At 46.8% G+C, this 142,304-nt stretch overlaps 3 protein-coding genes across 6 annotated transcripts; 1 reads left to right on the forward strand and 2 right to left on the reverse strand.

The window, feature by feature from the left end:
• Positions 1-5,417: 5,417 nt before the first annotated feature.
• Positions 5,418-6,497, reverse strand: G0s2 (G0/G1 switch 2). Its single transcript, XM_048357193.1, has 2 exons — positions 6,301-6,497; positions 5,418-6,125 (listed from the first exon to the last, which is right to left on the reverse strand). The coding sequence occupies exon 2, from the start codon at positions 6,082-6,084 to the stop codon at positions 5,767-5,769; it is 318 nt and encodes a 105-aa protein (XP_048213150.1). The 5' UTR covers positions 6,085-6,125; positions 6,301-6,497; the 3' UTR covers positions 5,418-5,766.
• Positions 6,498-28,061: 21,564 nt separating this feature from the next.
• Positions 28,062-71,530, forward strand: Lamb3 (laminin subunit beta 3). Of its 4 annotated transcripts, XM_048357437.1 has the most exons (25): positions 30,945-31,085; positions 34,004-34,081; positions 34,535-34,736; positions 35,340-35,401; positions 35,955-36,109; positions 46,883-46,997; positions 47,449-47,522; positions 50,231-50,422; positions 51,225-51,288; positions 51,714-51,907; positions 53,781-53,901; positions 54,657-54,845; positions 56,162-56,317; positions 56,751-56,947; positions 57,344-57,455; positions 58,223-58,601; positions 60,355-60,515; positions 60,657-60,877; positions 61,130-61,327; positions 61,657-61,801; positions 65,809-66,016; positions 66,331-66,472; positions 66,878-67,054; positions 67,836-67,989; positions 71,055-71,530. In XM_048357437.1, the coding sequence occupies exons 4-25, from the start codon at positions 35,374-35,376 to the stop codon at positions 71,189-71,191; spliced, it is 3,519 nt and encodes a 1,172-aa protein (XP_048213394.1). In that variant the 5' UTR covers positions 30,945-31,085; positions 34,004-34,081; positions 34,535-34,736; positions 35,340-35,373; the 3' UTR covers positions 71,192-71,530. The 4 variants fall into 4 exon arrangements, with proteins under 4 accessions (XP_048213395.1, XP_048213394.1, XP_048213396.1 ...); XM_048357438.1 differs by lacking the exons at positions 30,945-31,085; positions 34,004-34,081 and adding an exon at positions 28,062-28,143 and having other exon boundaries at positions 34,565-34,736; XM_048357439.1 differs by lacking the exons at positions 34,004-34,081; positions 34,535-34,736.
• A 2,017-nt stretch (positions 71,531-73,547) lies between these two features.
• Positions 73,548-102,576, reverse strand: Camk1g (calcium/calmodulin dependent protein kinase IG). The gene is made up of 13 exons (XM_048356849.1): positions 102,534-102,576; positions 93,135-93,258; positions 88,976-89,104; positions 85,757-85,831; positions 82,470-82,608; positions 81,600-81,723; positions 80,284-80,359; positions 78,465-78,577; positions 77,640-77,718; positions 75,996-76,083; positions 75,405-75,832; positions 74,588-74,716; positions 73,548-74,442 (listed from the first exon to the last, which is right to left on the reverse strand). Exons 2-12 carry the CDS (start codon positions 93,227-93,229, stop codon positions 74,626-74,628), a joined length of 1,437 nt encoding a protein of 478 aa, XP_048212806.1. The 5' UTR covers positions 93,230-93,258; positions 102,534-102,576; the 3' UTR covers positions 73,548-74,442; positions 74,588-74,625.
• Positions 102,577-142,304: the final 39,728 nt, after the last annotated feature.

The raw sequence follows: 142,304 nt of genomic DNA on the forward strand, positions 1-142,304 counted from the left end.
TACAGCTCTCTGAGAATGTCTAATCACATGTTGGACCTCACTGGGTTTTATTTTGTTTTTGTTTTTGTTTATTTTTCCAATCCTGGGGCTTGGATTCAGGGCCTGAGCACTGTCTCTGGATTCTTTTTTGCTCAAGGCTAGCACTCTGCCACTTGAGTCACAGCACCACTTCTGGCCTTTTCTATATATGGGGTGCTGAGGAATCGAACCCAAGGCTTCATGTATACAAGGCAAGCACTCTTGCCACTAGGCCATATCCTCAGACCATCACTAGGTTTTAAAAAATAACTGAGTCAATAGGTTGTCTTTCTGTGTCTGTGTCTGTCTGTCTGTCTCTCTCTTCCTATATGTCTGATGTGTGTGTGTGTATGTCTGTGTCTGACTCTCTTTTTAAATGTGTGTGTGTGTGTGTGTGTGTGCTCACTTCCCAGTACTGGAGACTGAACCCAGGGATTTGGGCATGCTACATAAGAGTTGGCCTCAGGGGCCAAGCAGTTTTGTTTTTATTCTGTTTCTGAGATAAAGCTTCCGGAACTTCGCCCCCCCCCCCCCCCGCCTTTTTTTTTTGGCCACCCCAGTCACTGGGATTACAGAAACATAACACAACACTTCGTTCTACCATTTGTTTTCATTAGGATATAGTATAAGAGATACTGAGGATGTGGCTCAGTGTGGAGCCCTTGCTGAGGATGCTGAGCCCCAGATCTTGATCTCCAGCACCACGAAAAATAAATAGTATAAGAATTGATATCACGCAAAATTACATGTTTATTTATTTTAATAGACTATAGTTTTGTAGTGTTTTGTAAAGAGCAAGTTGACTAATAGGCATTTCACTATGACCAAAAGGTTCAGGAATTTTCTAAGAGGGAAGAATAATTACAACCAATGGTTAAGGTTAAGATTTTTTTTTTGAATATCACATTTTATTGCTTTGCTAAGACAAAGGTCTTATTTAAATATAAAATTGCCCCCAATTTCCTGCCATTTACATGCCTTATTAGTTCTTTTTCTCCCTACTGAATTGTAACAGATCCATTTAAGGGCTTGTCATCTTGGATCCCAGGACCTTGCTGGACTTGGTTAATCATTATTCACTAAAAATAATCCCTAAGATAAGGTAATAGACAATATTGTGATTGGTACTCATGAAAACCTATCATTAGACTTATCCCCCTACTGAGATGATTCATATTTAGAATTGTTGAACAATTAATTAGTGTGGATTTAGTATTTTTAAAACCTCATGAGTGCCCTCTTTGTCTTGAACAGCTGAATTAGCAGGGAGGTCAGAAAGGTTAAGACATTTTCTTTCTTTCTTTCTTTCTTTTTTTTTTTTTGCCAGTCCTGGGGCTTGAACGCAGGGCCTGAGCACTGTCCCTGGCTTCTTTTTGCTCCAGGCTAGCACTCTACTACTTGAGCCACAGCGCCACTTCTAGCTTTTTCTGCATATGTGGTGCTGAGAATCGAACCCAGGGCTTCTTGTATATGAGGCAAGCACTCTACCACTAGGCCATATCCCCAGCCCTGGTTAAGACATTTTCTAAGTGGGAAGAATAATTACTTAGATAAACTTAATGAAGAGATAGTTTTCAAAGAGAACAGTAACTTCCATGAACTGAAAGCCTATTGTATGGTAGGTACTGCTTTAAGAACTTTACGCGTATTATCTCATATAATCTGTAAAATGATCCCTCGAGAAAGGTACTATTTTATAAACAAGGACAGAATTTAAGTACTTGGGGCAAGGTTTAGCAACTTATTTTAGAACTAGGTTCTAGAGCTAGTAGATCAGCGAGTCAAACCTAGCAAATTCAGCTGGATCTGACTTAGCTTTTTTTTGGTTTGCATCATAATGGATTGCAGTGTAAAAGAAAATACCTATGGTCTTCTTTTTTTGGACATTCTACTTCCATTAATAAGGCATTATGGAGTTGGAGGCATGGCTCAGGAGTTAGAGACCAGCCAATGAGTAAAAGTGTAAGATAACGAATTGGAGTCCTGCTCTTGGGGGAAAAAAAAAAAAGAAATACTAAAGCATGAACTTGATTTTAGCAGCTTGATCACCAGCCTTTGCTAGTAGTCACTGAATTTATAATCAATCATTGAAAAGACTAAAATAAGTCTACTTTGAAGGGATTGGAGGCATGAATCAGCTGGTGAAGTGCTAGCCAATGAATGAAAGTGGTAGGTACCAAAGACTAGAATAAGCCTAATTTTGGTATCATCTAAAAGGTGTGTGTGTAGCGGGGGGGTTGTGGTATTGGGGCTTGAATTTAGGGCCTCTTGCTTTCATTTTATTTTTCCACTCAACCCTGTATCACTCTACCACTTGAGCCATACTTGTACTTGCAGTTTTTATTGGTTAATTGAAGAGGAGAGTCTCATGGGCTTTTTTTTTTTTTTTTTCCCCTGAGCTTTCTTTAAATGTAGATCTTCAGCTCTCAGCCCTGAGTAGCTAGGATTACAGGCGTGAGTCACCAGCACCCAGAGCCTCATGGATGTTTGGGCCCTGAATCGTGTGCTGTATTTTCTTCCTCATCCGGAGTCCATCCATTTAACTCAGCTCCTAAGTTATTCTCAATTTTGACTCTGTTATCTCAGTTCAGTGTCTCTAACAGAAATGATAAATAGATCATCTGCCATCCTAGGTTACTGCTAAGGTTACCGAGCAGAACAAGAACATTTTTTTTTCTGTATTGGGAGAGGGATTTATTATGCTTGACCACTACCAGCCATTATCTTATGAGACTATCTCAAAAATCATCATTCTGAAACGATTAGGCAAACATTTTCCTTACTTTCTTGTGAGTTTTTCAACCTCAGCCCTATTGACTTTCTGAACTGGAGAATGTGTTGTTGTGGGGGACTTTTGGGGGACCATGTAAGAGGTTTAATAGCATCCCTGGCTTCTGCCTCCTGGGTGCCCCCCTCCCACCTGACAAATGGCAATGTCTCCAGACATTGTTGGATGTTTGCGTTCCTACACAGCTGCTTCCTCTCTTGTATACAACCACTGCTCTAACATCACAATGGATTAGTTTATGATCAATTATTTGCCTAAGCCTTGATGATTTCTATAAACACTAATGAAGACATGGTCCTTGAGTTCAGGAAGATTATACTAAGAGAGAAAGGACCAGCTCCACAAACAACTGTGAAAAAAGTGTGCATTATCGAGTGATCCTATATTACTATAAGCATTCAGGGTCATGCCTGGAGGTGTGATTCAGTGACAGAATAACTGCCTAGCAAGCACCAGGCCCTGAGTTCAAATTCTAGTACTGCAAAAAAAAATTAGCTGGGTGTTGGTGGCTCATGCCTGTAATCCTAGCTACTTAGGAGGCTGAAATCCGAGGATCACGGTTTGAAGCCAGCCTGGGCAAGAAAGTCTGCCCAGAAAGTATCTCCAGTTATTCACAGAAAAAGCCAAAAGTGGTTCTGTAGCTCAAGTGGTGGAATGTTAGCCTTGAGGAAAGGAGTTTACAGACAGCGCCCAGGCACACAGTTCAAGGCCCAGGATCAGAAAAACAACAACAACAATTAAATAGGCATGTATAAAAAAAATTCAGGAACGTGTGAACAAAAACAAATTATATAAGCATAATCGATATACTTAAGCATCTGTATTTATATACATAGGCAGATCCTCAGATATAGGCATTATCTTCTACACCAAAAACCAGAACATGTAATTTGATATATAGCTTGGCAGTGGGCAGAATATTTACAACCCTCCCTCTCCTTGGGAATTTGAAGTTTGTAGTTTCAGAAGATACAAAGATCATGGGTGAGAAGATATTCAGGAGGAAGGGTAATAGTTGAGAAAAGAAAAGAGAAGAGGAGAGAAGAGAAAATCAGGCACAGTTGCTCATGCCTCTAATCCCAGCTCTTCAGAGATTGGGAGGATTTGGATTTGAGATAAACCCTAGGACAAAAAATTAGCAAAACCTCATCTCAATCAATAAGTGGGCATGGTGCTGCACAAGTGTAAGAAGGAGAATCTTGGTCTAGAGGAGACCCTATTCCAAAAATAAATAAAGCAAAAGGGAGCGGGAGCTCAAGTGCTGATGTGGGAAGGCCTGGAGTCCAAACCCCAGTACTTCCAGGATGGGAACAGGCCACGGAGTCACCAAACAACATGGTAGCTGAGTGTCAGGATCTTGAGTGGAGGAACACCAGTATGAACAGTATGGAAGACAGGCCGTCTGGAAGTGGGCTGGTTTGGAGTGAACATGCTTCAGAGTATAAGATGTTTGAATTGATGAGAGATGGTTACAGGCTGCTCAAAGGGGCAGAGGATAATAAACATTATAGGAGAGGTGTTCTGGAAAGCCAACTGGAGGGATAAGGTGGAGTAAGCTCCTAGTGTCTATTTTGGACATTTAAGATTTCATACTACCTTAATAGAGCCAAAGTTCTCATTCAGGAGATAGAATAGTGTTGTCATCATTTTCCTTTAAAACTCCAAATATGTTTCTTTTCCCTCATTAACCATATTCCTTTTGCTCTTTCCTTTGGGATGATAAGTGAGAGCTGGCATTTGAACACTTAGGAATGCTGGGTAGGGTCTGAGCTGGAAGGAATGAATAACATGGCTGTGTCTGCATGTGTGTAAGGTAGCTTAGGGGAACGAGCCTGACCAGCAGCAATGACATGAACCACTGTTAGGTCTGCCAACAGCTGCTGGTGGTAGAGTAATGTGCCAGCACCTGGTAAGGTTAGGTGACATTGAAAAATTTGAGGAGGATTGTAGCAGGCCGGGCTGCTGGCCCCTGGCTGCCTGTTGGCTGAGTCTATGAAGCAACGGAATTAGGTATTACCGCAGAACAAGCCCTATCCCTGGAGGAAAAGGACGCACACCTGTGATGCCAGTCTTTTCTTGCTTTATTTCAGAACATCTTCCAGAATCTGAGTGTTTCTTGGGATTGGGGGAGATGAGTGGGTTGGGGGAGGGCGGGATGGTTTGAGCTACACTCTGTCTGATTATCCCACCAGGTAGTTTTCCTTCTCTTCTTCTATGTATTTCTCTCTGTCTCTGTCTCTGTCTCTGTCCCTCTGTCTCTCTCTCTCTCTCTCTCTCATTAAAATACAGTTAAGAAGGAGAAGTTTTGTCAATCATGGAAACCTGCACCACACAAGGACAAATATTGGCTTCTTCTCCTCCTTCCTCTTCCCCCCTCTCCCCTCCCCCCTCCTCCTTTTCTAAAGAATCCATCCATTATCTCCCATTTGCCCATTCTAGGTCAGAAATTGATATGTCTTTTGATTTTTAAATGCCCAAATGAATGACACTTAGAAAACATTTCACTCTTCCCATCCTTAACATGCGGTAAAAAGGAATCTTCTGGAAAAAGCTCCCAGGTGTGCAGCTGCACCATTGCTGGTGTGCACACCCTCCCCGCTGCCGTCCCATCCCAGACACGCGATGAGATAGAGTATAAAATGTTTTTTTTTTATTTCAAAATGCAAAACGGTGATCATAGTAGTAACAACAACAACAACAACAGTAATAATAAAAGTATAAAAAAAAGCATTTCTCCCTCCTCCCTAGTGCAAAGCCACAGACTCTCAGATCGCTTAAAGAAAGGCACAGTTCGACTTCGTCATCACAACGCGGTGCTGCACGGCAGCAAGAGTCAGTCTCAACCCCCTTTGGGTGCATCTTCGTGGAAGGTGGGTGGACGCGGGTGGGTGGCTGGCTGGCTTCCAGCCGGGGCTCCTGTCTCCCTCCCCTCCCCTTCGGGTCCCCCCGCCCCCTGGTTCCTAGGAGGCGTGCTGCCGGTCCGCCCGGCTGCACGGCTGGCTCTCGGGCTGCTTCTGGCCTTTCTCCCGCAGCAGGGCCTGCTGTGCGGCGCGGAGGGCCTGTCGCTCCCGAGCGTCCCGCAGCTCGGCCACCGCGGCCTCCTCGTCGCGCAGACGGCTGGCGGCCGTGAAGGGGCCGCACACAGTCTCCACCAGGCCCAGCACCACGCCTACAAGGGCCAGCACGCTGCCCAGCACGTACAGCTTCACCAGCTTGCCTTTGCGCTTCTGCGCCAGCATCTCCCTAGCCAGGGGAAGCAGCTCGTGCACCGTTTCCATCGCACAGCCCGGGGCTCGCTCGCGGGGGGAGCGCGTGGGACCTGCGGGAGGAGCCGGGCAGGCGAGGGGGGCCGTCAGTCCGGGGAGATAGGAAGGAAGGATGGATGGCTTACGTTTCCCGGGTTCCCAGGACGGGCGGCGCCCTCCCCCCCCCCCCCCCCCGCCCCACCACTCCCGGGATGGAGCGCGGACCCCACACCCTGGAGGGGGCCTCACCTGAATGAGAACCTGTGCTGGAGACAGTGAGGGAGCGAGAGCGAGCTGGGGGTGGTCGGGCCTTGCTTCTGTGGGTCCGGCCGGCCTGGGAGCTCTCCTCTTGTTCCTCCTGCTCCTCCTGCTCCTCTTCCTCCTCCCCCTCCTCCTCCTCAACAGCCCTTCCAGATGGAGACAGCCGGCACCCACCCTCGGCCCCGGCCGGGCCGCTTATATCTTTGGCTGGAGGACCCGCCTCCCGGCCCGGGCTGGCTCCAACGTGCACTGCGCGAGCCAGAGAAGCCAGCGGGGAGGAGGGGGAGGAAGACGATGAGGAAGAGAGGGAGACTGGAACCGGCTGGGGCCCGGGGGGGGGGGAGCCGGGGGGGCCGGGGGGGAGGGAGGTGGCCACGAGCTGCACATGCCCCAGCCGGGTGCGACCCTGGACAGGGCAGCCGCTGCACGGGCGGGCGCGGGAGGAGGGCAGGGCCTCAGCTGAGCCCCGTTCCCACGCAGGCACCACGCCCAGGGGGGGCGCCCACTACTTAGAGAGCCAGGGCGGCTCTTTCCCAGTGGCCTCGGTGGGTGGGTGGGTGCACACCTCCCTTCGTGTGTGCAGGGGCAAGCTGAAAGGGCCCGCTGATGAGGAGATCTAGGGACTCTAAGGGACAGATCTACTCTTCTTCTGGGCAGTCACCTTCCCACGGGGGTGAGGGGATCCGAGGGAGCGCCAGAGGGTCGAACAGAGTCGAATAGCAGCACACAAATCGGTATGGGCTCACACCCTTGCTTGCCTGATGGGTTTCATTCAAAGGTTGCATACACTGCTAGAGTAGATCACTGAAGAGAAAACTATTCGTGGAGGATGTTCTTTTATGCGTAGGAGGTGTGTGTGTGTGTGTGTGTGTGTGTGTGTGTGTGTGAGAGAGAGAGAGAGAGAGAGAGAGACAGAGACAGAGACAGAGACAGAGACAGAGACAGAGACAGAGACGGAGACAGAGACACAGATAACTTGCAAAGTATTTCTGTATGTACTTCTACGTATTAGGTATTAGGGAACAGTTATATATCCCAGATTTTCCCCACTTCCACTTGAGAAGTGAACTTTGGGGCTGGAGGTTGCAAGCATGGAAGAAGGCTCTTAGTTGAAAAACAACAACAACAAAACTATCTGCTTGTCCAGAATGAAATATTTCTTGTTCTCTTCAATAACACTCTGCCACTCCCTTGAGCCTGTGGGCATGATTCCCCTGTGTGGGTTCAGCTGTATAATAAATGACAGCAGAGGTGTGGTAGAGGGTTTGGGTGAAAAGTCAGGGTTAAAAAGTAGAAGACCCGAGAAGGTGGACTTAGATATAGGGTTAAGGATTGGACAAGGCTGAAACACTATCCCCTGGCTGGATGTTAGGGGTTTGGAGTGGCGGGGGTACTCTAATTTATCTCTGGTTATGAATATACCTGAGTTAGCAAAGTACAGGGGAAAGGGGAGGCAAATAGGCCAAAGGGCTTTAAGCGGGGAAAGGGGAAGGGGGTGGGGGTGGGGAGGAAATCAAACTGGCCAGAAAATTGCAGAGGTCACTGATGCAATCTTACAACAGACTTTCCAGCCAGTCTGGCTGAGCCCTGTAGTCGTAGGGGAAAGGGTGCCTCTCTTGGGGGTCTGAGGCTGCTTCCCAGGCAGTGCAGTGAATAAAAGCAAGTAGTATTAGCCGTAAGTGCTATCCTTTGCCTCTATGAGAAGTTCAGGTAAAGGTTTGTGGGTGGAGAATGAGATTATTCTTGGAGCATTGTGTCTTCAGTGTATTATTCTTTGAACCTTGTCAGACAGAGAAAGTCTGTAACTAGGGTCTGAGCCAAGTTTAATTCCAGTCTTGGCATTTTCTTTGAATCTTCCACATAATTTTTAAGCACTCCCTAATAATTGGCAGAAGTTATTGGTGAGCTTTCCCAGTACCCACGAGTGTTCCAAACAACGGGCACCTGGAGAGACTGTGCTGTACCTCTTGATAGAAGGGCCTTGATTTGGTTTCTCTTCCAAAGGTGAGTCAACCCAGCTTTGAACACAAAACTCCAAAATTGACAGAGTAGCAGTAAGCATTCCTGTGTTGTGGTTACTCAAAGACACAAACCATACACATACAACCTCCGTGGTCAACAGGCTACAATGCACCTCAGGTTCCCCTTTCTTGTTGATTTCCCATACAGCACATCTAAAATGAGCATCCTTCTTCACTTCTTTGATAATCTGGCTTTTACCCTCAGGCTCTACCAGCTTGTATCAAGGGCTGGGCAGAGGGGGCAGCACATGGTATGGATTGAGGTCACTGGTAACTGGTTTAGGTGGTAGTTAGGCCAGGGCAGGGGGTGATGGGAGTCATAGACAAAGAAGTCCAGGGTCAGTTCACACCCAGGAATTTCTGAACAGAGCGCCTAGGTCTGAATGGGGAAAGACAGCCCTGTTCCTGGGTAGGAGATGGAGAGTCCAGGAAATGTTTGGGAACTTAACAGGTGCTTTGGCTAGGACAATTTACTCTTAGAGAAGTAAAGCAGTTTATTGCTTTACATGGGTCAGACCCTGGCTATAGCCATGAGGGAAAGTCAGAATAAGCTATGAGTGACAGTCTATCTATTTTTTTCCAAGTCCTGGGGTTTCAACTCAGGGCCTGGGCACTGTCCTTGAGCTTCTATTGCTCAAGGCTAGCACTCTACAACTTGGGCTACAGTGCCACTTCTGGCCTTTTCTGTTTTTATGGTGCTGAGGAATTGAACCCAGGGCTTCATGCATGCTAGGTAAGCACTTTACCACTAAGCCACATTCCCAGCCCAACAACCTGTCTATTTTACTTAGGGTTGAGTATTTTTTTTTAAGATGCAGTCAATTGTGAGAAGAATGGAACAGCTAGTCATCCTACACTATTAGTCCATATTCTATTGCTAATAACATAATACCATGAATTAGGTAAGTTAAAAGGCAAGAGATTTATTTTGGCTTCTAGTTCTAGAGGTATAAAGGCAAGGGCTATACCTGCTGATGGCCTTGCTGGTGAATTCTCAATAAAATACATCCAGCAAGAGACAGGGGTATGTGCGCCTATGTGTGTCTCTTTTAATTTCTTCTTCTTCTTCTTCTTCTTCTTCTTCTTCTTCTTCTTCTTCTTCTTCTTCTTCTTCTTCTTCTTCTTTGCCATCAAGGTTCAACCATGGGGCTTTACCTGGATGACTTTATCTAATCCTAAATACCTCCCAAAAATCCTGCCTCAAGGTACATTGTAATGAGTATTAAATTACAACTCTCCTCCCCACCACTACAACCATATCCAAACCACAGTACTGTCAAGTCTATCCAGCATTTAATTTTTTTCTAGTCCTGGGGCTTGAACTCAGGACCTGAGCACTGTCTCTGGCTTCCTTTTGCTCAAGGCTAACACTTTGCTTGAGCCATTTGAACCACAGCACCACTTCTGGCCTTTTCTATTTATGTGGTGCTGAGGAATTGAACCCAGGGATTCATGCATGCCAGACAAGCACTCTACCACTAAGCTACATTCCTAGCCCCTATCCAGCATTTAATTCCTGTCCTGTCTGTGTGGATATTCACTGTGGTCACAAACTTGGCACACTTAACACAAGATTCCTTGCCTTCTCTGTACTTTCAAATGAAATTAATCTCTCTAAATATCCTTATTCCTTAGCATTGCCATCACAACTTATTGGTTCTTGAACCTAAAATGTTGTGTCAGTTTCTTGACCAGGCCTTCTCTGATTTTCCCATCCTGTCACTTTCTCTTTGGTGTCCTTCTTTGTCACCTAATCTCATGTAGATAGAAGTATTGGTTTGGTCTTCAATTGTCTTTCAGTCCCATTGACAGATGAGTTTCATGAAAGCTGGAACTTTGTTTTGGCCTTTACCTATTTACTTGGCCTTTACCTGGTGACTAGTATACTCAATGGCAGATGGTGGTTCCTCAATAGGTAACTATGGGTTTAATGAATAGCTTCTCCAGTGGATTATGGATATTATATTCACATGTAGTCAGACTTTAAATGAGTGGATACTTGAATAAGCATTTGGGTCTTTGATGGACAGATTTTAGCCCTAAATCCCTTCTTCTCTAATCCATTTCCAATACTACCAAACATCTCCCCTTGAACTTCCAGCTTCTACTGTTAATTACCTTGATAAACTAGGTGATAGTTTCTGAGATTGTGCATGCTGGGTTTTCAAAACCTAATATTTTTGGAAGCTAGGACTCATTTGGTCTGATTTTCCCTGCATATCTGGCAGTATCTCCTATTCTTCTCCCACAAAAAGAGGAGTATTTTCTAAGATCCAAAACAATCCCTTCTCATTATTGTTGAGGAAAATGCTCAGCCATTCTCATTGCTTATAGTTGCACACAGTATTGTCCCTACTTGAAATACTGTCCTATTTCTATTCTATCTTCCTTCTTTCTTGGAGACCAAGTTCAAATTTGTGAGCTCTGAGAAGTCTCCACTGCCTATGCCAGCACACATTGATCTCTTCTTTCTGTGAACTGTAGCCGCCTTTTTGGTGCCTTCTACATGTGTTGGCACTGAATAGTATATTGATTTAAACAACTGTTTCATTGTTTCTTGTGAGCTTGCCTTGTCTCTGTGGAAGAACAAATCTTTGTATTTTTCATGGAATAACATATAATGGGTCCCAAATCAATGTCAACCTAAAAGTAGTAGGGGGGTAGAGATTGCAAAATGGCCAGTAAAGACTCTGGGGGAGGTTATTTTAGGCATAGCGGCCCGTCCTTGGCTCCGAGCCTTGGGACTGAAATTGCCCAAGACCTGGCAAATTGACTTCATTCCCTCAACTCTAGCCTGCTCACCTTTCACTTCCACTTCCAACTTAGTGTCTGGCACTGCACTCATTGGCTCACTATGAGACATCCTTCCAACCTGCCCCTGGGACAGTTTACTGAGAAACAGACCCTTCATGGGCATTGGCTTTTGGTCCTCATGGCTCCCGGTCAAGCGAAGCTACCAGACAATGAAGCAGGCAGGCTGTTGCCGGGCCCCTTGTGCTGAGTAGTGAGCAGTGTGGTTAGGACCCCATGCCCCTTGCTGCCTGTATAGTATTTCCTGAGTTGCAATAGTATACAAGTTTGAATCAGCACAGAAAGCTTCCTGAAGCTTGAATGCCATGTGGATTTAAGTGTTTAGGGCTCTGGAGTTGAGCAGACTTGGGTCCCTCTAAGTCCTGATGCGTCCACTTATTAGAATCTGACCTTGAACATGAGACTTAACTTCTGGCCGCTACTTCCTCATCTGTAGAGTGAGAGTGATGAGAACCCTCATGGGGAGTGGTGTGGTGAAGACAGAAAGAGATAGAGCACTATACACAGCTGGATGATGTCTGGCAGGAAGGAAGCAATCAGTAAATGCCAGCTGTTACTCCCCTTTGTCACCTGCCACATGTATGCAATTCCTATGATCCTTGGTCCCAACCCAGGACACACCTACTTCCTGGTGACATTTTAGGCAGCTTCCGGCAAGGTTCACAATACTGCTTGAATCCAACTCTGTGTTAAGTGTAGGTACAGAAAGCAGAATAGAAACTACTCTTTTCCTCAGGATGCCCTTCATTACCAGCGCTGGTGGCTCACACCTGTAATCCTATCTACTTAGGAAGCTGAGATCTGAGGATTGCATTCAAAGAATTAACCAGAAAAAAGCTGAAGTAAAGGTGTGGCTCAAGTGGTAGGGGGGGCTGGGGATATGGCCTAGTGGCAAGAGAGCTTGCCCCAAGTGATAGGGTGCCTGCCTTGACAAAAAGCCAAGTAAGGGTGCAAGGCCCTGAGTTCAAGACCTAGTTATCTAGCATAAAGAAAAAAAGCTGATAGCTAGAGGACACAGACTCACAAACATCTTATTACACTATGCTAGGAGACACACAGTGGTAGAATATGACAGGTAAACAATGAGAGTAAAATGAGAAATCTGTTGATTCCATTTGGGGAGTAGGTGGTCAAAGAAGGCCTAATAGCGAATGAGTCCTGGGCTCTTCAGCATGTTAAAGGATGGACAATGTTTACCAGGAGACTCTGGAAGAGAGCAGTGCTCAGGGTTGAAGGATGCCTTGAACAAGAGGGGGCTACCTGTGAAATGGGGAAGACTCACAAAAAAGCATTTGCACAATTGCAGTTAGGCCAGACTGGTGTTGGGGCATAAAGAGTTGGTTTTGTTTTTCTTTTTGCCAGTCCTGGGGCTTGAACTCAGGGCCTGGGCACTGTCCCTGAGCTTCCTTTGCTCAAGGCTAGCACTCTACCACTTGAGCCACAGCATCACTTCTGGTGGTACTGAGGAATGGAACCTAGGGCTTCATGCATGCTAGGCAAGCATTCTACCACTAAGTCACATTCCCAGCCCAAGAAAGAGTTTTTGGAAAGCTAGAAATGAGGAGGAAATAGTAGGTAGGAGCCAGATAATGCACAAATATGTAAATCATCACCTGCTTAGGAACTGGAGACTATTACTTCCTTCTAGAAACCCATTCCCCCTGGCCTCTGTGATATCATATTCTCTTAATTTTCCTCCAAACCCATTTCCCAGCATGTTTTCTTTTTTGTCTGCCTTATACATGGCAGAGTTTCTCAAGACTCAACCCTAGAGTATCTCTTTTTGTTCTTTATCTCCTCTCTAGGTGATTTAGTTTACTACTTGGGGTTTCTATTGCTGCCTCTTCATAGACAAAGATCTGAATATTAGAACTACATAGCCCCCTGCCTATCCTGCATTTTAAACTTGCATGTTATGCAGAGATCAAACTTAGCATGTCTAAAGCTAAATTTGACTGTTCCACCCTGTAGTTTTTACTATCAGCTTTCCAAATCTAAGTTTCACCATCCTTCCCCTGCTGGCTGAGGTCTGGAGCCTGGGTCTGTCATTTACTTTCCTCTCACGTGAACAACCAAGACTTGTCCTTTTACTTCTTAGCTAGCTATTGACTATGACTGCTTTCCATCCTGTCTGCTGCCTCTTATTCATTTTTCAAGTGTCTGTGTCTTCTCACTTCCTCAGAGAGAACTTTCCTCCCACAGAGGTGAGGCTAGCACCCTTGCTACACCTTCCCAAGACACCTCATTGTTCTTTTCTTAACACTGTTGTCTGTCTTCAGTGTGTGACTGAATGCTCCATGAGGGTAGGGCTGTCTGTCTTGTTTTCCATTTTGTTCGAAGGTTTATTTGTCTATTTACCTATTGCCTGTAGTGTTCTCAGAAGGAGAAAAATACATAGTTTACTGGGGTGTTTAAAACTGCTGTACAACTATCAATTTTTCTTAGACTGATAGACAATGGGAAGCACTGATGTATTTTAAGCAGCAAAATGCATGATCTCTTCACCTCTTAGTATGGTTTCACAGTTGGCCTCTAGCTCAGGTCTATTTTCTCTTACATTGACATTGAAGAAAAATCCCTGATGGAACCCTACTTCATTGTTGGTGGGAATGTAAACTGGTTCAGCCACTCTGGCAAGCAGTATGGAGATTCCTCAGAAGGCTAAATATAGAACTCCCCTATGACCCAGCAGCCCCACTTTTGGGTATCTATCAAAAAAAACCCACAAACAAAATCACAGTAAAGCCACCAGCACAACAATGTTCATCGCAGTGCAATTTGTCATAGCTAGAATCTGGAACCAACCCAGATGCCCCTCAGTAGACAAATGGATCAGGAAAATGTGGTACATATACACAATGGAATTTTATGCCTCTAACAGAAAGATAAGGAAATGGAAGGACTTGGAAAAAATTATACTAAGTGAAGTGAGCCAGACCCAAAGAATCACGGACTCTATGGTCTCTCTTATTGGGAATAATTAGCACAGGTTTAGGCTAGTCATAGCAGAGGATCACAAGAGCCCAATAGCTATACCCTTATGATCACATGAGATGATGCTAAGTGAAAGGAACTCCATGTTATGGAAACGATTGTTATATCACAGTTGTAACTACTTTCAGTGTCCCATGTGTATCTGTAGCTTCTACTATTGATGATGTTCTTGTATCACCTTCCTGTGGTTGTATCTACACTATCTCTGTAATCTTACCTGAGTATATTAGAAACCGTGTATACTGGTATTAGAACTAGGAAATTGAAAGGGAATACCAAACTCGAGAGACACAGGGTAAAAAAAGACAAACTACAAAAGCAATACTTGCAAAACTGTTTGGTGTAAGTGAACACCTCATGGGGGGAAAGGGAAAGGGGGAGGAGGGGGTGGGGAATGAGGGACGAGGTAACAAACAGTACAAGAAATGTATATCCAATGCCTAACGTATGAAACTGTAACCTCTCTGTACATCAGTTTGATAATAAAAAATTGAAAAAAAAAAAAGAAAGAAAAATCCCTGATACTTCTTATGCACAGCTTCCATTTCTTCTCATCCTGGATCATTTGTTTCAGGTTCTGGGAGTCAGCGAGTGAGTTAAGCTGTGAGTTACAAGTAACAAAATATACTTCAAAATCACCTCAGCAATAAAAAGTGTATTATTTCCCAAGACATGGATTCTAGGATTGACTAGTTCATTAGCTTGATTTTCTGAAGAGTCCAGATTCATTTCCTCTTTCTATTAGGGTACCGTCAACATGGAGGAGTCTAGCTCCCACCATTTCAGGGTAGCTGTCCAATCTCAGTCATCAGATTCCAGATGGTAATAATCTGATGAAAGAAGAAAGATAGATTGATATCTAGCTCTCTACATAACTATCTATCTATCATCTCATACTGAGGTTTGAATTCAGGGTATTGAGCTTGCTAAGCAAGCACTCTACCACATGAGCCATGCCTTTAGCCACTCTTACTATTTTATCACTAGGGTAATCTTTCCTATGTGGAATTAAAAATTCCAGGAGGCCATTATTTTAGACTGGGCTCCTACACTGGGCATCAGAAGACCAGGCTACAAATCAAAATGGAGTCACTCATGCTAAGAATTGCATCTGACCTCCTTGAAATTTATCTGCTTATCTGGCCTTCAGAGAAATCAAGATTAGAAAGATAGCAGTCACTTTCCCCAGGCAGGCCACTTTTCACCTGGCATGATAATGAAGTTACCTTTGTTTTAATCCTTTTATAAAGGAAGTAACGTGATGAAAACTAAACAGTGGTTTTATCCTTTGTTCATTTTCTTGTCCCTGCCTTACAAGAAAAGTAACTTTCAGAACCCTGATCCACCTTTGCTCTTTGTTCCTACTTTTTTTCCCCTGCCTGTTAGCCCAACTTCTTCTGTTCAGTTTATTGGTACACTTAATCCATTTTATGGCATTAACTGTTGCCAGATTCTGGAATAAAAAAGAAAGCCAATTAAAATATTTGAACCAAACTGTTGTAATTCTGTTCTTTGATACCTAGAATCCCCTAGACATTCCTCTCCATTGTTCAGAACTGGGTTGCGTTTCCATACCTGACAACAGATGAAAAAAAGGACTGGTACCATACGCTTAGACCAGTGAGTCTCAAAGATTCTCCTTAAAACTAGTAGCAGCAACAGCAACACCTGAAAACATGTTATAAATGCAGATTCTTGGGATCTACCCCAAGCCCATAGAATTAGAAATTCCGGATGGGGGCCTACCATCTGTGTTTTAAACAGTTCTTTAGGCAAAATGGATACAAAATCAAGTTTCCAAACCACTGGTACAATATATACCCCTATTCATATGATAATATTTAATCCCAGATGCACTGGGGTTATCACATAGTGATTAAATTATGACAGTGGAACCCTCAAGAATGTGATTAATACCTGTAGGAAGGAAGGCTCAGGAGCTCTTTGGCTCCTTCTACCTCATTGGATACAGGTGGAAGGCGCCATCTTTGAGGCAGAAAACAAATTTTTACCTGATACCAGATCTCACTATATCTAATGGTGTCTATTTTGTTTGTTTGTTTTGTTTTTTGTTTTGTCCTTTTGCCAGTTCTGGGCCTTGAACTCAGGGCCTGAGCACTGTCCCTGGCTTCTTTTTGCTCAAGGCCACTTGAGCTACAGCACCACATCTGGCTGTTTTCTATATATGTGGTGCTGGGGATTCGAACCCAAGACTTCATGTATAGGAGGCAAGCACTCTTGCCACTAGGCCATATTCCCAGCCCTCTAATGGTGTCTTGATCTTGGATTTCTCAACACCTACAACTGTGAAAAAATAATTTTCTGTAGTTTATAAGTCATGTACTTTATTCTAGCGGCCTGAACAAGCTAAGCCAATTTGCATAGGCTAATGAGAATTAAATTCTGAGTAAGTCTGGAGCAAGAAAGGGAGATGGGTATATAATCTTCTTGGGCTGATATAATACTACAGAATGAGTGACTTAAACAAAATCCACTTTCCTTATGGTTCTGGAGGCTGGAAATTCAAGATCAAGATTTTGGTCAATCTGTTGTCTAGTGGAATCCTCTTTCTAACTTGCAGATGGCTGGCTATCTTCTCCCTGTATCCTCTCATAGTGGGAGAGAGGAAGGGAGAGGAGATGGGATGATGGATTCTCTGGTGTTTTGTCTTATAAGAACACTAATTCTATTGGATCAGAATCCCAGTCTTATGATCTCATTTAATTGTAAGTACCTTCTTTGAGGCCTCATCTCCAAATGCATCCACACCAGCATTTAGTGCTTCCACACAGGAATTTGTTCATTCAGCTTCTAACACTGGGTAGATATTTTAGATATGAATTCAACTTTCAGATCGACCTTTCCACTCTCCTGCATCATCATTTTCTACATTATTAGCCCATAAAAACATACTCTAATATCTTTCTTTTTTAAAATCTGGGCTTCTGGGGCTGGGAGTGTAGCTCAGTGATTGAGTACGACTTACCTAACATGAGTGAAATCCTAGATTTAATCCTGAAAGCATAGGTATCGGCCATCCCAGAGGACCATGCGGAGATAATCACAGACAGGAGAAGAAGGTTCATAAGGAGGTTTATTAGTGGGGCCATAGTTCCCACGGGAGCGGGAGCTACATGGCGTCTGCACCTTATCCAGGTGGCAGCTTCTCTCTCTGGGGGTAAAGGGGAAGTAGATAGGTAGTGAGTAGGAGTGGCTCATTAGGTATGGGTGGATCTGGGGGCTATGGGAGGAGCTGAGGACCTGAGGCTAGGGAAATGCTAACAAATCCCCCCTTGGAAAAGCAAATAAATAAATAAACAAAACAAAATAATTAATCGATGACCCACATCACTATTTGGCTATTGCTAGAATGTTTTGCTTCTCTTCATAGATAAACCTGCTTATTAGCAACACTCTACGACAACTGTGCTAATCCATTCATCTACCCATCACTGTTCTGTCTGGTCCCACTGAGTTTCTACTCCTCTACCAAGATTGTAACATTTAATAGTTAATGATAATTTGTTTCTCCTATGAAAACTTTTTCTTTGTTTCAAAGATATCACACCTTCCTGTTTTTTTAAAATTATCATATTGTATTCATTTCTTAATCTTAGGTCTTTGTTTTTGTCAATCATTAGTTAGCAACCTTTGATGGAGAAAGCTTTAAAATATTATGAACAGATTGGACACCAGACCAGTTAAATGAGAAACTCATCCAAGGAACTCCTGGGCATCCGTAGTTCTTAAAGTTCCACAGGTGATTCATGTGAATTAGATTGATGTTGATTCAATGTGCAGCCAAAGTTGGGAGTCTACCGCTCTTACTGTTGGAATTCTCCCAACCGGCTTGTGATCTCTCTTTGAATGGTTAGTATTTTTCAGTGCTGCTGCTTTAGAATCATTGCAATAGCTAGGCTTGGTCTCAGGGCCTCATGTTCTCACTTCTATTTTTCAAATTCTTGACTAGTGCTTTAGCACTTGAACTGTACCTCCAGCCCAGCTCTTTTGCTGGTTACTTAGAGATAAGAGTCTCATGGTCTGCCCAGACTGGTTTTGAACCTTCATACTCAGATCTCATCTCCTGAACAATTAGAATTTCAGGCATGGACCATCATCACCCAGCACTAGGAACTTTTTAAACAGCTACCAAGATGTGGTGATCCTACAGAGGAACTGAGTCTGAGTTCCTGAGTTGGTTTTCATGTGTTCCCAGAATTGTGAGCTACTTTCGAGATGGTTTTTCGTGGTGCCTGGTTTGAGAGTCTCTCGGTGCTTCCTAAAGAAGTATCCTCAGCAATGGAAATGTTTCTTATCTGTGCTACCCAATGTGGTAGCTGCAAGCTACATGTAGCTATCGAATACTTATGACTGATGAACTAATTAATTACTTTTAAAATTTAAATTAAGTAACGCTATATGGTAACTAGTAGCTACTGTATTGGATAACACAATTCTATAATCTAATGGCTCTGAAATTTACATGTCTTGAGTTCTGGGCCTCCATTTAGTTGGTATCTCTTTTTGGATATCTAATAGCTACCTTTCACACAATACACACTAAATGAAAATCCTTATTTTTTTTCTTCAAGTCGTGTTAATTTCCCATCTTGGGAAACAGCATCACTTTCCACTGAATTGCTAGAAACCATCTTTTATTCCCTTCTTCCCCATATCTTTCTTTCTCATCCTTTCTTTTCCTTTTTTTTTTTGGTGACTAGGGACAAGATCCTGTCAGTTCTACTTCCAAATGGATAATAGATGATTTGATATGTCTACTTCTCTCTACTTCCACTGCCTTCAGGCTGGACAGATATGCCATTATATATATGGCCCTTCACCCAACAAACAACTCTTCAAGACAGATGAACTATCATCCTCATTTTTCAGAGGGAGAAACCTAGGAATAAAAGGCTTAAGTAAGGGATCAGCAGCAGTTGGGATTCAAATTGGACTGTCTGTTTCTGGGATCCATGTTTTGCACCATGTAACGCTGTGTCTCTCTGGCTAGTCACAAAGCCTCATGACAATTCTTTACCCTTGCAGCATAATAAAATCCCCTGAAGAACTGAAAAACATACCAATTTTCCAGCTCCATCCCAAGCTCCTTAGATGTCTTGGCATAGAGCCTTAGGACCAGGAATTTTAAAAACATAGCAAGGGATTCTATATAAGTAGGATTGAGAACCAGCCCTTAACCTTGCCTATTCCTCCTATCTTTATTCAATTACTGGTCTTGCTCATGTTTTCATCCTTTCTTTCTACTCATAAAATAAGCCACATTATGTTCCACCATAGGACAGACAAAACAGAATGTTTTGTGCTTTCTCTTCCTCTGCTTGGAATAACCCTTTCTGATATTATTTAAATGATGAGTATAAGTTTAAAGGTCCTAATCCCTAACATATAAAGGAAAAGCAATATTAAACTTTAAAATATGTATAGAGTGCATTTTTTAAAAAAGGTGCTAATTCTTCTCTTTTGTGAAATACTAAAAACAAAAATTTAGGAATTTTGGTGCCCTTTACTTTGTTGTTACTTTAAATATGTTAAGTTTAGCCACTTTAAATATGTTAAGTTTAGCTGATCTCAAATGTTACCTCCTCAGAGACCTTCTCATCCTTCTCCTTTTAAAAAGAGTTCCCCTACCTCTGCCCCCCTCCCAGCTATCGTATCATCCAGATTAAAAAAGTATTTCTTTGCATGGAAATTTTTGATTGTCAGATTCAGTTTTGAGTTTACTTGCTTCTTTATCTCTTCTGTGAAGGCAAGGTCTTGTCTCTTTTATATACTACCAAATTCTCTTCACCTAGCACCATGTCTGGAACAAATTGAGTACTTAATTCATGTTTCCAGACTGAATTCAGGCTGATGTATGACAGATAGTAAGCAAATGTATCTCAAAGCAGATTGCCCAGCCTAGACTGTTACTATGTACGAAGCCATACTGCAGAGGGTTCCTTTAAAGGAGAAGGGCTCTGGGTTCAGCAACCAAACACTCAGAGGCAAGGAAATGTACTCTAACAGCAGCAGAAATATACTCTAACATTGTATGCATTTGAGGAAAAGAGAACATTTGTTTTTAGTTCATAATTTCCCTGTGGCATGTCCACGTTTTCTGTAAAGTATCTTCTTACCTCTACCTTCATTTTGAAGGTACTCGAGTTTGAATTCAGAGCTATGCATGCTAGGCAAGAACACCTGAACCATAGTCCAAGCCCTTTATGCTTTATTTTTCCAGGTAGGGTTTCATGCTTTTGTCTGACCTGGCCTTGGACCTCAACCCTCCGATCTCCATCTCTCACTTATCTGGGATTACAAGTCTGAGTTACCAAGTCTGGCTCTCACTAATGTTTCTTAAACCCAGTGGATCTGAGTTTTGTTTTATGGAGAATGGAAAAAAGAGTGGGTGTTCAGGCTTTGTTCTGGGGAATAAACTAGGTTGGAGGGATGGGGGCCAGCAAAAAAAATAGTTATAAGCAAGCTAGAAGTGTTTGAAGGAAGCAACAACTGGAGTGAATTGATATGTAAGCATCTAGTCTTAGAATTCCCAGAGTTATTGTTATTGGCCTAGTGGAGGAAAGATGGATGTTAGGATGGCAAAAGAAGTTGGGGTAACTCTGGTTGCAGAATTAATAAAGCATTTGGTAATTATGTGCTTAATATCTGTGTCCCATGAGACAGGATTGTTTATTGTGCTTGGCTTGTTTATTACTATGTTACTGTGCGCCTGGCATTGGATGGGCGTGCAATAAATATTTGTTGAGTGAATGAATGGTCTTGAACGTTTTTGTGTTTTTAGGTTAAAAGTCAGAAGGATCTGCTGAGAAGAGATCACCTGGAAGAAAAGTCCAGGCCATGAGGATGAGAATCAGACAGAAAGATAGAAGCCGGAGAGGAGTGTGTGTGTGTGTGTGTGTGTGTGTGTGTGTGTGTGTGTGTGTGTGTGTGGTGTGTATGTGTGTGTGTGTGTGTGTTGGTATGAGGGGTGGGTGTAGACTGACTTGCTGGGAGAATTCAGATCCCAGATCCATGTCCTTAGAACTGCAGAGATAATGGGCATCATCAGAGACTCAGGAAGAAGCCCCCAGAATCCAGCAGGTTGGACATGTTGAAGGACTGTAGAAGAGAGGTTTTGCTCCTTGCTCATGTTTGTCTCTGGAACACCACTGATCCCTAGGCTTAGAGAAATGAATATTCCTTGACTTGGAGAAAGACTGCATTTGACTTTGGAAAGAGGGTTTTTATTATACTACATTAGGCTTAGCACTCATTGGTCAAGGGTTGGGATGGGCCAGAAACTCCCAATAGGCAGACACATTATTACTGACAGCACAGAGATGAGCAGCAACTGACAGACCTTCTGCTTCACACGTACCTTGATACTTTGAGAGAAACAGGGAATCTTAACACATGTGTAGCAACTTTTGCATCTTAAGAGTCTCTATCAACCTGTGCCTATCTCTTCTTTAGATCCACATGATCCTTTCTCTATTACTCAAGGTTAAGAGCTGAGTCTTAATATCTGTAGTGCCAGGGTCCATAGCCTAGCCCTGTAAGTATTTCAGTTCTGAATACAAAGTTAGCGTCAATCCTGGTCTTCCCAACCTAAAACAGCAGTGATAAAGACAGGGTAGGAGATTGGTATTCAACTCAAGGCTTTGTAGGCTTAGAATTAATTCCACTGGTGAGTGGGTCAGCTCATCATGGATTTTACCAAACTCTATTTTTTTTCCTTAGTAGGAGAAGGGATTTTGAGAGAGAGAGTTAGAGGGTAATAGTCATGGAATCATATTATACTAGCCCTATCTTTTTATGTTAGAGTTTCCTCTATCCCAAGAATCTATGGTAATAAATTACTGTTTGTTGAGTATCTACTCTTTGTAAACACAATGTTACAAACGGCTAAAATGTTTTATTTATTTATTTATTTTTGGCCAGTCCTGGGGCTAGGACTCAGGGACTGAGCACTGTCCCTGGCTTCTTTTTGCACAAGGCAAACACTCTGACACTTGAGCCACAGTGCCACTTCTGGCCATTTTCTGTATATGTGGTGCTGGGGAATTGAACCCAGGGCCTCATAAATAGGAGGCAGGCACTCTAGCCACTAGGCCATATCCCCAGCCCCTGATAAAATGTTTTGACATTGATGAATTTACATTCCACATTTGAAGACATCTCACAAAACAATTAAAGGTTGAAAGAAAGATAGACCCTTGTGGCTCATGGCTATAATCCTATCTTCTCAGGATGATGAGACTTGAATTAGCCCAGTTCAAATCCAGCCTGGGCAGAAAGCTCTGTGGGACACCATCTTTAACCAACTAAAAGGAAGGCACACTGGAGGCATAGCTTGAGAAGCAAAGTGCCAAGTGAGGGTGTCGGGATTCTGAGTTTGAGTCCTGTCAGCAGCCAGAAAACTTTAAATAAACTCAACCGTGATAATTTGAGATATTTACAAAATGGATTTACTTGGGGGTGGGGGGAGGAAGACTGATGATTGAACGGGTTAGCTAAGTTCTGCTGTCAACATTTTGGAAGAATTTAACAGAAAAGAAGGATTTAAAAAGAAATGAACAGAGAAGCTACTACTGATTTTGGAATCAGACTAAGTCTTGGATTAGGATATTGCAGAGAGGGTAGAATAGACAGGTGGAAATGATCGGTTAGGTCAGAGAGTGGCCAGAGTTGCAGATAGGTCAGTGCACGTGTGTGAAGGGGGGGCTGTATGACCTGACCTAAAAGGTAACTTTTGCAACTCGACTCTGAGTACCTGAGACGTGGTTGATTTTAAGCTGGAGATGATAGAAGAGGGCAGGACAAAGTCCACACCAAATGCAACTCATAGCAAACAGACCATGAGCCAAAACTAACAAAACGTAGCAGACACAAGTGCAAAGGTATGTGTGTGCACATGTGTGTGTGTGCTCACGTATTTAAAGAATGGCACAGATTCAAGATGGAGGAAACCTGTTTTAACAGTACATAACTTGAAATAAACATAGTAGTTTAGGTGTCAATAGGGTCAGAGTTGGCCTAGAAGAGTCGACCACAGGGCCAACTGCAGTAGTGGAGTTGGCTCCAGACCAAAGCCATGCTGGCATGCTCTTTTCTCTCCCATCTGCTACACGGAAGGCTGCTTTGCTCTGATGAGCCACCATTCACCCAAGACCTTCCTAGTTCTTTCTCTTGGGAGAGTTTTTATTCCCATGCACTATTGTTACCAGGTTTTCTAGGCCTCAAAGCCAACATTTGCCAGTCCTTGAGCCCAGGGATTGAGCTCAGAAAAGAGCAGTCCCTTAGCTTTTCTTGCTTAAGGATAGTATTCTACCACTCCACCCACGGCTCCAGTTTCAGCTTTTTGCTGGTTAATTCAAACTGTAATCCTAAAACCTCACCTTCTCAAGTTGCTAGGATTACAAGCATGAGCCCTTGGCTCCTGGCTTAACTTTTTTAAAACATTGTAATAAATAAGAACTTAAATAGCAAAGTATGATCGATGGTTTAAAACACACAAAACACAGTAACAGTTGAAATCTTTTGTTAATGTGTTCTACAAAGCACAATAATTCCAATTTAATAAAAAAAGTAGATGACAGAGACTATTGGTAGCTTCTTAAAAGCAATGAGAATAGGGCTGGGGATATAGCCTAGTGGCAAGAGTGCCTGCCTCGGATACACGAGGCCCTAGGTTCGATTCCCCAGCATCACATATACAGAAAACGGCCAGAAGCGGCGCTGTGGCTCAAGTGGCAGAGTGCTAGCCTTGAGCGGGAAGAAGCCAGGGACAGTGCTCAGGCCCTGAGTCCAAGGCCCAGGACTGGCCAAAAAAAAATAAAATAAAATAAAAAATAAAAAAAGCAATGAGAATGTCCATTTTCAAACCCAAAATGTTTGGTGGCTGAACAGAGCTGTAGAAAGACTAGAGGTGGGGTCAAGAGATCTGACCTCTGTGTCCTGGGCTTCCATTAATTGCCCATGTGGCTTTTGGTAAGTCACTTCGTTTTGTTTAAATCTGGTTTCTGACAATTTTCAGTGTTTTCTACAGCAGGTGGAACACTTGCTTTTGTTTAAGTAACAGAGAAGTGTAGGTTAGACAATTTGTGTAAACTTTCCTGTTGGAGTCAAATGATGCATAAACAGATGTTCTATCTGGTGAATTATAATGTCCCTGAACTATAAATTCTTTTTACTGAAATTATGAAGCCTTAAGTATAAGACACCAAAGAAGGCACTAGAGCAATTTTTGAAGTAGCTTCCAGTCTTGTGTATGTAATGTCAAGGTTTTGGTTCATATATTTTGGCTCATATATAGTTCTTTTGGGAAGACATTTTAATCGAATACAAAAGTCTAAGCTGGACAAAACATTGAAGCAGTGAATTAGATAGAGCAACATTGTAAAAGTTATTTACTTGTCAAAGGATTTCCTGATCGGTTTCTTTACAAGATTTGTTCTCCTAATGTAGCATTATGGTAGCTCAATCTCTTCATGGCTTTCCCCCCCCCCCCCTCATTTGTGTGAGGTTACTGGGGCTTGAGCTCAGGGCTTTACACTCTCACTTGTTTTTTTCTTTTACTCAGGCTGCTGCTGTACCACTTGAGCCATACCTCCACTTTCTGCTCATTAGTTTTGGAGGTCTGTTACGTGTCAGAGGGAAAGCCCATGGCTCTAGTAGCAAGAATGTGAACTCACTGTGGTAGAGCAGCCAGAGCCTGCATCCAGGCACAAGGCCCACAGTCCACTCTAGGTGATAGTGTGTCTATATGCAGTGTTTACCGAGTGACTAGACATGACTCTTTCAAGAGATAAGAGGAAATACTGATGGAAAACTAGAGGGGCCAACAGTTCCAGTTTCCTAGGACATGAAACTTTGAAAGTCAAAGTCTTGGTCAAACTAAAAGTACCAGAATCTTCTCTGAATAGTTTTTCTTTTAGAAAACTGAAGTGGCACACAGGACTATTTTCTTTCTGGCTGTGATTTGCAAAGGTCTCATTGTCTATGTTTTTAGGACTTTTCAGGGGCAAGAAGTGATCTAGGTTTAGAATACTATAACTACTTTTCCTACCAATGTCTTCTTATGGTGATGGTAGTGGTAATGGTAGAAGTATTGGGGTTTGAACTCATGTCTTTGCACTTGCTGAGCAGATGCTCTACCACTTGAGTTATACCCTCCCATCCCAACTTACCATTTTCCTTAAGGTATTTCAGTCTACAAATTCTTCAATATTACATGTTCTTTTGGGAAAATAGATTGCTTCAATCTTGGGAGGCCAAATGTGGTAGTGGAAACAGACTTTGGCAGGTTTCAGATCTTCCACTGAATTCCAATTTCACCATATACTGATGGTGATGGATGATACTAGTTGTTTTTCTCAGGGGCTCTGGGAGCAGTTGTGGCTAGTGGGCTGGATGCCTCTGTCATTTCTGAAACATGGGATCAGTGGGGAAAGTTCCTCCTGCCCTCTTGAATTTTGCTGCTGTGACCTTTTAAGGTTCTGTATCCTGGTTGGTATAGCTGTAAGATGACAGAATTCCTCTAGTGGAACAGAAGAACCCTCCCTCACCATCATCTTGCATGTTAGTTTGTGTGAGCAGCAAATAGGCTGTTGTTGTGTTAAGCTGCTGAGATTTTATGGTTCATTTATTGCTGCAACATGTTACTTCCTAGAACACTAGCTTTGCTACTAGAAGCAATGCTGCCAGATGTAGCAAAGAAAAAGGTAGGAAGTCCAGTAAAATTGGAACTTCAATTAAAAATGAATAATAATTTAGTACAAAGTAAGTATGTCCTATGCATTATTTTGAGCCCACAATATTCTTCCACAGTATGCCTTGGTTATCTGAGATTGAGTTTCAACTGGGATTCTTGTCCTTTATGTGGCAATTTGAATTTCAGAGAGCTTCTGGTCTCGTGTTGGGAATAGTGTGTATATGTGAGGTACAGATCTATAACATCACAGCCACAAACACATACACACATTTATAAATGGACAAAGTGAGTTACTAGGGGTGCAATTTTCTGAGTGAGCAACAGGCACAAAACCAGAATTAGGTGGCATTATCCTGAGACAATTGCATGGGAGAGTCAACTTTGGATGAGAGTAGTAATTTTAGCTATCTCTACTTTTTTCTCTCCCAATATAAATAAGGGATAATTGGCTCTTTGTGGTCAGCTCTAGAATATATAAGCAGTTATAAAGCAGGAAGGTGAGGTGCTGGTAGTATCTGGTCATGTTTACAGTCCTCTCTCCTCTCCTCTTCTCTCTTCTTGCTTCTGCCCTTACAGGGTCACTAGTGCGTGGATTTATTGAAGAACTGCTCTTGTGATGTTATGCCTCTACCAGTCCCTGGGAACGGTACTTGGTAAGAACGGAAATGAACATCTTAGAAGATCTACAGCCATTTAGGAAACTCAGAGCAAAACTCAGACAGTCTGGAGGTTCAGTAGTAGGAGACTCACAGTAAGGCTGGGGAGAGACAGAGGACCATCAAAAGTGGCTTGTCATAGACATGGGCCCTTATCCTCCCCCTAGAGCTGATGGTTCACTCTGCTAATCATTCTACCAAAACAAGCTCACTGTAGAAACTAAGGACACAAAGATGCATAAAGAGATGGGAAATGTTAATTTTCTTTTGGATGTTTTCTCTGTGAGAACTTCCGCGTTGATTTTTTTTTTTTTTTGTATTTTGTCAGTCATGGGATTTGAACTCAGGCTCTGGGCACTATCCCTGAGATCATTTTGTTCAAGGCTAGTACTCTACCACTTTGAGCCACAGTTCTACTTCTGGTTTTGGGGTGGTTCATTGGAGATAAGAGTCTCATAGACTTTCTTGTCCAGGCTGGCTTTGAACTACAATCCTCAAATCTCAGCCTCCTAGGTAGCTAGGATTATAGGTGTGATCCACGAGCACCTGGCTTAAGTTGATTTTATATAATTACACTAGGGAGAGACTAATCATCCTGTCTGATGGGAGACTGACTGGGTTTTAAACTATAAAGGCCTCCAGGAAAGAAAAAAGAAAAGGCCTTTCTCTGCTGCCCAAAGTGCTGGGCAAGTGTGAATTCACCTGAACTTGCACCCAGATTGCACTCCAATCCTTAGAAGGCATTGGACTCTGGTTCCTCTCTCTCTCTCTCTCTCTCTCTCTCTCTCTCTCTCTCTCTTCCCCTCCCTCCCTTGTCTCCTCCCTCCCTACTTCTGTCTAGTAGTACTAGAGCTTAGACTCAGGTACTGAGTTGCTAGACAGATGCTTTGCCATTTGAGCCATGCCCTTAGCTCTTTTTGCTTTAATTATTTTTCAGACAGAATCTCATACTTTTTGCCCAGGCTGACATCAAACCATAATACTCCTAAGTAACTAAAATTACAGGCATAAGTCACCTCACTTGGTAGCTGTTCTTATTGTCTCTTGAAAGCCATAAAACAAAATGTCTGTCCCTTTGACATGTACTCCTTTGCACTTTGGCCCTCTGTGTTTGTAAATATTCCTCCCCTGCCACTCCCCTCTGTCCTTTCCTGTCCAGGCAGGCCAGAAGCATAGCCATACTCCCAGAGTGCCTCTCTTCCCTCCTGGCCCAGCTATGGCTCCTGTGAAGTTTCAGCCCCTCAGGAATAGGGTGGAATACACAAAGCACAGCTCCTCATTTTGGTGCCTGGGTTTTCCCTTGGGGAGCTGCTCAACCCAACTCACTGCCTGGCAGATGCACCATGAAACATCTACAAAGAATTGCTATTTACTTCTTGTTAACCACTGCAGACTGCTGATCCCAGCTCCCAGCATGTGTGTGTGTGTGTGTGTGTGTGTGTGTGTGTGTGTGTGTGTGTGAGATGTGGAGAGACACTGTCTGTAGAACAACCACCTAGACAGGAACTTTGCCAAGAGAATTATGTATACATTGCTGCCCTTTATCTTCACAGACTCCATGAGGTAGATCCATGGCTCTCCCCACAGAAATGGGGCTTTCAGCAAGGAATGGGAGGTGTCTGAAGTCATCCCAACAGTGAGTGCAGAACTGGTACTTGAGTCATGTCTCTTACCCTCAATTCTAGGCTTTTAACTAAGAGGAGAGCATGCTGGAGCTGGGGGGGGGGGGGCGGAAGGGGGAGGGGCTTCCATGTTTACCATCAGTGCATGTCCCTGCCCATTTGCAAACCAATATAATCTCTGGGTGAGGCCTAGCCAGGTCTTAGTATTTGAAGTGGTAGAATCCATCCCCTTTATTTACAGATGATGAAAGTAAGCCCAGAAGGGACTTGCTTAAGGTGTGTGTGGGGGGGGGGGGGTGTACTCTAAGAATACAGTCTACCACTGAACTACACCCCCAGCCCCAAACTTTCTCAAGTTTATGCTTCTATCGAGTCACAGAGCTGCTGTTAGGTTATGTCCATACATAGACCCCTGCATAGCTACAGCCACAGCACAAAATGTTGACACAAAAAGCTTTTAGATGCAGCTGATTCCAGACAGGTAACCAGACAGGCCCTGCTACCTTCTCCAATCACAAGGTGCTTATTTTTCCATGCTGAGTCTTCCCCCCCCCAAAAAAAAATACCGATTTGAGTTTTGGGGAGATTCAGCTTATCTCCCTAGTGGACTCCTCTCATAGATCACATTTAGAGGAGTTTTGGAGCTCCCTCGGTCCCCCCTCTGGCAGCCAGGGGTGGAGGGAGCAGGTCTCACCTCAGCAATGCCTCTGTGTGGCCAGAGTGGCTTTGTGTTGCTCCTTGAAAGGAGTGTACAGGCTGCTCTAGGTGGCCACACAGCCTGCTCCACATGGCAAATCCAGGGGCAAAGTTCCCAGTCTGGACTTAGTTCCCAAGAGCTAATTCCCAGAGGTGGACGGCTGAATAGAGTAGAGGTGGAAGGGTAGAGGAGGAGGAGGGAGCCTGTCTTCTGAAGGGATCTGGAAGGGCAGGGAGGTGGCAGTGTTCTCCATATGTGCCTCCCTTTTAACTCTGGGAGCCAGCCAACTTCTGGCCAGCATGCAGCCCCACCAAGCTGTGGGCTGCACAGGGCCATGCCTCTTAGGAGGGGTGAGACTTTGGGGGGTGCGTTTTGAGAGGCAAAGCAGGAAGAGTAGATGCTCCAAGGCGAGCCGGACCCTGAGCTCAGAGTCTAGACCCCATTCTTTGGCAGAATGTGCCACCTTCTCTTTTTTGTCTCAGACTGGGACTTGAACTTGCTGATGCTTGCTTTTGCTCATTGGCTGGTGCTCTAGCACTTTAGCCATACCTCCAACCCTCACCTTCTTACTATTGCATTGTTTGACCTTGTCGGCTTACCCCTGATGCTTGCCTAACCCCTTTCCTGTCATTCCACCCCTCCTTGCATGCTCCTGGCCTCACTCAGAGAAGCTCTTGGTTGATGTGAGGGGGTGGAGGGGATCCATGTGGGCGTGGGCTTGAGCCTCGGAAGGGAGGCCTCTTGTCCATTGGTGCCCACACAAAGGGACTTGCCAATATAGAAAACCCAGAAGGAGGCACCTCACAGTGTCTGTTCTAGATGTTTCGATAGCCATGTTGTCACCTCTGGAACCCAGCTCACCTGAGTACTCCAAGGATTAAAACAAGGCCACCAAGAAGTATTTTAAGCTGCTGGGTCTTGACTATGCTTGGGAGACATAAAGCCGAGAGTGCAGTAGATGCTAGCTGAGGATTTGTGAGGGTGGAGAGTGGGTAATTGGGAGAGAGATGTGCCACATCTCTGGCATTACCTATGGCCAAGGACACAAGTATGGGAAGGAACTGATCCAGCCAAAGTCAAGGTTTACTAGGTGAGACCAAGTTATTGAAAATGGGCTTTGTTTTCTTCATCTGTGAAATCAGGACAGCCAAGCATTGTGTATACAGTGGGCATTAAATGAGTTAATACACAGACAGGGCTGAGAACAGCACCTGGACACAGAAGTAAATGTCATCTGTAGTTATTTCAGGCTAGTTGCCCCATTTCCCCAAAACCTCAGACCTAGGCTGTGTGTAGACCCACAATGTGTGTAGTTTTCTACGAAGCAGACATTCAGGTTGGGTAGGTTAAAGGGAATGAGAAGAGTGTGGATTCCATGATAGACAGCACCAGGTTCTTCCCTGCTTCCTGTCAGCCCCTACCTGTGGCCAGCTCCCAGCAGTGCCTCTGGAAGGCCTGCCTTTTCTCTCTGGATCCTGGGGAGGGACACAGCTAAGGTGACCAGTTGTCTGGATGGATGCAGTACAGGGCCACACCAGCTCTAAGTCACACAGGACATATCCTGGGGCCATTGCTGGAACCCACCCTTGTCCCACAGACAAAGACTCAGTCATGACTCATTATGTTCTGCAGTACTAGTACTTGAGTCACTGGGCACCCCTTCCTTCAATCCCTGACTGTCATAGCCTGGATCAGACTCTGTCTTCTTCTTTTAATCTCTTCTCTCCCTCTCCTCTTCCTCTCTCCCTTGCTCTATCACTTGATTACTCAGTGATCAGATCTTGGCTGCTCTCTCTGGCAACTTGCTTCATTTGAGCCTGACAGATGGATAATGGAGACAGTTTTTAATGCCCCCCCCACACTTTGCAGGGACAGTACCAGGAGTGACTGATAAACAGGCAAAAAGAACATATACCTATATTAATATGGTGATATTTCAGTGATCTGGGGAAGATGCCTAGAAAAACTCTCCACTGTAGTGGACTGATGTAGAAGTTGTTCAGTTAGTAATCCATCTTGACAACCTAAAGCCTAGCTTGGCTGTCCTCTCTGAGGAAGGTAGCTGGGCAAAAAGGCATTGGAGACTCATAAGTAATATAAATTTTATGTACCCTCCAGTGTCAATCCCTTCATTCCACAAATAGTGCACAAATGCTATGTGTTGGGCACTTGGAAAAGAAGAATGGACAAAATAGATGACAATGCTTCTTGGATCTTACATCCTCTTCAGAGAAAATGGAAAATAAACATGATAAATAGGTAAATCATGTAGTTCAATTTTTTTCTTGCCCAAAAGTTAAAAATTAGTGTAGAGTAGGTGGGGTGGTTGGGTGTGCTAGGGGCACATCCAACACGAGGCAGGGAAGCTGGTTATCATTTTAAATAGAATGGCCAGGGTAGGCTTCATAGAGGTAGAAGAATGAAAAGCTGTGCTGGAGAGACAGCTTTGCAGACATCTGGAGCATGGACCTTCTCAGCTAAAGGATCAGCTGGAGCAAGGCTCTGAGGCAGAAGCAGGCCTGGCATTTGGGAGGTGCAGCAAGGAGGGGAGGCAGAAGAGGAAGAAAAGCAATGCAGCGTGCTGCTGGCTATGTTGGGCCTCCCAGAGTCTATCACACCATGGCTTTAGTTCTGAGCCAGGTGGGGAGCTCATGTAGGGTTTCTGAGCAGAGGAGAGGAGGCTGTTGTGTTCGACAGGAAATGGAGACCAGTCCAGTCTGTGTGGCAGGAATTCAGGGCAGAGCAGCTCAGCCAGGAGGTTAGAACTCAATTCTGGTTCCTTTTGGAAGGGAGGAGAACTAATAGAACTAATAGGTCTGTTGGTGTGAGTGCAATAAAAACAAGAGTGGAGAATAACTCTTGACTTAATTCCTAAGTCAGAAGCCAAGGCTCAGGGGAGATGAGAACTTTGAAGCAGGAGAAAGGCTACCTGGGGAAAAGGAAAGGGGTACCCAGAGGGGAGACAGGTGCTTGGGCCATGCCCCCATCTCCCTCCCTGTTAGCTCTAGATAGATCATAGCAGATCCTTGGGCTCAAGTGAAGGCTGTTGGGACTTGCGCCAGCACCCTGCTCCCTACTTCTGAAGGGTCTGCTTTTGAACTTGGGAAGGTGTGGGGGGGCTGTTTTGAAGAATGGGGCTGCTCTTGGAAGTCTGAATAAACAGCTCGCAGCAGTTTGCTTAGGAGTGTGTGAGAGGCCCAAGAAGAGTAACTGAAGGCTTCCTTCCTGTGGAGCCAAACCACGCTAGAACCTGCCCCAGCTTGTGAAGTCTCAGGCAGCAAAGGAGTATTTACCTGAGCTCCTGGCCTCAGAAAGTGGAAGCAGGGCGGGGGAGATTTAAAGGGCCTCAACTACTTTGGGTGAGACTCGCCCTTCCCACACCCAAGGATCTGGGATTGCTGACACCTGACCTCTTTGGCTGAGCTAATTATTATGGAGCTCTTTGTCACATCCTCTGATGATGGGCAGAAGATGAAAATTTCCCCAAGTCTTAAATGCAGGGAGCTGGGGGTAAGGATGAAGAGAACAAGACCCAGGTGGGAGGGTTCAAAATACAAAGGAGGGGCTGGTAAAGTGCTCGCCTCATATACATGAAGCCCTGGGTTCCATTCCTCAGCACCACATATATAGAAAAAGCCGGAAGTGGCGCTGTGGCTCAAGTGGCAGAGTGCTAGCCTCGAGCAAAAAGAAGTCAGGGACAGTGCTAAGGTGCTCAGGCCCTGAGTTTAAGCCCCAGGGCTGGCAAAAAAAAATCCAAACCAAAACAAACAAAAATGCAAAGGAATCAGAGGTGAGCCTTCTCTAGCAGTGTACTTGCTAGAAGTGGGGGTGTTCTCCACAGGGATTGATGAAGGGTGGCTGCTTTTCCAGGGACCCCCCTCCCTTTTGCTGAGTTCAGGAAGATTTCACTGGAATGCTGACAGACAGCAAGAGACTAACATTTATTGGAATCTCAATTACACATCTAGACAACTTACCGTCCATTTGCTAATTACAGTTTTCCCCCCATTAACCTGAACTTGTGCTAAATTAGAACCTGGGGATTAGACATGCCCAATTTGATCCACAGAATACTATTTTCCCTGCTAAGGGTTCTCAAACCATTCTCTCTGTGTAGCCCTCTAATGGTAGAGAACTTTCTGCTTAGGAGCCACTTACACACTGGAATGAAGAATTAAAGGGGCGCCTTTAAATCGTGTTTTTGAGGCAACAATGTGCCCAAAGCATGCTGGTGTGATCTCTCCGAGGCCAACCAAATCAGAGACCAGGTCTCCCCCAAAGCCCTCTGACACACCTGGAGGGAGAGGGTGCTAGAACAGCCTCTCAATCTGGGCCTGTTTCTACCATTTATGGTGGCTTGAAGCCCTAAGCAGCAGCCTGCCCCACACAAAGCTTGCTGTGTTTTCTGGCCTGGCAGGGGGCCAGGGAAATTCTGCCTTGACTTTACTAGTCCAGCTCTGCCTCAGCCTCTCCTTCTACCACCTAGATGGTCAGGTCTGTTTTCTGGCCCTCCAGGCGGGCATTCCTGCCCAGGAGGGAGGGGCACAGAGGCCAGCCCTCCCTGTGGTGGGGCAGTGACTCACAAGTGGTTACCTGTTCTTGGGCTTCTTGCCATCCCTGCCGAAGGAGCCCAAGGCCGAGAGCCTTTTTTCTGATCAAGTCTCTTAATCTTCCCTTGGGTGAGTTGAGCTTCCTGATCCTTTTAATGCACCCCTAAATTCCCCAGGAAGCTGGGATTTTCCACTGTTCCCTCCTTGGGAGGGGTCTGGTGCTTTCCAGGGTCCTGGGTGTTTGGGTCTTCTCATCTCCCATCACAAGGACATGTCTGGGGCTTTAGAAGTGTATCCTTTGTGTCCGCTGTCTGGTCTATCAATGGTGATCGGGACACAAAAAGCAAGCTGGACCTCTGTATTGGTCTTGGGGCATGCCAAGCACAGTGCCTGGTAGGAAGGTGAGGGCCCTTGTCCCATCCAGGTCCTCGGGGCATCCACAGGTCGGTGGGCACTATGGTGCTTGCTTCCAGGCATCTAGGACAGACCCACCTGCCTGGTCCTGTCCTAGGGGTGAGGGAGCAGTGACGGAAGATGGGCGTGGCTGCTGCCAGATTCCTGAGGCCGCCCTGCCGCGGGGTTACGCCCAGCCAGGGAGTCTCCAGAGGCTCTTGTTTAAAACCTCAGGGCCAAGAGAGGAGACCCCTACATTCCAAGGGAGCTCTCAGAAAGGCAGTCTGGAGGAAGGAGAGCAGCACTGGACAGGTAAGTTACCTGTCTTTTCCTGCCCTGTGAGGCGGGATGGGAGTGGGGTGGGGAGAAGCCAGTATCTCTGGGTGCCTGCAACACTTGGTTAAAATGTCTGCTGTTCTGCACACAAGCACCTCAGTAAACTTAGAAGAAAGCAGATTCAGATCTGAGGTGAGCACAAAAGAGAAGTGGGAAGGGTAGTGGCCCGGGTGAGAGTGTGGTAGTCCTGGGGGATTTCTAGCCTGGGGTGGGTGTGCAGAGAGCACTGTATCAAAATCAGGGATGCTTTCTCTCTTAGGCCATCATTGTCCATGCAACCTTGAGCCTCCTGTGCCTAACCTTGGCTCTTTTCTTCCCTGGGAGGGGATTGGAAGGGATGATTTTTGATTTTAGGATTTAAAAATATAACGATGCCAGGAATAACCCCCCCCCCCACCCGTCGCCCCAGCTCCTCCTCTGCCCGTCTAGCCGACCCCGCAGCTCCACCTCAGTTAACAGAGCATGTGGCTGACTGGCTGACATTGGAGCAGAGCAATGTCCAAGCCAAAGCACAGGAGGGCCTTGCCAGTGTGTGGATGGAGCTTGTTTCAAGGGCCAGAGCACCTCTCAGAACCCCCCAGCCCCCTTTGAATCACCGTTTCCAGCTACCTTTTGAGTCCCTGACCCTAATTAGAGACATTTTTTAATTACTTTCAGTTCAGATGAAATCCTCTCCTACTTTCCTTAAAACTATCAGGCTCACTCAACTCCTCACCACCTGCTTAGCCCAGAACTACGGTCACTTATCAAGCCTCAACTCATTGTGGCCCTGGGTGCTGTTGAAGGCTCTGACAATGGCTGTCAGCCATTTTGACTGACTTACCTTTGGGCCTCTAGGCTGGGCTAGGTTGTGGTTGCAGGTATGAGAAAGCCCAGTCCTCTCTCTGGAGGTAGAAACACAATCAGACCTTCCCATAGCTCTTCTCCAGCTAAGGCCTTGCCCCTATCTACTGTCCGTACTGTCCTTAGGGCCCCGTGGGGTGGGCAGTGTGAATGATGGGGTTTTCTCAGGACATCCTGGGACACATGTGCCAGCTGGGCTCGTGGTCGAGAGCCCTGGCAATTTTTAAGCCTTTGGCTACAAATATACATACTGCAAGAAATGTCCTCAGTCATGACCCTTACTGGCGACTGCTGAGAGAAACAGGAGTTCAGCAACAAGGAAAAGGGCTGGTGTTCCCTGGGGGATTGTTTCTTTTTTTTTTTTTACCCAGGCTGCTTTGCTCTGTCCTAGGTAAAATCCTCTCTGAGGATCCCATTGGCTGACGATGAGACGGCTCCTTCTTCTGTATTTCGGTGAGTATTGCTTCCCATCCACCAGGACCTGTTACATAGTCTGTCTTGAAAAGGCTCCCCAGTGTCGTCTTCTTACCTTCTGAAAGGCTTTGTGCAGTTTCGTTCCCATCTTCTCCCTCTCAAGCTGTTCCAGAGTTCTTAAATTATAGGTGAGCATTCATAAAATTAGTGGGGCCACCTTTGCTGACAGAGTAGAAATAACACAGACCTCTTTCGATGTCCTCCAAATGACAGAGTTCTCAGCCCACTGGGCCACTTACAGGCAAAGGAGTTGTAGACTGTAGTTCTGGTAGCCAAGTACACATCTCCAGCTAGATTCTAGAAGCCACATATACATGTCACATTTCAGGGTCACTTGTATTTCTCCCCCTCTCCTTTTCAAGTCTGAGCTGAGAAGGTATGACGTTCACCTCATTACCAGCAGCAGAGAGAGGAGGCTCAAGTGAGGCCAGGGGCCCCTTTGCACATATCAGCTCTCCTGAAGGATATTGGGGATAGCCAGCCAGGCTCTCCTTTCTTTGGCTTGTACTCCAAGACTCCTCTGTGATTTCAGCATTGCCCGGCCTCCTGTGTGACCAACAAGCTTGCTCCCGCGGGGCTTGCTATCCACCTGTTGGGGACTTGCTCATTGGGAGGACCCAGTTTCTCCGAGCTTCATCCACCTGTGGACTGACCAAGCCTGAGACTTACTGCACGCGGCACGGAGAGGTAAGGCTTCCACTTCCATGGCCTCTAGGTCTAGAGGAAGGCAGGATGGGATGGGGCTACTGAGCCTGCTGTTGGTTCACTGGATGCTTAGGGTACACTTGGCACAGATCAGGCCCCATGTACTCTGGGGAGTGGGGAAGTACAAGAAAAATAGGATCCCGGACCCACTGCTTTGATGGAATTCATATACTAAATGGCCAAAGGAAAATGTTCTCAGAATCAACTGATGAGCTCTTTCTCTCCTCTACCGGATGAAGTTGGAGTCCTTTCTCAGTCTTTGGCCATAGGCTTAGGTGAGGAGTTGTCTTTATTTCGTCCTTTTTGGGGGGAGGGGTTAGGCCTAGGATTTGAATCTAAGGCCTTGGGCTTGCTAGGCAAGCGCTCTACTATATGAGCCATGCCTTTAGCTCATTTTGATTTTAGTTTATTTTTCAGGTAGCAATTCAAGCTTTTTTGTCTAGAAAAAGCCTGGGACTACTATCCTTTGATGTCGCTGACTCTTGGATTATATATAGCTGGGATATAGGCCTGTGCCACAAAGTTTACCTTGTTTCATTCTGGGATGACAGGCAAGAACCACCACACCTAGTCCAAAGAACGGATTTTCAAGTCTTGGCAATGAACAAATGGACAAATATCTATCCTTTAAGTTTCTGGTGTCTAAATGTGCCATTTAAAAAAAAAAAAAAGCAAGCAGAGACAAGGGATCTGGGGTATGTGCACTGACTAGTTTTCTTGTCAATGCATGGCCTAAGTTGTGCTGCAGTCCCTCTCTTGAAGGACTCCCAGCTACCATTTTTTTGGTCTGTAGTCTAGGAGAGCTCTCAGGAGATCAGTTTTGCTACTGTCATGTGTAAACAGCAACTTACTCATTTGTCAGCCTTGGTGATCCAGGGTTCACCCAATCTAGGTAAAGTAGAAAACGTTGCTAAAGGATCTCATCAGGGAGATCAGCAAAGAAGTGATTTGGGGTTATCAGGGAGGGTTCATATTTCAGCCCATCAATTTGAAAAGGAGCTAAAAAACATATCGAGGCTCTAAAAGTCTGAACAGGGCTGGGGATATGGCCTAGTGGTAAAGTGCTCGCCTCGTATACATGAAGCCCTGGGTTCGATTCCCCAGCACCACATATATAGAAAACAGCCAGAAGTGGCGCTGTGGCTCAAGTGGCAGAGTGCTAGCCTTGAGCAAAAGGAAGCCAGGGACAGTGCTCAGGTGCTGAGTTCAAGTCCCAGGACTGGCAAAAAAACCCAAAAAGCATGGCTGGAGGCATGGCTCAGCTAGTAGAATGCAACCTGTGACAAGCAAGCTGAGCAAGCATAATATACTAAGCTCATTCCCCAACACAAGCCTTGGACAATGTCCATTAACATTGCCTATTAGACAACTTACTTTTCCATAGAGCTGTCTTATCTTCCATAATGCCTGTGAGTCTTATTATTTTTTGTAGGAACTTTGTTTTTCTTGTCTGTAGCCCCTCAACTAGCTGAGTTCTTTCTTTGCTCCTTGTGTTTACCAAGATTGAAATGACTATTTTCTTGTCTCCCATGTGGTTTCCCCTTTCCAGGCTGGCCTTGTCCTCAAGACCTGGAAGGTGGTATCTGATATGGCCTCTAGGTCTCCCTTGTCCTTCCAGGCCCCAGTGTTCCCTTGGCTATTTTTAATCACGAGTATTGACTTTGTCAGTGCTGAGCAAAGAGGGCCATGGTTCTGCATCTCACCCGCTTGGATTTGGAAAAGCCCATTTGACAAGATTGAGTAAAGCACAGACTTAGTCCCTGTGGGCCCAGATTACCCCACAACAGTAGGGGACCTGGCAGTATTGAGCTTTCTAGGCAATAGAGTCCTTTTATCTGCCCCCTCCTCACCCGCCACCTCCCACCCCCAAATGATGTGCCATCAAGCCCATATCTGGAAGCTTCAGGAAGACCGGCTTCTGCTGGTTCTCTTTCTCAGATTGACCCTGAAAGGTGGAAGCAAGGAAAGATCAGCCCCATGCTGACATGTGCCCTTGCTCCCAGCCACAGCTGGGCAGCCTCTTCCTTGCTAGGCCTGGACTTTTGGCTTATCCTCATCTTGTTCTCGGCCTCTCTCAGCTTCTCCCAGGAGCTTTCTCTGCTCTTCTAAGTAGCCTCTTGAGGGCAAAACAAATTGCTTGCAAAAGAGAAGTCTAGACTTTTGCAACCCTGGGGATGGATAAATCTTATTTTCCTGCTGTGAAAGCTGAGAAACTTTTTTTGGGGGGTGGGGAGGGAGGTCATTTTCTGCAAGAAAGCAAATTCAGAAAATAGGGAATGAGGGTATCTTGAGAATGGTGTATCATTTCAGGTCTGCCACTAACATATGGTATGACTTTGGTTAAGGAATATTAACCTTAAATCTTCAATCTCTCCTCTGAGTATTAGATGAAGTAGTCTTTAGGGACCCTAAAGAGTCTCCCTTGTACCTACACCCTTTGGGAATGAGATGACTGCTAACAACTAGCATCTCTCCCTTGCCTTTCATCTCTCTGCCTTGTTTCATTCCCTCTCCCTCACGCGCTTGCCCTTCTCAGTGGCCAGGGCTTCCAATGATGAAGACATACGGAGGCACAGAGAGAGAGTCTATCCTAGTCCTTGGTATAGATGTACCCCAAACCCTGCCTGGGGCAATGGTGGCTGTGTGGTAAATCCTAAGAATTCTGATTTTAACTATGTTGAGTTTTAGTTTCCATCTTTAAGGTTATTTCTCTTTAAACAATAGTAATAGCACTGATCATGTATTTATTTAGCATAGATTGTGTGTCAAAGGTATCCTGCTAAGAATTGCTTATAAAATATTTTAATTAATTGTCATAATATCTAACGAAGTGGTTCTTGTTTGTTCCTGTGAGCTATAGGAAGGTTTTAGGGGTATGCTGGAATGCCAGATTTCTGATTAAAAACACTCAGGTGTTGAATTTTCTGCGTAGAGACAGGGAAGTGCACGTGATAGCCGTAGCTGGGAATGAAGGCAGCATGAGGCAGAGCCTGACTCGCTAGTTCCTACCTCTTTACCCTTTAGCTCCTCACCCCTGTCTACTAGCTCCCATTCCCTCAAGTCAAGGACTCTGGCTAGTGCGTCTGTTCTATTTCCATGCAGGGGTGACATAGCAGTTCTGAACCCAGTACAGAATCACCTAGTCCCTTCTGCCTGCTGCTGATGTGGCATAAATGACAAGTGTAGTGGGGATTTATGACCCTTGGTTATTTCTGTCTCATTTATTCTAACTCCTACCATCAACCCGAGCCAGACTTGGCAGAATAGGAATTGTAAGAATCCTGGGGACACTTTCCAATCCCCAAGTTATCTCTCCTAGTTCCTGACCTCTGGAAGTGCCTCTTTTGTTTTTGGCAAACTAATCTTACCCTGTTTGCAAGTTACCTCCTTTGCCCAATTCTGTCTCAGTGGTTAATTTTATTGGCCTCAAGGGCTTGCTTGCATTTCTTGTAGTGGACATTGGACTTGACCAACTTTACCTTGTGGCACTTCCTCCATGTCTGCTCAACTTTGCCCTTCTGGGTTCACTTGCCTTGATGACCCATTAATTGTCTGGGCTTGGACCTAGGCTGTTCTTTACTGAAAAAGCCTGAAGCTGCAGTCCCAGCCAGCCTTGCCTTCTTCTTCCCAGCTCCTGGATAACTCCTGGGTAAATCTACTGTACCTTTGTTCCTTTGGTCTCAAGGCAAGGGTGAACATGCGTATGATGATTCCCTACTCTGAGCTCATTTGAAAAATGGAAGCAAGGCTAGCATCGACTCCAAGATTGTGTAACAGATTGTGTAAAGTGAATGCATGAACCTGGTACATGCTAACTCTTCCCTAGGGTCCTTTCCCCCTCCTTGCCTCCTGGTAGCTGTGTCTGCTCGCAGATACAGCCTCTTCTGCCTCTCAGACTCTGGAGCCTTTCTCTCCTGGTTAGGATAAGCACTCACTGACATCATCCCATCCTGGAGTAGTCGTGGTCCATGCACCAGAGTGGGGGCAAAGACACTCTAGTTCTGGCTTTTGTTCTAACACTTAGCAAAGGACTGTGACCTTGTAAAGGTCGTGATTCTTGTTTCCAAGAAGATTCTTGTTTCCAAGGTTTGGTTACTCAGCCTTCACCATGTGCTCATCTCTAGGGTCTTTGCCTGCTTCTTAAGTTGGCTGTGTATGTAACCCTGGCTGTCTACACAGTGTCTCTCAATGCCAGTGGTGTAGTCCTTTCTGTACTGTTTTTATTTTTTCTTCAAGAACCAGGAGGTTTTGTCTGGAAGCTTTCCAGCCCTGGTTTCTGCTCCCAACAATGTCTCCAGTGTTGTGTCTGCCCCCCTAAATGCTCTATTTATCCCTCATTCCCTCCCTTTCTGGGGAAAAACATCATTACCATTTGCCTTAATTGCCTTACACAGCACCGTCGTGAGGTTATTTAGCTATGTAAATCAAACAGCTGTCATTTTTATCTCCTTTATTTTGGTGGCAGTTCTGGGGCTGGAACTCAGGACCTGGGTGCTTTCCCTGAGGTTTTGTGCCCAAAGCTGGTGCTCTTTCCCCCTTGAGCCACAGAGCCACTTCCAGTTTTTTTTTGGTAATTCATTGGAGATAAGAGTCTCACAGACTTTCCTTCCAGGGCTTGCTTTGAACCATGACCCTAGGATCTCGGCCTCTTGAGTAGTTAGGATTGCAATCATGCATGGCCTCATTTTTATCTCTTGCTGGAGAAGAGGGGCAGTAGACAGGTGGCGAGCTCCTCTTCTACAACATACACACGTACACATGCGCGCAAGGCACCCGTGCACCTGCCTATGCCCACATCAACAGCCTCTGCCTCTCTTTGTTTTGCAAACATTTTCTTTCTTGACCTTCATAAAAGCTAATTTTTATGCAGATGTGTTCATTTTATGAGCAACCATTCATACCTCAGAAAGGGTTCGTTTATCAGAATCTTACCTGTGATTTTGCAAAGAGTCCTCAGAGAGAAAGATCAAGAATGAGTTATTTTTGAAGGAATGGAAGAAAATAAGCAGGGATATTAAAGAGGAAAGAGTTGATATAAAAAAGCAGACAAATTTGGGTTGCTGGATTGTTTGATTCTAGGGTCTTAGCTGTTATGGGTTAGGGAGTGGGGCTTATGGGTCTAAAAGGAGACAGGACAGGGGAGAGATATAAAGAGAAGACTAGAGACACACCCGGAATGACCTCACAGTGTCACTGGCTTGACTTCTCAGCCCATTTCTCTATAGGTTCAGGCGTTAGAAAACTGGGCAATGTCTTGCAGGCCTACCTTGCTTCATTCTCAGCCTAGGCCTTTTGCTTATGGTCAGGGCAGGAATCCATTGTTACTGGTGGAATCTGCAGAATTCCCACACATAGAAAGCAATCTTTCACACCCAGGACTAGGGGAGACATCTTTGATTCTGGATCACTCTGAGCTGGCATTGATACTGCCTTTCACAGGGTAAGGGACAGCTCTAGTAACTACAGTGTCCAGCTGTCACATGTGAGCTGTGTGTTCCTCCAATCCGAGTGGCACAGGTAGATTTGGAGACGGATGGATGAGACAAGAATCCTTGCTTCACTCTTTCTTCTGAACTAGATGGGCTTGGGTGCAGTTCTTAAGTTCTGTAAGGCTCACTTTCCTAATCTGGGAAAAGAGGATCCTTACCATTTGTAAAATATAATATCCCTGCCACAGAGATTTTGTAAGGATAATGTGTGTGTGTGTGTGTGTGTGTGTGTGTGTGTGTGTGTAAGTGCTCAGCAAAGAGGCTGGTGTAATACAACTTAGGACTGTATGGCATACATCATCTGTATAATCAACTTCAGAAAATGACCTGTCTAAACTTAAACTTAGTTTAGGTGAAGATTGGGCTCTACTGAGAATTTGGTTAAACTATTACTTCGTGATAAGGAAGAACATGCAGTTGAAAATGACTCGACATCTGAGAACCCTCTTGCTACCCAGCAGAAGCAGCAGGCTCTGATGGTTGACATATATCTCCAGTGCACATTGACATGGTAGTGCAGAGGCTCCAGGGACCTAATAGACACCCTGCTGACCCAATGTCCACTCCCTCTCCACTGGCCTCTCTGCTGGAAAGAGAGCTTCTCCAGCACAAAGATATTTGGCCCAGGCCTTATTTTTCTCCTGCTTCCTTTGTGTACTTGCTGGAAATGCCTTAAATTCTGGGCTGATAATCTGGAATAAGAGAATTCTAATAATAGGGTGGGACGGGAAGGGCCTTCATCAGCTCACAAACCCTGCATTTTACCAATAAGGAAGCTAACATGGAGGAAATGGCTTCTTTACTTGAAGACAGCTAGATGTGTGTGTGTGTGTGTGTGTGTGTGTGTGTGTGTGTGTGTGTGTGTGGTGGGGCTTGGGCCTGAACTCAGGGCTTGGGCTCTGTCCCTGAGCTTCCTTGTGCTCAAGGCTAGTGCTTTACCACTTGAGCCACAGCTCTATTTCTGCTTTTTGAGTCAATAATTGCAGGTAAGAGTCTCATGGGCACTATTCTGCCCAGACCTGCTTCAAACTGTGATCCTCAGATCTCAGCCTCCTGAGTTTCTAGGATTATAGGAAAGAGCTACCAGCACCCAGCTGACATCTAGATTTTTCGAAAAATTCTATTTGTCTTTGTTTTGGTCTTGGCTTCCTTCTTTTGGCCCTGACTCGTGGCTATGACCCTTTGTGTGGCTTCTTAGATGGACCCAGGCAGCCCCCCTGGCTCACTTAGGGGAGAAAGCCATGCCATGTAGAAACCAGAGGCTGTTTTCCTATTTCCCCCCAGAATTAGCTCTGTGTTCTACACAGGCACAAAGCTCTCATTCGCATGTACCTTCCTTTTCCACCCCTCTCCTCTGTGCTTCAGGCCCCTGCTGGCTCGGTGCTCACTCCCTTGCCCTCCCCCAGCGCTCTGGGAGGGGTTATCTTCCGGCCAGACTTGCTGAGCTTCTAGCTTCAAGAGAACGCTGAGCCTTTCCAGCTGGAGAGAAAGAAAGCAGCAGCTCAACTGGCTGGAGGCCTGACAGGCTGAATTGATAATAGGGCTGCATCTCTGAGGTAGCACAGCCAGGAGAATGTTGGCCAAATGACCTTAGAGCTGGAAGCAGCTGAAGCTGAGATGTAATGTGTGACAAGAGCCTCATAGGGCTCATAGGGCGTCCTCCCATGTATACACATACCAGAGATACACACACATCAGAAAACAGAATGGGAAACTGAGGCCCGGGAAACTGAGGCCCAGAGAAAAAGAAGAAATGCACAGCTTGTTCTGCCATAGTTGCTCTATTTCAGGCCTCCCTCCTGCTAACCCGTTGACAAGCAGGGATGTTTAACATACCTGCTTGAAGCCTGGGGCTTAGCGTGCCTCTCTCTCTGGGCTAGTTGAAATCTCTTCTTTAGCTATGTTACTATGATAAGCAGCTCCTGGTTTGTAAGTCCATGAGGTACCTAATGCCTCTATCAGTAGCCATGCACGTGGAAGGGAGCATGCAGAAGGCGTGGAGGTCCCCAGATGGTTCTTATGCAGACAGGCAGGAAACAGAAGCCCATAGGAATACCCTGGACATTGTAGCTTATTGAATTTTTCTAATGGTGCTTGTTTTCCTGGCTATAAAAGTTAATATGCAGTCAAGATATAAATGTTTAAGCATACTAAAAAATAAGAAAGAAGGGAGAAATCACCTGTGATCCTACTACACAGAGATAATAGGTTGAACTGGCAACAGAACACATAGGTGTCATGTTTGTAGGTCAAAAAAAGGACAACTTCAAAAGGTTCCACCTGATGCTCTATTACCTTTTAGACATTCTCTCTTCCTTTAAAAATACGTAGTTAAGGCTGGGAATATGGCCTAGTGGCAAGAGTGCTTGCCTCATATACATGAAACCCTGGGTTTGATTCCCAAGTACCACATATATAGAAAACGGCCAGAAGTGGCGCTGTGGCTCAAGTGACAGAGTGCTAGCCTTGAGCAAAAAGAAGCCAGGGACAGTGCTCAGGCCCTGAGTCCAAGCCCCAGGACTGGCAAAGAAAACAAATATGTAGATGAGGTCATAATGGATATGTAAATTTATGGCGAACTTTTTCATTAAACATTGAGGTAATCACTTTTCCATACAAGTAGAAGTTTTCTAAACTTTTTAAATAGTTATGTAATATTCCATCGTTTGGGAGTATCAAGGGCATTTCTGCAGCCTCTGTTTCCTTGTTTCAGAACTCAGGGAAAGAAAGAGCCCTTCTTTTCAGGCGCGTTGCTGGCCAGGGGAGAGCTGGGATCCACTCCCAGCAGTGCCGGAGGCGGGGAGCGATGGCCACAGGGCACGCATGGCGGAAGGCAGCTGGCCCTTGTCCCTCCTCAGGACATGTGCTGAGTGCAGACAGGCTGAGGAGTGGAAAAGTTTGCCTCCAGGCTGAGCAGTGCGTGGAGAAGGGGCATGTTCATGGCCAGAGACCAAAATAGGGTCTTAAGTGGAGCCTGACTTCACCCAGGGCCTTCTTTTGCCCAGGAAGGATTATGCTAAATGCCTGGGTACTTCAGCCAGGGACAAAGCTCTGGTCTCTGTGGTAACTGAGCTGGGTTAGCTGGAGGAGCTGGATTGGTTCGCTGAATTCTCTGGAGAGCTCACAGGCTTCCCAAGGTTATCTTCAGGCCAGCAAAGCCTTCTTAGAGCCCATTGGGAAGGGCAGAAATGACCGGGTTTTCCCATGCTTCCCACAGGGTCTGCTATACAGACTGTTTTCTAGTGGAAATGAGAGGATACCAGGGATGGAAGATGAGAGGGAGGGAGGATCCGATAGACAGAGACACAGGCAGGCGGGCAGGCAGCACCTTCTTTGGTGTTGACAGTGGTGATCAGTCAATGGGAAGTCATGTTACCCCTTACCTTTCTCATCTGTAATGTGAATTACGACTTGTCACATACGGTTACTGTGGAATTTACTAGTTTCATATATTGAAATTACCTTGACATAAAGTAGGCACTTAATTTTACCCCCAAAGAAACAGTATCTCAGTATGTTGCCCAGGCTATCCCCTTACCCTTGGGTTCAAGCCTTTTGGGCCAGCTTCCTGAGTAATAACATTGATGTTTGATTACTTCCTTACTCCCTGCCCCTGTTTTAAATTCCCTGAGTACAGGAACGAAGTATATCAATAATGATATTAAGAATAATCAGCATCATTCATAGACCATTTACTACTCATTCATCCATTTATTATTTGTTCATTATGTATATGGTGTGGGCATTTTTCTAAGCACTGGGAATAAAGCAGGGAAGGAAGACAGGCTCCTGCCCTCATGCGGTAGATACTCAAGAGGAGGAAGGCAGACAATCAACAGGCAAACTGACTGTGCCTCCGAGCATCAGGAAGGGTGACAGTTCTCTTTGCAGGTTGGAGGTTGGAGCTGGAGAATGGGTGGATGGGAAGTGAAGGCTCAGAAACCATGATCCCTGGCTTGTCTTCTATGTTTTCAGTAGGGCTCAGCTTGTCAGCTGGGCAGGGGGAAGATGGGCAGGGTGTTCCTATACCTCAAGGCACAGGCTTACTATGTTGCTTCACCTCTTGAGAGCTGAGCTGTTGGATGAATCCATTTAGTTCAGCAGCTCCTACTTATTCTGAGACTTCACTTAATCAAGATATGGCCCTCCTTGGACATGTGGAGTACAGGGAACTAGAAGTCTCCAGAGACTTTTCTACAAGTCCCTTTTGGTTCTAATAAAAGGACATTTAGAAGAAAGCAGACACTTTGTGTGTGTGTGTGTGTGTGTGTGTGTGTGTGTGTGTAGGTTCAGTTGTCCCTACCCAGAAGGACTAGCAGGAGTGATCTTGTTCAAGTCTGGCTTCTACTGAGTGGATGTGCAGCTCCCTGGGTGGGACTCTCGGAGCTGGGCCCTGTGGTTACTCAGAGAAAACAGATTTTTGATGTATAGCATGAGACAGTTGGGACAGAGTCAGGAATATGTGTGTGTGTGTGTGTGTGTGTGTGTGTGTGTGTATGAGTGTGTGTGCTCAATATTGGTTAAATGAGGGCCGAGAATATGGCCTAGTGGTAAATTGCTCATCTCAAATACATGAAGCCCTCAGTTCGATTCCCCAGCACCACATATATAGAAAAAGCCAAAAGTGGCGCTGTGGCTCAAGTGGTAGAGTGCTAGCCTTGAGCAAAAAAAGGAGCCAGGGACAGTACTCAGGCCCTGAGTTCAAGCCCCAGGACTGGCAAACAAAACAAAACAAAACAAAAAACAAAATCAATGTTGGTTATATGAATGGATGACTCTCATCCAACCCAATTGGCGGAGAAAACCGAGCTTATAGAATGGGGTACACTAAACCTCCCCCTTTTTTTTCTTGCTTGGTTCTTGACTCTCAAACCTCAGCATTTCACAGGCTTCCAGGATCTAGAACATAGATTCTAGATTAATGTGAATTTCTCCTTTTTTTTTTTTTTTAACTCACAGCATTCTTTTTTAAGTTTTTCTTTATGGTGATGTACCAAGACTGTTTTTTTCCCACCATCTTATAATTATTCTCAGTCACAGTATCTGTTTACTATTCCCTTGCTGTATATTAGGAGGGGCATAGGAGATGGAAGTAAGAGATCACCAATAGCCATGTTAAGAAATTCATCCTGCTAAGTGTAACAATAACATGAGTGGATCTCCCAGGAAAGGCTTTCTGCTGATGGTGTGTGCTGGGATCTCAAGGACACTGGGGGAGATCTAGTGAGCCCCTCCCAACCTCTGACCTCTCCTTCTCCTCCCACAGTGGCATATGAAATGCTGCAAGTGTGACTCCAGGCTGCCTCACAATTACAACAGCCACCGAGTGGAGAATGTGGTTTCGTCTTCAGGCCCCGTGCGCTGGTGGCAGTCACAAAATGGTGAGGATCTGCCACCTACAGGGGACCACACTTGTAGAGGTTCTACAGCTGGAACCCCCAGGGCATGGGAGGAGACAGGCAAGCTGAACTCACATGTTGGTTGGAGACTAAAGGGGAAGAGTTTGTCGAGATTAAGGAAAGTGTGTGTGAGCTGCCTTTACTGTATTCTACAGCCTCCATGGCTGGGCACATGGAAGGAACTGTACTGAGTAGACAAACTGAAGACCACTAAGGCGTTAGAGGCCTTGGGTGATGGAGGGGAAGGAATTTGGCAAGGGCAGATAAGATCTTGAAGAGGTCACATAAGTAGAATTGTGCTGGTCCACTCCTCTCCCAGAGGTATAAATCAAAGTTGGAGAATTTCAGACTTCCTACTCTATTCCAGGCCCTTCTGTAGGGTTGTGAAAGTAGGAAACCTCTGATCTAAAGTTCTTACTTTTTGTCTTTCCAGATGTGAGCCCTGTTTCTCTGCAACTGGACCTGGACAGGAGATTTCAGCTTCAGGACATCATGATGGATTTTAAGGTGTGCTTTTTTGGTGATAGAAGTAGATAGGAGAAGAGAAGGGCCATTTGGACACAAGCCATAAAGAAGCACAGCGTTCTTGTCTACTTGGGCTAGGAGGATAGTATCACATGCAGGTGGGCTCCCTCATTAGGGTGGTGACTGTATGAGGACTGGGAGAACAGTGCTACGTCTGGTTCCTATTATGGTTTGGATACAGAATGTCTCTCCTCTACTCTCCAAAAAAGACTGGTATACTAAAGATTTGTCCCCATCCGATAGTCCATCAAGAGGTGATTGGACCAAGGGGGCTCTAATAAATGATGGGTTGATCCATGAATGGATTCGTAATGTCAGGGCATTATTGGGAGATGAAGGAAATTTTTGAGGTGAGCCCTACTTCAAGGGGACACAACCTTGGAGTCTTATGTCTTGCCCCAAGTACCTCTGTCTCTTTCTGCCTCCCCCCCACCATGAGGCGAGTCTTCTTGTCCTACCACTTATTTCCATAGGTTGTTGTCAACCCAGGCCCATATCAGTTGGGCCAGTTGAGTACAGACAGGAAATCTCTCATGCCATTAGCCATAATAAATCTTTTCTCCTTTAACTTATTTCTCTTAAGTATTTGTCACAGCACGGAACGGCCTGACTAACACAGTTGTTCCTTGCTCAGTTGTATATTCTTGGTGTGTTCTGTTTCAGTAACTTTGCAGAGGAGGTGTGTTTAACCGAGAGCCTAGAACTCACCCATCCACATGAAGCACGCATCAGTGGAACAGCTCTCTCCATCGTTAAGCCACTCACCCTGTGCTTTTACTTCCCAAAGTACTTTCTCATCCTCTCCTAGATCAGCCTTTGGAGACATTCCATTTATTTATTTATTTATTTATTTATTTATTTATTTATTTATTTGTTTGTTTATTTATGGCCAGTCCTGGGGCTTGGACTCAGGGCCTGAGCATTGTCCCTGGCTTCCTTTTTGCTCAAGGCTAGCACTCTGCCACTTGAGCCACAGTGCCTCTTCTGGCCGTTTTCTGTATATGTGGTGCTGGAGAATAAAACCCAGGGCTTTATGTATACGAGGCAAGCTCTCTTGCCACTAGGCCATATTCCCAGCCCTGTTTTTTTTTTTTGCCAGTCCTGGGGCTTGAACTCAGGGTCTGAGCGCTGTTCCTGGCTTCTTTTTGCTCAAGGCTAGCACTCTACCTCTTGAGCCACAGCACCCCTTCTGGCCTTTTCTATATATGTGTTGAGGAATTGAACCCAGGGCTTCATGTATATGAGGCAAGCACTCTACCACTAGGCCACATTCCCATCCCAAGACATTCCTTTTAGAGAGACTATTGTCATTCACCTGTGATGGGTCTTTTTTTTCTACCTTCGGAGATTTGATTTTATTCTTTATTCAGAATTAGTCAAGTGTGAAAGGATCAAGTTTGGTTAACAGGATTGGATGATCAAGAAAGGCAATATTATTTTCTAGAGTTAGATATAAGCTTGGAGTAAAAAGTAACAGAACCTAATTTCTTATGTGACTGAGGAAGTTGGCTCTAAGAGCCATGCCCTACAGAAAGGTCACAAGTATTTTGAGAAATGCCAGCATCATTTGAACATATGCCCAGTCTCTAAAGGTGACAGATTTGAAGGGTAACATTCAATTGGATACTTTTTTCTTCTTTTTTTTTTCCCTTCCTGGTATCAGGGTTTAAACTCAGGGTCTTGAGCTTATTAAGTTGCCTGCTTGGACTCTTACCACTCTAGCCTGGAGTTTTGTTGGTTATTTTGAAGATGAGGACTCACAGACTTTTCTTCCTGATGCTAGTAGCTTTAAACTGTGCTCCTCTAGATCTTGACCTCCTGTGTAGCTAGAATTATAGGCACAAGCCACTGGTATCTGGTTTCACTCAGATGCAGTTAAATGGTTTCATTTCTTTATGTTCTTCTGTCCACTTGCTTGTCCATTCTTACACACACTTACTGAACAATGTTTCAGTGTTAGGTTTGGTGTGAGACATTAGGACTACAAAGATAAGTGAAACAGAATCACAGTCCTCAGGGTGCTTTTTCTATAGTAGAAAAGACAAAGACCCAGCAGTGAGGAAGTGTGAATTCAGATGGAGCTCTTAGAAAAGTACGGCAGAGAGGTGGCCCTGAAGCTGGAGAGATGGGCTTTCCTCAGGATCTGTATGGGAGGCTGGGTTTATGAACCTGTAGTGAAAGGAAGAGGTGCATGCTGGGAAGTCACTCGGTGAAACTGCCTTGAGAAGAAGCAGGCCACAGTATGTTGCATCATACAAGTGGCTTACGGTTCATCTTTAGGCCCCTGTAGACTGAGAGCAGGTGTTACCATCTGAGAGTCATTTAGAAGATCTCTCTGGTGAAGTAGGACAGGATTTGGAGGACCAGGACAGAGGCTGGACAGGAGTTCCAGGCTGTGGCAAGGGTTCAAGTTCAGTGTGACCTTTGGCTTGGGAGGCCTGGGCTCTGGATCAGTCTCCGGAATACAGAGATTGTTGCTATTCACTTTCTACAGTTCCCCTGGGGCTGGACTTCTGTGGCCTGTGGTTTGCCGGGAGAATTGAACCTGGGTTTTCCTGAGCCCACATGTTGCTACTGGGTTTTTTTCTCCCTTCACCTTTCAAGGAGCCTCTTCCTGTGATTGTGTTCCAGTGGGTACAACATCTTTCCCTTCGGTCACTCAGAGCCCTGCTCTGTCCTTGTCTCTTCAGGGTCCCATGCCTGCAGGCATGCTGATTGAGCGCTCTTCAGACTTTGGCAAGACCTGGAAGGTGTACCAGTACCTGGCTTCTGACTGTGCGACTGCCTTCCCCCGGATCCGTCAGGGCCAGCCACAGAACTGGCAGGATGCCCGGTGCCAGCCTATGCCCCATAGGCCGAATGGGCATCAAAATGGGGGGAAGGTATGTAGAAGAAAGAACCTTACAAAAGAAGACACAGGGAGAAACAACCCTACTTTCCCCAGATCATATAGTAATGTGGGCTCAGGCTCTGCCTTCTCTCCTTGGCTGAGTAGCACCGAAGAGTTGCTCTCCGGAGACCAAGGGTCAGAGTGTGTTCTCTCTATGGGTGGTGCATCCCCTGTCTTTGGGCCTAGCAGCCCCTCCGTATACCTTTCTCCACACTATGCTCCGCGCCTGCTCCAGACCCCAGATCAGAGCACAGGCATTTTCTCAGCGTGTAGAGGGTTGAAACGAAAACTTTCAGAGACATTCAAGGGAACTCAACTCTAATGAGTGATTTTTATTATAAATACTCAGCATTGAGGTTTCCAGAGTTTCCTGGATAGAGTAGCTACTACATCCATGTATCCTTAGATATTAGATCTTCTCATTCATCCTTGGTCATTGGAAAATTATTATCCCCTGAACCTTCAGTCATAGATAATGTCTCTTACCATGATGTTTGACCCAAGAAAATCAGGAAATGCTTGCATTTTCTACTGGAGAAAAGATCTTATATACATGTACACACACATACGCACACACACACACACACACACACACACACATTACCTGCTGGCCCAAGACAGGTATCAGACCTCACATCCATAATTTTTCCCATGTTGGTCCAAGTGGGAAGGGTGTCAGAGCATAAGGAGGGTGGACATGAAAGGAAAGGAATGGAAATGGAAAGCAAGGCTTCTTCTGAGCTTGAGGTGGACTCTACCTCTTGTATAATTTTCCCATTTCCCTCTATACATAGGTCCAGCTTAACATTATGGATTTAGCATCTGGGATTTCAGCATCTCAAGGTCAAAAAATCCAAGGTCAGTTCAGCTACATTCTTTGCTGGTGGAACTGTGTGTGTGGGGGGGGGGGGGCGGGAATGAAACAACTTGAGACCAAGGTCATGGAAATTTCCTCTTCCCTCCCATTTTTCTAACATGGTTGTGATCCAGTCCTTGCCATGTTTACCCTATAGGGAGGGATGTTGTATGTGTGAAGCTTTGAGCAGGTTGAGGGCTGGTGTAATGGACATGGAGGCAGCGAGGAGGGGTGGTGAGATGTGAATTCTTTTCCTAGTTATAATTCATCTGATGGGTCCTAATGGAAGATCCATCCCTGGAACTGGCTTCCCTCTGATCTCCTGTGCAGCCTGGGGCAGAGGTTCTATTCACCTCCAACTTCCTTTCGTTATGTTCCATGCACTCTTCACTTGGTTGTCCTTCACTCTTTACTGTTGCCCTCTCAGAGTTGGGAGACATCACAAACCTAAGAGTCAACTTCACCAAGCTGGCCCCTGTGCCCCGGAGGGGTGTCCACCCTCCCAGCGCCTACTTCGCTGTGTCCCAGCTACGTTTGCAAGGCAGCTGCCTCTGTCATGGCCATGCTGACCGCTGCGTCCCCAAGCCTGGCGCCCCCGCGGGCCCCTCCACCGCTGTGAAGGTAATGGACCAGAGAGAGGAGGGTGGAGGGGAAGAAGGACCTGGGCCGACCCAGGTTGTTCTTAGGTTCCTGTGAGGCAGGTAGGCCACTAATTTAAGGTACGGGCATTTAAGACTCCAGCAATAATGAAAATAAACCTAAGGTAAGCACTGTTTCAGCGATCAGAATTATATGACTTCTGCAGGTGTCCTTTGTGACCGGAATGGGCATGGCTTTAATTTTCAATTGTATGCGGAACAGATGTGCCGGCATCGGTGAAGAGCTGAAGGCAAAGCTTTCCAACCTGGGTGACACGAGGCAGTGATAATATGTCAATTATTATTTATAATATTATTATGCATATATGAAAACATTACTATTAATGATCACAAAACCAAAAAAACAACAAAACAAAACAAAAACGAGGTCAGGCTTCCACTTTGAGACATTCTGGCTTTGTTATTGGTCTTTCAAACTCTGAGTGATTTTTACTGTCCTGCCAAGGTTAGCATTACAGGTCTAGGGATTCTAAAGGCTCCTCTCATGGTAAGATCTGCACCAGTGAGGGATAATTATTAATAGACACAGGAAGTTTATCCCGACTAGCAGAATTAGGTTCAGCAGAGACGGAGGTAGAGAGGCTGCAGTCCAGCTCCCAGGCCATATCTCTGTGAGCTCAGATGACAGAGCCTTAAGAAACAAAAAAGCACAAGGACTTTCCCTGGCCTTTTTCTGGGGCTTCAATTCTCCTAGCAAACATGGGAGCACCATACAAGCCCTTGTGATAGAAAAACACAAGAAAAAAAAAAAAAGAAAATGGCCTGGGAAGGAAATATAGAAAAATGAGTAGCAGTTGGTTCTGTTCCTTCTGCTTCTGGGCTCTGTTCTCCCCTAGACTGCAGAGGATGCCGGAGGGAGGCAAGCTCAGAGGACAAGTGTTCTGTGAGGACCTGTAAGAGCGAGCACAAGAGCCTAGGATAAATAGGAGGGCTGAGCTGTGTGTTGGGAATGTGAAGGAGGCCGTGACCTCTCCAGCCCTGGTGTGTCTCAGATAGGACTCCCCAGTAGAGTCACTGGAGCCTGGGCCTTGTCCCTCAGGTTCTGGTCTGGCCATTGCTATTTGGAAAAAAAAATGCTCCCTGGGTACTTGTAAAGTTCCATGAGGGTGGAAAGGAGATGGAATTCTAGCTAGTTACTAGGTAGGATTTTGCTGGTGAATGCAAAAATAAGAGAATTCTAGACAGAAGGAAAAGAACCAGGAAGGGCTACCAAGATGGGGTGGGGTGGGGGAGCAGGGCTTGTAGAGGGAGCACCTGGAAACTCTGCAGGGAGTGGGAGATGAGAACGGAGTGAACATGGTATCGGCCTTGAATGCCAAGCATTCAAGGGTGTTGGGCTTAATTTGGGAGGCAATTAACACACAATGGCTCTTCTATTTTTAATGCCTTCACTAGTCTAGTAGCAATTTATCCTATGAGTCCCATCCGCCAAACAACTGAGTCCTGGATTACTGGGAAATAACTGTGCAGAGAGCAGCCTGGAACCTCTAGAATCTCACCCACAAGGGCATGAGCACCTTCCAGGGGTGCCTTATACTGGTCGTCTTGGGGGTGCCCAAGTAAGAGCAATCGATGAGTTTGAAAAGTCTTTGCTGGAGGAGCAGTTTGGCACACACATGTTTGCGTGCCTGTGTACTCACACACAGAGCACATGGCAGATGGGCAGGCCAAAGTCACATGAGCTGTCAGGATGAGTCTGAAGAGTCCAGGGACAGCTGGAGGGGCCGACATGGAGCCTCAGGTCCCAGGCAGGAGGGTCAGAGGGGAGAGGGAAGATCTACCCTGCTGGTTTCCTGTGTTCATTATCTTGGTGACCATGGCCTCTCTTCTCCCAGGTCCACGATGTCTGCATCTGCCAACACAACACTGCTGGCCCCAACTGTGAGCGCTGTGCGCCCTTCTACAACAACCGGCCCTGGAGACCTGCAGAGGGCCACGACCCCCATGAATGCCAAAGTAAGAGCCTGGGAGTCACCCTTTCCCCCCCGAGTGACTGGATCTGGGGCTCATCTTTCTATGTCTTACTGACCATGCTGGGAACCGGGGAAGGATCTGCTTTTGATTATTTAAATGAGATCAAATGTCAGGTCTGCCCCTTAAGGCCTTCTGGTTATGCTTGTGGTCGGGGATAGAGGAAGGTAATGAGGTGACACCCCTCCCCCACTGCCTCTACCTCCTCTTCAGTCAGCTTTGGAGGGACCAAGGTTAGGTCGCTGCTGATGCTACTTGGCTTTCATGGACATGTCCCCAGCACCTTCTTGTGACCCTTCCAGTTTCTTGACTCTGATTTAGGTATCTCTGAGTCCAGAGGTGCCACTTACTTCAAAAGCTCTTTTGGGTTTGAAGCCTTTATCTGCACAGTGCACGGAGAGACAGCAATGCAGTAGAAGCTCCACAGTGGTTGTGGGGCAGGGCTGTGGACAGGCCTTTCAAAGGGTTTTCCTTTACATCCAACATGGCCCTATGTGTCCTCTTGTTTTGAGTTTGCCTAACACTGGGAGTCAAAGGGCCCAATTCTCATCCACTCTGCATCCGTCTGGTCTTGGGGCTTGCCATAACTTCTGTAGCCCTCACCTGGTCCCCATTTTTCCACTCCCCATCCCTGGGCCTCTGGAAGAGTTGTTAGAGAAGTGAACAGGCGATGTTGGCACGTACCACGTAGATGGCAACTGTGCTAGGCAGAGATCAGCCTCGGGACTCTCCCTCTCCAGGGTGTGATTGCAATGGGCACTCGGAGACCTGTCACTTCGACCCAGCTGTGTTTGCTGCCAGCCAGGGGACACATGGAGGTGTGTGTGACAACTGCCGGGACCACACGGAGGGCAGGAACTGTGAACGGTGTCAGCTGCACTATTTTCGGAACCGGCGACCTGGCGCTCCCATCCAGGAGACCTGTATCCGTGAGTAGGGGCCCCAGGGACCCCGTGTGACATCTGTCCATGACTCCCCACTTGCCACAGTGGAACCTATGTCCTTGAGAGACACAAAGCCGTCATGAGGAGATGAAGACTTCATTGGGGCTCGGGACTAGAGGAGGTTGTTTTAAGTTAGCTCTGTTAAGTTAGAGAAGAAGTGATTCATTTGTTTGGGCCATCAGTCAATGAGCCGATCAATCAATAATCGGTCAATAATTGATCAATTAAGCCTTTGTTAGAAGCATTAGAGAAGTGCAAAGCCAACTCGTGATCTCAGTCCTCAGGGAGCTCTCACACTGTGGGGTGATAGGATACAGAATGAAACAGAGGGTTAGAAGCTGCCGCTTTTACCATGCTGTAATGAGCCATGGTATTTATTTTTTTCCATTTGCCCAACATTGAGAACTCTTCCATGGCAAGGATTATGTCTGCATCTTCTGGCCCTAGCACAAATCACTCTGGAAAAATCACTGATGCTCAAGGAATGTTATTGACTGGACATATCCACGGAGTAGAATGGAAGAGAGCTAAGAGTATCTAATATTCTCACCAGTCCACAGAGTCGGTATAGAGCATGCTCAGTGGAGAGAAGCAAGCTGACAGAGGCAGATTTCATCAGGAAAAGACTTTCAGGATGAAGATATCTGATGTTTTAAAAGTCATGGAAAGGGCAGGGGCTGGGGCGGGGGGAGGAGGCAGAGCCAGATGACTTCCTGTTGATATTCTTGGTTTATGGGAAGCATAAGGTATTCTTGAGTTTGACCCCTTGTTCCCAGAGCTCATTTGCAGTGTGCTTTCCAGTAAGTTCCATAGCATCCCTGAGCATCATCTTCATCTGTGCAAGGACCTTCACTTTTACAGGGAATCAGAAGGATTGTATAAGGCAATAAATGAATGAGGATGCCTGGCTCATAGTAGTTGCCCAGTAAATAAGGGCAACAAAAGTGCTTCTATAATATTTCACATGTACTAGCCACTCTCTACCTGCTGTATATTTGCTCATTTTTTTTCATCATAAGAGGCCTGTGAGGGCTGTATTACTTTTCTTCTTGGAAAGTAATGAAATAGAGGCACTGAGGGAGTAATTTCTTTTCCTGTTTATGTGGTACTGAGGAACCGAACTCAGGGCTTCGTGCATGCTAGGCAAGCACTCTACCACTAAGCCATGTTGCCAGCCCAGAGGGAGTATTCTCTTTTTTGCAGAGGTTGGAAGTAGAACTAGGTAGACTTGGCTCTTAACCTCATCTCTGAACTCTCAACTTATTTTCATCCCTATCCCGGTGGCTGCTTTTGGCTCTCAGCTTGTGAATGTGACCCGGATGGGGCAGTGCCAGGGGCTCCCTGTGACCCCAAGACTGGCCAATGCGTGTGCAAGGAGCATGTGCAGGGAGAACGCTGTGACCTGTGCAAGCCGGGCTTCACTGGACTTACCTACGCCAACCCACAGGGGTGCCACCGTGAGTCGGGAGCCCCGGGGCCTGGGTGGTGTGGGAAAGGTTGTGTGTGGCTGCTTGTGGGGCTTGCTTGAGCCCGGAACCCCACTCCAGGGCACACAGTGGGGATGTGCCCCGCATTCATTTGCCTGCAAGTGTCATTTCTTGTCTTTGCAGCTCTGGGTGCTGTGCCACTATTATCCGGCAGGTGGCGGCACATGCCTGGATTGACTTGAGCCTGAGTCAGCCCAGAGCAAGCAAGGGTGGGCGGGAGCGCTGCCTAGCTGCCAGGTGGTTTGGGAAGGCACAGTCAGTGGCCGTGAGTCGGCCATGTTATCCTCAGGCTCTGCCCAGCGTGATTTTGTTCCCCGGGCTGACTCCCCTCGTGTGGTGTGTGTGCCTTCTGGGGCTGAGCATTCTGAGGGGTGCCTGAGCCCCGCATCCCTCCCTCCCGCAGGCTGTGACTGCAGCGTCCTAGGGGCCCGGCGAGACATGCCCTGTGACGAGGAGAGTGGGCGCTGCCTGTGTCTGCCCAATGTGGTGGGCCCCAAGTGTGACCAGTGCGCTCCCTCCCACTGGAAGCTGGCCAGTGGCCGGGGCTGCGAGCCGTGTGCCTGTGACCCGCACAACTCCCTCAGCCCCCAGTGCAACCAGGTATGAGGTAGGGATGGTCCCGTGAACCCCCCAGCAGCAGAGGGGTCCTGCCCACTGGCCTGGCTGGCTCAGCTGTACGCTGCCCTGTCGTCCCTTCCACAGCCAGGCAGGGCCGCGTCGGTCTCCATTCCCCTTGAGAGAGACCTTCAGCCTTGGGCGGCGCGTATGCACCGCACCTTATGCAGAGCACCTGTGGGCTTTGGCTTCTGGCTGGGAGGCCATGTTGGGGGATGGGGGGGGGGGGCGGTCCACCAGCACTGCAGACAATCAGTGAGCCTTGGAGTCTAGGGAGTAAGGTCTGGGTGGGACACAAAACACTCCCTCCCTCAAGAGACCAGGGCCAAGGCAGAGCCTGGGAAGAAGTGTCCCCTGACAGGGCTTCTCTCCCCTGCACAGTTCACAGGGCAGTGTCCCTGCCGGGAAGGGTTTGGTGGGCTGACGTGCAGTGCTGCAGCCATCCGCCAGTGTCCTGACAGGACCCACGGAGATGTGACTACCGGATGCCGAGGTGAGCGTGCCCTCAGGGGGGAAGTGAGTATATGGGTGCGGGTAACCCCAGACGGTGGATCACAAGTCTACGGTTGGTAACACATCCTGAATCGATATGTGGGGTGTTGGCCCAGGCAGCTCTGTGATTACCCCCCCACCCCCGTCTCCACGCTTCCTGGCTTTCCCTCATCCTGGTCAGGCCATCCTCAGGAGACTCCTACGTAGGGACAGGAGGGTTGCCTTGATTGTAGCTTCCCGAGAAGGACCATTTCCAAGAAGCAGCAGCAGTCAGGGAGGATGTGAGCTCTCCGGGGCAAAAGTGTGTTGTTTTCCAGAGAGTCCATTTGGTAGTGACAGGAACACAGGACTTAGAATTGGCAGACCCTGCTTGGCTCTCCGCTCTGCCTTCCCAGTGACTAAGCCAGCCACTTCTCCCTTCTAGACTTATCCTCTGAAGGAGAGGGCACATTAAACTAGCTCTTTGTGTCTCAATGGCCTCCTCTCGCACAATGGGAAGACTTGGGTAATAATAGGTCAGGCCTAGGTGGAGCTATCAGGAATTGGAGGTAGGAGAAATGCTGTCCAAGGCCACACCGGGCACAAGCACGAGACCCTATGTAAAAAAACAAAAAACAAAACGGAAAGCAAATGGACTAAAGTTTTGGTTCAAGTGGTAGAGTGCCTGTCTAGCAAGTGTGAGGCCCAGGGCCCTTCTGTTCCAGTCTCTCTCCACCTGACACCATTACCTCCCTGTTCTTCTCTGACTGTCATTTCTCCTGGCTGTAGCCTGTGACTGTGACTTCCGGGGAACAGAGGGTCCAGGCTGTGACAAGGCCTCAGGCCGCTGCCTCTGCCGTCCTGGCTTGACGGGGCTCCGCTGTGACCAGTGCCAGCGAGGCTACTGCGACCGCTACCCAGTGTGTGTGGCCTGCCACCCCTGCTTCCAGTCCTATGATGCTGACCTCCGGGAAAAGGCTCACCGTCTTGGCAGCCTTCGCAATGCCACGGCCAGACTGTGGTCAGGGGCAGGCCTGGAGGACCCCGGCCTGGCCTCCCGCATGCTGGCTGCCAAGAACAAGATCCAACAGATCCAAGCTATCCTCAGCAGCGCCTCAGTCACAGAGGAGGAGGTGGCCCAGGTGGCCAATGGCATCTTTTCCATCAGGTAATCCCTTTCTCTGCCAGGCACATGGTGGGGGGGGAGGGGTCATGCCACGTGTATTCACATGGGCCGTCCTCACCTTCGTTGGTGTGGCCCATTCCACTCCAGATAGCATGTTACCATATACTGTCTTTCGAAATGACTGCAACGGCCCCAGGAGCCTGGAATGGGAGCTGATATTACTTCTGATTTGTGTGTGTGTGTGTGTGTGTGTGTGTGTGTGTGTGTGTGTCTCCATACTGGGGCGTGAACTCTGGGCCTGGGCACCATCCCCGAGCACTTTTGCTCAAGGCTATTGCTCTACCTCTGGAACCAAAACTCTACTTCTGGCTTTATGTGATTAATTGTAGATAAATGTCTCATGGACTTTTCCTCTCTGAGCTGGCTTCGAACTATGATCCTCAGATCTTAGCTTCCTGAGTAGCTAGGGTTCCAGGCCTCGGTGCCAGCTACTATTTCCATCTTGAAGGTGAAACAGACCCAGACCAAAGTGATGAGACATTGCTGTGCCACCGCCAGGCGCCAGGAGCCCATGCCCAGTGCTCTTTCAAGTGTCCCACGCTGACTGAGAGAAAGAATCAGCTCTGGGGTAGTTACCCTCATTGAGGGCATCTGAGAGGCCGGGGTGCTAAAAATAGTCCCCAACTTGCCTTTGGAAGGGAATCTGTCCCACCCACACCTCCTCCCACCAGCAGAGGTGCCTTCTTAGTGAGATTGATTTCGGGAAGCTTCTATTATTAGTTTGCCTTTTCCTGAGCACTGACTGGCCAACTCCTGGCTCAGAGAAGTCCAGATGTGTAATTGGCAGCAGGTCAAAGACAGTTTGAAAATAAAGACTGAGGCTCTATCATTTATAGGGGTGGTGGTGGTAGGGCTTCTTTTGGGGGACAAGGAAAGAGGGTATTGGGAATTGTTCACTTGTTCACTCCACCTGTGTTTTAAAGCATCTAATGGAATCCAAGCATTATACAAGGTATTGAGGAGGCTCCGGCAGACACGTGAATAAGGTGGTAATGAGGAGCATGGAGTAAGGGAGCTGAACGTCCCATAGAGGGGTGGGTGGTCCTGGCAGGCTTCAGGGGGTGATCTCAGAACTGGGCAGTCTTGTCCCTCCACAAGCACGAATGGCTGGGAGTGCCTGGGTGGAGTGGCAGGCCACGGGAGGGTGTTCCATGCCTGACAAAGCTTCAGCACTGAGAATGTGGGGTCCCAGGAGGGGGTCCAGGGTGGCAGAGGAGCTGAGGGTGTGGAGGAGAGAGAGAGGAGCCTCTAAGTCAGCAGCGAGAGCCTCAGGGGCATCCTGACCCACTTCAAGTGGGAATGACCCCCCAGGCAGGCGATGGGAGCTAGAGCTCAGTGGGGAAATGGGAGCTGCAGAGGGGATCTGAGAGCCCTGGGTGAGCAGGTGTGGAAGCGGGTGTCAGCCTGGAACGAGCGTGGAGGAGCGGGGCAGGGTAAGGGAGGGCTCCCGGTGGGAGCAAGAGCAGGGGAGGATCAGGAATGTCAGGCTCATAGAAGCCAAGGAAGAGGAAGATTTCGTGCTTTCATGGGGACTGATGGAGGCCATGCCCCCTGCTCCAGTTTGTTCCCAGCCTGTGCGGGGCAGTGCATCTGCAGCTTGTCACTCCTCCTTACGGCTTCCCTCACCCAAGTCCCTTCCCCGAGGAGCTGTTCTTCCTGGACGCGGCGGCAGTTCCTCCCAGAGGCAGCAAAGCCCCCTGCCTGTACTGTAGTGAATGCTCTTCTCCCATCCCAGGCGGGCTCTTCAGGGCCTGCAGCTGGACCTGCCCCTAGAAGAAGAGATGGCAACCCTCCCAGGAGATCTGGAGAGTCTGGACAGAAGCTTCAATCATCTTCTCATTATGTATCAGAGCAAGAGGGAGCAGTTTGAGAAAATAAGCGGTTCTGACCCTTCAGGTGAGGAGAAGGAGCACAGATGGTTCCCTCACTCCCTGGCCTTGGCCCTGGCCACCTCCTCGCCCTCCTGCTTCCCCCACCCCTGTCACCTCCAGGCATCCAGGATCAGTGCCATCTCTGTGTCCTCTCCTCTTTCCTCAGGAGCCTTCCGGATGCTAACAGCAGCCTATGAGCGGTCCGCCCAGGCCGCTCAGCGGGTATCTGACAGCTCCCACTTGCTGCGCCAGCTCAGGGACAGCCGTAGAGAGGCAGAAGATCTGGAGAGGCAGATGGGAGCTGGAGGAGGTGCTGGTGGTCCCCAGCTTGAGGCCCTCCGGCTAGAGATGGCTTCCTTGCCTGACCTGACACCCACCATTAACAAGGTGATTTGAGGGACACAGGAGCCCTACTTCTTGGAACCCCTGCACAGCCAGCTCCCCACAAAGACAAATCTCTCCCAGATAGAACCTACCTGACTCATCCTGACCCTTGTGCCCCTCATGGTATGCTCAGGGGTTGCCAAGGAAACCTGCTTTCAGGACCCGGTTGTCATGGTGATATCTGGCTGTTTATTTCCTGGTTTGGTATGGAATGGTTGCTGAAGAACCTCTTTGACACCCCTCATCCCTCAACAGCTCTGTGGTGGCTCCAGGCAGATGCCCTGCACCCCAGGAGCATGCCCTGGGGAGCTGTGTTCCCAAGATAACGGCACAACCTGTGGCCCCCACTGCAGAGGTGCCCTCCCCAGGGCCGGAGGGGCCTTCCGGACGGCGGGGCAGGTGGCTGAACAGCTACGGGCCTTTAACCTCCAGCTCCAGCAGACAAGGCAGATGGTAGGTACAGTAGAGATGGGGTGGGCCCAGGTACGATAAAGCAGAGTGGGTAGGGCCAGTCAGGCAGCTCAGGATTCTTACTCTTGTAGTCAGGAAGCTGGAGCCCAGAGGAGGTAGGTGACGACTTGCTAAGGCTTCTGAAACAAGTACAAGATAGATTGGAGTCCATTTCAGGTGTTTTGTTCAACCCAACAGCCACGTCACTTTTTCTAGGGTCCAACTGAGTTGGGTAGGTAGGTGTGGAGGGAAAGGGTCATCCACAGAATCCTTGAGGGTGGCTGGGAAAGTGGGGGATTTCACCCCTTCTGACGCATGGTGCGTGTTAACAGATTAAGGCAGCGGAAGAAGCTGCCTCGCAGGTCCAATCAGATGCCCAGCGTCTGGAGACCCAGGTGAGCACCAGCCGCTCTCAGATGGAGGAGGACACGGGGCGCATTCGGCAGCTCATCCAGCACGTGCGGGACTTCCTCTCGGGTGAGCTGGCCTCTACCTCCCCTTGGTTGATGTCCTAGTCCCTGCCTGTCCCTTAGCCTGCCACTTTCTGTGCCTGCCTCCATGCTTTCTATGACCCCAGCCAGGTGCTTATTCCTCATTTGGCCCACAGCCATGACTTCCTGTTTGTTCTTCTACTTCCCTGCCTGCCCCCTGTGATTCCATTCTCCATGGATCAGCCTGAAACACCTCTTAAAAAAATATATCCGAGTCAGATCACATCACAGTCTTGTTTAATACCCTTCAGTGGCTTCACCTTGTTCTTGGATAAACTCCCAGCTCCTTCTTGGCCTGCAGAGTCTGGCCCCTGTCCATTTCCTGGATGTGACCTTGTACATCCCTTTCCTTCACTCATTGGATGTCCTCGAACACTTCAGGCCCTTGCCTGCTACGGGAGCTTTTATTTTTTCTTTGACGGTCTGGGATTCTCTTTCCAAGGTTGCTACTTCTTATCCTCCGGGCTTTGTTTAAAGGTCATCTTTAAATGAGAGGAAGCCTTTCCAGCCTTCCTTATCTCTCTTGTAGTCACCCTCCTGCTTTATTTCTCCTTTGGTGTCTTAACTTCACCACACTCTACAGACTCTGTGGGTGTTGAGGTCATTTATAATTGCACACGGTGTGTCTCCCTGCTAGGCTGTAAACTCCAAGAGTGCAGAGATGGCTATCTGTCCTGTTTGTGACTTCTCTCCGAGCACCTAGCCTGGGGCCAGATCCAGAAAGCATCCACCATTCTGGAATGAAGGGAGGAGGAGTTTAGTCCCTTCCCTTGCTGCCCTGGAGAGTGAGACAGGACGGAGGAGACGTGCGTGACTTTGGGCAGCTTGCCTTTTCTCTTGGCCTCATCTTCCTTTTGCACGCAGGGCTGGTAGTATTTCATAAGTTTCTTCTGAGGATCAAATATCTAGCGTAAAACATGCTTTGAAAAATTAGAGGTGCCTTCAGAATGTGAGTTGATATTATGAGATTTCCACTCCCTGCCAGGAATTTGCTTGGCTGGGAGCCCAGTTAATGTGGCTGAAAGCTTCGTGTAACAGTGGGTCTCCTTGCTATGTTTGGCCCCATATAGGCCAAAGCTCTCTTCTGAGTGCAGATGGCAGGGCAGACAGAGGCTTTAAGGACACCTAGAGGCCCCGTGATTTGCTTTAGGCCACGAGGCCCTGCTGGGAAAATTTTTACTGGGGTACAGAGAGGTGAGGCCCTGAGCACAAGGACAAAGGGACAGACAAAGTTTGGGGGTCAGATGCAAAGATAAGGGCAGCTTGCTCCTGAGTCAATCCCAGGGACACCGAGTGACCACTCATCCCCCATTAACCTGTCCAGGCAGGGCTTAGGGACTTGGGGGTGGGAGAGGATTTGATTTTTTTTCTCTTCCGGGGGCAGCCAGGCTCTCAGGAGCAGTGAGGGAGTGAGTGGCAAGGCTCCTTTTGTCCTGTCAATCATGCTGTCTTTCCTGCCCAGTTCTCTGATGGGTTCTATCTAGCCTGGGAGATCTGATGCTAGAGGTGCCAGCCCTGCTGGTTGCTGGGGACAGGCAGAGGCAGGACATTGGAGGGAGAGGGGCAAGCCTATGGAGGAAGGCATCATCTTTAATAATTCTTCATAGGGAATTTACAAAATGAACAGCTATAGTTTATTACGTCCTTCTTCAGTGCTGCCTACTGCTAAGTGCCGTGTAAGTATTGCATTCTTCTAATCACGTGACCTAAACACCATTATTACTTCCACTTTGTATATAGGGAATGTAGGCGCAGGGGGGATAAGCAACTTCCTTAGAGCATTTGGAAATAGTGCCCCTAGGATTCGAACTCACTGTCCTCCCTTGTCCACAAGCTGCATTATAGTTGTATTATTGGATGGGTATACACACACACACACACACACACACACACACGTATATGTGGTATCTGTACATTGCTAGTGCTTTTCCTTTTGTTGGATACTTCTCCTTCCCCTACCTCCCCTGACTTGGAGAATTCCCCCACAACCTCTAAGAAGCTATGTAGGCAACCCACTCCCCATGATGGTCTCCCTGGATGTGTAGGCTTGGGGAGGCCTTCTATTCTAGCACCTGTGTTTACCCCAGTTTTTTTGGTCACTCAGTATTGTACTTCAGTGTTGATGAAACTGTCTCTACCACTAGATTTTTGAGCTCTGTAAGGGTAAGGACGGAGCCTAACTTGATTTGCAGCCTCAAGTCCGTGTGCAGAGGAGTAAATATTTACTAAGTCCCCTTCCTGCCCTTGGGAGGCAGAGAGCTCAGCTCTTCCCTGCAGCTGAAGTTTGGTAGAACAGAGGAAGTATGGAAGCTAGATGGGGCTATACTCTTCAGCAGGGAGCTTTTAGGGGAGCAGATGTCTGTTTAAACTCTGTCTGGAGAGCAGGACCCTGGGTTAGAAGAGACACTGAAGTTCAGGTGGGCACATGGGACGAGCCCATCTACTACTCTATTACCAGTGCTGGGCTCCTGTGGTGTGATGCTGCAGTCTGGCTGGAGGTATACAGCAGGCCTGCCTTCCCCCTCCCAGGACCATTCTTCCACAGGAAGCATGGGGAGGGGTGCGGGATGGGACTCATACAACCATCTGGTGAGGAGAACTTCTAGTTGTGAAGCAAAGCCGGGCCCACAGCCTCACAGGTGCTCTGGCTGAGTGCAAATCATATGCGTGAATGGACACTTCTTTCCTTCTTAAACTCTTCCATACCAGTGAGATGTGTAAAATAAATACGAGGAAAGGAGGGGGAGAAGATGTCATTTCTGTGCTTCTGACCTTACTCTCCAACGTGGGGTTGGTTGGTAAACACTCTAATTGGTTACTACATATTGTACTTTCAGCATGAGGCTCATCAGTCTCATTGTACCCATCAGAAATCTTGAGCTCAAAGCAGAACACTGGTAGTTTTTAACCTGTCATTCTAGCTACTCAGGAGGGTGAGATCTGAGGATTGTGGTTCAAAGCCAGCTTAGGCAGTAGAGTCCGTGTTAGCTCCAATTCACTACCAAAAAGCCAGAAGTGGGGAAGTAGCTCAAGTGGTAGAGTGCTAGCCTTGAATGTAAAAAGCTAAAGGACAGTTCCCAGGCCTTGAGTTCAGCCACTAGCACCAGCTCACCAAAAAAAAAAAGAAAGAAAGGAAGAAAGGAGTGAAAGAAGAAAGGAAGAAAGGAAGGAAGGAAGAAAGGAAGGAAGGAAGGAAGGGAGGCAGGAAGGAAGGAAGGGAGGAAGGAAGGAAGGAAGGAAGGAAGGGGAAATCTAAGCTCATTGAAGCCATTTGATCCCAGGTTGCTTGAATAGTAAAAGGGAGACTAGGACTGAGCCTGGATGCCAGGCACTAAGCTAGGATCTGTGGCTACTGATGTGAGCAAAGCCCGGACCCTGTACTCAAGGAATTTATATTTTTATGGGGGAAAAGAAAAGATAAGCAAGGTCATATCACTATTCGCATAGGGTGATGCTAGGTGTTGGAGGAAAGAGACTGAGGCGGCCTGCTCTGGGGTAAATGGAGGTGGTTCTAGTTCTAGAACTGATGGGTGGGGATGGCGCTCTTTGAGAAAGTGACATTCCAGCGAAGAATGATAATCCTCATCTGCCTCTGCCAAAGTGAGCGCTGGGGCCTAAGCAGGGGTGTGGGGAAGGGGTCTTATTGCCAAGGAAGCAGCTCTGGTTCCTTCCTTGCTACTCCCTCCAATTTGGAGCTGATTATGTGTGTGTCGCAGGCATTGTTCGGCACCAGCTGCCTGGTGCCACCACCTCCTCCTCCGGGCCTGCAGCTTCCTGTGGCACCAGACACTTGGCTGCCACAGCTGTGCTGACACTCCTCCCCCTCACAGCATGGTACCCAGGACAAGCATCCTCCTACAGTGTCCCCCAAATTCCCAGAGAAACAGGCACCATCCTCCAGTGCTGCGACTCAGCTGGAGGGGCTGGTGGTCCCTGGGGAGGGGAGTGTCCCCCCCCCCCAACGCTGATAGATGGCCGGTGATTGTCTTCCAGACCCTGAAACAGACGCAGCCACCATCCAGGAGGTGAGCCAGGCGGTGCTGGCTCTGTGGCTGCCCACCGACTCCGCTACTGTCCTGCGGAAGATGAATGAGATCCAGGCCATCGCAGCCAGGCTCCCCAATGTGGACCTGGTGCTGTCCCAGACCAAACAGGACATCGCCCGGGCCCGCAGGCTCCAGGCTGAGGCTGAGCAGGCCAGGTACGGCCAGAGGCGGACCAGGCTGGAGCTGATGCTTTGCTCTCCAGCCCCATTGTTAGGAGAGCCAGGATCAGAGGGTAGACTACATGAACCGTTGTGCCCAGAGGCAGGGGTGTCTCCGGCATCACTCCTTCACACCGAGTCCCTTGGGGAGGGCAGTTCCCAGAAGTAAGAGTCACCGGGCTCTCCCAGTGTAGCGCTTGCTCTTGGTCTTAGCTGGGAAGGTCAGGCTCCTAGGCTGGTGCGTGAGTTGAAGCACACATTGGTTCATTTGCTGTTCCCTCATTCTCCCTCCCCTTCCCCTTCCTCCACAGGAGCCGAGCCCACACAGTGGAAGGCCAGGTAGAGGAGGTGGTTGGGAACCTGAGGCAAGGCACAGTGGCACTGCAGGAGGCTCAAGACACCATGCAAGGCACCGGCCGCTCCCTGCGGCTTATCCAGGAGAGGGTGGCTGAGGTGAGGCATGATGGCTTCCCCTCCCCATATTTGGGAATGGACAAATGTAGGTATAAAAAATTCTAGAAAGTGCTTCAGTTGGAAACTGAGCTGGAGTCCTTAGAGAAGGTGGATTACAAGCCTCAGGCTGATTTAGGGAACCTTGGGTTTTTCTCATCTTACACAGATGCAGAAGGCCCAGGTTGGACTCTGAGCTATGGCGGGGCTGGGATTAGCTGAGTTGGAGGATGAGGAGGCCTTGGATGTCAGTGAACAGCTATGGCTTTGGCGGGGAAGCCATCATGATGTCCTGGTTGGGGAGATATTTTGCTGCCTGAAGTATGGGAGAAAAGATGATAGAAAGTAGGCTTGCTCACTTGTTGTGAGACCCACCACAAGCTCAGATTCTTCCTTCTTTCCACAAAGGTTCAACAGGTCCTGGTGCCTGCAGAGAGGCTGGTGATGAGCATGACAGAGCAGCTGGGCCGCTTCCGCACTCGGATGGAGGAGCTCCGTCGCCAGGCCCAGCAGCAGCGGGCCCAGGCGGCCCAGGCCCAACAGCTTGCGGAGGGCACCAACAAGTGGGCACTGACTGCCCAGGAGGTACAGAGAGAAGGAGGGCAGAGTTCACCCAGCAGTGCACCGCCAGGGAAGGGGTCCTGAGGATAGGTTTGCATATTTTGAGACGATGGACTGAAAGACATGTAGAATATCAGAACCAGAGTGCTCTTGAGGTACCCAGACTTTTCCAGGCATCTGAATTCTACTTCTGGCTGCCTGTGATTCTTGCTCTCCTAACAATAAGGCAGGGAAGCAAAGTACAGCAAAGCATGGCTAGTTTAGGGACAATGATCTAGCTCAGGACACTCCCATTTTACAGATGACGCGATGACTTGTCCACCGACCCAATTCTTAGGTACAAAGCAGACTCTTGGTACCCAGAGTGGGGTTTGTCTCCTCCACCCCCAGCCTGGCCAGCCATTCTCAGCTTAGGCAGATACTCTGGGCTCCATCACCATCAGAATTAGATTAGAGAAATTCAAAGAGCCATTCTTAATGCCTTGTGAGTAACCATCTGCTTCTCCAGGGTTATGATCACTGGCACATGGAATCCTGTTATACTACCTACACTCCTAAATAACAGTTTTACTATTAGCTTACTATTTTGTGCCTGGGATTATGCATGCAGTGAGACAGGGATCGACAGTCATTAGAGATGAAAGGAGAGAAGTCCAGAAATGTAACAGAATTTACCTCCTGGGGAATAATAAGAGGCACCTAATCATGGGGTGCCCGCTTGAGTGATGCCAAGAACTTTAGCCACTGGCCTTTAGGACTTTAGAAGATAATGGCGGTGACACTGAGACCAGTCTGCTTTCTCCAGGGATTTGAGAGAGTACAGCAAAAGTATGCTGAGCTGAAGGACCGGCTGGGTCAGAGTCCTATGCTGGGTGAGCAGGGCAGCCGAATCCAGAGCGTCAAGAGAGAGGCCGAGGAGCTGTTTGAAGAGACCATGGAGATGATGGACAGGATGAAAGGTGAAGGGAGGCTGCTCTGCGGACTGAGTGTCCCCAAAGGCTGGTTGCCACCCAGAATTCCAGAGACCTCATTCTTGTTAAAGGAATGAAATCAAGTGGGACTTAGTGAGCACCTGAGCTACATAGGGTGGTGGAGGTGGGGGCGGGAGGGGGGGAACACATATCCATGTGAGGTAGCTGAAGAAGCTCAGCCTCCAGATGTGGCCATTTTTCCTGTCACAAGTAGGAGTCATGAGACTAACTCTACTTAACAACACAAGATGAATAATAAGAGCTCTAAGGGGTCTGAGAAGAAATACTCTGTGAAGGTAATGTTCAGGAAGATGAATGCTGGAGGTGGGCTGGGAATGAAGTGTAGGCTTGTGAGAGGCCCCGAGGAAGAGAAAAACATCAAGTCATCAAAACAGAATGGCTCATACCACTGTGGAGATTAGGAATATCACGGTTCCAAGTCAACCTAGGGTATAAGTTTATGAGACCCCCCCCCCAATAAAGTTGGGTGAGGTGGTTGCTTGTCATCCAGGCTAAGCAGGAATCGTAAAAGGAGGATCATGGTTCCAGCTGTTTCTGAGCACACATGTAAGACTATTTGAAGGTGAAGAAGGAAAAATGGACTGGAGTATTTAGCTCAAGTGGTAGAGTGCCTGCTTGGCATGCACCAAGGTCCAATGCTAGTATACCAAAAAACCCAAAAACGAACAGAAAAATAAATCAAAATGGTGAGAAGAAACAAGGTATGTTCTGACTATGGAAACAGGACAACCCAGTGGGAGAGGAGGTTTGATAGAGGCCCTGTGGGGGAGAAGTGGTGAGGCTCTAGCTACATGGTGTGCAGGGAAGATGGCTAGGTTGTAGTGCCCAGATGAGGAGGACAGGCTTGGCTTCGAAGCAGTAGGGAACCAGGCACAGGGGCTCTGAACATGGTGGAGACCAGATCTGATAATAGCTTCTGAGAAGTTCAGAAAGAGGAATGGAGATTTCTAGTATGATCGCTAAGATTTGATGTTGGGGTCACTGAGCCAGTGTCTAGTGAATGACACACAGTTTCTAATTTTCTGCTGGAGTGCTTGGCAAAATGCTCATTGGGTGGCCAGCTGGACATCACAGAGAAGGTTAGGTTTGGGGGTTCCTGATGAATAGACGTGAGGCTATAGTCATCTACCACTCAAGAGTGAAGCAAAAGAACCAACTTGGAGGAAGGAGATGGCGGCTGGGTTAAGTCTTGTCCTGGTCTTGCCCATCAGTGCTTTATATAAAGATAAATAATTGTGATGACTGATAGTCAACACACTGGAAAACAGAATGGGCATTCTAAGGGGACTATAAATGTCTAAGATAATGGGCTGAAACCAACCAGATGCAATTAAATAAGGAGAAAAGTTATTCCTGGCCTTGTTTGGGCCTCACCAGTAAGTATAGCTCTGGTGATGCCTGACTTCTTAGTGGCTCATGTCATTGCAAACACAATATAACTAACTGGTAAGTGATTGGCAAACATAAGTTGTTACTACACAGAGACCAAAGAGTTTTGAGTAACTGCAAACTTGTTATAAGTCAACAATGTCTTGCTATTGTCCCTAAGTCATTAAACAAAACATCTAGTATAAGGGAATTAATAGCTCAGGGGTGAATCAACTTAGCCCCTGATGTAACATGAGCCTACCAACTAGAAGAGGCTCAACTTGTAGCACTGGAAAAGGGGTTTGCCTGCTTGCAATCCTTTACCTTGAACTGGAGGATGGAGAGGGTAGATCAGGCTCATAGAACGGCAGCTGGTTAATAACCACTGTGGATGGATCTTTTATCAGCCTGGAGTTCCCACTGGCTGAATGTCAGCTCAGGGACAAAGCTCTTCTACTCTGTGGAGGGATGGTGTTCAAGCAATGGCTAGCTACTGTGTCTTCAGAAAGAATATTGACAAACCTGTGTATGTCAGGGAGAGAGTGACTGGGCTGGGCAGAGAGTAAGGTACCTAACAATAGAGGATCAACTGAGGAATAGAGGTGTTTAGCCTGGAGAAAAGAAAGCCTCAAAAATGTGCAAATCTGACATGTGGGAATAAACCAGATCTGTTTCTGTAACCCCAGAAGACAGACCTGGACAGTTGTGTGGGTGGAAGTAAGACTCACATTTGGCTGCAAGAGAAGATGAATGTTTCTAAGGGAATGGTGGCAGTACTAGAGTTTGAACTTAGTGCTTTGTGCTTATTAGGCAGGTGCTTTATCATTTGAGCCATATTCCTAACCCTTTTTGCTTTAGTTAGTTTTCAAACAGGGCCTTGTGTTTTTACTGGGGCCAACCTGGACCACAATCCTCTTAACGTATGCCTCCCACATAGCTGGGGCAACAAGTGCATGCCATCAAGCCTGGCTTGTGTAAAGACAGCTACCTAACTCAGTATAACCAGACTGGCCTCACAGGCCAATCCTCCTGAATCTCTGCCTCCCAAGTAGTTGGAATTCCAGGTGTGAGCACATCTGGCTAGAAGATGACTCTTTCAATAACCAGAGTTAGAGCCTTGTGTGGCAGTGAAGGTCCTCCCTATTCCTGGTGAACTTTCAGGCTGCCCTTAGTGGGCATTGGCTGGTCTGGGTTGCTTTGGTGTGCTATAGATCTGGAGATAGTATCTAGAACGAACCAGAGAAAAGACTATTTGGAGTAGCATATCAGAGAGGGGAGAAAGTAGGGAAGGTTCTGGCTACTTGGCTAGCTTTGGGGCCAACATGCCTATATAACGATCATTTGTAGAATGGCAGCTGTCTGGGTACAACCCTATGGGGTTGCTAATCGTTATGGCAATAACCTGCTCCCCATGTGCTCAAGACTGCCTAGAGCAGAGGACAGGGGCAGAGGCGAGGGAAATATTAGGAGTGGGGGCTCCTGGGTCCCCCAAGAAAGGAATAGAAGGTGGGAGGCAGCTGGAGAGGCCCTTGCCTTCTGAGCACACTCTTTTCAAAGAGATTCTCTTGCAATGGTGCTTTGGGCAGGGGAAGGGGCAGGAAGAGCTGGGGATCATTCAGGGTCACCATTTACCCCTCCCTTCCCGGCTGTTCCCTCTGTCTCAGACATGGAGTCAGAGCTGCTGCAAGGGAGCCAGGCTATTGTGCTGCACTCGGCGCACCTGACGGGGCTGGAGAAACGTGTGGAGCAGATCCGTGACCATATCAACGGGCGCGTCCTCTACTATGCCACCTGCAAGTGATCTCCAGCTCCAGCCTCCTCCGACCCCACTCATCTACCCTCGTTGCCTTTGAGGGGCAGGTTTGGCTCCAGGAGACTCAGATGCCACTTACAGCATGATCTGGATTACCCTAGGTGTGCAGCTGCAGGATCGCCGTGACCCACGGCAGTGGCTGCCCTGACAGGACCACTGCATTGAAGGGATGGAGATGCTGGGGCTGGGTGTGTCATTATGGCTGAGAGTTCTCCAGCCAGGACAGCTGAACTGGGCAATGTCTGCAACCCTTTGTCTTTCATCGGGTCCAAATCCTGGACCGACACAAAAAGTGATATGTACATGGAAAACCCAATAAAAGATATTTGGAAAGGAACTTGTAAGCTCAAAGAAAGAGGGTCTCCCTATCAAGGGACCCTTTCTCACCATTCCTACCTCCCATGTAGAGTTCCTATGAGCTCAAGCCCTTAGGTTGCCCTACTCACACGGTCCGGCTTGTTCTGTTGGATTCTTCCCATGAGAAACCAGAGGTGCAGTTTTCCCTTTTGAACAGCAATCTAGCTTCTCATTTACAGAGGAGGAAATAGAAATCCAAAGAAGGAAGCAATGTGTTCAGATTTATAGAGCGCCCAAAGGTGTTGCTCATCAGCTGGTTGGATCATTTTGTTCTTCTATCTATCTGGTGATCATGAAAGTTAGACAAGTTATGGCTAGCAAGGTGAAGCTCTTCTACTTGGAAATCCCAAGGCCTAGAATTTGGACTGTCAGACCCAGAGGTTTACTGCTTTAAGCCTGGAGAATTAAGAGCTTATTGCTCTGAGCTTTAGAATCAAGAGACTTATCGCTTAAACTTGGGTTTTAGGCTTTAGCCATCAGCATTTGACAGCTGTTTTCATCCTCGGCTTCTAGCCCCAGTGAGCAGCAGTAGCAAGCACCTGCTAGTTCATGCATCAGGTTTTGGGATGTATAGCTCCTTCTAGCTCCTAGTCAGCAGCTACTGTTCTATCTCTTGGGCCACGATATTGGACCCATGGCCCTAAATGTTTGGGAGATTTCTAGAACTCTTCTAGCCTGCAGTTTCTTGTCTCTTGCTTTGCACAGCCTTCTATATTTCATCAGCCTTGGCTTTCCACCTCTTGGCTTTTCTATCTCTCTCTACTTTGGCTATTCCTTGTTATCTTCACTGTCTGCTCCATGGGGAGCAGAAACTTCTAAGCTGATCTTTTGCTGCTATTGTTGCTGCTGTCATCTCCTTTGTGTTGCAAGCTCAGCCTGCTCTACTAATGACGAACATCAAAAGTAGGTAAAGAAAGACCACTGGAATGAAGCCTCTTTGGGGGCCGGCAAGCCCAGGATGTTGTCTCCTGGTTGGCAAGGAAAGTAGAGTGGTGCAGCAAGCATCTGTGTTTGCAGTGAGGCTTCTTCAGCGTATTCGTGGAATGTGTGAAGCAGCCAGGCTGCCGTGGGGCAGTCTGGCCAGCTGTGGAAGAGGGGCTGCTTGGCTGGTGATCCTCTACTCAAGACAGTTGGATACCAGGGAAGGCTCTAGCAACCGTCAACTGGGGAATCAAATCACCCAGCCTGCCTTTCAGGCAATGTAGCTTATTTAAAGGAAAATTAAGCATTAAAGAAGCATTTACAACAAAGGTCTATCATTCACAGTAGTTAATCGTGACCTACTCTTAGCCAAATAGTCTTGGGGAAGATTGGGCCATTTTATCTGTCTCATGGACAGAACTGAGAAGGATCTATATCTCTTGGGTTCTCAAAGAGAAGTTGTAAATGAATGTGTGTGTGTAGGTGTGCAAATGTGGAATAATAGTAACATTTATGTGCTAACAATGGCTCAGACTGAGCTAGATGTTTTATCCATCTCACCTTTGTTGTTGTTGTTTGTGATAGGGTCTTACTAGGTGGCCTAGGCTGACCTTGAATTCCTTTTGCCGTCACCTCCTGAGTGCTAGGTTTACAGATGTGGCATGTACTTCCAACTTAGATTAACTTCTTAATCATTATTAGTCATTATTTATTGAGCGTAGTGTTAGCTGTAGCACCTGCATCATCTCATGATGCAGATAGAACTAGTTTCCATTGGACAGATGAAGACACCACTTACCCAAGATCACAGAGGTGGCAGGTGAGGCAGATCCAGCCTCACATCCCTGGTTTCCTAATACAGTCATGAAGAGAATGGGAACCTACTCCACGGGGCTGGGAATTACCTAATTCACATCTCTAAGTGTCCAGCACATTGTAGGTGTCCAGCACATATGCGGTCTGACATATGCCAATCAGCTACCATTGCTCATTCTGGCTGACCTCAGGCTGTCCTTGAGAAGCCCCTAAGCTGCTTCTGACTCTGGAAAAACCAAATGAAGTGATGTAGAGAAAAATATGTCCATTTTATTGAGCACGACACTGAGCAGGAAGCTGGAGAAAGTGAGGGCAAGAACACAGGGAAGGACAAGAGCAATGTACTTGGCCTTCATTGGGGTGGGGGAAGGGAGACAGAGGCAGGAGTAGAATTCCTGGCTGGAATGAAAATAGCCTCTAGTGTACTTAATTGGGGGGGGGGTGAAGATGGAGGGCATGTGGGCAGAGTAAGAAGTCCTTATGGTCCCTAGTTACGGATTGCTCTCTATCCTTGCCTTGGAGGAAGTGCCACTGCATTTGGGTTGTGGCAGGGAGGAAGGATCCACAGTGTTCTGGGAATGGGCTGGCTGGGTCTCAGTGCAGACAGGAGCTAATCCTGGAGGGAAGGATTCGAGCTTTGAGCTTTCCCAGGCAGATCCCAGAAGCTGCCTGGCATTCATGCAGATGGACGGGCAACTACAATAGTGAGTTCTGTCTGGCCAAGAGGCCAGAGACCATAGAGGCAGGAGTGAGTGTGTGCAGAGCGGGGAGTCTGAGTAGAGGCCTCCATATGGCTTTGCTTGGAGAAAGTGGAACAGCCTGGCCAGCCCATAAGCTTTTCACAACAAACAACACAGACCCAGGCAAGTGCTATCTACAGACACTGCGTGGAGCCACGACACGTAGGGTGGAGGGGCATAGAACAGGCAGGTCAGGGAGACCCGGAAGCCAGCAGATGCCTTTCCTCCTGCCCGTAGCTTCGAGGAGCCTCCAGGCCTCCGGGATTCCTCCTATGCCTCTGTGAACATCTGCCCCCAGTGACATCAGGCTACTGATTCTGCCAAGCCCTGCTCCATGGCTCCCCTTCTTCCCTCTTCAGGGTAGATGCCAGAGTTGGAAGGGCAGAGAAGAGCCAGACACATCTCCTACAAAGGAAAGTGGTTCAGGTGATGGTGGGCTTTCTATCTCAGGCCCTGTGATCCCATCATGTAGACCAGGGACGGAGCTCTCTTTCTGGGGTACAAGTTCCTCTGAGCCCAGTGTCCTGGCCTTCTGCCCTTTCATCCTCACCTGAAAAACTGCAGTGACACAGGCACAAGCTCCAGTGATCACATAATGAGGCAGACCCCGGTCTGTCCTGCCCGGCAGTGGGAGCTGCCTCCAGCTTTAACCGGCACCATGACCTCTGATTTGAAGTTCCTGGAAAGGAGACCAGGCAATGGTCTTAACATATTCGAGGAAGAAAGAACAGCTGGGGTGGTAGGGTGAGGAAGAGGGTGAATGCTTCCTATAACAGTGATGTCCACCCAACTTTCTCTTCCTGCCATTCTTTTTTTTTTATTTTTAATTTTCCAGTCCCGGGGTTTGAACTTAGGGTCTGAGCACTATTCCTGGCTTCTTTTTGCTCAAGGCTAGCACTCTTCCACTTGAGTCACATCACCACTTCTGGATTTTTCTGTTTATGTGGTGCTGAGGAATCGAACCCGGGGTTTCATGCATGCTATGCAAGCAACACTACCACTAAGCAACCTTCCTAGCCCAGGTTTAAGCCACTCATATACACCCAGGTTTCCGAGGGACTTTATAGTCTCTGTTGCTTCACGGAACTTTTAGAAGACCTCCACATGAGGCTTTCTGAGCAGGAAAGTATGCTCTCCTCAACTCATTTTACAGATGGCTAAAGAAGAAGCAGATATTCACTGACTAGTCTTGGGCTAACAGGTGTTAGGGACGGGGTCAGAAGTCTTTCCCTTGCCCCAGTCTAGACCTTTTTGCACCCTTAGACCTGCCTGAGAGAGGCCTTCTTCTTGTTGTGGAAAATTCTCTTGCCATTTCCCTGAATTCCTTCAGATCAGGGCTAGGGCTTTGTCTGCCAGAAAATACGTACTGTTTTTTGTTGGCCTTCTTGAGGAGTGTGGGCTCGGAGCAGTAGGAGGACTTCCCTTTGTTCCCAATGCTCAGGCAGCTGGAACAGCAGCCACAGGGCCCTGTGGCCAGAGGCCCCTGATGCATGGGCACCAGGCTGCTGCTGATGCGCAGGGAGCCATTGACCAGGCAGTTGAGGGACCTGCCACCGGGGGCAGCAGGCTGGGAGCCTTTCTGGCAGGGCATCCTGGGTAATGCAGAGAGGGACACGCTGGGGTCCAGGATGGGGGCTTCCGTGATGGTGATCTCAGGGGAGCTGGCTCTAGAGTCCTCGGAGGAGGCTGGGGCAGCGGGAGGCCTGTTCTCCACCTCGGGGCGGGCACCGGGGCTGTGCAGGCTCATGTGTAGCTTCCTCATGTGATGCACCACGGCTGCCGCGTTGAAGGCTTGCTGAAGAGACAGAGCAGGTGTGCAGGGGCCCAGCCCACTTCTCATTTCAGAGAGGGCCCAGGAGCCTGAGGGGATGCCAGGGGAAGTCTCCCCACCAGCTCCACCACAGCCCAGGCTCTTGGGGCTTAGTACAGCCTGCCCAGCCCAGGAGAACATAACTCACCCTCCATTTGCTCTTGGCGAAGTTCTTTTGGATCTGGAGGCTGACGGATGGGTAGATGTCCCGATGGAGGGCTGTGTTCCCATCAATCCTGTGTGTGAGAAAAGGGATGCTGGCTTTTGAGTGGCTGTGGACACTCAGCCAGGGATGGACAGGGCTCTGGGCATACAGGCCGCTGTCCAAGCATAAAGGTTCTATTCCTTGCAATAGGAGAGCTGGAAAGGGTAATGCCCCATTTCCCTCCCTGGGCAAATCATAAGAGGGCTTGTGAGTTGGATAAAGTACTTTTGGAGCAAACCATAGCCTGGGAAGCAAATCTGTCTATTGTCTGCTTACTGGGGATTGAACCTAAGACCTCATACTTGCTAGACAAGTGCTCTATCACTTGAGCCATGCCCCTGACCCCAACCCCATGTCTGCCAATAATATTTTGCCAATAATATTTCTCTAGGATTCCTCCAGTGTGTTCACTCAGGGTTTATGGCTGCTTTTTGTGCAGGGCAGAGTCACTAGCACAGAGCTGGTGTGGCTGGCAAAACCTCAGCTATTATTATTATTTGAACCATTATAGTAAAAGTTTACAGATCCATGCATCACCAGGTATTGTGTTCAACTTTGGTTCAAAACCTTGCTTGGAAGGTAGCCTCTCCTGGAGTCTTCCTCTGTGGGGCCATCTGATAGAGCTGCCCCTCTTTTCTTCCCATAGCCTCTTAGTCAGCAGCTTCTGAGTGTTCATTAGACAGATGCCATGTCTACAATACTAGAACAAACTAGAAATGAGAGCCCTGGGCCCTGATGCCTAGGAGCTTATAGTCTGGACATGTGGAGTTTCACAGTATGGATTAGAGAGATGGACTGATCCAGGTGGTTAATAGAGAACTGAGGGAGGTTGGCACAGACTGTAGGAGTCAGGAGCTCCAGGGAAGGGACCTGGATCCTAAAGGATTGATACAGGAATCAGAGGCAGGACCTTCTCAGTGTTTGGTGGGGTAGTTAGGAAAGAGCTTGGTTTATGGGATGGAGGGCATAGAAATGTAGCTCTTAGATCTATCTATCTATATTGTGGAACGTGTGTTGAAAATTCTGGGAAATAAAGCTGGAGTTGAAGGGCCAGAATAGATTAGGGGAAACCTGGAGAGAGAAAGGAGTCTAAGTTTGCCATGGTAAAAAGTGGGGAGCCTTTGCAGATTCTTAGGTAAGGGGGTCTCATGCAAAAGTGATTCAAGATCGATTTGCCTGTTGGATCAATTGGGTGATGGTGATGGTCCTTAAATCTCTTCCCATGGAACAGGTTTTGATCTTAGTCACATGAGGCTCTTAAGGGCAGGAGGGGGCTGCTGTTGAGTAACTAGTAGTATTCAATGTGACACCCTGCAGGAACTGACACACAGTTCTGAGTGACAGATCCCTGCGGCATCAGCCTCTGGAACTGACTGGTCCTGTCAGCCACCACCCTGAGATTGGATCCTCTGGACTCAATTCTGGAGATGTGTGCATCTCCACATGGCTCCGAGGAACAATTGTGAGTCCCTTGAATGTCACTGTAGTCACTGGCTCAGGACAAGCTGTTCTAGGGAAGAGCTCCGGGAGTGAGTCAGAGTGGCTCTGGGGACCCAAGGCTTAGGACCCACCCCATTTTTCACTCACCACGGGTGCCTCAAGGCCTTCTCACAGGTATACCGCTCATTTGGGTCCTTTTCCAGCAAGTGGCAAATAAAATCTTTAGCTAAGGGGAACAATCAAAGACATGACAACTAAGGACCAAATTTCATGACTGATGGAAATTCACTTCTGGGCTGGTGGGTGGCTATGAATACATCTCTAGCTTATCTTCCAAGGAGGTAATTTTAAGAGCCTTAGAGAAAGAAACAAAGAGAAAAAAAAAGAACGCCAAACCGCCTTACAGCAACCCACCATAAGCCACCCAAGAAGAGAGGCTCGGCACAGCCTCTCCCACACAGCGCCGTGGAAATCTCAGGAGTCACGAGGCACCAGCGTGCCCGCACACCCTTGTGTGTGCATTTGTGCGGATACACGGGCCAGCATTGGCATGTGGGCTCGCAGGTGAGCGCTGGCCCTGATCTCTGTGTAAAAAGCCCCGCTAGGCATGTATAATTTCCTTTGCGCTGACATTGAGCTCTGTCCTGATGGCTAAGCCTCTGGTTTTGCCATTCCGGCCTGGAACCTTCCTTTCCACCAAACCCTGCCTGCCTGGCCTTTCCTGTAGGCTACCTCCCATTCTCACCTCTGCCCCCAGGCACAGCATGGTCCTCTAGGACACCCAAAGCATCCAAATGTTTTCTCTGGCCTTTGAACCAGATGAAGATGTCTCTATGTCTCCTGGCAGCTTGTCCTGTTAAGAATCCCAGGGACTTCAAAGAATCAAGACTGTCATTCTCTGTTAGGAGATTTTTCTCTTGGCAGCCTCTGCCTTGAGCCTGTGACCTTGACCTTCACACCCACTGGCCTTACCTGACTCAGAAATGTCATCCCAGAATGGAGACTCAAACTCATAGTAGCCTTCTTTGATCTTCTCAAAAAGCTTAGACTCTGTTTCTTCATAGAAAGGAGGGTACCCACATAGCCTGCAGGGGACAGAAGGAGGCAAGCCCCTGGGTAGGCTTCTCTTCTTTCCCCAGCCTCCCTCTGCACACACAGGTGAACAATGGGGGGGGGTCTACGCCCACAATGTGACCAGGACGTGGATCTAATTCAGGGATGGCTGAGGCCGCGTAAAGAGAACGTGCAGAACACATATGTTCACCGCTGCACTATTCATCAGAGCTAAGTGGTGGAAACAGCCCAGATGCCCTACAATGGATGAGTGAGCGAAGAAAAGGTGATCTCTACATGGTGAATTTTATTGATCAATCAGGAAGAATAGACAGCATTATGTCATTTGCAGGGAAATGGATGGATCGGGGGAAAAAAATTATGTTAGGTAAAATAAGTCATGGCCAGAGAGACAAAGGGCACATGTCTTCTCTCATGTGGAAGTTAGATTTAAATCATAAACATATATATGAAAAACATAGGCAGGGTGATCTAAATACATGAATGAAGAAATTGGCTAGGATATGCTAGACTTAGGGGAGGATTCTAATAGTGTAGCTCTTTTGAACAACTAACTTATAATTTAGCAAAATGAATACCAGGAAGCCAAAACATGTTTTGTTTTGTGGGGGTTGGCGTCCAAGGGAAAGTGGGAAGATGAAAAGAAGGAGGAAGGTGGGGTGAACACAGTTATAATATTCAATTTATGTATGTGAAAATGGAACCAGGTAACCTGAAAGGTTGGTGGGTGTTGGGAAAGAAGGAGAAAGATGGGAGAGGTGACATTGATCAAGATGCATTGTACTTATAAACTGACACGTAGAATTGAAACCACTTTGTACAACTACTTAAGGACAATAAAAAAATTAAAGTTAAAAAATTGTAAGAATAATAGGAAAAAGCATACCGAGAGTATGTGCAGGAACTAAGGCCTGAACAGCAGCCCCAGAGGCCCTGTGGATATATTCTTCCCTCCAAACCCTGTCACCTCCCCCGGCACTTACTCAAACTCTTCCGTGCTCTGTACAGGATCTTTCAGAATGTGTCATAAATGTAATGCAAACTTCATAAGAGATATATTTAGGCTCTGTTCTTTTGTTCAGTGTTCTATTCTTTAGCACCTAGACCAAGGACTGTGGGGTAAAGGAATGAATGAGAGTAATTGCAGAAATGGAAGAAATAGAGAGTTGAATCCACACTGAGCAATTAATGTCTAATAGCAGTGAGGTTACTTTCCTAGGAGCAAAGCTTTTTTGCAGGTGAGGAAGGACAGGAGAGAAGATGTGATAAACAGGCGATGAAAGCGAGAGCTCAAGGAAGCATGGGGGAGTAAAAGGGAGATCTGACCAGCTTCAGCCAAGCCAGTGTTCTGCCTTGGGTGCCACAGGAGAAGGCTGAGGTGGAGGAGAATTGGGTCTCCCTGTGGTCCAAGCCTAGTTTGGCCTGTTTTCCCTGCTGGTCACATAAAGTGGAACTCAGTACATTTATATATGGCACAGAGGTGGGAAAGTCAGGTGCCTAAACAGTTGGCTGATACATGCTGGGTTTTTTTTTTAAATCACTTGTTGGAGATCAGGACAGCGAAAACCTTGGAGCTGTCAGCCTGAATAAGCTCATGTATGTGCATGTGTGCTGCCTCGGTACTGAGTAGGAGGATCCGAAATAGGACAGAGAAGAAGAAAGGGCAAGCAGGCCCTGAAATGTCTCAGGGACTGAGCCAATGCCAGGTTCTACTCACAATATGTAGGTGATGACGCCAATGGACCAGCAATCCACAGCCTTGCTGTAGGGTTTCTGGGCCAGCACTTCCGGAGCTGCAGCAAACCAATGGCAGAGTCAAGGCTGGGGGCAAGAGAAGAGGGCTATGGGGTGGGGCTGAAGGCCAGGAAGAGGCTTAGAGAGGTAGACAATGGTAATCTAAGGGATGGTGGAGTTTCCATGAGCCTGAAACCTCCCAAGGATAGGGGCTGTATGACATGCACATGAGTGCATCTTTTTATGTGGAGAGAGAATGATTTCTCCATCAAACTACAAGTTCACTGTGTCATGGTCTATATCACTCCTCTACTAGATTGGACATCTCTAGAGCTCCAATTCCCACCTTCAGACTAAGTAGTATCTGAAAACAGAGTTTGTGTCTTCCCCACTCAGGTGTGGCGGGCAGGATAAGAGCTGCCTGTCACTTCACACTCTTCCTGCGAGGTGGACTCCCATTTCCTCTTTTGGCTTGGAGGCTCAGAGAATAGGCAGTAACTTTGACATCAGACTATGGGTACTTGGTGAAGGAAGATGCTTTGTCTGCTCCTATCTGATCAAGAGCTGTATGAGGACAGGTACCATGTCTTCCTCCTGCTGATCCCGGATACAGTGGCTTCCCCCCCCCCCCCCCCAGTGGTACAATGTGTCTTTCCGGGGAGTGATTGACTTTTCCTTCTTAGGGAGGCTGTAAGTTCCCTTTGTAAGTTGGGGCTCTGCTTTCCACTTCCTGACTCCAAACAGGTGATTGTACTGAGGGCAAGTACCTTTCACATGGGTCTTAGGGATGTTCTCATTAGTATCCTGGAAGGCTACAGTGCTGTTAAAGCAGTATATCTCATCTTTGCCAGCTCCTAGATTGCTTCCTAGATATATATTCGAGGCCCATATCTGGGTTTCTTAAGTATAAACTCAACACCTTGTGCATCCAGGTGCCTAAACGGTTTCTTGTACAGTGGGATGAAGGAGAAGGAGCTAGTGTTCAACCCTTTAGCTCTCTGCTGATCTCTGGGTTTGTGATCTTGTCTCTGGCAGGAAGTATGCCTTCAGAAATGACTGTGAAAGAATGTCTGGAGACTGAAGGGGCAGCTTGTTCTCAAGGATGTAGGAGGATTTCAGAGCAGTAGGGATAGTTCCAATGATAGATGAATCAGCTAGCCTTAATCTCCTCAGTGAAGGCTTTACCTGGATAGCTCCTGAAATAGAACCCTGTCTCTATACAATCAACTCTGTCTTAAATTATACCCATGTAATTGAACATAGTCTACGGGTCAACCACCCTTCCACTCCCAGACTTACCCACATAGCCAGGGGTCCCACAGGCTGTGGACATGACACCACTCTGCTCCATCTTTGATAAACCAAAGTCTGTGATCATGATCTTTGAATTCTCTTCGGGGGTGAGGTACAGAAGGTTCTCAGGCTATAGGAGAAGGAAATATAGAGTATAAGACTTGATCACCTGAAACACAAAACTTTTTCTAACCTATTGATATATAATTTCTAAGAAGCTGAGCCCTAGGCTCCACCAAGGCCAAATTCTTCTTTCCCCATGTTTCCTTCCTTCCTTCCTTCCTTCCTTCCTTCCTTCCTTCCTTCCTTCCCTCCCCCTCCCTCCCCCCTTCCCCCTCCCTCCTCCCTCCTTCCCTCTCTCCCTCCCTCCCTCCCTCCCTCCCTCCCTCCCTCCCTCCTTCCCTCCCTCCCTCCCTCCCTCCCTCCCTCCCTTCCTCTTCTCTGTGCCTTTATGCCTTCATCTCAGAACTCACTCTTGTTTATGGACTTTGCTCAGTCCTATAGCCCCTTTCCTCTTCCCTCTCTACTTCCCTGGGAGATTTAGTGAAATCAACCATGGGCTAATTGTCTCTGATCTCACCAAGGCCTATTGCAATGCCTGGGACCCTACAGATCCTTGACAAATATCTGTTGAACTTGATTTTGGCTAATATGTATTTTGACATTCCATCGATGGTGAAAGGTTCAGTAAAAGACTGAAGTTCAAATGAATAGTTACTATTTAGCCACCTAAGGTTTATTTGAAGAATGAAGAGATGAAGAGGACTTGGAAATCCAGCTCATCCAGTCCTCTTATTTTAGAGGGGCACATTTCCTGTGACCCACATAACTTCCTAAAGAGTCTTTGTTTCCCATTGAGTACTCCCAGGTTGGCACCTTTAAGTCTCTGTGGACGATGCCATTCTCATGAAGGTATTTCACTGCTGACAACACCTGCTGGATCACCAGGCTAGCATCCTTCTCTGTGTAGACCCCTCGTTCCAGGATCCGGTCGAAGAGCTCCCCTCCAGAAACCCTGTGGGCACAGGGGCAAGAATCTGGCTCTCATTTCAGGTCCAAGGAATGCAAATGTGTCTGCTCTTGTAGCCATGTGAAATACAAGTATACTGGAATAGGCAGTTGCCCATAAACTTCTAAGGGTGCAGGGAGAAAGAATTCTGTTTCAGAATGCTTCCTCTGGGTGCCTGAAATGATATCACTAGGACAACATCATTTCTTTGAGCCAAACACTGACTTCTCTTCTAGAAACTTATTTTAAAATGCAAATGTCTCTGGTTGGGTTTGCACGAGGAGTCAATAATCCCTTATTGTGGACACTTTGTTGTTGTTGGTGGTGGTTGTGAGGCTAGAACTGAAGGCCTGGGTGCTGTCCTTGCCATCCTTTTGCTCAAGGCTAGTGCTCTACCACTTTGAGCCACAGAACCACTTCCAGTTTTCTGGTGGTTAGACATAAGAGTTTCACCTACTTTCCTGCCCAGGCTGGTTTGGAACCATAATCTCAGCCTCCTGAGGAGCCAGGATTACAGGATTACTGGTGGTGCCCAGCTTTTTTTTTTGTTTGTTTATTAGACCTGTTTTCCTTTCTGGCCTAGGACACAGGAAATCTTAATAAAAGAGTGGATGTCACTTTGGCACACAAAGAGGTGTGAAAATGAGATGAGCTGTGTTTATATGAGGATTTCTTCCCTCATTTTAGAAAACTGGGATACCTAAAGCTGGAATTACAGTAGAGTCTTTGATTGTTTGGAGACTTTAATGGTATGGGATCTCAGGTCTTACGGGAAGCTCATGATCAAGTCCTAACTACCCACCTCTTCAATACCATCTATACTATTTTTGCCTAGAAATTTTCTAGTTGGTACTGGATCCATAAGTGTCAGAGATTTAATTTCATTCCATGACACAAACTATTTTATCTTGGGGTGTCTTCTTCGTATTTCTATATGATATGTTGGAACCTGATGCCCTGTGGTTCTTTCTAGCGCATACCAATTCCATCTACTGGCATCAATCAGAACAAGAGAAACGTCCTTTAACATGAATCTTTTCATAAGCCTTTTCATGAAGCTACTGCAGAGCTAGTAGAATACTATCCTGAGGTCTTCCTTCTCTTCCCTGGGATGAACATCCCCAGACTGTTTCAACCATGATCCAGTCTTTACTGTTCTCATCCTGTCTCCTGTTCCCAACTCTTCTATGACATTGGATTGTGGCTATGTACACAGGATGCCTCCATGGAGTGGTAAAGGAATCGAACTCCTCCTGTCAGTCAAATGCACCACAGCCCATTCTCTTTATTTCTGTCTGGACTCTACTATAGGAGAGGGAGGCCCACAAGAATCGTGCTCTTTGCATACAGCTGTCTATGAGCGGCTGTTCGGAGAACTTGAGCCACACTTCCCCCTTTGGCTTTTTGGTGGTTAATTAGAGGTAAGAGTCTCATGGACTTTTCTACCCAGGCTAGCTTCGAACCTCATATCTCAGCATCTTGAGTAGCTACCATCAGCCTTCTTTTTTTTTTTTGGCCAGTCCTGGGGCTTGGACTCTGGGCCTGAGCACTGTCCCCTGGCTTCTTTTTGCTCAAGGCTAGCACTCTGCCACTTGAGCCACAGCACCACTTCTGGCCATTTTCTGTATATGTGGTGCTGGGGAATCGAACCCAGGGCCTCATGTATATGAGGCAGGCACTCTTGCCACTAGGCCATATCCCCAGCCCCACCATCAGCCTTCTGAGTGGTTATGTGGTAATCTTTTGAGTTGACCTCTTTAAAGTGTCACACGGTCCCTGTTAAATTGTTAGTGCCACACCAGGCTGTCCATGCCTTACTTTCTCCCTGGACTGTCAGTTACTTTTCTTCATTAGGTTCAGCGAGCCTGGGATTTAACCAACTACTAAAGCCTGAGCAAATGCATTCACATTTTCAAGGAATCAGCCGATGAGTCAAAAGGTATATTGTATCCAGCCATGCTGAGATAGCAGAGCTGTGTACATGTAAAGGTCTGAGGTGTGAGTTATAAAGACTCCAGAAGTGTTTTTCTGCAGTGAAGGATAAGTGAAGTTGAATCCTCAACAGCATTGCAAACCCACTGTCACCCAGAACTCTTAGTCGGTCGCATCTGATGGATATTCAGTGAACTTTCTAATGAAGTTGCACTCCTCTTACAGACATTAAAAAAAAAACCCACACAGATGTTTTTAAATTTAGGGGCTCTTTTTTTGGAGAAAATCTGTTTTTTTTTTAATATATATATATTGAATTTAAATCTGCCTAGCTATAGATTTCAGTCCTCTAGTAATTTGACCCTGGGGTGATGTTCAATGTCTATTACCTAATGGACAGACATGGGTGGGTCTGAATGGACTCAAGTTAGGGTGTTAGAAGAAGGTTTGGGTGACTCATGCTCTGCCTGATTTTACTCTTCCTGTTGTTGGGCTGCGTGGAAGTTTCGGAAAACCACGGGAGAGGAAGGAAGCCACAGAAGAGCACTGACAGCTATCCTGCCCACATTCCAACAAGTAGTAATCTAGTACTGGTACATAACTATTCCAGAATCAGCCCTGGTGTTACCGCTCAGCCTACAAAGGACTCTGGACCTAACCACTCAGCGTTTAAGTGCCTCTTAAATGATTTTTTTAATGTAAAGGTGATGTGCAGAGGGTTTACAGTTATGTAAGTAAGGTAATGAGTGGATTTCTTTTCAGTGTAACCCCTCCCTCATATTTTCCTGCTTCCCTCCCCGCTGACTGTTTTCCCCCCAACTAATTCTTTTTGAGGAGTGGAAAAGTACTGGAGATGGAACTCAGGGCTTTATGTTTGCTGGACAGGCACTCTACCACGTCATCCATGCCCTCAGCCATTTTTGCTTTGGTTATTTTTGAGCTGGCCTGGACCTTGAGCCTCCTATTTATGCTTCTTGCACAGCTGGGATGACAGGCATGTGTCATTGTGCCAGAGCTTTTGATTGGTTGACATGGAGTCTTTGTAAACTTTACATTTGGGATGGCCTCAGACTTCTGCAGCCTCACAAGTTGCAAGGCTTACAGGTTTAAGCCACTGTGTCCAGTTTTAAATCGCCACCTTTCCTCACCACAGACAAATGTCCTCTGAGCCTCCCCGGCCTCCACAGACCTGTGCGGAGGAGGTGGGTCTACCTCCACTTACAGCTGCATGACCAGGTAGTAGTGAGTGGTGCTCTCGTAGATGTCCTCCAGGGTCACAATGTTTTCATGTTTGATCCTGGAGGGGGGTGGGGAGGGTGGGAAATAAGTGACATAGTTAGAGCTTATTGGTCAGGTGGCCCAGACCAGGATGCAGACTCAGTCACAAATTTCTGCTGGAGACACATTTGCTATTTTTTTTCTTTTGTGCCGTCTTGGACTTTAGGCCTGGGTGCTATCCCTACATTTTTATGCTCAAGGCTAGCACTCTATTACTTAAGATACAGCTCTATATTTCCAGCTTTTATGGTAGTTAATTGGAGATAAGAGTCTCATGGGTTTTCCTGCCTAGGCTGGCTTCTCACCATAGTCCTCAGATTGCAGCCTCTTGAGTAGCTAGGATCACAGGTGTGAGCCACCAGTGCCTGGCTTGCTGGAGAGTTGTGATGGCAATCTTTCAGAAGACCAGGTCCCTAGAAAACCTCCCTAGTAAGGAGACTGTCACCAAATAATCCCAGGGAAATGATCTCCAGGGAGATGCTCAATTCACATTTATTGAATGAAGAATTGATTATCCTGCTTTCATTGAATGAAACCATTCCATTGTTACCATTAAATTTTATCAAAAGAGGAAGTTAAAGGATGCAAAGAAGCTAGGAGAGAGAGAGAGAGAGAGAGAGAGAGAGAGGTGACATTGTCCAAAAAGAAATGTATTCTTTATTTGACTTAACCCCTCTGCACATCTCCTTTATACAAACAAAATTTTTTAAAGAAAGTCAAAGAAGAGCTAGAGATGTAACTCAAAGATAGATCATGTGCTTAACATTTGCTAGGATACAAGGCTTGATCACCAGTGAAACACACACACACACACACACACACACACACACACACACACACACACACACACACAGAGAGAGAGAGAGAGAGAGAGAGAGAGAGGAAGGCTAAGAGAATCGCTTATAGTATAAAATGGGTATCCAGATCTTTCAGAAATGTTGAATAAAACAAGCTGGCTATGATAAAATTGACTTTGATTAACTAGCTCCCTTTTAGATAAACATAGAGGAGCTGTTGAAAGTTATTATCTCAGGATATTAGCAAATAAGGTAGTCACTTAGTTCCTGTGATTCTCAACCAGTGGCTACTTGGCCCATGAGTGGACATTTGATAATCTGACTTCTAGGAGATGGTGGCAGAAATGCTGTTTAACAACCATCTGTGCACAGGGCAACCCCAATACAACAGAGAATGAATGGTCTGGTGCCAAATGTCAATAGTGTTATGTGGTTGAGAAACTCTGCCCTTGGTTTTCTTTGTCTGTGATCACTCAGAGACTGAGTCAGGCAGAATAATCATATTACTCAAAGGGCTTGGTGTTCCGGGCAGCATTTCTCACATGCCTGCAGAGGAAGTGATCTCTAGGAAGTTTTATGCATGGCTGCAGAACACAAGAGCTTAGACTCTGAGTCAGTTGGACCTGAGTTCAGATCTGGATCAGGTGCTTACTATCTGTAGCTTTCTCGAATCTTCTAAGCCTCACTTGTCTTGTCTGAAAAATACTTCAATCTCACACAGGGTTATATCAGGGTTGAAAGAGAAAGAACTTAGTCTAGCACCTGGAGGGATAGCAAACATCGAATAAATATTATATATTATTATATTATTGTCTATCCAAACTGGAGACATTAAAAAATTCTGATTTGTTGCAAGGGTTGTTTGATGAATTCAACTGTACTCATCAGCTGACAATACCAATGTTAACTTACTTAACAGTTACTCACTGAACAAATATTTGCTGAGTAGCTATGCTGTTGATACAGAACAACTAGTGTTTGCTCTCAATCAGTTTAGCCTGCTGTAATGTTTCTGGTACCTAGTTTTATTTTCCCATCATCCTACTAGACAAGCTCATATAAAGATAGGTGGATGCCTACATTCAGTATGATCCAATCATCCCATTTTATATCCCAAGTGATGGTATTATTTTGTTCTCTCTGTCTCTGTCTCTGTCTCTCTCTCTTGACTGGATTTAGGATCTTACACATAGTAGGCAAGTGCTCCACCATTGAGCTACACCTCAAAATCAAGACTGTTTTATACTCAATGGACACTTATTTTTTCATTCTCAGGATTGTGTTTAATGATTTTTTCCCTATAATCTTATTGGTTCATACCAGACTTAATGACTTTTCTCTCTGAAATACCTTTTGTATATAGTCTTCTCTTCTCCATAGGATCTATTTCCTCACTTATGCTTATGTTATTATGAAAAATTTGTACCTACTAGGTTTGTTTTCTTCCATTTCATCCTTTGCCATACTTAAAATACTCATCTGATCATGGGACTCCTTATTTACCATCCTTGGGTGACTTCTCTTTGCCCACTGAATAAAATCCACTGAATAAGTATTCTTTAGCATGGCATATAAGATGCTCCCCCTTGAAGTTCCTCACTCCAAGTGCAGGGACTTCTCATACTCTTCTCCTTGCCCTTCCATGTTCTTGCTCTTCCATGATTCTACATGAAAGTTTATTATTCTTGATCTAAGTTCCCTGTCTGGGTTGTCCACAAAATTCTACTCATTTATCAAGGTTTTCTTCTCTGAAAAATGTGTCAGATAACCCATATTCACGAGACACATGTAGGTGCAATGAATCCCTATTGCCTCTGAACTGTGCTTCAGCTAGTGTACCTTGTCTGAGGGGATTAGAGTTCCTTATTGTTGCAGAGAATTTTGCCTTAGCTTTATGGTCCTAGTCCTGTGTTAGTGTGCCTACAATTCTTTGGGTTCATCATAGGAGTTCTCACTGTAAAAATTTTATGATTTGTTAGTGTAGTCTCCATCATGACGGCTGTTGTGCTGAACATATACAAACATTGGATCAAATTAAGGCTAATTTCCAAGTCTTGTGCTGTCTCCTTAATTATTGATTCTTCCTGAGGTTGGCCATCAATTGACTTCTGTCCCTTTGAGCTAGTTACTCTCTGGCTTACATGCATGAACCAGCTCTGCCATCAGTGGGTTCATTGGTCAATGTTCTGGGAAAGAAAATTCAGAGGAAATGTGTCTTTCTGACTAAACTTTGTGATCGGCTAAACTAACTGACTCATCAACTCAGCCAAAAGAAGTAGAAATCTAACTCATTGTTTTTCCTTAAGGTCATTTGTGAAGGACACTCGATCCCACAGTTGTACTGACCCATCTTAACTGGCACTCACCTTTTCAACACAGCAATCTCATTCTCCAGGCTGCTGTCCCGGAAGGCAGGTGACTTCTTGATGCACTTCAGAGCAAAGAGCTTTCCGGTCACCCTCTGTTTCACCAGGAATACTTCTGAAAAAGCTCCTCTGAGGGGAAGATGTCAAGGCACAAAACTTAGTTCTGGCTGTCTAGAGAACATTCTGGTGGCAAATGAAAGTCTACATAAAGGAGGGTGGCAGATAATACATTTCTATGGTCACATGAGTCGTACTGATGACAGGGCCTATAAGACATGCTAGCGCATTCTTTCCTTCCCAGTTCATTTAGGATGGAAAAGACTTTGTCATGGACTAACAGACCAGGCAGAAGCTTTGCCTGCTTCTATAATTTGGAAACAATATCCAGAGACTCTGCTTCAGCTGTGGAGATTTCTTTACTTAGCAAACCCATTAAAGAAAGGACTCTGGATAGGCAATTGACCACCTTCCAATATAGCGTACTACGGCCCAATAGTGTGGCAGTGGCTCTAGTTCTGGGGATCAGACTCAGATCCTACAGGATCCGGAGAGAAAAGTCTCCTGTATCAGTTTTAAATTTCTTTTTTCATTTAAACACAGGGCCTTAACAGTTGCTCAGGTTAGCTTTAAATCCCTGGACCTCCAAACTAGCTGGATTACAGATGTGCATCCACCCAAGAAAATTTCAGAGGACAAGAAGGGCTGAGCATCTTCTCATTCATTCTGGTAGCCTTTGCAAGGGTGAGAGAATCCAGCCGCTTTGCGGGTAGGCTTTCTGTGACAGAATAGATGGAACCCAATGGGAAAACAGAGCATGATCTCAAATGATAGGCTTCTTAGTTTGCAGGTGTCTGCTGGAGACCAGGCTATCACAACAGCTGGTAAGCTAAAGATGGATGCTGCAGCCGGACTGCCCATATCAGAAGTTCTGTTTTCTAGATCACAATTTACTTGACCTGTATTTACCTAGTTTCCCCACCTAAACTGGGAATAGCAATAGTGTTCACAGGTTGTTTTTTTTTTTTAATTAGAAGATTAAATGAGTTGACATTTATTGATTCCTATTGAAGAGCAGATTTTTTGGCCACCTATTTAAACCACCTATGCTAGTTATGGCTATTAGTATTATTGAATAGCACCAGAGAGAATACCTGGCTACACAAAAGGAAACAGAAGCGAAAGGAGGAAACAGCTGAGCCACCCCACCTCTACCATCTGTGTATTCTAGAAGGAAGGCTGATGCCGTCACACTTTTATAATGGCTTTAAAAATCTGCATTAGAAAATACTTGGCATTTCCTGCTTCCCCAGCTGTGTACTTGGAACTGAGCTAATCAGAGCCTCAGAGCTCATTCCATTCATCCATTCATCCTTCAACCAGGATTAATTTGAGCACCTCCCCCAGTCTTAGACACTGGAGATGTGAAGGTGCGTAAGAGTTTCTGTTCTGAAGAAGCCTGTAGATTAGTGAGGGGTGAAGAGAGGAAACAATGAGCATTCGATTTGAAAAAGGCAACGGGGCATTTAATGAATGCTTGCTGAACTGGTGGAACCTCTCTTGTCAGGCAGTGGGATGAGGGGTCACCTAGCCTGGTCTCTAGGGTGAAGACAGACATACAGATAAGAACAAACATGCAAAATGGATACTTAATACAGCATCCATTGGAAATTGCTGGGTAAGTTGTGCACTGCTAAATTTCAACAGATGACATTCACCTTGAAGTCAGTGTGTATGTTCATCCTTTCTCTATCACCCTAACTGCAGGCAGAATGCTAGAGAAAAGGGGAATTTTGTTCTAATTTGTACAAAGAGATGACTTGGGACAGTTTAGGAACCCATTAAAAAAATGGTGCCTTGACTTAAGAACACCATAATCTCAGCTCTAAGGGGGTAAATGAAAGGAAGATATTTTAGGTTAGGTGGGAGTTGGGAGAAAATGTGAGAAAAGGGAGTGGATCCGCAGGTAAGGGTGGCACAATCAGGGATGGGGTAGTCCAGCACTGTGTGGGAAGGGTGAGATAGCGTATAACAGAAGATAAATGCGTATTGAAACTGGGTCCTAAGCCTGGTTACATATGGAAAGAGCTAAATAAGTACTTGTTTAAGGGATGACTGGATAGGTAGGAATTTTAGACTAGAATTACTGATGCCTTCCCTTCCTTCCTTCCCTGCCCCCTCCCTCCCTCTCCCTCCTTCCCTCCCTCCCTCCCTCCCTCCCTCCCCTCCCTCCTTTCCTTCTTTCCGTCCTTCTTTCATCAGGGCCTCAAAATGTGTCCCAAGAACCTGCAATTCTCCAGCCTCAGCCTCCTATATGCTGAGATTAAAGGCATGGACCACCATATTAGTTACTCATTTTGTTGACTTTGACAATGATAGTTTGTGATTACTTTTAAAATGCTTTTGCTATAGAAAATTCATTGGGGATTCAAGATGTTTCAAGATGTTTATAAATAGTTCAGCAGGGAGTGGCGTGTGTGTGTGTGTGTGTGTGTGTGTGTGTGTGTAAAACATACTTGTCCCTAGGCATCTATGGGAGAATGCCAAGATTCCTCTGGCTATCAAAATTGAAAATGATGCAATTTTGGTCTATAATCTATAGACATCCTGCCGCATCCTTTGAGTCATCTCCAGATCACTTACAATTCCAAGTGCAAAGTCAGTTGTTATCATATGTTGTTTAGAGTATAAGGACAAGAAACAGTTTTCACATGCTCAGGACAGATGCGATGTCCTCCAATGATTTCGAGCCTCTGCTGGTTGAATCTGCAGCTGTGCGGTAAAGCATCAGCAATTGTTAAATCTGAGTGGTGGGTGAATTGGGTTCATTGGACTATTATTTTACCTTTTCCTTGTCTTTGAACATCTGCATAGTCAACAGCTGGAGTGACAAGCTCCCCGTGGCTCTGACGTCCCACTCAGTTTAGTTGCCTCTGCAGTAGGCCTCACTGAGATCCGCTTGGAGGGCGTGTAAGCCTCCTGGCTGTCCTCCAGTCTAGCAGACAGTGTCAACCTGGGCTTCCTTCTCCCCGCTTCTCTTGTTAGGGATGCTTACCAAATCATTTCTGATTCACTCATAAGCCTTGTCTCTCTCCTGCCAAAAGTCCTCTCTCTAGCCACCCCCATGTTGGCAAAAGCCCTTGATGGAATGCCAGTGCTCGCTGACCAGCACTGCTTCTGTGCTTCTCCCGCAGGTTCAGAGCTCCAGAACCTGCCTGTGCGGGGAGGGGCCTTGAGGTCTCCTCTTAGCCACACCTGGAGCCTTTCCATCTGCATCAAGACTGTAGGTATCTGTCATTGCTTGACGTCCCTGACTCTCGGCCGGAGCAGAGGGGAGCAATACTTAGCCAGAACTGACAAGAGGGAGAGCATGCTGGAGTGGACAGCCTACTGTCCACTTCTCATTGCCCAAGTACAATTAGCCCTGACTAATTAGCCTTGCCAGCTGGGGCTCTGGTGGGAGGGTGGCCAGGAGCTCTTGCTGGCCTGCGTCATAGACTGCGGCCTCCTGCGGGAGAGGCAGATCCAGACAGGCTGTCTCGGGTCTGCCAGCCGTGTAATCATTGCTAAGGGGACAGACATACACACACTGTAGGCTGGTGAGAGTTTGGCCCATAGCACAAAGCATTGAGATATGAAGAAGAGACGGCATTGAGGCTAGCGCCAATTAAGGTGTAGCTCACTAGTACTCTGGACATCAGAATTCCCTTTTCTTCCACTCATAGCAGACAATAAGTTTTGTGGGGAAGGAAGTCAGATGAGGGAGCTCAGCAGAGTTCTGCATACACTGCCTGTTTCCTCTCTTCTGAAGCCAGGCTAAGAATCTGTAAGTTGTCACAGATAGGAAAAGTATGGTGGGTTCCACCGGGGGTGGCTCAGAATGACCTCGAACCTGGGGGAAGGGAGCTGATGTTTCCTGAGGGCTTCAGAGCATTCAAGTGTCCCCAGTTTTACCCATGTCTACTCTCTTCACAACGCCACTCCTCAACCCCCAGACCATAATATTCTCCCCCAGGTTCCTTGGATTTGCCGAGAGTAAGTCTCAGAAGCCTCAGCCCACCCACTTCATTAGTCACTGCGGGCCCTGAGCAGCTCCTCAACCCCATGACAGTGGGCAGCCATGCTGTCCTGGTCTCCCAGGTCTCCCAGGCCCAGCACTTACGAGCCGAGCACTTCCATGAAGATGAAGGTTTTCCGAATGTTGGTGGTCTGCTTCTTCCAGGAACTGCAATCATCCTCTTCCTCCTTTCGACCCATCTCCTCCAGAGTTGAAGCTTCTGGGGACGCTTTGTTGAGGGGCAGAGATGGAGGAGGAAAAGGAGGAGGACAGGTACCATTAGATACATTTCTCAGATAAGATGAAAACAGGTTGCAAAAGAAACTAAAATACATCCTTTATATAAAGACCAGAAGGAAGAAGTAAGAGCAGAACCAGATGATTGATAAAACAAATTTATTGACTTATTTATTCATTAGTTTTTGGTGATGTTGAGGTTTGGTTTCAAGATGCTGCTGTTGGTAGGTAGGCATTCTACCACTTGAGCCATGCCCTTAACCTTTTTGCTTTTGTTATTTTTAATATGGGATCTTACTTTTTCCCAGGGTATATGGGGGCAGGGGGAGCTGGATCAAAATCTTCCTGTTTATGCTCTTGCCTAGCTGGGATGGCAGATATATGCCTTTACACTCAGCTTTTTATTGGTTGAGATGGGGATCTAGTGGGACTTTTCACGGGGGCTAGCCTGGAACCGCATTCCTCCCCATCTCTGCTTCTCAAGGAGCTAGGATGACAGTCACTAAACTCAGCATAGCAACTTTCTTGACTGTTTGTTCCATGTGCACCATCTTTTCTTCATGCTCAAAAAGTCTAGAGTACCTCTTCTAGCTTTAATGAATGAACAATGCATTTTCTTTGAAACTTTCACAATTGTTAGCCTGGAGTTGGGCAAGTACTGAAACCTGAATTGCCTTGTGTCTCAACTCTACATTAGAGAGAGATGTTCTTTGACACTGAACATATTTACTTGGCATCTATGATGCACTAGAGATGACATAGATGATGATGATTGGTCCTTCTTTCTTGGGCCATCAAACCCACATGGGCATGGTTACAAAGTTGGGAGGGGAGGGAAGACTTGGGTGTGTAACAGAGGCAAACAAGGGGTGCCTTTATACAAAGTCAGGGGAGGCATCCTGAGAAGGTTTTACTGAGGATGAGACTGAAAGTTTGTGAAAGAAATAAGCCAGCACAGTACACGAAGCCAGAGCAGAAGTAATAGAACGCCAGGGCCTGAATGGGGACAGAGCATGGAGTGGTTCAGACGCCCGAGGCCCGGCGTGGCTGGCAGTCAGAACTCTGTGGAGTGTGGGTGTGGTGAGTGGACCGACAGGGCCAACACACAAGGCTGCTGACCCTGCACGAGAGAGCTGGGGTTTCTTCTGAGATAGGAAGACATGGAGGACATGTGGCAGGGGAGCTGAATTGTACCCCCAATATTGGATAGAGTGGCCTGTGACCCATCTGTGGAGAAGAGGGGGAGGGCCAAGAATTAATGCATGGAAAAGGCGCAGAGGGCAGAAATCTGAAAGGGAGGTGGTGGAGGCCTGGCCACGGAGTTGCTAGAGGGGAAAATAGATGGGTCTGGGGTATTCTGGGAGTCTAGTCATCCGTGGCACTATATGAGGCAGGAGAAGGGGACTGGAATGGTTTCCATGTTTCTGGCATGAACATGTGGAATGAGAGGTCATTGGGGAAGTCAGGATACTGGGAGAAACACGCTTGTCAGTGGGTTAGGTGAAGGGAACTTCTGTCCCTTTGGGAACTCTGCTGTAGCTTCCAGCTATGACAGCAGAGGGCAGGTGGGGAATGATGGGCGGGACACAGTGTCTGCCAACAGCCTCTTCCCCATACTCCTTGAACCTGAGCCGGTGGCTCATGCCTGTACTACTAGCTACTCAGAAGGCTGAGATCTGAGAATTACAGTTCAAAGCCAGTCTCAAGTCTGAGACTTTTATCTCCACGTAAGCAGAAAATGCTGACAATGGAGCTATAATGCAGGTGGTAGAGCACCAGCCTTGAGTTCAAGTCCCAGTGCGACCCCCTGCCCCCAAAATGTAGGAAAATATGTCTAATGGCTGCTCTTCTTAGGCAATATGCTCGGTCCCCACTCTCTAAAGCTGCCTGTAGACTCCCAGAGGCCTTTGTATAGTCTCAGAACAGAATGAAAGCAGATGCGCTTACAATTTAGCATCACGTGAAGAGCTTGGGTTTAGGAGTTCATGGGAGTTCCAGTCTTCCCTGGTTCCTGGTTATTCTGTTTTTGGAATCTGGCTGGTAGTTTGTTCTGAAGAGGATGAACTGTTGTAGTGGGGAAGGTAGCAATTCTGCAGATTCCGAGCTTCACATCTAGGTGATTCGGTGAATGTGCTCTGCATCCGGATTGTATGCACTCCCACCCTACCAGCCAATAGAAAGAGGAAGGGTGTGTTTCAACTTGAACTTGTCCAACTACAACTCATCAGACAGTTGCCAAGGATAGATGTACTGCAGCCTGGAAGTCTTGAATGCAGGGATGGAGGCAAAGGGTTAGTTATTGAGGAGAGCAGGATGGGCAGAGTTGGGTTCGTGTGTCTTCCTCTTTCTGTCCTCTATAGAACAGGGCTGCTTGCTACTCTGTCAACCAAGAGCCTGCCCAACCTGGAGGCCTTCAGCCACTCTCCTCACTCCCCCTTGTGGGAGTCTGGGGGGATCGTTGCCTGCTCTCCTGGAGGCTCCACCACCTCATTAGCAGCTCAGAACTCACTGTTCCTTCTTTCCCATCTCTCTTAAATAGCTTTCAAAAAACATAGTATTCTTAGCCCAGGCAAGGCCATAGAAAACATCTTTCCCGCCCACCTCTCCTCCCATACACTGAATCCTAACAATTTAGTTTCATCAGCAGTGCAATGTGAAAGACTCAGAGGCCCAGATCACAAACCCCACACCTCCCAGTGACTCTTATTCCCACTTGTCCTAGACCTCAGAGAGTCCTCCCTCCTTCCTTAAGCCCCCCTCCCCTGTGGCTCAGGGGTGGGCTGTTGTGCCAGCTTAGAATGGGAGTACCCCTGTGCCCTCATTGTATCCTCCTGCTTTCTCTTGTAGTTCCCCCCACCCCAACCCCTTTGGCTTCTGCAATCTAGGCCCTTTCAGAGGAAAAGAAAAACAAGTTCTGAGAAGTTCCAAGCTCTAATATTGTCCTCATCTGCTTCCAAAAGCACTCCCTGCCTCCCTCTATTTCCAGTAACAACTTCCGTTGGGTTTCAGAGCGAAGGAGCAAGCAGCCACCACAAGAGAATTTTCTGAGATCTACGGCTGACTTGACATTGGTGGCTCAGGAGAGACCATAGATATTGGCATTCATGACTTGTTCAGGCCCCTCCCTCCTCAACAGAGCGAGACTCACAGGGAAATTCTGCAAAAATGGCCTTATGTGTGGGACCATTCTTGAGTTGTCGAGGTAACAGTCCTTCATCCAATCAGTGTTTACTAAGTGCTTCCTATAAATCCAATGAATTCAGGACAGACTTTTCTGTGTTCTATCAGCCAGACTCTGAAAGTGTTTTCAGTCAGTCAAGTTGGAAAATGCAAATGTTGGTATGCAAAGAAGTAAACATCAAAGATAAAACTACAGGCAATCCACCTAAAGGACAGGCACCGTATGCCACTCAGCTCTCAATCCCTACTGCCTGTTACTTGCTTGGCACACACAGTCAGTGAGTGAGGAGGATGGAGCTAGAGAACAGGTTGGTTGGGGATAGCTTTGCAACTGGACTTAAGATGGGACTGGAAAAGTAGATGCAGACATTTTTTAAAACATTGCCCCAGAGAAGAACCTAGAGGCAGAAGGACGAGGCCTTGGTGCAGATATGGCGGCTCCTTATAACGCTTCTTGTAAGACTCTGTCCCTGCGAGGACAGGGAGGGAGGCTACAGAAGACAATGTTGTCCTCCTGGCTTCCTGCCACTGTCATCACAGCAGAAGTAGACTATGTAGGACCTGGTTGGGGTCTAGCTTCAGCCCCTGGTCAGCAGAACTTCCATGGGATACCCCTGCTTGACTATTTTTAAGTCAGGCTGCTCCCTCCTGAGACAAGCCTTTCCTCTCTTCTGTAATGCACTTGACCAACTGAGATCACTCTGTTGGAGGGTAATTTCTAGTGACATTTTTACTTGAAAATAACTCGCATGGATGGAGATTCTGTCTTGCTGTTTTTAGATCTATTTCTTGGCCTTTTGAGAGGAGCAGACTTCAGAAGGGGGTGATTCTTACTCAAGAGCAGGCAGCATAGCATTGGGGTGGACACTACCTCTGAGTGAAGCCCTTTCTGGGCTTCTAGAGATAGGCTTTCCAATCCTTGGTGGCAGCCAGCTTGGCCAAGAGCCCAAGAGGCAGGCAGCCCCCACATATCTTTACCCTCATCTCCTTCCCAGGCTCAATTTGGTCCTAGGGCAGCTGTGGTTCCTGACTGAGGAAGGTCTGCATTGAACCCCACGTTGTTAGCATACCACCTCCAAATCTCACACCTCACATTTCCTTGAGCTTCTATCTGGACTTCCATTCCTATCCTCCTTGCTCCATGTGTTCTCTTCGAAAAGTTTCCTATTTTTGAGCCAAAGCCTTTTAGAACCCTGTTCTGAGGTGTTCATTAAAGGAATTATTGCTACCCTCTTATTAAGATGTTCCAGAGTTCTAATCTAATATGAATGCACAATGCAAGAAGAACAGTGACATTTCTACACTGGTCCTGAACCAATCAGAGGATCCAAGAGCAGGGAATCTTTGAGTCGCCTCTCTGCAGACCCTAAATCACAGATAATGTCTCTCATTTCTTCCAGTGGGAGCCCCCACATCTTTTTTTGGTTCTCTCATTTGATGCCACTGAGCAAGGAGATGTGACTCAGTCTGGGGCATAGTGAGCCAGCCTCGTGGATTTCCAGAAGGCTCCCATGTTCCTTGGGAGCATGACTCTGTCAGGCCTGTGGGCTCTGTAAGGGAGGTTATCAACTGGATCATCTTTAATAAGACTGTGCTCTCTGCCTCCCAGCGGAGGCACACAAAACCATATAAATATATATGCTATTGGATTATAAAGGGATAAAAGACTAAAGCCAAGAATTTCTTTGCCCAGGCCACATGATTTTCTACACTCTGGTCCATCTTGGATTTTTGCTTCATCCTTTAGACTGAGAAGTACATTAGGAAAAAGCCAAACTCTGGCTCTGGTCTTGGTTTGGCCCCCAGAACTTGTGCAGCCCCAGGGGGGATCACTATGTATCCTTTCCATCTTTCTCCTGAGTGAAAAGGAGGTTGATCTAGATCAAGTTTTTTTTTTTTTTTTTTTGCCAGTCCTGGGCCTTGGACTCAGGGCCTGAGCACTGTCCCTGGCTTCTTCCCGCTCAAGGCTAGCACTCTGCCGCTTGAGCCACAGCGCCGCTTCTGGCCGTTTTCTGTATATGTGGTGCTGGGGAATCGAACCTAGGGCCTCGTGTATCCGAGGCAGGCACTCTTGCCACTAGGCTATATCCCCAGCCCTAGATCAAGTTTTTGAAGTTTGGTTTTAATTCTTAATCCCCAAAGACTTGCTGTGAGTAAGGTAGATTGCTGCCTCTTTGGCCTCCTTCTCACAGACTCTGATTAATGCTATTGAACCTGGCATTCCCCAAATTTCATGGACCATGATATGTTCCTATCCTAACACCCATTAGCAGCCAAGGATTTGGGGTTGCTTCAAGTGTATTTTGGAAAATGTAGTCTAGGCTATCTCTAATGCTTTGTATTTCTTCTTTTTTTTTTTTTTTTGAGGAATGTATGGAATTTCCAGCAGTTCTCTGCCACCAGTCACAGTTCTTCCCTCTTTGTGGTGTTCCTGGCACATGAACAGGACTGTACACCTGTCATCAGCCAGCCAGAATCCAGAAGGCTCCTGGATATGTCTGCTGGAGGGAAACCCCAGGAACCTTTCTGCCCATTCCCCCATATCTTTTGCCAGCTCTGCACATCACTTCCTGTTCACAAACATCTCTGAAGAAGGCTCTTCTAGTGTGCCTAAGGTTTATTTTAGATGCAAACCCACATTGCTACATTCACGTTTAACCAAGCCACTCCTGCTGCCGTGACAAGCCAGAATCCATGTACTGCTTAGGGTTTATCATGTGCTTCCCATGGAGATGGTGGGTGAAGAGAGAGTCTCAGAGCTTCTCTGATGGTTAAGAGGAGGATGGATGTGCAGGAGACAATGGAGAGGGCAGGGAGAGGGATATTCATTCTTAACCACATCAGACGTCAGTTTCCTCATCTGCCAGATGTGGATAATGCTGCCTGCTCTATTTCCCTGTGAGCGCTAAGGCATGGAAAGATGAGAAATCAGTTCAGTGGTCCCACATTAAGGGCACATGAACTAAACACTAAGCACCGTGGAAAGAATGAGGAAAGAAGATAATGATTTATTGGTTGGTTGGTTGATTTGGTGGGTTATTTCTATACAGGGAATTGAGTCCAGCACCTGGTGATTGCTAGGCAAGTACTCTGCTACTTGAGCCATATCTCCATCCCTTTTCTTTAAGAGATAGGGCCATGCTAACTTTGCTTGGGCTAACCTTGAACTCTATCCTCCTCCCAAGTAGCTGACATTACAGGCTCGTACCACCACACGATAATGATTTAAACAGGAGGACATATGTCAGGAGAGATGAACCTGCGGCTCCTCAGCTGGCTCCAGCTCCCTCTCCCACTTCTCCCTGTGTGAGCATTGCATCCCACTGAGATTCTAATGTCTTGAGAGCTATATTATTTCCATATACACGGCCCTGAATGCAAGCCAATCACTTTGTCCCACCCTCAACTGAGGAACCAGGGACTGACTCACAAACACAGGAGAAAATGCCTGTGTTGCCCCCATGCGCTGGTCTCCACAGGGGTACTTTTCTAAGGAGTTGTTAGGGGTAACAGGGTAAGCTACTTCCCATAGGCCTGATGGTCATACAAAGGCTGGCTCCTCTGAACAGGTATGGGGTGCCTTCCTATTTACCATCCAAGCCTGGCACTCTGCTGAACGGAAGAGCAAGGATCTGCACTGGCTGAGACAATGCTGAGGATTCAGAGGAGAGGACAGCCAGGTGGACTGGGACTCTGCATGGGGGAGCTCAGTTACCAGCCTTCCCTCCTGTGACACTCAGCAAGCCCCGTGGTTGTTCAGCTTCCTGAGCCCCACTGGCTTGTTTTCTGGCCTGCAGCCGCTGGGCTCCAGCCCCTTGTTCTTGACCAGGGCTGTGCCTGGCGCCTGCAGTTGTAGCACTAGGCAGGCAGCCCGTCTGCAGCCTGGGCCTCTCGCTCCTCCTCTCATTCATGCTGCAGCTCATTCACTCGCTGGCTCTGGCAGGCTGCGGCTGGGCTCTGTCACTCGCACGCACGTACTCCATGTGGCAATTTATTTCTGGCCTGGGTGTGCGTGTGTAGGGGGGAGAGGGAGCGAGGGAGGCGTTCTCCTTTTAGACGTGAGTGCTTGTCTAAAGTATCCGGTCTGACTTGTGTCTAGGCCTTACAGTCAAAGTCACACGGGCCTAGGCACTTGGTATGCATGGTCCTATGGAATGCTTCCTTGCCACCTTCGAAAGCAACAGCCTTTAATCACTGAGAGACACTGATGGATAGAAATGTTCAGGAAGACAGAAAAATGCCCAAATCAAACCGATAGGAAGTGATCAAGCTAAGCTGGGAGCCCCAATGCCTCTAACAACCAGTCTCCCTGTCACTTAACCTGTTGCCTCTTTCCTGGAAGAAATTACTAGGAAGCAAGCCGCTCATTTCCCCCTTTCTTGTGATGTTGTCTGTCATGCAACCCAACACTTGATTGGTCTCCCTCCCCACACACACACACACACACACACACACACACACACACACACACACACACACACACACACATTGGATGATCTGGGAAAAGGCTTTGTCTTTGTAGCACTCAAGTATCTCAGTATGGAGACCAGGACACCATCCATGTCTATTGTCTGTGATTCCCACTGCTTCATGTAACCTTTCTACTCTGTTTACAGACTTTTCCCAAAAATTTCCACTACCTTTCAAAAAAGTATACTCTAACAACAACACAAGAGTGCACACACACACACACACACACACACATGCACACACACCTTAGCTATCTGTATCAGCATGGAAAAGCCACTGCATTTATCATAAGACCAGAATTCAGATGCCACCACCATCAAATGGCTAGCACCAGTATATGTACAGCATTGTAAGTTCGGGCAAACCATTTAACCATTTCAAGCTCCAGTAGTCACGTCTCTACTAAGGGGGACATTATACATGCCCCACCACATGGTGGACTGTCCCCCCCCCCCCAAAGGATGAATTAAAAGCACATTATCTCCTGGGAAGTGTGGTCCCATACAGGGATTACTAAGCACTCTGGGTCGTGGCCTGTTTCAGAGATGGGGCTCATCTTTGGTTCAGCTTGGTCAGAGAGAACAGAGAACCACTTCTGTCTCTGGCCTCTGATCTGGAAAGGGCAGATAGGAGCTGCTTGACTCTCCTGACCCACCTTGGAGATTTTCCTCACGATCCATCAATGGCTCTGGCTCCAGAGCCGGAGGCTGGCCAGCCACGTACTGCAGCCACCTCGGTGAGCCTCAGGGTTAATGTTTGTGCGTCAAAGTTACATTGGAGAGAAGGGGCAGCTGGGGGGATGGGAAGGGGGTGGGGGCGGTGGGGGGGGCGGTCAATCCGGACCTCCAATTCACATCTTTACCAGAGAACTGAACTGGGGAAGTTTAAAGACTCCGGGGAGACGGCAGCACCGCTGGGGAAGGTGAAGGTGCTGTCTTGTGACTGACAGCAATGGCATGCCTGTGCCTGTGTTCTGCATCTTAATCGTAGCAACCAGCGAGGGCTAGGGAGCCTGGAGCCTGTGTCTGGATGGATGGACCCCCGGGATCCTGCCCTGCCAGGAGGGCCTGAGGCTGGTCCTCCTCCTTGGGCTATGCGGAGCTACAGGCTGTTTACCTCCATCTTCTAGCCCACCGGTTCTCCCAACCCTTACAATAACCCAGAGAGGTGGGCAGAATGGGCATTGCCTTCCCATTTGACAGGGACACTCAGACATGAAGGATGAGCAGGAGGCAGAAGGGCAAGGGAGCTGGAGGTCCTGACACCCCGCAGAGGGACAGGGCTGCTCCGGAGCACAGAGCTGGGAGCAGAGCTGGATGCATCGTCCCCTTTCCTCCCCAGGAACCGCTAAAGGTTCCTACAGCCAGGAGAGGTGGTCAGGTTGCTCCCCAGGGAGGCCCCACCCTGGACCCCATTCAGACTTATTTTCCAGGGCAGCTCTAACTTACCCTTGACACCCACAAGAGTCAGTGAAAAATGACTTGGGCTCAAGTCGCTTACCAGAGTGGCTTTTTAAATCCATTCCGTGTGCTCTGCGGGTCCCCCACTAAGGTAAGTTAGCCCCCCCACACCAAAGCCCCCTTGCCCCCCAAAAAAGAAGAAGCAGGTTCATCTTACCCAGGGACTCGGAAGAATTGTGCTCTGGGCACTCCCCACGCCCGCTCCTACAGGTCTGTGAGGATTTGCTGCTCCAATGCTTTAACAATAAACCCAATTAAAGGGGAGGAATGCAGGGGTTTTCTTTCCCAGGACGGTAACCAGGCAGCCTTAAAGGGGAGTAAAAGTAGCTAGGGTGGCTTGCATCTCTTCTTCCTCTCCTCTGCTCTACTTTCCCTAGGATTCAAGGAGCTGTATCAGAAAAATGCTTGTTTGAAGGAGCCCCTTTATGCCTGAGGGGTGTGTGTGCGTGCGTGTGTGTGTGTGTGTGTAATTGTGTTCACACATGTGTGGATGGAAAGAATACAAAAAATCATCTATTATTGGACAATAACTGAAAATCAGAGGCTTCCTAGGACTGCCTGCCTCAGTTCCTCTGTTACAAACACTACCTCCAGCAATGAGATGAAGCACCGGCTGACTGAAGACCCCTCAATATGCACCTAACCTGTTGTCTCCTTCCAAAAGAAGAGGAAAGCCCGTGGATGACCACAGAGAGCTCTGAGGTTGACCAGGGCCACGCAATATCTCTGAACATCTCTTTCCTCTCACAAGCATAGCTTTCTGATGCTCCTCCCCCACTTTCCCAGGAGTCCCCACCTCTTCTGGAAACTCCACGACTCCCTCCGTTTTCTCATCCTCACCTCCTTGCCCTGCCTATTGACCGGGACTTCACTGCCTCTTAGCTTCTTTGAGGCCAGCTGCCTCTTCAGCGCAGAGTTCTTAAGCCTGGGGCCTCTGCCCTCCTGCCGTCCCTTTCTCTAATCCCCAGAGTCATCCAAACTCCCCAAATCAGGACCACCATCTAGACTGTCACCCCCAGATCCCAACATCTAAATGTCCCGTTTCATCACCAGGCAAGCTTGAACATATTATAGGCACCTTCAAATTCGCTTTCCTGATGGAGCTGTCCAGCTAGGGTTAGGGGCCCTTACCTGCCCCTCCACTAGACCCCAGCCTTCCCTTTGTCTGTGATGTCTCCTTCATTATCTTCCACATCCAGTCAGCTCTTATTTGCTCTTTTGAATTAACTTTTAAATGATGACTTTTATATCATCTTCCATTTCAATAAGAACCTTATTTAAAAAGAGCCACATTGATGCCAGGTGCTGGTGGTAGCACATGCCTAAAATCCTAGGTAATTAGGAGGTTGGGAACCGAGGCTTATGGTTTAAAGCCAGCCCAGGAAGAAAAGTCTGTGAGACTCTCATCTCCAATTAACCAGCAAAAAAAAAAACAGTAGTGAAGGAATGGATCAAGCGGTAGAGCACCAGCCTTGAGCAGGAAAAGCCAAGCAAGAGTATGAGGCTCTGAGCTGAAGCACTAGTACTGAAACAAAATAATAATTTAAAAAAGCATAAACTGAGATGTATTTACTCCATTTCACTTCCCATCGGGCTCCGGCCTCTGAACTCACCTTTATAAGTGGCCGTTTTTATTAGTTTCTTGTGAATCTCTATGGTAATTCTTTATATGAATACAAACTAAGGGTCGATGTATTTCTCCCTTTCATACAAAAGATCTCTTTTTCTTATCCAGGTTGGCCTAGATGAGGCTCTGCAGTGGGATCATTAAATGTGGCTCTGGAGAAGACTTCTGGTATGAACTTTGAAGTCTTTCATGACTGGATGGATGGCTTTGGGTAAGTGATTTCACTTTTCTCTGCCTCAGTTTTTCAATCTATAACATGGGGCGATTACTGCACTTCTTTCCTTCACTAATAAGGTGAAGGAGATGGAAAGCAAGTGGTTTACAGCCATCACTGTTCATGGTAGGAACTCAGTACCAGTTAGCAATGGTAGTATCCCTCTGCTGTGGTCTGAACCTTTACCTCCCCACCCAGACTCCTGTGGAAACATAACCACCAATGTGATGGTAGAAACAGGTTATGGTCATTGAGAGGTGATTAGATAATGATGGCGGCTCCCGCCTGGACAGGATTGAGGTCCAGGGAGCTACTTTGCTGCATCCTTCATGTGTAGATATGTCTGTGACACAGAAAGTGAGCCTTAATCAGGCCCTGAACCTCCCTGTGCATTGATCTTAGGCTGCCCGGCCTCTAGAACTGGGAGAACTATATTTCTGTAGTTGTTAAGACATCCAGTTTAGAGTATTTTGTCATGGTCAGCTCACACTGACTAAACTGCTTTCCAATCTAGCTTTTATTCTTTTTGTGGCGCTCTACCACTTAGGCCACAGCTCCACTTCTAGCTTTTTAGTGCTTAATTGAAGGTAAGAGTCGCCTGGATTTCTCTGGCTGGGTTCAAACTGTGATCCTCAAATCTCACTCTCTTGAGCCACTGGTGCCCAGCTTCTACCTTTTATTCTTTCTAGATTCATCTCCATAAGAGATATGGCTTGCCAATTGCTGGTGGCACACACATGTAAAGCAAAGCAATAGACTTGAGCAAAAAAGCTAAGGGAAAGCACCCAGGCTCTGAGTTGATGCACTAGTAGTGGCATGTGTGCATGTGCACACACACATGCACACACATACACACACACGAAGATATAGCTTCTACCTCAAAAAATTATCTACAGAGCGCAACTCAAACTTTTCAGCCAATTACAGAAGCATTCCTCCCCTACAGTGTGTCTCTCCACCTGTCTGACACTCCATCCCAGCTGTATGCATGAGATGCTGCTGTCCAACGTGCCACTCACTGCAAAGCTCCTGACCTCACGCATCCTAATTTCTCCATACAGAATGCTCTTCTGTCTGTCTGTCTGTCTGTCTCTCTGGCCAGTCCTGGGCCTAGAACTCAGGGCCTGAGCACTGTCCCTGACTTCTTTTTGCTCAAGGCTAGCACTCTACCACTTGAGCCACAGCACCACTTCTGGCCATTTTCTGTATACATGGTGCTGGGGAATTGAACCCAGGGCTTCATGTATGCGAGGCAAGCACTCTACCACTAGGCCATATCCCCAGCCCTCTTCCTTGTCTCTTTGATGCTGTGGATGCCACCTCGTGCAGGAAGTTGTGACTCTCCACTACCTCCCCCACACCCCAGCCAATCATTCCTTCCTTTGGGCTGTGCCCCAAACCCTTTGTGTACCATTCTTCTTGTATCTTGAAGTCCAGTTTCTTCTGCTTCTATTGCCCCATCCGCTCTCCTGGGCTGAATTGAACATCCATTCTTTCAGGGTAGGAATTCAGCCTGGATTTCCTTCCATGCTCTCCTTCCCCCTGGCGCCATTCTGTACTAGTTCCGAGTTCATTAGACCGGATAGGTTTGTCAGCTCTGTCTGAACAGAAAAGTCTTTGAGAGTTATTGTAAGTAAATAAGAAATGATTTGCAAATGATCAGTTCACGCAGTAAGTCTGAAATAAATGCTTACTTTTATTAATATGCATAACAATAATAGCATATCATAGTTATTGGTCTAAGGCCATATTTAATACCTACATTCTCTGAGTAGTGGAGCCTGGCTCACTAGCACCTCACCTCCTGCTGTCTGAACAACGCTCTGGAGCTGGGAGATTATCCCAGCCTGACACAGCCGAGTACTACCTATGGGCATCGACACGTGTTACAAAGTGTGTCTCCGTAGGAGCCAGATTCTGTCTCGCAGAAGTCTTTTCCAGCACGCAGTGGTGTCCATTCATCCCTGAACATATTTATCAAGTGCTGACTATGTACTTGGCATTGGGGATTTGAAACCAGACCCATTCCTTACATTTGTAGGATATCTACCATCCACGCACATGAATCGCTAGTACCTTCTGCACTGCTAATGTGCTTTGATAAAAGGCTGGCATGGAGCCCGGAGCTAGTGGATCACGCCTGTAATCCTAGCTACTCCAGAGTCTGAGCTTTGGAGGATCATAGTTCAAAGCGAGCCAACGCAGAAAAGTCCATTAAACTCTTATCTCCAAAGTAACCATGGAAAAGCTGGCCTGGTGACCTGACTCAGGTGGGTGGAGTGCCCGCTGAGTGAGCAAGGGCCAGGCCTGAGTTCAAATCCTAGTACTAACTGAGAAAAGAAAAGACTAACTTGGGAAGGAACTGCTTGTTATCAACCCATTGGAATCCTCCTTTCTTTTCCCTATGATCCACCTGCACACCGCTGGCTTCGGTGAGTCACACAGAGCCCGAGGAACTTTTTGTGCAGAAACCAGAAATAGCTTCAGAAGTATCAGGCACCAGAGGAAAAGCATCCCCTGGCCATGCTGAGGTCAGAAGCCAGGTCTTCCCATAATCCCCAGGGGAGGAGGTGCACGCCAATCATCAGAGCAGAGTAGGGGCAGAGCATCTGCTAAGCACGTTTTGGTTCAGGCGACTAGAGAAATGAAGAAGGGGTCATCAGTCATGTTGCCCAGTAGATGGAAGAGCGATCTGGGCGTGAAAATCCAAGCACATATGCACACTCACATGCACATACTTGCACACTCATGTCGGTGACTGGGGTTTTGATCAGTTCAGACTCTTCTAATGGTCTTATCTCTACATTTCCCCCAATCAGCGATTCAACCAAGTATTTTATTAAACATCAGCCATATGTGCAGGAGATGAGACATGACTAAATCATGGAAAACAACTGGTAATCAACCATAGCTAAATTTGGCGCTCTAGCTCATGTCGTCTCCCAGGAAGGGGTCACGTGGGCCACCGATGTGGGCTGGAGACACGAGGCACAGTTTCACAGCAAAGATGGCAGTCAGCCTGCAGCTTCAGATGAGAAGGGCTAGATTTGCAAAGTTTGTGTTGGTGAGGTGGTGTTAGAGGATGGAACACACAAAACCCCTCACTGAAATGGCGAGGCAGCCTTGCAATGCGGTGGGAGCAGTGTTGACTGGGTGGGGAGTCAGCTTCCTGGATGAAGGCTTTGGGCTTGGCTGGAAAGGTAGTAGAGGGCCACTGGAGTTCTATAAGCAAAAGGAGGCTGGGAGATCAAGGCCAGTGTGCCCCAAATGGGGGAGATTCCAGGCCTAGAAAGTCAGTAGTGAGGCTTCACAGGTTTCCAGGGTCGCAAGGGGGCCCACTGGGTGTTAGAGAGCTTCTTTCTCCACACACAGCAATGGTGAGGCTGACCTTTATCCTGCATGCCCTTTGGCTCAGAGGTGACATTTGTTCAAGTGGCCACAAGGAACCAGCGGCACACTTCCGCGGCTCCCATCGGATCCCCCTTACTCCTTCAGATGAATAAAAGGAGCTGGCTCTTATGGTTTGGTGAAAGGAGAGGAAAGGGAGGTGTGTTCGTGGAAAATTGTTGACAGATTCTTATCTCCTCTGTTCTCCATTGGCTTGTGTACTTATTAGAGATTTATAATGCCCTTTTTGGCACAATGGGAAAGATACGATCATGTAAAGAAAGTGAAGGGAAGAAGAAGTTATAAGAACAAAAGTGAGAGAAACAAAAGAACAGCGTGTGTAAAGGTCTGGGAGTGGAAAGGAGTCCTAGTGTCAGAGACAGAAGTACAGGTTGAGCACAGGAAAGAATAGCCCGAAATGCAACTGATGAACAGACCACCAAAGGAAAAATGCCACTTATTGGATAACACATTCCCATTCTGCAGTTGGTTGGTTTGTTTGTTTTTTTGGCCAGTCCTGGGCCTTGGACTCAGGGCCTGAGCACTGTCCCTGGCTTCTTCTTGCTCAAGGCTAGCACTCTGCCACTTGAGTCACAGCGCCACTTCTGGCCGTTTTCTATATATGTGGTGCTGGGGAATTGAACCCAGGGCTTCATGTATATGAGGCAAGCACTCTTACCACTAGGCCATATTCCCAGTCCGCCCCATTCTGCAGTTGGATGACAGAAACTGTAATGTCCTCCATCTGGTCTGGTTAGGTGTTAGGAGGATGGCATTAGTTTTCCATGTAGATTTCTCTCTTCTCTTCTTTCCCACGGCCATCATCCAATTTTACTATTCCCTAGATTTTTCCATCTTCCTCTTAGGGCCTCTAGCAAATTTCATTTGACATTCAGTTCGGGTCTACCTTGAGTGAGGATTTGGCAGGTGATTATCTACAAAGAGAGGAGATTGCCACTTGATTCTCCTTTGTGTCTGTGTACTGGAAGAGTTTCTGACCCTTACTGTGTGAATTCTGTTTTCATATAACCCCAGCCTAGGATAACCCCTCATTTTAGGAAGAGGTATAAGCAAGATAAAGCCTATCAATTTGGCTCCTGGGTTTTGTTGTGACCTTGCCAGTTCCCATGTGAGAGAGGCCTCAGCGTACATCATAGGACCTTGCTCCCCTCTGCCTGTTATTTTCTACTCAGATTTCAGTGTCCACAGTGAGGAGAATTAGCAATGACTCCCAAGGTCACCAGTGTCCTTGGGAAGGGGGTTTAGGGGCCATGGGTGACCATCAATGTCACTCACCTTGTGGTTCCTTAGAAGTATCTGATGGAGTGATTTGATCTTAATCAACTTCTTCTGCCTTTTCCTAATCCTCCATGAAAACTACCTAGCAAGGAAAAATGACAGTGGGAGAATTTCACAAGGGCCTTTTTGCCTGTGTGACCGTGTTGACAGACCGCCTTGCACGCAACCTGGCGCTGGAGCTCAGAGGACCTGGCTCTGTGCCAGTTGTAGTATTGTATTAGCTGGGCAACCTGGAAGAGTTTAAATCTTGATCTCCAAGATACATCCTGTTCTCATCCATCAAGCCCCACTGAAGTGCTTCTGTCTACTCCAGGCATCTAGTGTCAGGGTCAAATGAAACAGGAGAGTGTACATTAAACACCAAGAAGTAATGTTATGTAAATCCCCAGCCGAAATCATGCATCCACCTACCTCTAAGAGCAGAGTCCCCTCCGCCCCCACCCCACCTTGGGTAGCAGCAGGATTGCCCTTGGAAGATGAAGCTGCATGGCTCTCTCAGAGTGAGCTGCCACTGCCCTCTAGCGACACCATCTTGTTTAGTGACAAGCCTACAGATGCCTGTATCTTTCTCTAGGGTGGATGGGGAGAACAGATGATTTTCTTGGTAGGCCTAGTACTGACGGGCCCCTCTTGTGTCTTCTACATTCTCCATGTTACGGATACAGATTGTAATGCCTACTCCTTTGCCTTAATGTTTTGAGAACCTATGATTTTTGTGCTTGTCACGAGAAAGCTACTGTGCTAGGAACTCACTGACGCTTCATACTTTCTCCCTTGCTTCTTGGCCCTGTCTCCCTCAAGAGGGGAGATCTCAAGCTATTCACCCCCAAAATGTCTGCCTTCTGGAAACTTTCCAAGAGTGATTATTCTCTCTCCACCCTCATGAAAAGGACTCAGGGGATGGGGGGAGGAAGGGAGAGAGGGCAGAGACTTCTTTATAGTCTTATTTTTCCACCAAGGTACACAGCACAGAGCAGGCATGGAACAAGCATTCTAGAAAGTTCTACTGACTCCCTCCTATAGGAGGCTTCCCTGGATAGACTCGGGAATTCTAACATGAAAATGCCATTTTGAGAGTTAAAAAAAAAAAAAAAAGAATAGTCACATGTGAGTGATAGACTTATGGTTGAATTTGGGGGTATTTTGAGCAGAATGGCCCTAGGCAAATTCCTCAACATTTCTGAGTCCTACTTTCTCACACATCAGATTGATATAAGGACGCACTGCCTTCCACAGGAGAGTTCTGAGAATCCAATGAGATCATGCATGTGGAATATTTGTGAAATGATGAGCACTCAGGAAGAGGACCTTTTGGGGAGGGGGGCATGCAAAAACCAATGGGAGACACAACAGGGACCAACAGAGCCAATCAGATAGCCCAAGAGAGTGGGATGAAGGCAGAGGATGGGAAAGGGAAGCAGCAGGTCTGAATGGAGGGTGAAGAGGGTTGTGCATGTGTGCAGATATCTGGTATGTGAGCCAGATAGCTAGGAGAGAGGCTTTCCTTGGACAGTGAGACGTAGGCTTGTGATCCTGTGAGCTAGAGGTGACCGGTTCTTACTCCTCCTGTTGGAATAACTGTTATTTCTGAGAGGCACAGTCTTGAGTTCCCAATCTCTCTAATTCTCTGGCAGGTCCCAGGTATATGAGGGGGCAATGGGGGGGTTGGGAAAAAACCACAAACCTTCTCTTACTGATGAGTTTAGGAAAGTGACAGCCAGGATTTTTCAACTGGGAGCCAGATGGTTTTCTGGGGACCAGCAGTAGCAGCCATAAAACCTTTCTTCCGGTTTTCCTCTCCCTTTGCCCCTCTTATTCCCCTAGATGAACCCCTCTTACTCCCACCTTCCTTCCTCCTAGCCCCTTCCTGCTTCCAGGCTTTCTGGAGAGACAGGTTCAGGAGGCTTCTAGAAGGCTCTTCCCCCTAAGTGTGAGGAGGGACTGCTGTTCCTCCTCATGTGCACAGGACAGAGAAGTAGGAAACAGCAGAAATAATCGACTTCGGAGGAAGGAAACAATGGCTTCATTTAGACGCTGGATCTCTTGCCGGGGGCCATGCTCAAATGCTACAGTCTACATTTGACCTTCACAGATGGATTGAAAGAGCCCAGCGGAGGGAGGGGCTGCGGCAGGGTGCGCCAGGCCAAGGTCTGTGGGCAGAGAACAATGGCCGCTCTTCTCAGCACGGTGCACAATAGGCGCTCCACATGCAAGGCGCACTTTCGTTCCACAGTGAAGTCAAGACCACAGCCTGGAGACAGGGAGCAGCCTGGCACCGCCACTTGAGGCTGTTTTGATTTCAGCTCACAGCCTTCCCGCCCCCAACAGGTGGGAGTAAGTGGAAAGAATGTTCTGCATAGGTTCTCCAAAACCTTGGGAAAATTACCAGCCTGAAAACAAAGCAGGGGTTATATTCATGCAGGGTGCCAAGGTCACACAGTATTCGGTAGCAAGCACTTTAAAAAAAAAAAAAAGTACTGATTGATCGTGAGCCTCAGAGCGTCCTCAGGCCAAGCTATTGAAATCAGCCTCATGTTTGGGGGCCCAGAAGGACCAGGGCAGGAGAAAGGAGTGAAAGGAAGGGTAGAAACGAAGGCAGCACAAATCCAGCTAGCTCTCCAAGTGCAGCCTTTGAAACACAACCAAGACCAGTCATTTTGGACCTTTCTCTGTAAGGTCAGGTTGACCTGTAACCCAGCTGAGAAGGAGAAGATTGAGACATCAGGAAGAACTCTGTGTCTAGAGACCGTGGTGACAAATGATGGCTGCCGTGCCCAGCAAACTCTCACTTCCCCAAGTTTCTGCCAAATGCCATGGGGGGAGGGGCATCACAACACAGGGACATAAAAGAGCAGTGGCAGTCTTAGAGAAAGCAGGATCTTGAGTTTTCTGTGCCATACGCCTCTGCTTGGGCCATTTCCTTCTAGAATGTTCTCTCCCGTGTTTAGAGGATTACAACCTATGCTTCAAGAATAGCTCTCATCTGGCTCCTAGATGAAAATAATTTGTTCACCTTGCAACATTGGGCAATACTTTGTTGGTACTTTTATTGTATACCAGAGTTCAATTATGAAGTGATTTCTGTACATTTTGAGACTTTAGATAGTGGGTCTTTAAATGCTTAGCCTATAGCAAATAGTAACATACCTGTTTATTGTTGTGGTTGTTGTTTTTATTATTGTGCCAGTCCTGGGGCTTGAACTCAGAGCCTGGATACTGTCTCTGAGCTTTTTGTACTCAAGGCTTGTACTTCTGCTCCTTGAGCCACAGATCTACTTCTAGCTTTTTTTCTGGTTCTTTGGAGCTTAGTGTCTCACAGACTTTTCTTTTGAACCACAATCCTCAAATTGCAGCCTCTTGAGTAGCTGGGATTCTAGGCATGAGCCACTCGGGCTTAGCTCTTCTTAGTTTATTATTAACCAAAAGCATGCTAAGGTTCAGCATGAATGCATTTTTGGTGGGCAATAAAAGGGATGACATGTTGAATTCAAACCCTTTTGTTCATCAAGGCAAGACTCCAAGCCTGGGGTGTGCCGGGCTAAATCTACACCTCCTTCCGTGTAGAGATCCTGGGCCTATTTAACCCCTCCGTGTGGTCCCCTATCGCTCTCACGCATATCCTCTGGCCAGTAGGAAGTAATGCAGGAGTGAGGGCCACGGGCAGCCTTGGTCAGTGTGTGGTTGGGAGAATGCCTTCCCCCCCACTCCCTATACTCGCCTAGGAAGCAAGGCACGCATGGGCTCTTGGAGAAGCTTCAAGGAGCGTTCTGTTTATTCAAGGGAGGGGCTAACAGACACATAGCAGTAGTGACCAGCGAAGGGGAGGGACTGACCAGGTGCTAACGATAGGCTAATGAGCATGTCCATCACGGTGATGTCACGGAACTTCCCGCAGAGGTGGAGACCACAGCCCACAGAACTGCCTCCTTGGGCTCAGCCTGGAGCCATATTACACGTGGCCGAGGTGGAAGGCAGGGCTGGTTTGCTATCTCTTCTGGTAGAACCCGGAAGGAGGTGGGACTACTGGCTAGCAGCCAGCCGTCCCAGGTCTTAAAGGCATAGACATCCCGTACAGGGTCTAGGTGGAAATGAATGGAAGGAAGTGAACTTGCCCCAGTAGAACCGGGCACTGGGCAGACTGCTGCCCAGTACTGCACGAAGTACAGAGGTCTAGATTGGAAACAAGACTCAAGGAGGAGAGTTGATCATAGAGCAAGGCAGAGACTCAGCCCAGAATTGAATTTTTAGGCCTCAGAGAGGATGGATGCTGATTGAAACTCAGCAACACTGAATGAAAGGAGCTCTGTGTGTGTGTGTGTGTGTGTGTGTGTGTGTGTGTATGTGTGTGTATGTGTGTGTATGTGTGCTGGTCCTGGGGTTTGAACTCAGGACTGGGGCTCTGTCCCTGAGCTTCTTTTGCTCAAGGCTAGAGCTCTCCCTTTTGAACCACAGTTCCACTTTAAGAGGTTTTTTTTGCTAGTTTATTGGAGATAAGAATCTCACAGGCTTTCCTGACCAGTCTGGGCTCCAACTATGATCGTCAGGTCTCAGCTTCCTGAGTAGTAAGGATTATAGGCATGAGTCACTCATCTGCTCATAGAACACAATCCTAGGACATGGACTTGGAGTGGTCACAGTTGCCCTTGGAGGGTGGAGGGGCCACAAACCAGCAGGTCAGTAAATCAGATCCCCTGATCATTTGCTTTGCCCTCATTTCTTCCCAAAGAGAACCCAGACCCAGAACTATCCAGCCTTCTGTTTAGCCCAGATTGGGTTGCACTAGTGTTTGATGGGGCTCCGAGAGAATGGACCTCATGTCCCCATTAAGAATAGATTTTTCGCTGTGGCTCAGGTGGCAGAGTGCTGGCCTTGAGCGGGAAGAAGCCAGGGACAATGTTCAGGCCCTGAGTCCAAGCCCCAGGACTGGCCAAAAAAAAAAAAGAATAGATTTTTCTGTGTGCACAGAATCTGGAAGTGAAGCGTGCAGTAGAGAGACAGGGATGCGCCTCCCTGTAGGCCCTGCCTGCCCTCTGTGCTCCGTGGGAGCTCACGTCTACCTTTGACATCCAGGCATGGCTGGTGGACCCTCTTTCCCCACAGAGCCAGTGGCACAGAATTTTCCCTTCAGGGCAGAACTTTGACAAAGATGTCCTTCTATACCACACAGAGGAGCAGGGTGGCATAGAACTTAGGTTTGCAAAACATGTCTGCGAGTGGTGTTTCATCTATTCAAACCAAAATGATACAGACAACAAGGTGAAAAAAGCCAATCGCAGGATGGCCTAGCATCACAACAGTCAGGTTCTGGGCTCCTTTGGGAAGTTCTTCTCTCACACGATGGGTTTTCATGTTGCATGTGAGTCCTGGTAGAGCCTTGGTTTCTTCATCCGCAGAATGGGAAGAACCATGAGAGCCTGAGGGTCCTGTGAACCTGGGACCTCTCCTGGGGGGAGGGTTCCACACACCACGTTGTTTTCTTTTAGGGTACACGCACTTACCTTTCTCATCTTCCTGCCACATGGTTCTAATGGAGCCATCACAAGTGATATCAGAAGTGACGGGCCAAGCCGTGAGCTCCAGCCCATCCATTTGGTTTAATTTGGCTGCCAAATGAGCTTTAAATTAATTAAGAAATTCAGACAGATTTGTAGGACCCTTGGGACGATGGAATTATGGACAATGGCGTGTGGAACGGTAGGTAGTTGAGTCTAGGCATTCTTCTCTATTAGAAGGTGAATTCTTGGAGAGCAGGGATGACCCCTTGTCCTGCTCCAGGGGCCCCACACCCCTCAAATTCAACAAATCTAAAACTGCACCTGAGTGGGGAATGGGAAATGGGAGGCAGGGTCTGCGTCTCAAAAGAAAACAAAAACCTTTTGCTGCTGTTGCAAGCCTCCCACGACTTCCTGTTGCTTGCAGGATCCATTCAGGCTAGTGGGGACGGCGCAGACCTGGCTCGGTTCCTGGCGCGTCCCTTGTTCCATCTTGCTTCACATGCCGGTGCTCTCCCATCCTCTGTATTTCTTCACCTACCTTCGTTCAAGCCTACCTCACACGTCACCTCGGCAGCCCTCTCTGCACTGGCGAAGGGCGTCTCTCTCTCAAGGCACTGTATCGTGCCATTTGTTTACCACTCACGTTGGTTGTCATTTTGCTTTGGAAATAAACTCTTCACAACTCTCTCCTGCTAAACTGCAAGTACCTTAGCGGTGGGCATTAGCGCGTGTCCATCTTTGTTGCTTTAGTTCTCAGTATGTGATTGGGACTTAAGTAGATGCTTGACTAGTGCTGGACAGGAGGGAGGAAAAACAACAACAACAACAAAAACAACCCTGTGTAATCTGGTTTTGTTTTTCTGGGGCAAATGGCAAGATGGTGCAGCCAAAAGCCTATTTGATGGAAGTTGAGTAGCCCTTAGGGAAGAACCTCTATGTCTTTCCACTGATGGGGTTCAGAGAGAGCCATCAAGTCCTGACAACTGAGGATCGCTCTGCAGGCATCAATCTACATCAATGAAGTGAGGCTTCTAAAAGAAGTCCTGGGGCATAATGGCTCCATACCATAGAAGGTATGACTGGCTAGAGGATAAGAGTGTAGCTTGGTGGCTCTTACACGAAGTCACCTTTGACCATAGTAATGGCTGCCTTGGCAGAAGTTCCTTCCAACAGTCCTTGCAAAGCATTAGGGCACACACAGCACCGTGATGGGATAGCTCTTAATATATTCCCCAAAGGGGAGAGAGCCGTTTCCAGACTATTTCTCCTCACTCCTACTTTGGACAGGACAGCAGTATGCAAATCACTACCAGTGTCTGTATCCAGAATGCATAGAAAGGGCAGGTGGCATCAGAGCCATCTGTGGTGACACCCTTTCCAAGGGAGGCAGAGCAGCAGCCCCATCAAGAACCACCAGCCCTGCCGAGCCATGAGGGCCCCGGCCGACTAGACTTGCTGATGGGCAGGCCTAGGCTACCGCTAACAATTCAACTGAAAACACAGGGTCCGTGCCTCTAATTCCAGCCCTTCCGAGGCTGAGGCAGGAGGATTGTGAGTTCAAGGAGAGCTGGGCTCTCTAGGGACCTGTCCCCAGGTCCTACCTCCCCAAAAAACTGGGAACAATTTAGGGACAATGTTATATTTGGTGGGAGTTGGAGTTGTAGAGCGAGAGGCAGAGACACTTGAGCTACTGCACTTAGATTGCCAATCTATGTTGATAGGCTAGAAAATGGAAGATAAGAGACCTAAAATCCAATTACTTTATTATTGGGTGGGGGGTACACCATAGGCAATGGCATCTCCATTTGTTCTGACGAATGAGTTGGTGATTGGAGGAAGACATATACTTTTTTTTTTTTTTTTGGCCAGTACTGGACCTGGGACTCCGGGCCTGAGCACTGTCCCTGGCTTCTTTTTGCTCAAGGCTAGCACTCTGCCACCTGAGCCACAGCACCCCTCCTGGTTTTTTCTATGTATGTGGTGCTGAGGAATCCAACCCAGGGCTCATGTATATGAGGCAAGCACTCTTGCCCCTAGGCCATATTCCCAGCCCCAAGACATATACTTTAAAAGGAAAAAAAAACCATATTTGGTTTATGACTCGTCAGTATTGATATGCTGGATTCCTAACCTCAATAAATGTTAGGATTCTAAGCCAGGTTCTAAGCTACTCATGAGGCCATGATCTGAGGATCGTGGTTCAAAATCAACCTGAGCAGGAAAGTCTGTGAGACTCTTACCTTCAACTAGCCACTAGAAAACTAGAAGTGGAGTTGTGACTCAAGGTGGTAGAGCTCTACACTAACCTTGAGCGAAAAGAGCTTGGCTCTCAGAGGGACTCAACTCTGCCATCCCTTGATCACCATTTTCAGCTTTGGCTGTGATGTTCCAGTTCCCCAGTTTGTGGCACTTTGTTATGGTCCCTGATTTAACTCCACAGGAAGGGTTGAGGCTTGATTCTGAAGGTAAAGAACCTCTTCAAGTCAGCAGGGCCGTAGTAAAGGTGTGTAGGAGTCAGCCTGCCTTTCCTGGCCATGTGCTAGAATGGGATCTGTGTAAGATGTCAACTTGGCCTTTGCTGACAGTGTGAACTCCCAGATCACCTATTTTTTTTTTTTCTTTTTAAATTTCCATCCTGAGTTTGGAGTCAGGGCCTGGGGAGTTCCCCTTCAGGCGCTGTGTGTACAACATGCTTTACGTGTCAGAATAGCTCTGAAGCGAGCGGTTATTGTCTGTTTTGCAAAGCACAATTCCCACCGCTGGTCCATCTGACAGGTACTCTTGCAAGAAAGGAAAGATGTGTTTTGTGTCTTTAGCCACCTGGAGCCTCTGCCAGAAAGAATTGTTTTAGTTGTGGTGCTGTGGGACTGTGCCTTTAGGAATGCTAAGTCCATTCCTAAACTAGCTGGAAACCCTTCACAATACAGACCACCAATGCAAACTTACTCATTTGAGTGTGCAATTAACTCCCCATTATCCCTCTCTGTTGGATCCCTGGTTGCAGAGGCAGGTGTGAGTTGTCAGCAGAGATTGTGAATGTTGAGTGTGCCTGCGTGTCTATGTGTATGTATGAGAAAGAGAATGAGACAGAGAGAGAGAGAGAGAGAGAACAACTGACTATGCACCTCTGATGGCTGTTCAGACAAAACAGCCAGGTTTTTCAGATTGCCTTGAAAACTAGAATGTTTCAAAATCTTTGCCAAGGAGATATTGAACTTTGAATAAGAAAAACAGGAAACAAGAGGATTGTAAATCCCAGGAAAGAAATCTGATGTTTTGAGGCTGATGACGAACTTCCTCGGATGCTCTAATAAGGACCATGGAGTGTTGTGTTTTGGGTTAAACAGATCCCTCGTGATGAGATAACATTTCCCCAGCGACCTGGGGGAATGACCTTGAGGCCTGGGCTGGAGCTCATTGGAACATGTTAGACTATCGCCCTCTGCTGGCCATTTATGGTTCAGACAGTCTCTGCAGCTAAATCTTTTTAGAGAGAAACCAAATCGCTCTCTCTAATCCAGAGGGCCCAGGGCGAAATTTCCTCTTGCTTACCCTCCATTTTATTTTCCACCTATTTTCTCCCTCGTCAGTTTCTTTTTGGGTGGGTTTTTCTTGGTGAGACATGAGAAAGTAGTGGACACGTTTTTTAAGTTGCATTCTCATTGAGGTGTGGGGGAATTGTCACTATGAGTTGAAGAAAGGGCTATTTATGTGTCTACGTGGAGAGGTTCCAGCCTGAGGAGACATTTCTCCTTAGGGATAAGACTTCAAATCTCTTCCTAAGATGATGTCACATAAGAAGCTGCCACAGGCCCTTAGGGCAGAGAGAAAAGAGATGGCAGATCTCAGGATGGGGGCACCAACAGAGGGGATGGGGTGAGGAGTGAGATGGAGAAATTTTCAGGATCTCCACTGAAGAATGGGACTTGTCTGGTCCCGAAGGCAATTCTTTGAGGGAAGTCAGGAAATGTTTTATTAAGTCCTGGTGATCTCTGATCAATTACGAGGAATACTTTAGGCTGAAGAGGTGAGGTGGATGGCCTTTCCAGGTATTCCCAGAGTACTATTGAGGGCTTCTAAAGGCTTTCCTTTGAACTAGATTCCACTTCAGCATGTTTGGCTTGAACTAACTGATCCAGGGAAGGTCCCCCTTGCTGTGATAAGAAACTGCTTGACCACCTGTGTTGTGGAATGTTCAAGGTTAACAATAGTACTCCCGCCCCCATGAGTAGGGGTATCCACCTGCATTGTGTGGGGCGCCCCCAAATTTGCATGCCAATTCTAACTAAAATGATAGGTTGGTTCAAACAGATACTATGTGGCAGGTTGTAACTCCATTGGCCACCTGCGTGTGACCTGGCATGACTATGCGGTTTCTCTGTAAATGTTGTAACCTCAATGGTCACCTGCGTGTGGCCAGGCTTGACCATGTGGTATTTGCCTTTATAACCTCAACTCGAGTACTGCTTGGGGTTGCGGTTTCAGCTCCCGAGGCTGTGCTGCATCAGTTCGCTTTTTACTTCCCCAATAAATCCATCTTTTTGCTTGAGACTGTCTGTCTCTTTGTGGTAGACTCTTGGAGGGGTGGGGAATCCCCTCCCTCGAACCCCATAAAACAACTACTTTGTGCAACAGTAGAGCTTGAGGCCATCTAGGGGCAGGCTAATTGCTTCTGCCTATGAAAAGATAAACAATCAGGGAAATGTTTAAGGTAAACAAAGCAAGTATATTTGAACGTGAAAGGAGATCATGAAAGAAAGTAGCCAGTCTCTCCATCTATCTCCAGAGGAGTCTAAAGACCAGTCCCCAAGGGAGGGATTCCTGGTTCCCCCAAGAGTCCACCACACAGTCTCCAGCTACAAGATGACAAAAAGACAGATTTATTGGGGAAGTTAAAAGTGAACAAAAAGTGAACTGACCGGCCTTGGTCGCAGCCCAGACTCGGGAGCCGAAACTGTCAACCACGTGTGCGGGATCGGGGCCCAGACTCGGGAGCTGGAATCGCCCGCACGTGTGCAGCCCAGACTCGGGAGCTGGAACCATGTGCATGTGTGGCCTTCCAGCCTGGTTATAAGGCAAACATCACAGTCAAACTTGCCACACGCAGGTGACCAATGAGGATACAGCACTTACAGAGCATGTTAGGCCGCACACAGGTGGCCAATAGAGTTACAGTCTGTTTCATAGTATCTGTTTGAACCAACCTATCATTCTAGTTAGAATTGGCACATAGATTTGACATCAGGTGGATACGCCCACTCTGGAGGGCACATGGATTTGACATCAGGTGGATACGCCCACCCATGGGAGGGCACAGGTTCCCTTAAAGCTCCCAGGCCTCAGGTGGTCAATTTACATAACTTAACATAATAAAGGGGCGCTTCCCTGGATAGGGTGGGGGAGAGTTTAGTGAAGATGGAGTTGGCTTCTGCTCTTATCTGAGCTGGAGTCAGCCAGAAGTCCCTCCACAGTTAATGATGGCACTGGCCAGATCTGACCTCCCTATTACAAAGAAATGTACTCACTACCTTATTATGTAACTATACTCTCTCTGTACATCACCTTATCAATAAAATTTAATTTAAAAGAAAAACGCAAACTGACCAGCCAGGGATGCAGCTCAGACTTGGGAGCTGAAACTGCGAGCGTGAAAAGTGGGCTGACCGGTCAGGGACACAGTGAAGACTCCGGTGCTGACACTGTGACCCCGAGCAGTCCTTGGTAAAAGCATAGCGCAGATATAGGGGGCTTGACGCAGGGGGTAGAACAAGCAACAAACAAGTTAAGCCAGCCAATTACAGAAGCAGAATTTTGGGGTCAGGTTGACCTAATAATCAAGATAGAGTCAGCTCTACTCCCTCCAACATTTCCTACCCTGTTTCCCTAGTCAAGATGGAGTCAGCTCTACAACAGTAGGACGTCCCCTTCTTCCACCATGAAGACAAGATGGTGCCACTTAAACTCAATACTGAAAGGAAAATTATCCCAGAAAACCACAGGCCTTAGATGAAGTCACGTAGAGCAAAAGAGTTTATTGCCAGCAGGGCCGGCAAGGCCAAGTTCCCACAGAGGAGTAAAGGAAAATGGCGTGGGAACTCTCTCTCAGGGGGTCTTTATACCTTCTTGCAACTAAGGTGGGAGGTGCTCCGCCTGCCTCTCCATGTATTACCAGCCAAGGGCAGAGTCACATTGCCAAAGGGCAGATCTTATGTGTGTGTGTGTGGGGGGGGGATTCCATAAGCTTACAAATATCCTATCATCCACCACATGGCCAAGACTGTACTGGTTAGATCCAGTGTCCCTATTTTGTTATGTCCACCAACTTTTTAGTTCCTTCCTATAAAATAGTTCCCCTTTCTCTCTCTCAGATTCCAATCATAGTGTGCTGTTCCCGTCTCCCCCAACCCCTCAGTTTTTAGTCTTCCCTCCCTCTCTGTCTGTCTCTGTCTCTTTCTGTCTCACTTTCTCAGCTCTATGACCTAGAAAAGCTCTATCATTGCCCTTTGCCTCATTCCCTCATTTACAAAGTGAGGATGTGGAGGGCACTTGTCATGTAGGGATGTTGTGGGGTGATAAAACACAGTAAGCACTTCAATAGTAATTGGCTGTGGCCATTATTATCACCATCTTCTTCATCACTCTATGACCAGTATTTAATATGATGGAAAAGTGTCCTGCTTACCGCATCCCTTCTGGATGTGAGAACAAACTCAAGCCCCTGAGAGCACTCACAGGTATGCTGAGGTGGAGTGGCTCACCATGATTGTCCACCGACACCCAGCTCCCTTCTAGGAACGCAGCAGACACCTGTCTGCCATCTTTTCCACCGGGGGCGGGGGGTCATTTTGGTCAATGGAGGAGGAGTGGGTGTGATTAGTGTCATCCATTCTGGCTGAGACAGAGGAAAATCCAACACCTTTCTTCACTTCCTTTTCTTGGGTCACAGCAACCAAGTCACCCCCAGGGCTCCAGAGCTGCTGTGTGGCCTCTGGGGGCGGGGAGGGGGGACTGGGTACAGGGTTTGTGCTGACCCATCCCTTCGGTGGTTCAACATAACCAGTTTGGTTCTGTAAAGAAGTTCACATTGTGTCACCTAGAGACCAGAGGCTCTCAGCTGAGTTCTAGGAAATGACCAGAGGATACTTTAGAAATGCAAATGCATCACCTCCCCCAACACCTCTACCTCCAAATATGAGACTGGGGTTGGGCCCAGCAATCTGGCTTGGGGGAGCTTCAGCGACTCCAGGTGATTCTGAGACAGCTCACGTTTGAGAAGCAGCACTGTGGCGGATCCTTGGGAGGAATCTTTACCTCAGCTACAGCCACACAGAAGCCCCCAAGGGCCAGCAGCGTTTGGGGTTATCCATTCTGCTCTGCCCCTTCCATGCTAGTTGGCAACCTCAGAATGTTTAAAAAGGTGGAATAATACCAAGGCTTCTGGTATAAAGCCTTGATAAAACCACCTGGGAAATAAATTCAGTTTTTGCTTTAAAAGATGAATATTGTGTGTGTGTGTGTGTGTGTGTGTGTGTGTGTGTGTGTGTGTGTGTATGTGGTGTGTGTGTAAGGGCCTTGTACTCTCCCTAAGGTTTTTTTTTTTCTTCTTTTTTGTTCAAGGCTGGTTCTCTACCACTTGAACCAGAGCTCCACTTCTGTTCTGGGTGGTTAATGGGAGATAAGGTTCTCACAGATGTTTGTGGCTGAGCTGGCTTTGCACCATGATTCTCAGATCTCAGCCTCTTGAGTAGCTAGAATGAGAGGCAGCTTTGCACGGGGTGTTGCCTTGGTGCTGGGCCTCACCAGCGGGACCTCACCGGATGCTTGCAGAAAGATGAACATAAAAGACATTTGTAAGCCTAACACATTGCTTCCTTGTGTGAGATTAGCTGAACTTTAGGTAACCACTCTCTCTGCCCTTAGGAAGGGCCCCCACCCCAGTCCCCAACTGAAGGATAGTGGTGATGGCTGTGACAGAGGGCAAACACAAAACCAAGTCTTAAGAAAAATGAACCTGAGCTAGCCAGGCTTTGTCTGGCAGAGCTTGATTGCCTTTTGGCCGGCAGAGGGCAGTATTGTTTCAGCAAATACTTGAATAACCACTTCCTGGTGAGAAGTGCTTGTTCATCTAATGGCTGTCAGTACTGGTGGAATTGACTCAGGCCAGCGGACCTGTCCATTTGAAGAACAAGAAACAGCAAAGAGAAGGACATTTATATGTCAGCATTGAACATTTCTTGTAATCTGTGTCCCAATTTGTGTGTGTGTGTGTGTGTGAGTGTGTGTGTGTTGGCCCTTGCACTTGAACTTAGGGCCTCAAGGTCTCACTTGGCTTTTTTGCACAAGTTTGGCACTCTATTACTTGAGCCGCAGCTCCACGTCTAGCTTTTTGCTGGTTAATTGAAGAGAAGAGCTTCATGGCCTTAAAAAGTATCTTTAAGTAGATCTACATAGGAGTTGCCATTTAACAAAGCAGTTTATTTTATTTTTTAAAAACTTTTTTTCTTATTTATTGTCAAAGTGATGTACAGAGAGGTTACAGTTTCATACATTAGGCCTTGGGTACGTTTCTTGTACTGTTTGTTACCTCCTCCTTCGTTACCCCCTCCCACTTCCCCATTTCCCTCTCCCCCCATGAGTTGTTCACTTGGTTTACACCAAATGGTTTTGCAAGTATTGCTTTTGGACTCATTTTTCTTTTTATCCTTTGTCTCTCGATTTTGATATTCCCTTTCACTTCCCTAGTTCTAATACCAGTATATACAGTATCCAGTGTACTCAGATGAGATACAGTGATAGTACAGGTACAACCACAGGAAGGGGATACAAGAGGATCATCAACAATAGAAGCTACGGTTTCACATGGCATGTTGAAAGTGATTACAACAGTGATATAACAATCGTTTCCATAACATGGAGTTCATTTCACTTAGCATCATCTTATGTGTTCATAAGGGCATAGATACTGGGTTCTTGTGATCCTCTGCTGTGACTAGCCTAAACCTGTGCCAATTATTCCCTATGAGGGAGACCATAGAGTCCATATTTCTTTGGGTCTGGCTCATTTCACTTAGTATAATTTTTTCCAAGTCCTTCCATTTCCTTACGAATGGGGCAATGTCATTCTTTCTGATAACGAAGCAGTTTATGAATACAATATATTTTGATCAGTGCCACCCCTTTCAATATTCTCAGGCACCTCTTCCCTCACTCCTCTTAATTTGGTAGGATATACATTGGATTCTCAACTGCATTCTCTTCTTTTCATTTGTCCTTTCCCCTTGACTCCACCCCACCCTTTTGAGTACCTATTTCCTGGGTTTTTATTTAATTGAATTTTGCATTTCTCAGGAATTACACTAGTTGAGTTCTCCCTTGAATCTACTATATTTCAGTGAATAGTATACCACCCAACATACTTACTTGTAAGTTTATAAGCTAAATCTAGCTTCTATATAGACCATGCATTCTTTGTCTCTCTGGGTCTGACTTACTTCACTTAACATAATTTTTTTTCCAAATGGAACAATACCACAATATCATTCTTTTTAATGGATGAGTAAAATTCCATTGTGTGTGTGTGTGTGTGTGTGTGCCTCTGTGTGTGTATTTTTCCTTACACATTTTCTTAGTCCATTTGCCCATTGAGGGACATCTGGACTGCTTCTATACCTTCGCTCTGGTGAATAGTGCTACAATAAACATGGTTGTGGTTGTGGCTTTACTCTATCCTGGATTACAATCTTTGGGAAAAATGCCCAGGAGTAGAATTGCTGGATGATAGGGTAATTCTATGTTTAATTTTTTTTTTTTTTTGGCCAGTCCTGGGGCTTGGACTCAGGGCCTGAGCACTGTCCCTGGCTTCTTTTTGCTCAAGGCTAGCACTCTGCCACTTGAGCCACAGCGCCGCTTCTGGCTGTTTTCTGTATATGTGGTGCTGGGGAATCGAACCTAGGGACTCGTGTATCCGAGGCAGGCACTCTTGCCACTAGGCTATATCCCCAGCCCTATGTTTAATTTTTTTGAGCAATTTTCACACTGCTTTCCAGAGTGGTTGAGCAAGTTTACAGCATTCCCACCAACAGTGAATTGGGGATCCCTGTTGGCTACATTCCCACCAGCATCTGTTATCGTTGGTTTTCTTGATAATGGCCATTCTCACTGGGGTGAGAGGAAATCTCAGTATTATTTGGATTCTCAGTTCCTTTACCTCATGGCCTTTTCCTGGGCTAGCTTTGAACCTTGGTCTTTACCCTCCTGGGAAGCTAGGATTACAGGCATGAGCTATCCGCACCTGGCACTGCCTGACAACTTTTATGTAATAAAATGGGATGAAAAGGCGTTGGAGCCTTTGCTGCGCCAGCATTAACGAGGCAGCTCACGTCTTTGAGGCTGGGCTCAGTGACATTGCAGGCCATGGTCTTAATCCTTAGTGGGCATCTGATTCCTGACGCATCGACGCCTTGGTGTTCAGAGGTGTGCTTCTGACAGCCACCTTCCACACTAGCTCTCTTCCTTTCCTAGCCTTTTCTTCTTCTTCTTCTTCTTCTTCTTCTTCTTCTTCTTCTTCTTCTTCTTCTTCTTCTTCTTCTTCTTCTTCTTCTTCTTCTTCTTCTTCTTCCCCTCCTTTCCCCTCCACTCTGTCCTCTACTCCCACATCTAGGGTGTGGGTCTTGCTGGCTGGCTCATGGGTGAGCAAGGCCAGGGACCAAGCTCCAGGGGAGCAGGTGGGACAGGCACAGAAGATCGCGTCTCTTATGAGAAGATCGCGTCTCTTATTGTAGTGTGCAGACAAATGCACAGAAGTGGGTCTCAGAGGCAGAAGTACACACTTAGATTTTGTTCTTTGGGCCCAGGGGGGGAAGGGCAAACTTGAATCTCAAACTCAAAAGCTTGGCAACAGGCTCTTCAGGATTTCCTTACAGCTTTCTAGAATGTACCTCCAAACATTACACCAAGTTTTCCACAGGATTGTTTCTTGATCTAGCTGTGAGAAGGCAGCTCAGCCCCATCCAAGAGAGCTCACTGCCCCTCCCTGTGGCGTTACTAGATACATCCTTCTTCCCACTAGAGCTACCCCAAAGCCCTGTCTGCGACCCACGAGTGACCTAGAATTAAGACCAGCCTCTTAGGACTGACCAATCCAGCCAGAGGCAGGGCTCAGCCAGGTTCTGAGCCTGAATCCCTGTGTCCTAACACTAGCTCAGACTTCTGGGAAGGAAGTGGTTCATGCCATTATCCAGCCAGAAAGAGCAGGATGAGAGGTGACAATGTCCTACCCGATCTGGGTGTGGGAGCCCTAGATAAACTGGCATTAGGAGATGAATGAGCCTTTTGGAAGAACGAATGTAGCTCCAGACAACTGTTGGCAATTAGATAGAGAAAAGCTGGGCTGTGTGTGCTGCAGATCAGTCAGCTGGGACCCCAAGGAGCGGGATGATGGCGGGATAGGCTGAAGCAACCAGGAAAGAGTTGTAAGTCCGTCTTCCCCATCCACAACACTAAAGGTGTGTAGCAGCCCAGAGCTGAGCCTTCTCAGAAGTACTTCAGTTCAGCCTCAAATTCCAGCAACTGAGGGGCCTTAACAGGTCATCTTGTTGACCTTCCACCTGCCCCCCCCCCCCACCTTGCTTCTGGAAGTTCCATCTATTTAACAAATCACCTGGGGGCTTGACTCTGAGATGGTGGCAGAAGGCAGCTGTTTTCTGGGACCCATGTTGAGTTGTTAAGGTACACAGCTTGTGAGAAGGTGTGGATGACAGAACCTACTTGGCAGCCCAGAGCTCTTTTTATTTCATTCAGTTGAGATCTTAGCACTTATAAAGGACGCATCATTCCCTTCCTTCCTTCCTTCAGCAGTGCCTACACCACGCGAGGTAGCTGGAGTCACAGTATGGGCACGAAGTATCTAGAATGATCTCTGGGGATCAGAGGAGAAGGCTGGGGAGACAGGACTGGGCTAAAGTGGGGTGGCTACTGTGAGCCTGAAGAGTCCCTTGCGCCTTCCCGATTCTAATGCTGAGAGATTACTGTTGCCTAGGCCAACAGCCAAGGCAGGTAGGAGGCAGAGAAAAGTAATGCTCCCATCATCTTCTCTTTAAGAGAGAAAATGCATCTTAAAAGCAGTGGGAGCGGATTTGCTCTTCTATAATCAATCACCCAGGGCAGAAAACAAAATGCAACTCCAGCAAGCCTGAGAGGAGACACGGAGTAGCTAGAAAGGGAGGGGACGGTGGAGAGGACTCTCAACTTGTGGGTTTGAAAGGAAATGAAGCCGAAGGACCTACTACTGGTGTGTGTGTGTGTGTGTGTGTGTGTGTGTGTGTGTGTGTGCCCGTGTGCATACATATGTGTGATCAGGGGTCAGGTTGAACTTGTAACATCTTCTCCAGGCTCCCAAGCACCTGCCTTCTTTGACTTTGTACCGGGTGATGGGGATCACGGTTCTGATCCGATTGCTTTGCAGTTCTCACCCTCTAAGGAAGGAACAAGGCGCCCATGCCGCCTTGGCCGCCAGGAGCTTCAGTTGCCCTCAGCCTTTAAGCTCATTGCTGTCAACCCTTTGTTTCTTTTGAGCCTTCACTTCTCTCTTGGTAGCCTGGGCAGGTTTTAAAAAATTATTTATTTTTAACCCTTCCCTCTCTGGAGTAAGGATATGGGTAGTAGAATGGGTAGGGTTTTTTTTTTTTAATTATTTGTTTTTAATCCTTCCCTCTCTGTCACACACACCTCTGGAGTAAGGATATGGGTAGCATTATTAAAATTGGTGAAAGGTAAAATCCAAGGGTATAAATTCTGATCTCTGGCCACTTCGGTGGGGGGTCTTGGGCGTGGGATGCATGGGGTCCTCCTTAGCTGTGGGGAAGCCCCGACCCCTCAGGAGTGCCCAGGCTCAGCGGCAGACACAGTGGGGTGCTTCCAGGTGCTCCTTCCCTGGAGATTAGGGGGGCCCTGACTAGGTCCCTTGCTCACGGCTCCTATCCCTCCCCTGGCTTTGCTCCATGTCCTCTCTTCCTTCCCCACACCTTCCTCTACCCCTGCATCTAGTGTGATCTTAGTTCCCTAATTAAGAATTGGGACACAGCCTGACAAAGGGCAGGCTATTTGGAATATGGACACACGCGGGCATTCTGGGATGTGCGATTGCTCTAAACAACCTCCTCCATGTGCTTGTCCCACTGCCCGGCGTCTGCTCTGGGCTATCATTCCACAGCTACAAGACAACCCGTTAGGGTCAACATCACAGCAGATAGCCAGATGTTTAGAAATGTCCAGATGGTACATTTAACGTTTGCCTTTTCTTAATTCCGTGTGCCCTGTGGGCATAATTCAGTTAAAAAAAAAAGGAAAAAGAAACCAAATAGATGAATAAATAAGGAAAACCTCTGCAACTCCAGTGAGCTGATGAGCAGTTCATCTTCATAGCAAGTGAACAAGAGGTTTCTTTCTCCTCCCTGTTGGTATTATTTTGTTGGGAGGCTGTGCAGCCTTTGCATAATACAGTCTCTGGTCGCATTCTCCTCTGCTGTGCTCTGTGCTCCTAGGAAGAGATTCTTCCATGGAAAGAGTGCCATGGCATGGTTTACTAAAGATGTTGGGACTGTGTCAGTCCCTGGAGCCCCTGGTCCAATTCCAACTCCACACACACACACACACACTCACTCACACACACACACACACACACGTCTCACCTATCCCTCTCTCCTTCTTTCCTTCTCTCTCTCCTTCCAGACTTCTGTCTCTCCTACATCTCCTGCTCTGTGTCACACACTAGTCCTTGCTTGCCAGGACTCACGGCTGATTCGATGTGACAGATGTGCACCTCGTGGTTAAATTGTGATTGTAGAACATGCTCAAGTGCATATCAAGCGCATTCCATCTCAGAACTGTCTCTGGACATTCTCGAATTCTCTTCTGGGTCTGATGTTTCCTCCACAGCCTCCCAGGGGACATTGATTCCTGGGGTTCAGAGAATCTGGGAGGAGGGTTGTTTTTGAAGAGAGGTCCCCTTCCTCAGCTATAGAATGGGTGGCTGGAGGAAGGTGAGTGTTCTACATAAAAGTTTGAATGGTGTCCTCTCCTTTCCTGCTAGAACTAGTAATCAGAGCCTCTCTACAGAACGGCAACCCTCCAGCACCTTGGAGAAGGCAGAGGGCATAGCTCCCTTTAGGAGGCCCTCCTCCTGCATCTCTACCCCAGGTGGGAGCAGATGGCAGGAAGGCAGGACTACTTGTTTATTTCAGTTCCAGCTGGTGTCTGGTCTGGTGGGAGAAAGCAACCAAGAGGAGGGAAGGCATGCGGTTCTTGGAACTTAATTAAACATATTTACAAAGTCCGGGGCCTGCTTAGCCAGTACGGCACAATGAGACAGAAGTTGGTATTGCATTAGAAGATTAATAAACCAATTAAGTAAAGTCAGTTGCTGCCTGGTGGCCCCATTGGGGTAGGAAGTGAGTTTGACAGCTGCTCTTTCCTGATGATTGCCACAAATTTCAGAAGCAAAGACAGCCTGGGCTTTCCTCATTCCATGACAGGATACCCTAGGCGCTTGTCCTGTCTAATCGCTCACACAGCTCGTCAAGTTGTTTTCCAAGCCTGTGGGTCAGATGTCATGTTTAACCAACTGGGACGAAAAGAAAACAAAAGCTCCTCTCTTCTAATAGAAACCCAAAGCAAAGCAAAGCTCGACCACCACGAATCCATTTACTTTTCCTGGGGATGCTCTATTCCGGGGAGCAGTAGAATAGGCTAGCCAGGGGAATTCTGGGAGCCTCCACAGGGGAGAGGAGATCATCAGTGTATCTCTTGGCCTTCTTCAGTCCACGGTTACCATACTGCTCTGGCTTTCTCAGAATCAAGTCACATTGTTTGGAATTTTCACATGGATTACAGCAGGTTTAGATCAATCTCCTATTCCAATATGTGAGCCAACCATAATGAACAAATCCAGGCCCAGATGCAAAGTGTAATGAAGACTCCTATTCAGGAAGTAGCAGATAACCCCCTCCCTCCTCCCCGCCACTGCTGTTTATCGTAGGTTATTTTCCTTATGAAAGTTAACTAACAGGCTACTTCTTCCTCTTTTTTTTTTTTGTCTTCCACTTGCTAGACAGGTACTCTACCACTTGAACCATATCTCCAGAATTTTTTGCTTTAGGTTGTTTTTCAGATAAATGCTCACTTTTCACCTAGGCTTCCCTGGGGCCTATGGTTTTCCTAATCTATGTCTCCTTGCATAGTTCAGTTTATAGGCACAGGTCACCAGCAGGCTGCTTTGTTGAAATGAGGTTTCACTAGTGTTTTGTTTGGGTTGATCTCAAATCCTAATCTTCCTGATCTCCATCTTTCAAGTAACTGGGATTACAAACATGAGCTACAAGAGATTCTAATCCTGATTCAGCCGTGCCAGCCCTAGGATCTCAGGGCCCTAGTGGTGCACCACTGGTTTGGCTTGCATTCACCAGCTGTGACACTGCCTAACCGGAAGCCTGTAGAACACTGAGCCGGCTGCCGAGTTTTAGTACAGGCTCTGGGGATTTGGCTTCCTCATTTGCAGAAAAGAAGAGAAAAGGTGGAAGCTGTGCACTGGTGGCTCACACCTGTAATCCTAGCTACTCAGGGGGCTGAGATCTGAGGATCATGGTTCAAAGCCAGCCCAGGGCAGGAAACTCTGTGAGACCGTAATCTGCAATGAACCACTAGAAAACCAGAAGTGGAGGTGTGGCTCAAAGAGGTAGCGCAGAATGCTAGCCTTGAGAAAAAGAGCTCAGGGACAGTGCCCAGAGTTCAAGCCCCATGACCACCAACGACAGCAACAACAACAACAGCAACAAGAAAATGCAGCACTTGGGTTCACAGTGTGGTCTGAGGTGTCCTACACAGGACTTGCCACCTCTCATCTGAAAAATGGAGACGATGTAATTCCTACCCCAATGGGCTTATTGTAAGATGAGACTAAGATCCATTGGGAGACGTTGTCCACAGCACAGGGTCTAGGCCCATAGTGACTGTGCAGCAGCACCAGACTCATCTTGATTTTTTTCTTGTTAGGAACAGAAGTTATGTGTGCAAAGCGGTCTGTGTGTGGCAGATGCTCAGGAAATAAGGCCTCTCCTTCTTGCATGAATTAAGCAGTCCATATAGTAAAGTTCTGAGTTCCCTTGCAAGACCTCTGTGCTCCGTGGGGGCTACAGCCTGCCAAGTCCCACAGCTTTCAACATTCAACTTTTCTCCAGGAAGAAAAAAAAAGTGCTTGTAAGGAAGCAGGTTGGAAGGAATGAAGGTGAAAAGGAGATCAGGATGCTGCAGGCAGCAGAGGGCGCCCAGGGCCCAGGCATAGGCCGCACCTGCCAGATTTGCTTATGCGACTCTCAAACACCCCCAAATCCATGGGGCTGCTCAGACATCACGGCAAACGCCACACGGTCATCTCCACGTGGTGAGATCACTCCAGAAGACCCTAATTTCAGGGCGCTCTAAATATTGTCTCTTCGAAACGATCCTACTGCCCCTGCCAAATGCACTCAGTTAATATCTGTCACTTAAAAATGATGCAAAGATTTATGCATAAAAATTCGTATTGTTCCAAGAAAATGATACGAAGAAGGTGTTTCTTTAACAGTGGAAATTTGATTTCATTCTCTAACCCTCTCAAACTCATATTTTTATTCTATGTCTCACAGAATTTTATCTACTGTTATGTTTTTAATAATTGGTCATCTTAAAAAATTTCTTTCTTTTATTTTCCTTCTCCCTCCCTCCTTCCCTCCCTCCCTCCCTCCCTCCCTCCCTCCCTCCCTCCCTCCCTCCCTCCCTCCCTCCCTCCCTCCCTTCCTTCCTTCCTTCCTTCCTTCCTTCCTTCCTTCCTTCCTTCCTTCCTTCCTTCCTTCCTTCCTTCCTTTCTTCCTTCCTCCCTTCTTTGCTTGCTTCTTTCTTTCTTTCTTTCTTTCTTTCTTTCTTTCTTTCTTTCTTTCTTTCTTTCTTTCTTTCTTTCTTTCTTTTCCTTTCTTTTTTCATTCCCTCCCTCCCTTCCTCCCTCCCTTCCTCTCTCCCTCCCTTCCTCTCTCTTTTTCTTTTGCTCTCTTTCTTTCGTGTATGTTGGTCCTGGGGCTTGAACTCAAGGCCTAGGCACTGTTCCTGAGATTTTTTTTTTGCTCAAAACTAGAACTTGGCTGCCTGAGCCACACCTTTATGTCTGGCTTTTTTTTTTTTTTTTTTTTGTAATTAATTGAAGATAAAAGCCTTACTGACTTTTTTTCTGCCCAAGCTGGCTTTGGACTGTTATCCTCAGATCTCAGCCTCTTGAGTAGCTTAAATTATGCCCAGCTCACTTGGTCATCTTTTTTTTTTTTTTTTTTTGGCCAGTCCTGGGGCTTGGACTCAGGGCCTGAGCACTGTCCCTGGTTTCTTCTTGCTCAAGGCTAGCACTCTGCCACTTGAGCCACAGCGCCCCTTCCGGCCATTTTCTGTATATGTGGTGCTGGGGAATCGAACCCAGGGCCTCATGTATACGAGGCAAGCACTCTTGCGACTAGGCCATATCCCCAGCCCCATTGGTCATCTTTTAATTGATCAACTAATGTACATTTCTGATATAACATTATATATATGTGATTAGAAATTAAAAAATTAATTGTGACAAAAAACAACTTAGACGTTAACACCTTAACTATTTTTAGATGTACAATTTAGTATTACTAAGTGCATTCCCATTGTTACATACTGCGAGATATTTTAACATTTCCTTAGTGTTCTAAATATTAAAATCACTTCTTGAATGAGGGATTATTATAATTGTCATCAATATACACATGGCCAAAATTACAAAAAAGGTAGCATAAATTTTGTCAATTTTAAATTAAACAATAAATTCATTAGAGTTATATCTGTTAATGAGATAATTATGACTCCCTAATTAGACAACTTATGGCAAGAATGAGGAAGGGTATTGTTAATTCTGTTATTCATGAAATTTATTTTGTTTTTGTATAAGTGCAAGCTGGTAAATCTTACATGACTACGCTGGTGGGAACAGAAAGTGTTGTTTTTTTAAAAATTTTGTTACTCCATCAATCATTTGAACTCTGAGCTCAAATGCCCCAACTCTCATAGTGATCCATCATGGAGAATTATTTTCCCCTTCAGTTTTGTTGAGAGAAAAGAAGACTTCCTGGGGGATTTGTTATCCATAATTAGAACCATTCAATGTCTCAATTTGGGAGAAGAGTCACAAAAGCCTATTTCAAAATTTATTCAATGATTATTAATTACATCCGTTGTATTTTTTCACTTAGAGGCAACTTGTCTTCTTTGATTTATTCAGAAGGCACTGGAAAATTAAAACATTGCAAATTTCAGTACATCTTCCACTATGCAATTTTTAAAAAAAGTAAAATGCATTTATTGTATTACAGGATTTAAGTATCTTTTTGTCAAAAGCACTAAGCTCATTGAATTTATGAAAAATGCTTTAACAATCTACTTCATGAAGCTAGCCTTCCTGGTCAATCCTGTCTGTAAATTAGCTGAACTTTCTATAAGAACATGTCTGACTTAAAATTTTAATTCAAAGCAACATCACAATGCATGTTTTGAGGATATTATAAGAACCACTTTTCAAAGGATTACTTATAATCTTATAAAAAAAAAGATTACCAAACGAAGTCAAGACCAAAAATCATGAAGGATTGGATAGAATTAATCTACTTTATAACAAATTATGAAAGCAAGAACACATCTGTATGTTATTCCTCCTTCCTTTGTCACAGATACATGTTATGTGCAGCCACAACTGCTAGTTAATTAGGAAATAAGAACACAGGTAAAGGAGTGACACTTTCAGTAAACACGCATGCATGTGTGTTCTAAATGTTACAACTGGCTTTTGGGAATGATTTAAAAGAAGACTCTGTGTAAAACACATAACTCTTACCTAATTAGACATTGAAGTAAACATTGCCACTCATGTAATGGAAGTGAAAGGTATATATGTCTTTGTTCCAGAAGTTAGCATTTTATTTATTTATTCATTTGATTAAAAGGAAGCATGGGAGAGAGGTTTTAAACATTTTATAAGCCTAAATGTTTTAGGATTGATTGTAATTGGAATGCATACCATATATTATTTGATAAAATAGATTTTAACTACCTATTGAATAATGCACACTCTATTCAAATAAAATCATATAAAATTTTTATCTCTGGGTTTTAGTCAGTAAAACTTGTAAACATTTTCCTGAATGTCCCTTGTACTTGGAAGAATCAATGTCCCAAAATCCAATCTATGCTTGTTCAGTTGTTCCTCCCTTCCTCCCTCCCTCCCTCCCTCCCTCCCTCCCCTCTCTCCCTCCTGCCTTCCCTCCCTCCCTCTTTTCCTTCCTCTCTTCCTGCCTTTCTTGTCCCCCCCCCCCAACAAAAGCCACCCAGCCACCAAGACCTATGTGACTAGCACCGAAGTCCAGGAATATACCAGATTGGTGGTTGGGCATGGCACCCTTCACTGTTTCTCCTCAAGCAGGTATCATTATTAGGGTGACCAGATGTTCTTGTGTTCCTTGGGGTCTTGCAGTGCAACCAGAGGCAGGGGTGTTACTGGAACAGTCACCTGGGAACTAAATTGTTTCAGGCTTGACTCAGCTATGCTGTGTGCCCAGGAGCCAATGAAGACGTCTGTGAACTTCCCTCCAACCTCTGCCATGAATGTGAGTGACATCACGTATGGAGGGGAGAGTGTGAGTAGGCCTAAGGGGGTATGTGGTGTAAGTATGCATTTCACTGTGCCAGTGTGAGGCTGAGAGAATCTGAGGGCATGTGGTATGTGTGTGCATTGGGAGTATATAAGCACACATGTGTTTGGGGGAGAATATTCATACGTGTGAAGGCGTGTGACTGTGTGGTGTGAGTGTGTAAGAGAGTATGTACACGTACCCACAGATAGTCGAGAAAAAGAGTGAAGCAGAAGAGAAATCTTGTGGGAACGTAATGTCACCTTCTGACTCTGGGTGATGGGTTAGAACACAGGCTGGACTCTTTTCCCTGTCTCAACAGATACTTACTTGGTGGCCTCTGGGCTCAGCGTTGGCTTTTCATGGCAAACAAGGCAAGTCTAGTTCCTGTCTTCATGATGTGGATAGCTTGGGATTCAACTGAGAGTTACAGGAGGAGCTGAAGGGGAGGGAGAAGAAAGAGGGAGAGAGAGCAGCGAGAGGGGAGGGGGAGGGAAGAAGAGAAGAGAGAGGAGAGAGGAGAAGAGAGGAGAGGAGAGGGGGAGGGGAGGGGAGAGAAGGAGGGGGAGGGAGGAGAGGAGAAGAGAGGAGGGGAGAGGGGAGAGGAGGGGAGGAGAGGGGAGGCGACAACCTGAATACTGGTTTCACCTCAGCATTCACATGCAGGCTTCTCACCCTCAGGTCCACACCACTTTGGAAAGTGACTAGATCATGAGACTTGAGATCATCATCAATGGGATCAAAGCCTCTACAAAAATGATCTCCTTGGACCATGTGAGGATGGATACAAGAAGCTGGCATTCTACAGTTGGAAGAGGGCCCTTTTGATGGCGCCTGATCTCGGTGGTACCCGTAGTTTAGACTCCCAGTCTCCAGAACTGTGGCAAAGAGGTGTCCCTCGTCTAGCAGCTAGCCAGCATTGAGGTAACAGCAATCTGAAAGGCCTAAACTGGGAATGTGGGGTAGGAATGACAGGACGGGAGGTGGGGCTCTTTACTCCTGAGGCCTGACCGCTGGGGCTGGCTGGCTGTAGTGGTCTCACGTGCAGTGGTGGAGTGCTTGAAAGTGTGGCAAGCCTGTACGGAGTGAGATGTGCTTGTGTGTCTACTGTAGTACCTACTAAAGCCAGGTGCTGGTGCTCAGGCCTGTAATCCTATCTGCTCAGGAGGCTGAGGCCTGAAGATTGTAGTTTGAAACCAGCCTGGTCAGAAAAGTCCATGAGACTCCGACAAACTCAGAAAAAGCCAGAAGTGGCCCTGTGGCTCAAGTGGTAGAGCGCTAACCTTGAGCAAAAAGAAGCTCAGGGACATATGCCCTGATTTCAAGTCCCAGGACAGGCAAAAACAAACAAACAAATAAATAACACACTCTAGATTTGAAGACAGTATGGAAAAGAATATCTCACTAATCTTTTTTTTTTTTTATAGGGAACATACATTGAAATGATAACTTTTTGGCTAAACCAAGTCATGAAATGATAAGCTGACCTGTTCCTTTCACTTTGTTCCATGGTGGCTCTTAGAAAGATTGAACGTGAGACTCCCGTTCTCTTTCTCTTGGTCAGCACCGCTCTGAGTGATGGGAAAGGTCTGGGCAGAGCTCAGAGGCAGTAGCGGGCTTGATGGATTTGGGGGACTGGGATGGTATTTAATTGGTGAGCTTGGGGTTTGAGGGAGAATTGGTGAGAGCTGAGGCTGGCAAGATCTTGGGCTCTGTCATGAAAGGTCCTAGCAAGGCCAGTGGTGGCATCTGTATCTTGAAAGCCCCACGGAGCATTTTAAGCAGGGATAAGACCTGATCAAGTGGATGTGCCTTTTTAGAAATTCATCTCTGGCTTCTTCATGGAAAGTGAAATTAGCAACAAGGGCATAAGTAAAGCAAGAAGTTAGGCAGAGGTGCTGGAAGTGGTCCAGGGGAGCAAGGGAAACGGGGGGGGGGCAGGAGGGGCCTAGACTGAGATGTTCTCAGGTGTGGGTGGAGAAAGGAAGCATCAACACCAACAAGTTTTCAAGAACCACCCTCTCTAGGCTTTGTCCCCGGTACACATGGAATCCTCACACCATCGATGGGCAAACAGGGAGGAAGTGATCTGGGGATTCTGGTAGAACAGGGCCACTGGATCCCAAACAGGTGCTGGCGTCTCTTTGGCTGGAAAGAGGACATTTACTGATTAAGAAAGTCTTGTCCAAACGGCAGCAGTTGAAGGGTACACTGGGTGTAGCCAGACAGACAAGGAGCCTGCCTTGCCTGTCATTTCTGATAGCAGCTCTGGGGGCTGCCATGCTGTGGAATGTCTGGGCCAGCAGCCTCAGCCTCTCTGTCTGCACAGGTCAGTATTTTGGCATTTGAGTGGGGAAGGATGGGAGAACTGTCATGCTGGCTTCCCTGGTGTGCTCACATTTCCAGCCTGTAGTCCCGCAGCCTCTGACATCCCATGAACTTGACTTTGAAAATCAGATGTTACTTCCTGGCTGTTTCAGAAACCATCTTCCCACAGCTTCCTTTATTGTTGAACTTGTTCATTATCCCCAAATTCTTATTTTTATTTTGTTACCTGCGTATCTCAATCAAATTGTCTCCTTCTTATGCTTTGAACTCTTCCAACATGTCCCATGTACCATGGACCGATGTCCGGTACTCCTTAGCAGTAGCACTCCAGCTTTGGGTTTAGGATATGCTTAGGTCCTACAGGGAGACTACAAAGTTAATTAGTTGGCACTTATAAGAAGGGACCATGTTTTTATAGGTTGACCATTGTAGGCTGGGTGAAGTGGAAGGGATAGATACATCCTGGGAGACAGGGTAGACATTTAGCTAATGCCATCAGCCATGGAGGATTATATCTGATGTGTCAGCTGCTGGCCTTAAAGAAGTGAGTTCAAAGGCAGGTGAAGAACAACAGTTTTGGCAAGGATGGCTCTCAGGAGAGAGTGTCAGGCATTTCCATTTTCTGTGAATTTGTTAATATGCCTTTTTGTGTTCTTTTCCCCTTCCCCTTCTCTCCCTTCCTCTTGCTCTCTTCTCTTTCTCTTTTCCTCTTCTTTTCTTTTCTCTTCTTTCTTTTCAAGAAAAGGGCTGCTAACCAAATTTTAAGAGAGAAAGTAAAACCTCCTGGGATTCCTGAAGTGCCCACACCCCAGCTCCTCACCTGGAGAGATTAGGTGACCAGCAGGTGCATGCTCACAGTCGTGATCTTGAGGCAGAAGCCAATCACTGGGTGGCCTCTACTTTCCTAGATCTGCCTGAGAAATGGGTTCTCAAATAGTGCTTCACGAGGGAAGGAGTGACATTGTCCAAAGAGAAATATACCTGTACCCTGGCTTACGTAACTGTAACTGCTCTGTACATCATCTTTATATAATACCAATTACAACATTTGAAAAGTGTCTCACTGTACAAGCCAGTTCTTGGCTAGTCTGGAAGCTTTCCTTGCGAGCCAGAGGAAGAACGCACTGGGTAATGCGGCACACAGAGCTGGGTCAGCACACAAGACGGGGGCAAGGAGCAGCTTCCTGATGGAGCTGTGTTGTTTTAGATTTGGATTATTTCTGAATAAACCTGTGACTTCAGCCCTCCAAGAAACCAGCCACTACATGGAACAGAAAACAACTGAACAGTTCTTTGGTTGATTCTGATTTTAAGCTTTGATTGGTGGTCAGAATTGAACTGCTCATGTGTTTGGTTTTCTGAAGTTTCAATAAATATTTGCCAAGGTGCCTTGATGCCAAAGATTCTGTCCAGGTGTGGTGGCTTAAATCTGTCATCGTCGCTACATGGAAAGTAGAGGTACAGGATCTCAATTTGAGATGTCTGGGACTAGGAGTTTGTGAGACTCTGTCTCATGCAATGGCTAGGCGTGGTGGCATGAACCTGCCGTCCTAGGTAGCAGGGAAGCACAAGAGCTGGGTGAAGTGGTGTACTGCTCATCCCCTACATTAAGGAGGAGTAAAACCCAGGCCAGCCTGGGTATATGGCAAGATTCTACTTACAAAATCATGTAGAAAGGGGCTGGAGGCATCATTCAAGGGTAGAGAACCTGTCTAGCAAGCACAGGTCTTACGATCAACCCCTAGTGTCTGTCTGTCTGTCTGTCTGTCTGTCTCTCTCTCTCTCACACACACACACAATTCTCCCATAGTGCATTGAAGAATGAGTTCCATGAACAACAGAAAGATGCTGTATCTGCTGTGGTTCAGAAGCATGGGAGAATCCAGGTCCTGAAGTGCCAGGTTGAGCAGAGAGAACAGGACTCTATTAGGAGCACTTGATATGAACAATTGTACAATGGGAATCTTGACAGACAAGGTGGGGAACTTTACTGTGTTTTCAGTGTTTTGCAAACTTATGTAAATAGTAGATGTTTCTTCTTTAAATATAGCACGGCTGTCAACACATCCACCAGCATGTCACATAAACAAATAAGCAGTTGCGTATTTCTTTTGCAAGATGGAAATCATCGTCTAGGTGACTGAAAGCTCACAGCACAACCCTGGAGCCAGGTTGTTTTTGCCATAATGTCCTCAGCTCATCACTTTCCTCCTCAGGTCACTCTATGGGCCCAGATGACTAGTGATAAGCTGGTCATCATGTATTTGTCCTACATAGAAAGCTGGAGGAAGGAGGGTTATCTGCAAGGGTACTTTCCCCCAAGGGGATTTCTTTGATGCCCCATCTCACAGATGCTCTAGCTGCCACATTGCGTCCCTGAATGAAATTAGCTTGATAAATGAAGAGGAATGCTGGGAAGGATGTTGAGTGCAGACAGGCTCTGCACAAACATCCAATTGAGACATCCTAAGGACAAGCTGGAGAAAGGTTCATATATATATTATGTTCCCACTGGTCTGCAGTGGTTTGTCCTACCTGAATGCCAAGTGGTCTTAGCTTATCTCTCTCTGTACCCCTGTGTGTTTTTGTTATTCACACACATATGTATACAATAAATATATACAAATACATCTATTTAAGTACACATAGACATAATGAATGTCTTGGATTATTCACAGAGTATAGAAGACTAATAGAATGTCAGAACAGAAGAAATTTTGGATGTTGTCCAGCTCAATGGCTCTAACCCTGGTTGTAAATTAGAATTGCCTGTGGGGAGGATATCTGTGTCTGAGCTTCAGCAGTTTGAATCATAATTTTTGGGGATAATATCCAGGTAATCTCCCTTTTCCTTAAAAGGTTTCCCTACAGCCTACAGGTCTGTGCTCCCAAAAGTGGGAGGCTGGAACAGGAGGATTGTCGGTGTGAGGCCAGCGTGAGCTATAGAGTGAGATCCTGCCTAAAAAAACCCAACAAAACAAGTAAAGAGAAAGCTCCCAACTTCGTTATCATCTACAACCATGGCATAAAGTTCCTGTACTGGTTTACCCTTACTATTTTGTAAGATAATCATCTTGTGAAATGATTTCTTTTATGTCTTCTGTAATCCCCATTAGATTGCAAAACCCACACGAACAGGAATGGTGTCTGCTGCCACTCTACCCACTCCCACAGCTAAGCACACTGTTGCCACAGAGTTGGGCGAATCAGTGAATGGCAGAATGAGTAAACCAAGGCCCAGAAAAGGGAAGCACTCATACAAGGCCACACAGCAAGCACATATATCAGAAATTGGAGTAGAATCTTTGTCTTTCGATTCCCTACTCAGGGCTCTTCTTGTTACATCATGACTTCTGTGGTTAGTTGGTTAGTCCTTGGAACACTTCATTCTAGAACTGGTCCATAGTTCTTATGTTTCTACAGATTGCATTGTATGAAGTTGTAATGATTCGTGGGCTTCAGATTGAGACCTGTATTTTATTCCTGCAAGCATCACCATCACCTACCATACCAGGCTAAATGCTAATAGTGAGGTATAAGGTGGGGAGTGAGGCATCCCGACCAATGACTTCTACTTGCATCTCACTTACTTGCCAAAGGTCACTTGGTGTGTGTGGGTTTTTTTGTTTTTTCTTTGCCAGTCCTGGGGCTTGAACTCAGGGCCTGGGCACTGTCCCTGAGCTTCTTCTGCTCAAGGCTAGCACTCTACCACTTGAGCCACAGTGCCACTTTTATGCCTTTTCTGAGTAGTTTATTGGAGATGAGAGTCTTACTGACTTTCCTTCCCAGGGCTGGCTTTGAATCGTGATCCTCAGATCTCAGCCTTCTGAGTAGTTAGGATTATAGGTGGAAGGCACTGACGCCCAGCATACTTTGTGGTTCTTTATGAAGGAAAATGAAATGACACTTCAGAACCTGGATTGTACTTCTCTAGCCTGTTGCTCAATTATAACTAGATGTCTGACTGAAAAGTCCTAAACGCAAATTCATAAGGTGTTAATGACTGACAAAATTTAATGGAGTGGATCTTTGCTAATATGGAGAGACCGTCCTAACTCAGAAGAAGGAAAATCTAATTGTGAGACTGAAGACAAGGGAACAGAGCTCTTGAGGGACTGGAGGTATATAACAGGGTAGCTTTCCTGGGGAGATGGTTGCCAATTCCATCAGAGGAAGGCAGGCTGGAGGTTCATCTTTGAAACCCATCTGGAATGTAATGTCTTGGGGTTAAGGTCTCAAGTCTGCCTGGGTGTAGAGGTTGACTTTGAACATGGGGCTAAAGACTTAGCCTTATCACCATAGGTACATGTCACAGCCCAGAAGCTTCCCTGTATCCTCGTGGAGGGTGGTGGAGGCAGCAGCTCAGATCCACAGTGGTCAGAAAGAAAGCCACATCAGCCCTGAAGTGATGGATTCTTTCTAAATAGGAACACTCCTTCTTGGCTCAGCCAGGATGGCTCCCCCAGCAGCCCCAGAGGGAACAATTAGGTTGTTTATCCAAACCTCAGCCACTTTGCTGTGTAATTGATTTTTCATTGAATGTATTTAGGAGATGGTTATTTACATGAATAGAGGCCCAGGGGGACAGGAAACATCTGATCAGAGGGAAAGGGAGGGGATCTAGATCAAAGGAGCTTCAGGAGGAATGGAGATGAGGGTGGGTTTGGAGGCAGACAAGCTAGACCGAAAATCTGACTCACATTCCAGCAAATTATTCACCCCGTGAGGATGAAATTTACTTCCTAGTAGGGTTTCTGTGAAGATTAAACAATGCCATTAAACCCTCAGTGCTGACCCTGGATGTTATTATTATTATTATTATTGTGCCCATTCATGCCGGGCAGCCTTTCTATCCTCTACTTAGCCTGCCTGTTCCTCACTAGGTCTCAGCACTTGGCTTGAACCTTACCTCTTCCCTGACTACCACATTCCATTTCTACTTACCATCACCCTCCATAGATTATGAGACTTAGTATGCAGTACTATACTTTAAACCTTAGGTACAAGCCACAGAATAGTGTGTGTGTGTGTGTGTGTGTGTGTGTGTGTGTGTGTGTGTGTGGAACTCAGGGCCTTGAGCTCTTGCTTGGCTTTTTCAAGGTTGATGCTCTATATTTGAGCCACCCCTCCACCCCTCCCAATATTTTTTCTTTTTGTTCCTTATCCAGATTAAGAGATAGAAAAGTATGGACTGATGGGTCTGATCTGGCCCATTGCTAGGTTTTGTTTTCTGATTCATTGCCTGAGTTTTTACAACCTATGAATTAAGAATAAGTTTTTGTATTTTTTTTTACAGTTTTAAGTGATTGGCAAGGTTCAGAAAAATAATATTTTGTGATACATGAAAATGATATGGGATTCTAATTTCAGTATCCACAAGTAAAGTCTTCCTGGAGCAAGCTTATGCTCATTCATTGGCAGATTCTCTTTGCTTGAGTGTAACAACAGAAACTTGGAGAGTCAAAGGTATCTATTATCTGGCTCTTTATAGAAAAGAGTACTGGGCCCTAATTCTAAGCTTATGGACAGGCAATATCTTCCCCTAAGCATTAATATTTCCATAGCACAAAGTAGGATTCTTGCAATACAACAAGGGTCTTATTGTGTTTTGTGTTGCCATTACAAAATACCTGAGGCTGCCTGAGTAAAAAGAAGAGAGGTCTATTTAATTCTTAATTCCTGGGTCTAGAGGTTTTTAACAATGTGGCACCAGCATCCTGGTGGGGGCCACTGGCTATTTGTTGCAATGTGGAGAAGAAGCAGAAGAGGAATTTCCTGTGTACAGAAGAACCCAACCGTGGAGCATGGCCTCACTTCATAATTCACTCATGCCTGTGGACCCGATCTGCTTCCTAAG

The sequence above is a fragment of the Perognathus longimembris genome, chromosome 11, assembly GCF_023159225.1.
Source record: "Perognathus longimembris pacificus isolate PPM17 chromosome 11, ASM2315922v1, whole genome shotgun sequence".
NCBI classification, from domain to species: Eukaryota; Metazoa; Chordata; class Mammalia; order Rodentia; family Heteromyidae; genus Perognathus; species Perognathus longimembris.

Bases quoted from the DNA above. Each gene is read 5' to 3' on its own strand.
- G0s2 (XM_048357193.1), bottom strand. From the start codon at position 6,084: ATGGAAACGGTGCACGAGCTGCTTCCCCTGGCTAGGGAGATGCTGGCG.
- Lamb3 (XM_048357438.1), top strand. From the start codon at position 35,374: ATGAGACGGCTCCTTCTTCTGTATTTCG. The intron at 54,846-56,161 runs GTGAGTAGGGGC...TTTGGCTCTCAG, and splicing joins CATCCAGGAGACCTGTATCC to CTTGTGAATGTGACCCGGAT. The intron at 67,055-67,835 runs GTACAGAGAGAA...TGCTTTCTCCAG, and splicing joins GGGCACTGACTGCCCAGGAG to GGATTTGAGAGAGTACAGCA.
- Camk1g (XM_048356849.1), bottom strand. From the start codon at position 93,229: ATGGGTCGAAAGGAGGAAGAGGATGATTGCAGTTCCTGGAAGAAGCAG. The intron at 85,832-88,975 runs GTGAGTGCCAGT...ACCCCCCTCCAG, and splicing joins GAGATTGCTGTGTTGAAAAG to GATCAAACATGAAAACATTG. The intron at 77,719-78,464 runs GTAAGGCCAGTG...TGTTCCCCTTAG, and splicing joins GGATGACATTTCTGAGTCAG to CTAAAGATTTTATTTGCCAC.